Source organism: Hemiscyllium ocellatum, chromosome 24 (genome assembly GCF_020745735.1).
Source record: "Hemiscyllium ocellatum isolate sHemOce1 chromosome 24, sHemOce1.pat.X.cur, whole genome shotgun sequence".
NCBI classification, from domain to species: Eukaryota; Metazoa; Chordata; class Chondrichthyes; order Orectolobiformes; family Hemiscylliidae; genus Hemiscyllium; species Hemiscyllium ocellatum.
Window position 1 is genome coordinate 50,728,842 of NC_083424.1, and position 113,236 is coordinate 50,842,077.

Here is a 113,236-nt window from a genome sequence, read left to right on the forward strand (position 1 = left end):
TTCTGAATTACATATCTCATCTCTCATTATCAATGATTGACTTGCTCCCATATCTCATAAAATGTTAATTTCTTTACCTACTTCTCCTGCACCACTGTGACAACACCCCTCTGCAAAAAAAACAAGGCAGAACACACCTCTTAAAGACACAGTGTTTTTGCGAGACCACTTACTCTTGTTTGTAAAGCTAGAGTGATTTCTGAACCAATTTTTCAAATGTCTGAAGAAGAAATAAAGAGGAATCCTTCAAATTTTTATCCTGGATCATTGTATTTTTTCCCAGTACATTACATGGCTCCCAGTACATGGCTCCTGTTTGGGGTGGGGATTGCATATCTTATGACACCTACAAGACCACAACGCTAATGCGTCCTGGTTCCTTTTTTTTACGCTTCATCTGTTAAGTTAAATATGATGGTGTTAATCTCAAACAAACAATGGGAGAAAAAGTTTCTAATAATCGTCTAGCCTTACACGAGGTTTTACTGTCTTGGCTTCCATGTCCACCACCCAGAATGGCTCAAGAGCACCAACACTGACTGAAGTGACTGAGTCCTAAAGGACATTGCTGCTAGATTGAATCTACAGTGAATGGTGAGGAAACTAACTAGAGTGAAAAAGGATTGTTAATTATTAAACCATATAAAGCACCTGCTCTGTTTATTCTTTGAGTGTTAGCTTATGTATTAAACATTACTTATCAATGGCAAATTGTACTACCTCCTCCAGTTCCTTTTGAAGACCTGTGGAATACTGAAATCTTCCAGTGGTTCGTTCATTGCTGTTTCCTAAAGTCTGTTCCATTTGCCCAAACACCTCCGTAATCATCATTTTACAGTGAGGGGGAAGGTCGTCGTCATCACTTTAGGGTCCTTAACATTCAAAATTTTAACCTAAACTGCTTCTGCCCACTCTCTGTGTGCTGTTATAGCCACCCACTCCACATCTGTTGAGCTCAGCAACAGTTTAACATCATGGGCTACTCAAGATCTCCTTCATCCCAGATCCTGTCCATTATCAGTCTTCCGTCAAGTCATTTTCATATCGCTAATGCAAATGTATGCAGCTGCAGAGAATATTGGTATTACTCCTTGCATTATTATGAAAGCATTACGCTTAAAACCTCTTCATTAGCTTAATTGTATCCTGTCTCCACTCTAATCAATATTGTTTCCTTCACTTTACTGTTTACATTCCTGCTCTTATTGATCCAACATTTTTTCAGATCTAGCCCTTCACATTTCAGTTTGATTTAAACGTATTATATGCTGCGCAGTTCAATCCTTGCCCATTTCACCTGCCTGCATTGTATCCACCCATGTTTTTTCAAAGTGGCCCTTAAAAAGGTTATTCCCCATGAATTAAACTTTCTTTTGCACTTTGTTAACTACATTCTAAAGAACATTCTTTCCAACTCCCTTCCAAAACATTGAAAACCATCTTCATACAACAGTTGCACCTTTTCTTTAAAAAATTACCCTCCATCGATTTATACTCTCTAAGTATATTTATATGTTTCTCTGCATAATACAATGAATACCAAAATGTAACATCACTGATTCTACCTTTCATTAGTATGTAGCCTGCAGATGTGCACGCTCCTCTGGGACATAAAGTTATAAATTCAAATCCCACATCAATCACTTTATCTCATAATCTGCACTGATCAAATATATTACTTTAGCCAAGACATTGAAACCAAATCCGGACTACCTTTTTCAATAGATATAAAACAAAATCAAGTGGCACTATTTGAGGATAAAAGAAGGGGTTCTTCCCCTAGTATAAAACAAAGTTCCCACTAATTTTTCTTCCAATTAGAAGTCCCAGTCCCAAATTTAGAGCTCAGTATTACACCATGTGAGATTTTAGGTCTATTGCTATGAATTTGCTAGTATTGTACACTAACACTTAGAGTCATAGAGTCATAGAGATGTGCAGCACGGAAACAGACCCTTCGGTCTAACCCGTCCATGCCAACTGGATATCCAAACCCAATCTAGTCCCACTTGCCAGTACCCAGCCCATATCCCCCCTTACCTCTCCTATTCATGTACCCATCCATATGCCTTTTAAATATTGCAATTTTACTAGCCTCTACCCCTTCCTCTGGCAGCTCATTCCATACACATACGACCCTCTGCATGAAAAGGTTGCCCCTTAGGTCTCTTTTATATCTTTCTCCTCTCACCCTAAACCTATGCCTTCTAGTTCTGGACTCTCCCACCCCAGGGAAGAGACCTTGTCTCTCGATCCTATCCATACCCGTCATGATTTTATAAACCTCTATAGGCCAGGGAAAACAGCCTCACCCTATTCAACCTCTCCTTAAAGCTCAAGTCCTCCAACCCTGGCAACATTCTTGTAAATCTTTTCTGAATGCTTTCAAGTTTCACAACATCTTTCTGATAGGAAGGAGCACACAATATTCTGAAAGTGGCCGAACCAATGTCCTGTTCAGCTGCAACATGACCTCCCAACTCCTGTACTCAATACTCTGACCAATAAAAGAAAGCATACCAAACACCTTCCTCACTATCCTATCTACCTGCGACCCCACTTGCAAGGAGCTATAAACCTGCACTCCAAGGTCTCTTTGTTCAGCAACACTTCCTAGGACCTTACTATTAAGTGTCTAAGTCCTGCTAAGATTTGTTTTCCCAAAATGTAGCACCGCACATTTATCTAAATTAAACTCCATCTGCCACTTCTCAGCCCATTGGCCCATCTGATCAAAAGTCCATGTAATCTGAGATAACCTTCTTTGCTGTCCACTACACCTCCCATTTTGGTGTCAGCTGCAAACTTACTAACTATACCTCTCAATTTCAAATCCAAGTCATTTATATAAATGATGAAAAGTAGTGGAACCAGCACCGGTCCTTGTGGCATTCCACCGGTCACAGGCCTCAAATCTGTAAAAAAAATCTTCCACCACCACCTTCTGTCTTCTATCTTTTTGCCAGTTCTGTATCCAGATGGCTAGATCTCCCTGTATTCTATGAGATCTAACAATGTCAACCAATCTCCCATGGAAAACCTTGTCGAATGCCTTACTGAAGTCCATATAGATCATGTCTACCTCTCTGCCCTCATCAATCTTCTCTGTTACTTCTTCAAAAAACTCAAATCAAGTTTGTGAGACAGAATTTCTCACCCACAAAGCTATGTTGACTATCTCTAATCAGTCCTTGTCTTTCCAAATACATGTACATCCTGTCCCTCAGGATTCCTTCCAACAACTTGCCCAACACCGACTTTAGGCTCACTGGTCTATCGTTCCCTGGCTTGTTCTTACCACCTTCTTACCTTCTTAAACAGTGGCACCACGTTTGCCAACCTCCAGTCTTCTGGCACCTCACCTGTGACTATCGATGATACAAATATCTCAGCAATCACTTCCCTAGCTTCCCACAGAGTTCGAGGGTACACCTGATCAGGTCCTGGGGATTTATTCACTTTAATGCATTTCAAGACATCCAGCACTTCCTCCTCTATAATATGGATATTTTTCAATCCAGCACTTCCTCCTCTGTAATATGGATATTTTTCAAAGTGTCACCATCTATTTCCCAACATTCTATATCTTCCATGTCCTTTTCCACAATAAACATTGATGCAAAATACTCGTTTTTCTATCTTCCCCATCTCCTGCAGCTCCACACAAAGGCCACTTTGCTGATCTTTGAGGGGCCCTATTCTGTTCCTAGTTACCCTTTTGTCCTTAATGTATTTGTTAAAACCCTTTGGATTCTCCTTAACTCTATTTGCCAAAGCTATCTCATGTCCCTTTTTTGCCCTCCTGATTTCCCTCTTAAGAATACTCCTACTGCCTTTATACTCTCTAAGGAGTCACTCAATCTATCCTATCTATACCTGGCATATGTTTCCTTCTTTTTCTTTACCAAACCCTCAATTTCTTTAGTCATCCAACAATCCTTATACATACCAGCCTTTCCTCTCAAGCTAACAGGAATATATTATCTCTGGACTCTCGCTATTTCATTTCTGGAGGCTTTCCATTTTCCAGCCATCCCTTTACCTGCGAACATCTGCCTCCAATCAGCTTTTGAAAGTTCTTGCCTAATACCATCAAAATTGGCCTTGCTCCAATACAGAACTTCAACCTTTAGATCTGATCTATCTTTGACCATCACTATTTTAAATCTAATTATGGTTGCTGGCCTCAAAGTGCTCCCCCATTGACACCTCAGCCTTATTTCCTAAGAGTAGGTCAAGTTTTGCACCTTCTCTAGTAGGTACATCCACAATCAGAAAATTTTCTTGTACACACTTAACTAATTCCTGTCCATTTAAACCCTTAACACTATGGCAATCCCAGTCTTTGGAAAATTAAAATCCCCTACCATAACCATCCTATTATTTTACAGATAACTGAGATCTCCTTACAAATTTGTTTCTCAAATTCCATCTGACTATTAGACAGTCTATAATACAATCCCAATAAGTTGATCATCCCTTTCTTATTTCTCAGTTCCACCCAAATAACTTCCCTGGATGTATTTTCAGGAATATCCTCCCTCAGTACAGCTGTAATGCTATCCCTTATCAAAAATGCCACTCCTCTCTTGCCTCCCTTTCTATCCTTCCTGTAGCATTTGTTTCCTGGAACATTAAGCTGCCAGTCCTGCCCATCCCTGAGCCATGTTTCTCTAGTTGCTATGATATCCCAGTCCCATGTTCCTAATCATGCCCTGAGTTCATCTACCTTCCCTGTTAGGCCCCTTGCATTGAAATAAATGCAGTTTATCAGTCCTACCTTGTTCTCTTTTTTGTCCTTGTCTGCCCTGACTGTTTGATTCGCTTCTATTCTCAGCTGTACCAGTCTCTTTCCTCACTATCTCCCTGGGCCCCACCCACATCTCCCCACCTTAATTTAATTCCTCCTGAGCAGTTCTAGCAAATCTCCCTGCCAGTGTATTAGTCCCCTTCCATCTCAGGTGCAATCTATCCTTCTTGTGCAGGTCACTTCTACCCCAAAAGAGATTCCAATGATCCAAAAATGTGAATCTTTCTCCCATACACCAGCTCCTCAGCCATGCATTCATCTGCTGTATCCTCCTATTCCTGCCCTCACCAGCTCGTAGCACTGGGAGTGATTCAGATATTACTACTCTTGAGGACCTCCTTTTTAAATTCCTGCCAAACTCTCTGTAATCTCCCTTCAAAATCTCAACCTTTTCCCTTTCTATGTTGTTGGTTCCAATGTGTACAATGACCTCCTGCTGGCCCCTCTCCCCCTTGAGAACATTCTGCACTCTCTCTGAAACATCCTTGATCCTGGCACCAGGGAAGCAACACATCATTCTGATTTTTCGCTGCTGGCCACAGAAACATCTGTCTGTATTTTGGACTAGAGAGTTCCCTAACACAATCAATTTCTTGGAACCTGAAATATTCCTCATTGCATTAGAGCCAGTCTCAATACCAGAAACTTGGCTGTTTGTGCTACATTCCCCTGAGAATCCATCACCCTCTACATTTTTCTAAACAGCATATTTGTTTGAAAGGGGGATAGCCACAGAAGACTCCTGTACTACCTGCCAACTCTCATGCCTTTCCTCGATTTAACCTAACTACGTGATTGTATCTGCTCCCATATTTCTGAGTTAATACTCTCTTAAAATAAAGCTTAAACAGGTTAGACAGCCCCTGGTGGAGCACTGTGACAGAAACAAAAATTAAACAATCGGGAAACTTGCAAAACTGAAACATGCACTTATCCAAATTAAAGTTAAATATTGTTACTGGGAGAATAATGCATCTTAGTTTCTATTTGTTAACTCCATGTGTTGTACTAATTCGTTATGGTCATGAATCAAAACCAGTAAGAAATTAGTTAAAAATCACACAACACCAGGTTATAGTCCAACAGGTTTGATTGGAAGCACACTAGCGTCGCTCCGAAAGCTAGTGTGCTTCCAATTAAACCTGTTGGACTCTAACCTGGTGTTGTGATTTTTAACTTTGTACCCCCAGTCCCACACCGGCATCTCCAAAGTAAGAAATTATGCAGGGTTTCTTCTGAGCACGCACCCCCCACCCCACCCCCCCAACCTCTTTATTTCAACTGCATTCTGCTTCAGATACACCACCTGTTTGGGTTTGACACATAGATTCCTGTCTGTCCCTCCTCTCTAACTACCACATCTTACATTCCTGACACTTCAAATATATTCTCAAACCCACTTATTGATTTAGTTTTTATCCTTTAATTAGCTAACCTGTTAAGTCTTCCCTTGAGGCATGTCACCAAGTCTTTTAATTCCAAAGTTTCTCTCCTCTTTTACATCTCTAAATTAATCCTTTCAACACAAGTCCCATTCCAGTGATTTAAGCTCAGAATCTAGGCTGACACTGCCGGAGACTGGCCTGAAGTAACACTGCACTGTCTTTTAGATGTGAATTTGACCAAGAACCCATTTGCCTTCCCAGGCAGGCATTACCTTGAAGAAAAGCTGGCAATTCTTAGTCTCCTAATGAATTTCGTCGTCACTATAAAGGTGGATAAATCTCCAGGACCTGATCTAGTGTGTCCCAGAACGTTTTGAGAAGTTAGGGAGGAAATTGCAGGGCCTTTTGCAGAAATATTGTGTCATCTGTAACTATGGGTGAGGTGTTGGATAATTGTAATGACTAATGTATCTTTCTTTAAGAAGGGGTGTAAAGAGAACCCTGGTAACTATAGACCTGTGAGTCTGACATTGGTGGTGAGTAAGTTGTTGGAGGTGTTTCTGAAAGAAAGAATTTCTATGCATTTGGAGAGGCAAGGAATGATTAGGGATAGTCAACATGGCTTTGTGCAAGGCAAAAAGTGAGGACTGCAGATGCTGGAGACCAGAGTTGAAAAATGTGGTGCTGGAAAAACACAGCAGGCCAGGCAGCATCCGATGAGCAGGAGAATCGATGTTTCGGGCATAAGCCCTTCTTCAGGAATGAGGCTAGTGTGCCAAGCGGGCTGATATAAAGGGTAAGGGGGAGGGAATTTGGGGGAGGGGCGCTGGGAATATGATAAGTGGAAGGAGGTGAGGGTGAGGGTGATAGGCCAGAGAGGGGGTGGGGGCAGAGAGGTCAAGAGGGTGAGGGAAATCATGTCTCACAAACTCAATTCAGTTTTTTGAAGAAGTAACCAAGAAAATTGATGATGGAAGAATGATAGACTATTGTTTATTTGGACTTTAGTAAAGCCATTAACAAGGTTCCATATGGCAGTCTCATTAGTAAAGTTAGATTACATGAGATTCGGGGTGTTTGCCTGTGTTTGTTTCCTCTGGGTGCTCTGGTTTCCTCCAACAGTCCAAAGATGTGCAGGTTAGTTGGATTGGCCTTGCTAAATTGCTCATAGTGTCCAGGGATATGCAGGTTAGGTGGATTAGCCATGGGAAATGCAGGGTTATAGGGACAGAGTAGGGAGATGAGTCTGAATGGAATGCTCTTTGGAGAATTGTTTTGTGCCCGATCATCCGAATGGCCTGCTTCCACAGGGATCTGTAGGGATTCTATGATTCTATGCAAAGGCTTTGATCATGGTTTTGAGAATCTGGTGGTCCTGTCCAAAGCACTATTGGTCTGTGGATGGTATAAAATCAGCGTTAGTTAATCTTAAAACCACTGCTGATATCCTGAAAAGGTTTTACATAAAGTTTGATCCTGGATCAGACTGTACTTCCACTTTGTCCATCAGGGTGGGGCTGCTCTCATTCAGTTCTATTCGTATCCATCTATCTCTAGCCAGAGAACCTTTTGTAATTACTTCTCTTTCAGGTCAGCACTGTAATCACTGGTGTCCACCAGGGATCAATTCTTGACCCTTTACACTTCTGATCTGAGAGCTGCCCTTTAGTGACACTGATCCAAATATTTACATTTGATCACACCCATCTATATCTCACCACCACCTCTCTTGGTGCCTCCCTATGGATAAATGATCAGATTATTTATCAAATAACCACTGGATCAGCAATAATGTGTTCCACTTAAATATTATAAAAACTAAAACCATTATTTTTAATCCCCACGTCAAACTCAATTCAAAAAATGCCAAGTCCATTCCTCTCCCTGGCAACACTGTGAATCTAAGCCAATCTGCTCACAACCTTTGTGTCACATTTGACCCCAAGATGAACTTCAATTCCATATTTGTACCATCTCCAAGATTGACTATTTCCACCTCCCTGATATCGCCTATTCACTCTTGTCTCGTCTCCTGTGATGCTGAAACTGTGCTTTTCTTTTCTCTAGACGTAACTATTCCAATGCACTCCCAGCTGGTCTCTCACATATCGGCTTCAGTTACATCATCCAAAACTACGAATCTATGAAGTCAATTTAGATTGTGTTTGTGTTACAATTAAATGCCTGGACCAACTGATTTGTTCCAACCACTTGTTACAGACCGGACCAGAGCCCCTCAAAATGTTTTAAGAAGGTAGCCTCGACCCTAATGTATTCTTATCTTAAAGACAAATATAAAGTGCTGTGTTCCAGATGCAATTCGACTGATCAAACTATTCAATGTTAAGCAAAACACAATTTATTCAAACACTATCGTTAAAATAGAACATAAGAGAAAAGAGCTTCGAATAACTTAACTCTATTGGGAAACTTAAGAGAATAATAGATACAGTAACTATTGTCAATTAATTTTTCTAACATACTAGCATCCCTTAAACACACCCCTTGGCAAAAAAGCAAATTCATAAAACTGCTCTTGTCACATGTAATGCCCACAGTAGGAAGAGGAACCCCATCTTTCAGCTGTAACAGAGAGACGGGAAAAATAGCTTCTACTTCTTCGAGACTCCTGCAGCTTTGGCTTGAAGTTAAACCTAAGAAACTTTAAAAAACCCTAGAAATCCTGTGAGTGCTGGCTACTTCCATCCAGGCTGCTTCTATTGTTCCAACGTTAAAAAAAACCAAGGCCTCACAAGCTGAAACACACAAGGCCTCCCTCAAAGGTTGGCATGGTGGCTCAGTGGTTAGCACTACTGCCTCATAGCATCAGGGACCTGGGTTCAATTCCACCCTTGGGCAGTGGTCTCTGTGGAAGTTGCACGTTCTCCCCATATCTACATGCATTTCCACCAGGTGCTCTGGTTTCCTCCCACAGTCCAAAGATGTACAATGTGGTTGATTGGCTGAGCTAAATTGCTCATAGTGTTCGGGGATGTGTAGGTTAAGTGCATTAGCCATGGGAAATGGAGGGTTATAGGGTAGGGGGATGGCTCTGGGTGGGATGCTCTTTGGAAGGTTGGTGTGGATTTGTTGGGCTGAATGATTTGTTTCCACACTGTAGGGATTCTAAACTATTTACATTACCATAAACTGCTCAAGACTACTCATTCAAATGTTCTCTTAAAAGACCCCAGGTCAAAATACGCCTTTTAAAGCCACAGCACCATCACACACTGAATGCCTAACTAGATCTGATTTGAGGATTAAGTCCATCTCATACACTAATTTGGTATCAATTGAATGTAGGTACGTAAATCAAGTAAATATCAGCCCTATCCACATATAGGACCATAATATATATTCTCTACTTGGCTAATTTGCCAAACCATAGAGATCAATTTTAATTGTAGATGGAAAGTAAGAAAATACAACATGAGCAAAATGACTCATTTCCTTGTACCTTCTGTCTGAAGGTGTTGACTGTTCATTGGAACAGATTCACCTTCGAATCTTCTCAAATAGTTGCATTTCAGAAAGAATCACTTTATAGAAACTTTTTCAATAGACCATCCTTTTCAAAGATAGGTGAACCAACCTTTAGATCAAAGTTATAGGCTGGGATGTAAAACAAAATGTAAACAATCTGATACTAAATGCTCAATGATCTGTAAATAGCCATAGAATTTTCTTTGAATGGGTGATCGCATAACCCTTAGTTGAAAAGGCTAAAGGAAATGGTTAGGTTTTTGTCCATCAATAAAGTTGTTATTTCCCTAAGGTACATAGAATATAGTAAAAATTTCCATGGCTCTTCACTAGAGCATTATCAAACATAAGTTGACATTTTTACAGGTTATCAAGGCAACCAGACTTTTATGTAATAGGGGCATTTTAGAGAAAGAGAGTGAAGTAGGGAAATTGAGAGTTGGACATAGGTGAGTGAAGGCACAGCTGGTAATAAAAGGGTGAAAGAAATGGCGAGTACAAAATTACTTTATGAAATATGGGCATCACTGTTGAGGCCAGAATTTGTTGCCTATCCCTATACCATTGAAAAGATGGTGGTGATGGTGCCATTTGCACCACTGCAATCCATATAGTGTAGAAACACCCACAGTGATGTTAGGAAGTAAGTTCCAGGATTTTGATTCAATGGCAGTGAAGGAATGATGTCATATGATCACACATATAATTTGATCTACAAAGCCTCCAAAAATCCTTCAAAAACAAGTAGAGGTCTACTTGCAGAGCAGGTATTTAATGTGAATCACTGATGCTGGTGCACATATTGCATTTTGGTTTGTTATATGCATTACACAGTCTGTTTTTTGACGAGGGTATCTTAAACATTTTACAATTGATAGAAATGAAGGGAACAACGGTATGGTTGCTAAAATTGCTGATGATATCGGAAAATAAATTGTGAAAAGGACACAAAGAGACCACCAAAGGATATAGATAGGTTAGGCAAGTAGGTAAAGATCAGGTAAATGGAGTATAATGTGGTGAAAATGTGAAATTGTCCAATTTGAGAGAAATCTAAATGGTGAGAGATTGTAAAACTCTGAGATGCAGAGGGATCTGGATGTCCTAGTGCATCATTCATAAATCTGGGGGTACACCAAGTAATTATGTAAGCTAATAGAATGCTATCATTTACTGAAGCGAATTAAATACAAGCATTGGAAAGTTATGCTTGAGTTACTTAAGACATTGATGAGACCACGTCTCAAGTGTTGTGTGCAGTATTGATCTTCCTTATTTAAGGAAGGATAAAAATGCGTTGGAAGGAGTTAAAGCGTCTTACAGCTGAAAGAAGATTCACAGCATCATACTTGGAATGGGTAGAGTTGACTTATGAAGAAGACTGGGTTTGTATCTGCTGGAGGCTAGAAGAGTAAAGGGTGACTTGATTGAATCAGAGAAGATTCTGAGAGTCCTTGCCAAGGTAGATGCGTAAAGGATTGCTCATGTGGAATATTCTAAAGGTTACCATTTAACATTAAGGGGTCATCTGTTTAAGAGAGAGATGAGATTATAGAAAGCGATCGTATTGAATTAAATGGCAGGGCAGGCTCAAAAGACAGAAAGGCCTACTCGTACTCCTAATTTGTTATTGTGAAATATTTAGAATAAAAAGTGTCAAATTAACAGAAGGGCAGGAGAGAATCTTCAAAATGAAAAGAAAAAAAATTCCCTCTGAGGGAATGCAGTGGTTTGTTCCAACAGACCATATTCCTCATTTCTCCAAGGACCTGGTTGGTTATCCAGAACAGCCACTGTAGCCAATCTCAAATCAATCTCATTCAATATTAAGGAGATAGGCGAGAAACAGAGACTTTTCATGGATTTTCAGGTTATAACTCATGGAAGCTGAAGCCATTAGAACATTACACAAACCTGAAAGCAGCTTATACTAGCAGGGTGTCCAATTCTTATGAAATAAAGGATACTGCAACAGTGGGAGCAGGGAGGATGAGGCTGGTCAAAGTGCTGGTGACTATAACAGGTGACTTTAAGAGTGAAAAGTGGGTTACTGATGATCATAAGAACGTGGGGATGGGAGGGGGGAGTGGAGCAATGCGAACAACTGCAATGCTTCCTGGTGACTGACAACCACAGTGCACATGCTCATAGAAATAAATATACAGGAAAAGGCAAGAGGAGATTCCCAGCCTCAGTTTTCCCTGGCACACCCCAAAAATGAGGAAGAAGCTTTACAACACAGGATCTTTAGTCATTCAACTTATGAAAGCTGAGGGCCTTCCTCCAGCAGTCTGTGTGATATGGTGTGCATGACCTTCATAAACCATTCAATCAAATGTCATATTGGAAATTTATGTCAGGTTCAAGATGTGTGGAATGGATTGAGAGGAGGATCCGGAAGATTACATAGGTGGTAGGAATAAAAGAATCTTTCTTTGACTGCCAAACGTTACTCAGAGGTGAGCACAAAGATTCAAACTGTAACATTTATGCAATGTTGCCAAATTGATGGGGTCTAACTAAATACATGCAGGACTGTAGCAAAATATAGGGGGACACAATCAAGTTCGTAGAATGGGCAGAAAAATAGCAAATTTAATTCAAAATAATAAAGCAAAAAGTGTCATGTTTTGGCAGTATAATTCAGCTCACTCATTCCTTGGAAGCCAAGAAACTAAATGGAACTGAAAAGCAGTAATCTGGAAATACAAATACATATAACCAAAAATAGCATCATGTGTTGATAAGATCATAAATACTGCGGTTCATTTTTAGAGGAACATAATACAAAAGCAAGAAATTAAATTTCAAATTATTTAGACTGCCCCGAGTATTGAATGGAATTCCAACTTCCACATTACAAAAAGAATGCTAAGGCACTGGAGAAAGGGTGGCAAAGCTATAAGGAGAGCACAAAGACATTCAAATCTTAAGGTCCTATGGAATGTCACTAAACAAAGAGACCTTTGAGTAAAGGTTTAATGTTCCTTGAAAGTGGACTCGCAAGTAGATGGGGTAGTGATGAAGGCGTTTGATATGCTTGCCTATATTGATCAGAGCATTGAGTACAGGAGTTGGGAAGTCATGTTGCAGCTGTACAGGACGTTGATTATGCCACTCTTGGAATACTCTGTGCAATTCTGGTCTCCCTGCTGTAGAAAGGATGTTGTGAAACTTGAAAGGGTTCAGAAAAGATTTACAAGATGTTGCCAGGGTTGTCGGATTTGAGCTATAGGGAGAGGCTGAATAGATTGGGCTAGTTTCCCTGGAGCATTGGAGGTTGAGGGATGACTATATAGAGATTTATAAAATCATGAGGAGCCTGGATAGAGTAACTAACCAAGGTCTTTTCCCCAGGGAGTGGGAGTCCAAAAGGAGAGGACATAGGTTTAAGGTGAGGGGGAAAGATACAAGAGGGACCTAAAGAGCAACTTTTTCACATAGAGGATGATGCGTGTATGGAATGAGCTGCCAGAGGAAGTAGTGGAGGCTGGTACAATTACGATATTTAAAAGGCATCTGGATGGGTACATGAATAGGAAGGTTTAGATGTATATGTGCCAAATGCTGGCAAATGGGATGAGATTAATTTAGGATATCTGGTCAGCATGGATGAGTTGGACCAAAGAGTCTGTTTCCATGCTGTACAGCTCTATGACAAGTTTGGTGCATGTGTGGTGGAGAATGAAGTAATTGATTGTGATGTAGTGGAAGACAGGGAATGGTGGCGTAGGAGGAGAATTGTGTGGTATATACACCTGGGGGTGAAAGACGTGTTATTCTGTGCTGCAGATTTCATACATTAGATCTGCTGTGGCATAGCAAGCATAAAGTTATAATTAAGTTTGAAGAAAGTATGACCCAATGCTGCTCAATGTGGCTCAGCCTGTATCTGTAAATGGATGTGTAAACTAGGTCATTGCTCAATATATTGAAACCAGTGCTCTCTGAACTTGAGAGAGCAAAGGGCTTGGGGGTTAGAGGGCAAGTGTTTGTTAACTCAGGATGGATTGGGTTAGGGTAATGTAAAAGGCACCAAACATAGATGCGAGGAAGTGAGCCAATAGCTTTTTGGAATTTGGAGGGCCAGATGCCTGTCAGTTCTACATTACAACCATAAATTGACATTTCTTCCACCTGTAATCAGCTGATTTATTGGTGTGTGTGGGTCCTTTGTACTTTCACTTCTTGCGCAGGTAAGAATGCACACATGACAACTTAAAGGGATAATTTGTGCTCAACCTCTGCAAGTATTTATAGGCCACACAGCTAAAAGGAAATGTTATTGGTACGAAATTAATTTTAATTCACAGCTGATTTGATTATAGCCTTAAATCCACTTTCCTGCCTGTTCCCCCATAACAATAGTTGAAAATGTGTTGCTGGTTAAAGCACAGCAGGTCAGGCAGCATCCAAGGAATAGGAAATTCGACGTTTCGGGCATAAGCCCTTCATCAGGAATGAGGAGAGTGTGCCAGGCAGGCTAAGATAAAAGGTCGGGAGGAGGGACTTGGGGGAGGGGCAATGGAGATGTGATAGGTGGAAGGAGGTCAAGGTGAGGGTGATAGGCCGGAGTGGGGTGGGGGCGGAGAGGTCAGGAAGAAGATTGCAGGTTAGGAGGGCGGTGCTGAGTTGAGGGAACCGACTGAGACAAGGTGGGGGGAGGGGAAATGAGGAAACTGGAGAAATCCGAGTTCATCCCTTGTGGTTAGAAGGTTCCCAGGCGGAAGATGAGGCGTTCTTCCTCCAACCGTCGTGTTGTTATGTTTTGCCGGTGGAGGAGTCCGAGGACATGCAGGTCCTTGACCTCCTTCCACCTATCACATCTCCATTGCCCCGCCCCCAAGTCCCTCCTCCCGACCTTTTATCTTAGCCTGCCTGGCACCCTCTCCTCATTCCTGATGAAGGGCTTATGCCCGAAACGTTGAATTTCCTATTCCTTGGATGCTGCCTGACCTGCTGTGCTTTAACCAGCAACACATTTTCAACTGTGATCTCCAGCATCTGCAGACCTCACTTTTTACCCCCATAACAATAGACATCTTTGTCAATCAAAATCTAACAGTCTTCAATATATCTAATGAGGAGAAAGTGAGGACTGCAGATGCTGGAGATCAGAGTTGTGGAAAAGCCTTCTTCCTGAAGAAGAAGAGCTCATGCTCGAAACGTCGATTCTCCTGCTCCTTGGATGCTGCCTGACCTGCTGCGCTTTTCCAGCAACACATTTTCAGCAATATATCTAAAGACCCAGTCTCCACTGTTTGCAAGGAAGAGAAGTCCAAACACTAGTGGTCTCACAGATCTTATGGTGAAGGTTGCAGGTAGATAGTTGGAGTTGTCTCTATCTATGATTGAGCAATGGGAGGAGAGGTAGAGCAATGATGCAAGGTTGGTGGCAAGTACAAGGAAGTGAGAAGATAATAGAGAGAAGTCCAGGGTTGCTGAGATAAAGTTTATAATTAGAGGATGAGGAGTTATAGAGTCATAGAGATGTATAGCATGGAAACAGACCCTTTGATCCAATTCATTCATGTCAACCAGATATCCTCACCTAATCTAGTCCCATTTGCCAGCACTTGGTTCATGTCCCTCTAAACCCTCCCTATTCATATACCCATCCAGATGCCTTTTAAACATTGCAGTTGTACCAGCCTCCATCACTTCCTCTGGCAGCTCATTCTATACACACACCACCCTTTGCGTGAAAAAGTTGCCCTTTAGGTCCCTTTTATATCTTTCCCCTCACACCCTGAACCAATGCCCTCTAGTTCTGGACTCTCCCACCCCAGGGAAATGACTTTGTCTATTTACCCTATCCGTGTTCCTCATGACTTTACAAATCTCTATAAGGTCACCCCTCAGTCTCCGACACTCCAGGGAAAACTGCCCCAGCCTATTCAACCTCTCCCTATAGCTCAAATCCTCCAACCCTGGCAACATCCTTGTAAATCTTTTCTGAACCCTTTCAAGTTTCACAACATCCTTTCGATTAGAAGACCAGGATTGCACACAATATTCCAAAAGTGGCCTCACCAATGTTCTGTACAGCCGCAACGTGACCTACCAACTCCTATACTCAATAATCTGACTAATAAAGGAAAGCATACCAAACGCCTTCTTCACTATCTTATCTACTTGCGATTCTATTTTCAAGGAGCTATGAACCTGCACTCCAAGGTCTCCTTGTTCAGCAACAATCACCAGGACCTTATCATTAAATGTTTAGGTCCTGTTCTGATTTGCTTTTCCAAATTGCAGAACCTCACATTTATCTAAATTAAACTCCATCTGCCACCTCTCAGCCTATTGGCTCATCTGATCAAGGTCCCATTGTAAACTGAGGTAACCTTCCTCAGTGTCCACTACACCTCCATTTTTCAAGGTATCTGCAAACTTACTCACTATACCTTCTATGTTCACACAGTTGTTCTGTACAAAACCTGAAGAAGGATTTTAAATGGAGTAAGCAAGATCAAACAAGGTGAGGTGGTTAATGGGGGATAAAGATTAAGATATAAATGCTAAACTAGAGTAGTGGCTTTGGCCAGGACATATTGTTGAAATGACAGCAAAGGAGACTTCAGTAATTGGCAAAGCGTACACCAATGGAAAGCTTGCTTCCAGTCAAAGCCCAGATGTTGTTGCAATTACTGAAAATGAGATAGCTATAATTCCAGTAAATTGACAATGTTACACTGAGGTTTGGCAGAACAGCAGGCTGGGTGAGAGTTTAAACTGATGAGAAGCTTATTTTGAAATAATAGCATAGGATACTTAACATTCAGAATGGTCAAACAACAAGGATGACACAGAAGCATACTGTGATGGAAAACTGTTATAAAGACTTTGAGCGGCTGAAAAACTGATTGAATGAGCTTCATCTGTATTTCCTTTCTGTGTAGGCTCTTGAACATGATGGTGAAGCTCAGCATTGTTTTGAGAGAAGTGCTTGCTATTATCCTACTTCAGGAGAAAGCTCCATCTAGTGGTAAATAAAAGCAGTCATAAGAGAGACGTATAGTATTTTTAGATTTTATTGTCACGTGTACCTCAAGTACAGGAGTATGGTGAAAAGAGTATAAAGTCACCACGCGTGGCACCATCTTCAGTAGCAAGGAACAAAATAAATTTAGGTACAAAGTAGTAAGAGGAACGAGAGTTAAGAAGTTAGGCAGTTACTGTATAACAATTTTAAAAATTACATTAGTCGTTTGTAGTTTTAATTTATTCCTTTATTTTCCAGTTTAAAATTCAGCAGTCTTTGATCAGTCCTCCACTTATTTCGCTCTCTGGGAGACTTCAGCATTCTGTTTTCGACACTGCCACAGATACTGTCAGTGCTGAAACCACCACCTCTCCAATCTTCCCTGGTGCCTTGGGAACATGGCCAGGCAGGATTCACTTGTACACCGAGCCGAGATGCTGCAATGAGCTGCTATGAGAGCAGACCGGGAATGACACCAAAGCTGAGGGTAAAAGAGAGAGGGAGAAAAAGGGGGGAAAAATTAAGAGAAGTAAAGGAGAAAGAACAGGAGCAGAGGAGCTTTGGTTGGAACATCCTACTCGACTGTTATCTTAGATGACTTCTTGTAAGTTGAAGCTAAGGTGAGGTTTTAACTCTCCCACCTCACACTTACTCATTCACACACACAGGTGGACATAATACTTTAAGGTCTGACTTTCTTCAGCTGGCAGGCCACCAATGGGTCTGGAATTGAATTGAAATGGTCACCGATGTGGTTTAAGGAGATGGAGGAAAGTAATTGGATACAGGGTGATCATGAGTGAGTGGGGAAAGAAGAGGGAGAGCAAGGGATAGATAGTTATCAACCTCCACAATATAGTTATTCCTTAGCACCGGACTTTTAAAACTGCTTCACTGGGTTCTTATTCAAATTTGGAAGCAGTCCACTTTTGTGTGGGTACCAACTTAAAAATTAATTTTGCTTTCATTGAATAAACGCCTTTTAAATTAAAATAATGAGTAATTTTTCTCTCTGAATGTACAACATAGTCTTCAAGTATTTTCACAATATCCAATCCTCCAATAACCTCCAACTGCTGACCTATATTTGCCAGATTGGAAACCAAAGCTGAAAATGTGTTGCTGGAAAAGCGCAGCAGGTCAGGCAGCATCCAAGGAGCAGGAGAATCGATGTTTTGGGCATGAACCCTTCTTCAGGAAAGTGTGTCCAGCAGGCTAAGATAAATGGTAGGGAGGAGGGACTTGGGAAGGGGCTTTGGAAATGCGATAGGTGGACGGTGGTCAAGGTGAGGGTGATAGGCCGGACTGGGGGTGGGGGTGGAGAGGTCAGGAAGAAGATTGCAGGTTAGGAAGGTGGTGCTGAGTTCGAGGGATTTGACTGAGACAAGGTGGGGGGGAGGGGAAATGAGGAAACTGGAGAAATCCGAGTTCATCCCTTGTGGTTAGAGGGTTCCTAAGCGGAAGATGAGGTGCTCTTCCTCAGCCGACGTGTTGCTATGGTCTGGCGATGGAGGAGTCCAAAGACCTGCATGTCCTTGGTGGAGTGGGAGGGGGAATTGAAGTGTCGAGCCACAGGGCGGTTGGGTTGGTTGGTCCGGGTGTCCCAGAGGCGTTCTCTGAAACGTTCCGCAAGTAGGCGGCCTGTCTCCCCAATATAGAGGAGGCCACATCGGGTGCAGCGGATGCAGTAAATGATGTGTGTAGAGGTGCAGGTGAATTTGTGGCGGATATGGAAGGATCCCTTGGGGCCTTGGAGGGAAGTAAGGGGGGGGGGGGGGGTGAGGAAAAAGAGGACGTGTGGGCGCAGGTTTTGCATTTCTTGCAGTTGCAGGTGAATGTGCCCGGAGTAGAGGTTGGGTTGGTTGGGGGGGGGGGGGGGGTGTTTGTGGACCTGACGAGGGAGTCACGGAGGGAGTGGTCTTTGGGAGTATGGGATGGCGTTTTTACATGGGGCAGGGTGGGAGTTGGTCGGTTTATAGTAAATGTCAGTGTTGATTCGGTCGCCCGAAATAGAAATGGAAAGGTCTAGGAAGGGGAGGGAGGAGTCTGAGACAGTCCAAGTAAATTTGAGGTCAGGATGGAAGGTGTTGATAAGTGGATGAACTGTTCAATCTCCTCATGGGAGCATGAGGCAGCGCAGATAGTCATCGATGTAGCGGAGGAAAAGGTGGGGAGTGGTGCCAGTGTAGCTGCAGAAGATGGACTGTTCCACATATCCTACGAAGAGGCAGGCATAGCTGGGGCCCATGCGGGTGCCCATAGCTACTCCTTTGGTTTGGAGGAAGTGGGAGGATTGGAAAGAGAAGTTGTTCAGGGTGAGGACCAATTCAGTCAGTCGAAGGAGGGTATCAGTGGAAGGGTACTGGTTGGTTCGGCGGGAAAGGATGAAGCAGAGGGCTTTGAGTCCTTCATGATGGGGGGATGGAGGTGTACAGGGACTGGATGTCCATGGTGAAGGTAAGGTGTTGGGGACCGGGGAAGTGAAAATCATGAAGGAGTTGGAGGGCGTGGGTGGTGTCCCAAACGTAGGTGGGGAGTTCTTGGACTAAGGGGGCTAGGACCGTGTCGAAGTATGCAGAGATGAGTTCTGTGGGGCAGGAGCAGGCTGAGACAATGGGTCAGCCAGGGCAGTCAGGTTTGTGGATTTTGGGCAGGAGGTAGAAACGGGCGGTGTGGAGTTGTAGGACTATGAGATTGGAGGCGTTGAATGGGAGATCCTCTGAGGTGATGAGGTTATGGATGGTCTGGGAGATGATGGGTTGGTGGTGGGGTCATGGTTAAGGGGGCAGTAGGAGGAGGTGTCCACGAGCTAGCATTTAGCTTCAGCGGTGTAAAGTCGGTGTGCCAAAGGTAGGGCTCATGCCCAAAACTTCGATTCTCCTGCTCCTTGGATGCTGCCTGACCTGCTGCGCTTTTCCAGCAACACATTTTCAGCTGATCTCCAGCATCTGCAGTCCTCACTTTCTCCTCAAAGATTGGAAACCAAAGTTTGATATTAAAATTCTCAAGCTAAATTTGAAGTATCTTTATGGGCCCACTCCACCCTACTTCTGCCAAATCCCCAAGATCTCTTCTTCACCCATACTGGCTTGATTTTAATCGCTGCATTGACAGCTAAATTCTGAAATTCCCATCCTTATCCTCCATCTTTTAACATACTAAGCATAATTTTTAAACCAATTTTTTGATTGGCTGCTCTAACATTTCCTTAAGTGAGATACAGCATCAAATTTTATTTGGTTCCAGTCCTGTGACACCCCCTTGGGACATTAACTAAGCTGAAGTAGCTATTTGAGTGTAAGTTGGCCTGGTTGGAACAATGGTATTGCTTCTTTGAATTTAGTGTTGGAGATTTCCAGACAACGAGAATAAACAGTATAAAAGGAGTAAATTTCATTGTATCACTTTTTCTATTCAATCGTCTTAAATTATCTTGACCACTGGCATAGAAACTGTGTAAAGTTGTATAAAAACAGAAAATAAACAAATGTGTAGCAAAGCTAGAATAGTATAAATGGAGGTTTTTTTTTAATATTTAACAGTTTTGGAGAGGCAAAGTTCTTGTCCTAAAGATAGTGAATTTTTTAATTGTATCTGGGATAGTTTCTGACAGTAATATACCCTGGATGCTACAATGTGATATTGGATTTAGTAATTAGCCAGATTTAATTCGTCACCTAATTGTGTGTGAACATTTATAAAATAATGATTATAACATGATCATGTTCAATATAGCATTTGCAAGCAAAAGCATAAATTAGGGTTTTAGATTTAGGTAAGGCTGACTTGAATGAAATGAGTCAAACTGATCACAAACTGGGACATCTGCTAATGACAAAACTACTAAAGAAGTGAAGGATGTTTAAAAAAACATTTAACAATACAAAGTGGTCAGCCCTCCTGCAGGAGATAAAAATTTTTGTTTCGTAAATGCACTCTGTTGGGAAATTAAGTATATCTTTGGAATAAAAGTCAAACTTTGTGGGATGTGAAACTCCAATGTGTCACTAACATTTCCTTCCTCTCTCTGCAAAGATGGTATGGAACAGATTGAGAACCCTTTGTATGTACTTATATAGAAAACTTATTTCATTTAGTATATTTTTGCAATTAAAAAAAAATCAACAATACAAAACCAGTTTATACCATGATGGGGAATAGCTCTACTTCACAGACAGAAAAAAAACCCAACAATGGACAACAGAAGTGATAAAGGGGCAGAAATAAAGTAAAAGAGCTTACAAGAATGGAAAAGTTACAAAGACTAGCAAAGGGCAAAATCAATAAGATGAAATCTTATAGTTACATAAAGGAAAAGCAGGTGGTCAGGAGCAACAGTGGCCCACTAAAGACTGAAACTGGGAATACTGCCAATGACTCTAGGGAAATGGCAGATATGTTGAATAATTACTTTGCCTCAGTATTTACAATAGAAGATGATAGCTTGTTTCAAGTCCAGAAGAAATTAATCGTGGATCAGGGACAGGGACTGATTAAAATTTAACACTTAAACATCAATAAAGAGTAAATTAATGGAATTAGAGTCACCAATCATCTGGACCAGATGGTTTCCGTCCAAAGGCACTAAAGGAGGTTGGGGAGCATATTGTAGATGCCCTAACAATAATCTTTGAGAACTCTATGGATACCGAAGTCATCCCTTTGGATTGGAAAATTGCATGTTTGATTCTGCTTTGCAAGAAAGGCAAAAAAAGAGGAAAACCAGGGAATTACACAGCAGTTAGCCTAACATACAGGGGGCAAAAAATTGTTGGAGTTTATAATCAAGGAAAGGGTAACTGAACACCTCAAAGAATTTCAGTTAATTAGGAGAGTTAGTTAACCTGCACATCTTTGGACTATGGGAGGAAACCGAAGCACTTGGTGGGAACCCACACAGATACCAGTGGCTGGAATAGAACCTGGGTCCCTGACACTGAGGCAGCAGTGCTAACTATTTAGCGACCATGGCACACGGTTAAAGGGTGATCTGATTGAGGACTTGGGCGGCACAGTGGCTCAGTGGTTACCACTGCTGCCTCACTGCCAGGGACCTGGGTTCGATTCCAGCCTCAAAACAACCATGTGGAGTTTGCATATTCTCCCCATATCAGTGTGGGTTTCCTTCAGGTGCTCCAGTTTCTTCCCACAGTCCAAAGATGGTTAAGTGGAGTGGCCATTCTAAATTGCCCATAGTGTTCAGGGATGTGCTGGCTAGTCGAGTTAGCTATGAGAAATGCAGGGTGTCAGGGTGTGGTTTTGGATGGGATGCTCTTCAGAGAGTCCATGTAGACTCAATGGGTCAAACGGCCTGCTTCCACACTGTAGAGATTCTATGATTCAAGACAGTTGCAGGCACAGACAGGGCCAATAATGATAAACCATTTCCACCAGCCGGGGGTTTTACAACTAAGGGGCATTGTTTAAAAATTAGGGCCAGGAAGAGCTTCTACATACACAGTGTGATTGCTGTTTGGAACCTTCTTCCACAGAAGGCAGTAGATGTTAGATCAGTTGCTACTTTTAAGTCAGAGATAGGTAACACCTTTGCTAAACAAAAGCAAAAGAGACAAGGGCCAAGGGCAGGTATATGGAATTAGCCCACAGATCAACCAAGATTCCTAGGTTCTTTCGTGGCCAAATGGCCTAGTCTTGTTCCTATGAATAACTTTTGTCTTTAAGCCATGTCTGGGATGCCCTCCAGTGTACTCCTGCAGCAAAAAGATTCAAAGTCTGCTTAGTACTTTTTCACATTCACTGGCTTAGGAATATTGTTCCAATCGGACAACATAGACACTGAGAGCCCCAGGTTCGAATAATAGTTTATTGCACAGAATGTATCACTAATGTACAGTTAAATAAAGTGGACCATAATACAAGAAAGTTGCATATATCTTTATTATGAGATAATACTGTATTGATAGATAAACATTTCAGGATAGTTAATATCCATCCACAATAAGGCAAACACAATTCAGGTTTCAAATTCAGCTTAGTAAGTCATCCTTCTTTCACAGCAGTGATAAAGGATTCCAAGGATTGCAGATAAATAAATATTTTATAGAAATAAACACATTACTTCCTGTTGGTTTTGTGCAATGTTGTGTGAAGATAAACAGCTCATTAAGAATTCTGGCGCTCACTCTCACATGAAAATTCCCACACAAGGCCACATGCAAGTCAATCTCCAAGTTTTTGCAGAGATGTTTGGCAGAGCTACCTGAAAAATACAGTAGCCCATGCATTTCAATGAATTTGCTGCTCTAAGAAAAAAAAGGGGATATTAGCCATAACAGCTACTATTCAATGCAATAAAAATAGTTTTCAAATGGGTTTGCAGCAGCACAACCAGGTGATAAAGTTGTGGTGGGAAGAGAGACATTAGCAGGAACAGGTAACTAAATAGGGCAAATCATTTGCAGTACCAGCCAAACAAAGTACCTCATAAGGTTCAAATAAACGTACAGGTCGTTATTTCTGAGTATGTCCTACAAATTAGTTTGTGTCTCAATTTATGGCATGTGGGTGTCATTGGCAAGGACAGAATTTGTTGGTCACCCTTAATTGTCCTTGAACCGAGTGGCTTGCTAAATACGTTTCAGAGCAGAGTGAAGAATCGAGTGCATTGCTATGGATCTGAAATCATGCGTCGGCCAGACTTAGGATGGCAGATTTCTTTCCCTAAAAGGTATTTGTCAACTAGATTTTATGATGAGTTTCATAGTCATCACTGAGACTAGCTTTCAGTTCCAGATTTGTTAACGGAATTGAAATTTTACCAGCTCTCATGGTGGGATTTGAACCAATATTCCCAGAGCCTACTATATTATTAGCCCAATGACTGGACTACATCTTCTCCTTGGTTAGTGAATGTTAACATTTGCTACAAGGAACAAAATATGGCAGGAATAAACCTCAGTTATCAATCTACCTTTGGCACCACAAGTTAGCCTAAAGATATTACTTCATTTTTCCAGTCCTCCTCAGCTCTTTCTACCACATGATGAAATATAGTTTATGAACTAGATTGTATTTAGTCACTGCCAATTATAATATTAACAGGATGAGAACATAGACCATTTCTCATTGGTGTTCAAGTCAATTCCATTTTATAGCCAATCTTTAAAATTACTGACCAATTTATATATACAGTGCCCAAAAAAAAGTGAAACCACCTCATAACACAGTGCAAGATAGTGGCATTTTGATTCTTTATAACATTACAGTGCACTGTCACTCAACCCAGTTGCGGGTGTGCTGATAGCTGCTAAGTGCTGAATTCTTTATCATTCAGAGGAAATTTTTTTTAAAAATGCGAATTTGGACATACTCAAAGTGTTTTGGGTATTAATTTGAATCAGCGATCAGAAATTGCTAAATTTCTTGTGTAAATTAGACATAGTTGGATGGGAAAGCATTAGATTTAAAAATGTATCTAGTTAATAGGAAGTTGGATGTGCTCAGATTGTCTACCCATGTCCACAAGTTAGTATATAGTCAGTGTAACTGTCCCAAATGTTACTAGAAATGCAATAGCATTGTTTATTGATTGCTGTCATTACTACATGCAAAGATTTCATCTAGCCAAACTCACTTGCTATCCTGATTTAAGGTTACAGAGATAGAATGCACAATAATGACTGGTGAGCTCTCTGGAATACTCATTTTAAACCTTTCGTCCTTTAAGGCCAAATTTTGGTCACTTGACCCAACATCTGAGATTTTCTGTCATGCTATGTTTTACATTGTTCCTGTCAGACATCTTGAATTTGTGTAATGCCTTTAATCCAATAAAAATTGTTGAATAGGGGTCCCTTAAAAAGATCACAATTGAGACAGTGCTGCAGTAGTGCATGAATTATATCCTTTGGTATGTCACATATGATATGTGCAGAATTTAATGCAAACACTGGTGTGTACTTAAGTGCTAACAAGTGTACATTTTAAACTCTAAATGGAAACATTTTGATAATGTATAGAGTTGTTTTAATATAAACTGTGAAACTTTCTCAGTGATACATGTCAAATATGAAAAACCTTTTCTGGAATTGAAAATCTATGTGGTATTAAGTCAGTCGATACAAGAGATATAAATGTGGATTTTCAAAGCTCGTGCAGAACTGCCTGGATAAGTGTAGCACAAGCAATATTCAAGAAGCTCAACATAATGCAGGTCAGAACAGTTTATTTAATGAGCACCCCTGCTACTGAAATCAATATCCTATCTTTAAAGACTGTAGTGGCAACAAGGATGGGAACGGTTCAAGCTTTTCAGGGTAATTAGAGCTAGATAATAAATGCCACCTTGCCAGTTTCACCCCATCCAAAGAACCAATAAAACAGTATCAAAAATGCAGATACTGGAAATTCAAGTTGAAAATGAGAAACTTGGAAAAACTTTGAATCTTTATTTCTTTCTCCAAAGTTACCATTTTGGGTCAGTGACTTTTCTAGCCAAATCCACTAAATATGTTTCAGCATTTTTAAAAATTTTAAATGAACAAATCTAAACCCAATGACTACTTTCATTTCTGCATCCCATAATCCTATTGTTGAACATTTGCACAAAACAAATTACCAACACACACCTAAGCAGATGCAGCTACAAATCTTACTTTGGTTAAAGGAACAGAATGGTCACTTTGCCTTTACAGCAGCCATGTGTTTCAAGTTTGTGGAAACACCCACAGCCAAAAGTGTCATCCATGCAGAACAGGATAAATACATTCCATGTTCAAGACAGCTCTTTCTCCCAATATTTCACATTGAATGTATTTTCATAGACAACTGATATTAAAACGGAGATTACAAAATAAATATTTAGATTTTATACCCAATAGGACTTTACAGCAACCAAAGGCACTTTGGGGAAATATAGTAAATCCAATAAAAACAAAACAATACAGGAACTGAATTAGAAATTAAACAGCTGCATCTTGCCCACTAAATCACACGACAATTTAAGAAAGAGGATGGCTTCTGTTACACTTCAAACCTTTCAAAACCTTTAATATGGATGATGCTAACATATGGACAGACTGTTTTGCTGTTGTGAGAGCGCAACGTTCATTGTGTTACTCAAGGACATTCCATTACAGGATTCCTACAATAACTGCACAACACTTCAACAAGCACAAAACCAGACCAGGCACCATCTCCCTACTTTGAGGCTTGCTTAAAAAAAAGCTAATTTCATGCAATGTGAATAAATAAAATCAGGTTATAAAGTCTTGTTTTTATATCAAAACATCAAAAATGCAATTATAAATGCAAGTAAAATAGGTGAGTATATACAGGCTGAGAATATCAACAGCCCAATACTTTCAATTAACAGTGCAAAAACATTGTTAGAGGTTAAGGATCCCTTATAAATTCAGAACACTCAATAATCATTAAAAATGTGTAAAAGTCAACAACTGACTTAATTCTTAAGTATGATTATCATCTGCCAGAGACCGAGTCATCAGTAATTTGCCAGACCAGTAACAGGTGTAACATATTAATCATGGATATGGTTTTTTTCCAATCCAAGTAATATCCCCTCAGTTCCCCACATTCATACTAACATATGTTTAGACAATGTTGCAAACACTTAACAATGTCCTGTGAAATGGAATCAAATACTCCAGAGCTGTGTAACAGTGTTCTTTTAGCGGAAGATCATACCATCTGATTTCAACTTTTTCACTTTCCCTTGATTTTCTACTAACTGTTCAATGTCATATCATTGAAACAGTGTAAAGGAATCCTAAAGCACAACTACAATACATCTGGTCTAGAATCTGTATATAAAACGGAACCATGCTAGAGACAGACATTGAGTGCAGGAGTGCATCAATTGATGCCTGATTGCCTGCTTCTGTACAAATAATTCAGATGCACAAAGCATTTCCCACTCATTCAAATTTAAAGTACAAATTATTTACAAAATAGGTGGGCAAGATAATTCAGAGCAATTGTGTAACAAATATCAAAGCAACAAAGAAAGAAGTTAAATGAAATTTCAAAAACCAGCACATGGAAACATAGAAAGGGACTGAGCTGACAAAATACTTTTCAACGTAAAGGCAATGTGAAAAACATGGAGGAAAAATATTAACATACTTGATGACAAAAATGAACCATTGAACTATGGAGTTAATACTAAGGCTTTATAACTGTCAGACTCAAAGGCAGACTTCCTTTTAAGTACAGCATTCATTTTAGTCAACTTTTTTTCATATGTTATAGACTGGGTCCAAAGAAGAACAATAGAAATATTTTTGTTGAAGGAGATAGATTATGAGGAAAGTTTAGTGAAGTTTAAACCCTATGGTATAAAAAAATAGGATTAACATTAGGGAATCTCGAGCAACATGATATCAAGCATTGAAGAGTACGGATAACATGGAATGAGATGAAAATAACCAGTAGGATCAGAGCATAAATCAGTGACAAGTGACTTGAAAAGAGCTTGAAAACATTTCAATATTGAAAGGTTGAAATATTTGGAATGCTGCACCAAGTAAGGAAAAAGACATTAAGGGCACTCTAAAAGCAGTACAGTGTTAGGCTGAGTGAGTCACAGTATGGACAAAACAAGCTTCAATGTGCCAAATGGTCATTTGTCACTCAAGTCTTTAAGGTAATGTGCTGTAGTGCTTTAATATACTCTAGCAGTTTCCTTCCAAGGTTGTTAAGACAGAAAATAATTTGTGTCATTAAAAGGAAAAAGGGTCAAGAAAAGCCAGTGACAGTTAATTTCTGAATTACGCCATGACATTTCAGCAAATACAGACTCAGGCAAGATAACCTGATAGAACTAGAGGATTTGCAGTCAACAAGTTCGATAATTGGGACCTAGATTTTTGTTCCTATGTTGTCAGCTTCTGTGGCACAAGGGAAGCCTCTCATTTCTTCAAGATAGGTGATTCTGCTTCCTCACACACAGCTATACTTTCTAAGGCAACAACATATTTTGGATTCTGCAAAACATTGCCATTAATTAAAGCCAACTTGAGTTGATTTTAAAATGCAGAAAATAGCCTGCATGAAATGAAAAAAAGGTGCCCTAATTGATTGATGGGCAAAAACAGAGTTCGTGAAATCATATGAAAACACTATGAAATCATACAGTTGCAAAATTTCAAGTAGTATCATTCCTGATCTATGCTGAATCAGTTCATCTTAACTGGAAGAACTGTAGATTGTCCTCAACGGAAATACAATCCTGCTCTTTCTGACTTCTACTAAACGATCCTAACTGGAAAAGCATGCTTTACGTGATAACTTACTTGGCCTCAGCTGGTCAAAACGCCTTGACAAGTTGTCACATTAGAAGGCTCACATGTTAGCAAAAAGATTCGCTGGAGAGGTATTGGAAATTGGGCCCATAAATGGTGGTCCTGTCATCCCATGAATTAATAAAAAATAAAAGATCCTCAATAGCTTCGAGTATTATGACTCAGATGTTTTAAAAGAAAACTTACTTTGAGAAAGAAGTTGACTGATTTGCATATTAGCTGTCATGATTTCATAAAAATAATACATTTGAAACATTCAGGAAAGATGGAAGTTGAATTTTACATATCCTAGAATACACAAAGATGCAATTTACTGTTGTTTAGTTCACCACTTACTAAAGTACTTATAAAAGCCTAATGTGTCTACACCAGGTAAAATATTCAGTTACTTAAAAACCTGCAAAACATTCATACATCAAAACTCCAACAGAAGCAATGCAATGCAAATCCAAACCCAATACCAAATTGAAGACTTAAGTTGGATTTTGTGGTTACTTGATACTTAGTTTTCTTCTCCAACAAGAGAAAGGAATAAAGTTGTAGCTGCGTGGAGATATAAGGCACTAAATAGTTAGCCTGCACTATGTTGACAGCACAGTACAAATCATTACATAATCTGTACTGCTCTTAAGGAACAGAATAAGGCACTAAATATTCAGCCTGCATTTTCTGCTGGAGATAAATCAGTACATACAAGGGTGCTTGAAATCTTAACATACCGAAAACAGTTTGGAAAAGCTAACAAACGTTATGCTTACAATTTCACCACAGGGAACCTAGTCAACATGGTGTCAGCAAGAGTCATTCACCAAAATTTGAACCACCTTGTAGTTTCCTATTGCCAACTCCACAAAGCTAAGCTCCAGGGTTAGGGAATTCTTCACCAAAACAAGACAAAAAAAACATGTAGCAATGTACTACCAATTTAATGATTCTACTTAATTTTGGAAGTCAACCCATTAAACTTGGGATTTAAGGATAAGCGCTTAATCATAAAAGACATTAATAATAGCACCCTTTTCTTCTTTTCCAATTTAAGTTTCTTGCACCCTTGTTTACTGATTGTTGCCACTCTTCTCATTAAAGCTTACACAAGTAAACAGAGTTATGGCAGATGCAGTTACAAGTTTGCCAAAAGCAATATCATCACTTTTTTGCAAGTTGGCATTTCAAGACCAAAACACCCCCTTTCCCAATTCTTTGGCACCACTCATTAAAGCATTAAACCCTGAATGTAACACTAAGCTGAACTCCAGTCAGCAGGAGTCAGCCTGTCTGACCCTCTGCCTGGTTGTCTTTATTTACAGTTGAGGTGGTCAACTGTGGTGGTGAGTTTTCAGAGTTGACGTTGGCTTGAGGGCACCCACTGTTCTGATAAGTGCTCTCAATTCCCATGTGTAAGTTGCTATCTTTCAGAATGTCCTGTGGATCTTTTAAGAAGACCAGCACCACAGTGATATTGTCACTAGAGCCACCTTCTTTAGCAGCTGCCACAAGCGTCTCTGCAACTGTACTGCCATCACCTCCATTCTCTTGCAAGTGTTCTTGCACAAGGTCCACAACTCTAGAAGGTTCAACTCCATCAAAGAAGCCATCACAGGCTAAAACAATGTAGTCCTCTGTGCCATTTAGCTTGAACGAGGCACTATCTGCATCACCCGAAACATATGGTTTTTGGTCAATGTCTCCTAAAGGAATGAATAAAAATCATCTTGATAACAGGCAGAGAAAACCAATATATTCGAACTTATGAGAGCAGAATGTCAGGATACACCATTTGCTCAACTCACAAGGATTATCATCTTAAGAGTGTAGTTAATTATCTTTCAGGAATCACTGGAATCTGGGAGGGCCCCAGAGGACTAGAAAATGTCTCATGTAACACCTCTAATTAAGAAAGAAGGGATGCAGAAGATGGGAAATTATACCACCTCAGTTATTGGTAAGATTTGAGAGATCACGATTAAGGATGAGATTCAGAGTACTTGCAAGAGCATGTTAAAATACAGCTGAGCCAGCACAGCTTTGTCAAGGTGAGGTCAGGCCTGAAAATCTGGTTAGAATTCTTTGAGGTGGTAATGAGCAAATTAGACATTGGAGAAATCATTGGATATGATCTACTGTAAGTTGCAGAACGTCTTTGTCAAGTGCCACACAGGAGGTTGCTGAATAAGATAAAAGTGCATGATGTTGGGGTAGTTATAGATTAACAATCTGGACAAAGGAATGAGGGCATTGTTGCTATTCTGCAGATGATATAAAGGTGGAAGGACAGATGGTGCTAAGAAAGTGGGAAGGCTACAGAAGGACCTGAACAGACTAGAAAACGAGGCAAGGAAGTGGCAAGTAGTGTACAATATGAGGAAATGTGAGGTTACGCACTTTGGTACAAAGTGGCTTAGGAGTCCTAGTTCAGGATTCTCTTAAGGTTAACATGCAGATTCGCTTAGCAGTTAGGAAGCCAAATGCAATTTCATACTCATTTTGAGAGGGCTAGAATACAAGAGCAGGGATATACTCTGATCACACGCATTTGGAATATCTAGAGTAGTTTTGGATCCTGTACCTAAATAACAATGTACTTGTCTTGGAGGGAGTCCAGAGAAAGTTGGGGAGCCTGGGGATTAAGAGCTTGTCATTTGAGGAGAAGTTGAAGTCTGAGTCTGCACTCAATGGAGGTTAGAAGGATGAGGGGCAAATCACATTGAAATTTACAGAATGTTGAGAGGCGTTAATAGAGTGAATGTGGAGATGTTTTCACTATAAAAGGAGAAACTAGCATCTCAGAGTGAAGAGATGACCCTTTTGAAGCTAGATGAGGAGGAATTTCTTCAGACAGTGTGGTTAATCTGCCAGACTCATTGCCATAAAAAGGTGTGGAGGCAGACTCATTGAATGTATTTAAGATAGGTTTTTGATCCTCTTTCTAATCAGAAGTTTCAGGCAGAATGCAGGAAAATGAGATGGAAAAATGTATCAGCCACTACTGAATGGGAGTACAGATTTGCTGGGTGGAATTCCAGAATTCTGCTCCTGTACCTATGGTGTTAATAGTTACCAAAATTCTAATGGAAAACTTGAGCATCCTGGTAGCCAGAAAAAAAATTGATCGAAAAAATATGCAAAAATACTCAAAACCAACTCATACAAAATGCTTCAATTAGGGAATGTAATGAATTCAGATGTAGTAATTGTAAAGTTTCATGATTTTTTTGAGTATTTATAAGAGGGAGCTTTATCATCCCATTATTCATTATACTTGATCCAAGTGTTCTTATTGAGATGGGTAAGATTCTGGTTGCATTTAGTTTGTACTGAATTTACAAATTCACAAAAACAGTGCTAATAGCTAGATAATACATCAAATTCTCATTATTTAATTCTTTCCAATGATTTCAAAACAATGTTAGTGTTGAAATCAAAACATTTTATTGATTTGGTTTAAGCAAATACTCTAGATCAGTTACAGTAGAACCAGCTGGAGGAAATGCATTGGAATCTCAAACTCAGAAGTACTGTATAATAAAAGAGAAAATGCTGTAGTAACTCAGGTCTGGCAACATCTGTGAAGAGAAAAACAGAATTAACGCTATGACTTCTTCAGGACTCCTTTGTGTTACACTAAGTTTTTCTGTTCTAATATAAAATATTCTTGCAAATTGCTCAGATATTTCAACTTATAAAGGGCTTTTTGTCAGAGGTACTTCACCACTCCAGCTCTATTGCCTCCAATTTGTTCTGTTGCTGGTCAGATAGCCATTACCTGTGATCAGATATTTGTTGCACCTTACTCTTAGGAAGACTGAAACTATTATCTTTGGTCTCCATCAGAAATAGTTTTCCCATCAAATCTACCTCTCTCCCTTATCACGGTCAAAGGCTAGACCAGATAGTGTGCTTGTGATACACTACCCTCCATCACCAAGAACCTCTAACGTGACCCATCTCTTCTTCTGTCTCAGTTTCTACTGATGAAACTCTTACTCAAGCCTTTGTTACCTCTGGCCTCAACTATTTCAGCACTCTCCTCACTGCCCCATTATTTTTCCACCTTTCACAACATGAAGCTCTACCTGTTCCTGTCTTCTAATTTGCAAACAGTTTTACTCACCAATCACCTCTGTCCTCACTGAGCTACAATGATGTCCAGTCCCAATGCTTCAATTTTACAATTCTCATCCAATTTTAAAATCTTAACTCCTATAAACCTGAAATTTCTGTACTCTTTCAATTTTAGCTTTAATATATTCCCAATTGTAAATAATTCCAAAATTGGCTGCCTTGCTTTCAGCTGGCCAAATTCTAAAGGTTAGCCATTCTCAGCCTAACATTCACCATCTGTACTCTTTAAAACCACTGACATACACCTGCTTTTGTTCTTTGATATCAAAAAGCATGTTTTCTTGCTGCTCCAACAAAACAACATTGGATATCTAACATAAGGTGTTCAAGGTGCTACATAAATACAAGTTGCTAGTTTTACATAAGGCACAATTGGAAAACCTGGAAATCCAGTCCCTTCCAGTTGAGAATGAAATACATCTTCCCCAGAGAAGCTTGAGCAAGATTCAAAATTTGAACATATGCATAACAAGCCACTTTGACCTGCTTACAAATTAGTTTTAGAATTTGAGCAAAATGAAATAATTTGAAACAACAAACTTTTAACTTCACTTTAACAATCTTCTGGCAGTTAACAGTAATGTTCAAATGTTCTGAAAAAGTAATTTAACTCAAAACATTAACTGTTTCTTTGTCTGCAGGTGCTGCCAGACCGGAGCTTCTCAGGTGTTTTCTCTTTCATCTCCTCTTTAGATTTCCAGCATCGGCAGTATTTTATTTTTATTTGGAAAATAGTTGCACTTACCATATGCCCAATATTAAAGAATTAATTACAGCATAAATGAAAAAGGTTCATCATGTAAAGATATCATCTAAAAAGATGATTAATGGAAGTTTTTTTGTTTTGAATACTGGAATTTGTCTGAGCTTGATGATTGTGTAAGATTTAAATATAAAAAGTGAAAACAAGGGACTAGAATATAATCAGTGTTGGGTTCTCCAACTACTACATCTATTTGTTACTTTGATACTCTGAGGTGACTGAGTATGAAATTCAGCAGGTCTCCCGTTGAGAGCTCAGGCATATACTCACCAATTGCTCTTGAAACTGCAAGAGTTCCATTTACACGCCAGCATCCCAGAAATACCACACATCCACCAAGATCTTCAATCCTCTGTTTCTCACTCTAAAACAGAATTATTCAGGCAGGGATAACCAACAATTTTCCCAAAACAAAAGTGAATAAATGTATAATTTAGAAGGAAACAGACACAGAACAGAGTAATCTGGTTCCAGTATCTCTGCTTTTATTAAACTATAGATTAGCTGGTGACACTGGTAGGATAAAGCACCATATATCTGCAACCATTTTGTAAATCAATCTATCCTACTAAACTAAAACCTGAGACTTTTAAGTCCAAACACATTACATTAAAGGCACTGTCAATTAATGTGAAATCATAATTTAGCTGAACTCCTTTCTTTCTAAAATACCTTCCCTTGATGACTCACTCACCTCTTTTTCAGGTTTGTGTGGGTCCATAAGGGTCACAACCAGGCCCTGCTGTATCATCATTACCTGAGAGTCTCCAAGCCAGGCCACATGCAGCGTGTCACCAACAATAAAGGCTGCTACTCCAGTGGTACCACTCCGTAACTTCTGCAATACAGAGAACAACTCAGTAAGAAGCATCTATTCTGTGCCATAGTCACAAGTTTAGCCACTCCTCTCTCGATCTTTCTCCATTCGTTCATATGATGTTGACATCACTGCATGATCAGCATTTGTAGTCCATCCTTTATTGCCATTGTACCAAGTGGCTTGACAGGGCTTTTCAAGTGGCATTTCAGAGAGACAATCATGGGTTTGGAGTCACACTTAGGTTAGGTAAGGTCTCTTCTTCAAGGAGATTAGTGAAACAGATGGCCTTTTTAAAAAAACAACAATCAACATGTACGTAGTGATCATTAGTCTAACTTTTAATTTCAGACTTTTAATGAATTCAAATTTCATCTGCTATTGGTGGGATTTGAACTCATGCTCCCAGACCATCTGTTTGGGACTCTGGTTTATTAGTCTAGTGATGTTAACAATATGCCAGCTTCCTCAGTTCTTAGAGCTACATCCCACTTCCTGGTTCCAACAAAATCTGGTAGCATGTGTCTACTATTGGGTGCCGTCTTCAGTTCGATCACAATCAAAATTTTAGTACCACCTAAAAATACTTCACATTAATAAAGAAAATAAATGATAAAGTAAGGCTGATTTGCTGGACAGTCCTTTAGCTTTACCACACTAGATTATTAGCTGTAATCTAAATGGACAGGCAAATGATTTATTACCTTTCTGTGGACATAAACTGCATGATGGAAGAGTCCTCTCCAATAAGGTAATTTATTGGTGTTGACCAAGTTGTCACTGGCATTTCTAAATGCTGCTTAGGTTCATTACACTCACCTTTCTCTTGGCTCTTTGAAGAAACATCTCATCAGTCTGTTTGAAGGCTTGCCTTAACGCCTCTTCTGGTTGTGTCAGAAACATTTTCTGATGTGCAAAGTTGACATGAAGATGTGTTGCAGCATAGACAGCAGCATCCACTCCACCATGGCCATCAAACACAGCAAAATAAGCCCTCTCTTTCTCATCCTCAGATAGAAAACAGAGAAACCTTGGCCTTACTCATTGCAGTCGAAAGCAAAGTGATTGAGAATGATTCATACTTCATGGCTTGACCAATTTGCATCTTTAACATATGAGATACAATAGCAGAGTACAGATGCCATAATTAACAGGACACACACTTCTGGATTGCTAAACCAGTTTATTTCTTGCCAGGCTTAGAAAAACACATGGATAACTACTTGCTACATCTCAAAGAAAATGCAATAAACTTATAGTTACTTAAATAATTTGGCATGCTAACAGATCCAAGATGCAATAGGAAGAAAGCAGTTAAATGCTGAATTACAATCTACAATTCTGCTGAAACCTGCACTGCTCAATCAAAGTATTTTCACAAAGTTACAACTGCAATAGATATATATTGCACTGACTCATTTGTAGAGATTAAATAGAACACCATTTATTAAGCTGTCTTCTAGATTTCAAAATAAAACTGATAAATTGAAACAAGACAATTAAATGGAACTGCAACTTCTGATTGAAATAGTTCAGATTCCAGCTTCATTTGAAGTTTGTTTTCAGTACATACAATTTTGTTTTAACTGTTATGAAGGTTTTAGCATACAGGAGAACATGAGACAACTAACTTAAACAAGATTTATGGAAAAATTAAAGAGTAAAGTTCTGGTGTAACAGCAATAAGCAAATTACACAGAAGTTGCAGCACAGGAAAAGACCAACCATTCCAACTGACATTTGTTAGCTTTTATACCGCATTCAATGACTCTTACGGTGTAATAGTATTGTCCCTCCCTCTGGACCAGAAAGCCCAGGTTCAAGAACAACTCTGAACAGGTTGATTAGAAAATATTTACAAGTCTAATCTCATTTTACCTCTTCGAACTATCCTTCCAAATCCCTGAACTTCCTTTTCCCTCATGTATGCCCAAAAGTAGACTTGTATCATTGCCAGAATTAAAAAAATTGTATTTATACAAAACAAAAAATTTGCATTCAATACTCAATATTATAGTCTACATGACAGACAAGAAATTAATGATGAATTTGTTAGAGACACTGCAAGCTCCCCTGGGACTCCACCATAGGATCTTAAATTGATCAGTTCAATTACATCTTTCAGTTTCAATATCTAGTCATCATTGCTGACTATCAAATGTGGTCAGTACTAGTCCCAGCTGCAATACCACTTAAAATAGCTCATCAAATAGACTGTCAATACTCAGTCTACATTCTGTATCTGACATTATAAATTTTGGCAATAGAATTACAATGTTTTCATGAGAAATGGCTGGAAAGAGAGCACGAAAGAGATAGAAATATTGTATTACAACCGGTTGAATGCAACTATGCCTGAAGGGTTGCTCGAAATGTTTAAAGGGGCTGTGCATTGAAAAACAAAAATTTTACATAAAAATATTGTTTTCTGTGGACAGCAGTACTGGGCAACACTTTTCTATTATCCAATATAATTCTAGTCTAGACAAGGTTATGTATCCCTGGAAACTATACAATTGTAAGACTATAAAAACATCATTTTCATGAATTCTGTTGCAAGCATTCCTTGGAAATAAATGTTTGATGAATATTTAGACTTACTGTAAGAACAGTGTCTCCTTGTTCTATGTTGGGGACTGAAATGAGAAAGAGCGGTTTTCAAAATGGTTGCTACAGGTTTGAAAGCAAGTCACCTCATACTCATACTGGGAATCGTGCAACCAACTGTTTGAACAAGCAGCAGTTGAAGTCTGGTTGTCGACTGTTGAGAATGAAGAGGGTGTACTGATGAAGCTTTCGCTGGTAACAAAAAGTTGATCGGTCTATGGACTGGTGAACAGTAATCATGATAGACACCTTTATGTTTGCCAGCAAGTGAGAGACTGGTTCTCGGGTAAATAAGCAGTTTGGAGCCGGGAAGAAATATTAGTGCAACAGCATGAGATAGTTGTGCCAAATGGCCTGTTTGTGATCTAGAGTGGGGGAAGTTACCTGGATTTTGTTTTGTACTGGGAGATAGTCAGACATCTTGGGGCTGGACCATCTGATGTGGTCAATGTTAAGGTCCAGGAGATTGTAATTACAAAGAAGCACTTCAGGAACCCCAGACTTCGTAATTGCCCCAAAGGTTTAAAGTCTTTCAAGTTGTTTTGGATGAGTGAGGGCTGCAGGGTGATTGAACGGATCATGGTACAGGAAATCATTCAAGAGGAGACATAAGGAGGAGTGTCATGACGGTATAGACAAGTATAGCAAGGGCACCTACCGCAGGTGAGAGGGAGAGAGTGCGAAAGAGAGCACGAGAGAGAGAGAGAACGAGAGAGAGCCAGAACGAGAGCCAGAACGAGAGAGAGAGCGCGCGCACAAGGCCAAAGTGAAAGGAATTAATACAGGAAATGTTAAACAGACCATGACAGAAAGATATAGAAATTAGAAATTGAAGAATCAACCAACTGATAAAACTAGAATGTACAGAAAGACAGTAAAAGTATATTACATTGATCAATCATGTATCTGAATATACATCATTTGAAAAACAGCCAAACTGAGAACATGAAGAAATGAACAAGATGATCTGGTAGCCATTACAGAGACATGGATGAGGAACTGAATCGTGAAGGACATTTAAAAAAAAACAGGAAAAAATGAAAAAGATGGAGGGTTAACTCTATTAGCTCATGATGTTGTTGGCACATTAAAATAGGGGTGAAACAAAGTCAGGAATCTAAGTTGAGAAAACAGTTTTGGTAAATCAGAAATAATAAAAGCAAAAAAAGTCACTTGTGGGAGTGATCTACAAGTCTATTATCATAAACCTCACAAAACGGTGTGCCCAAAATGTATGCAGACAAAGGTGGGAGCGAGAGGCTGGGAGTGAGCAAGGGTGAGGGAGTGCAATAGAGTGAGACTGTATGTAAAAGAGCAAACAGACAGCTTTTCAGGAATGCATACTGGTAATCATGGGCAAAGATAGCTTAGATTAGGAGTTCATAGAATGTTTCCACCATAATTTACTGGTGATGAAGGGCTTATGCCCAAAAAATGTCTTTTCTCCTGCTCCTCGGATGCTACCTGTGCTTTTCCAGCACCACACTCTCGACTCTGATCTCGAACATCTGCAGTCTTGACTTTCTAATAAACTATGCTAGGAGAACATCAACTAGAAAGAAGGCTAAACTAGACCTAATATTGTGCAAAGAGATTATCTTAATGGTCTCGTGGGAGATGGCTCTAGATGGTAGCAACCTTAATATGACTCAATTTTGCATTCAGTATGAGAGAAAGAAGAATGGGTTGGAGACGATTTTGAAAAAAAAAAATTAAATAAGGGCAGTTATGAAGACATGAAGCACAGCTGGCTAAAATGAACTGGCAAATCAACTCAAAAGGACAGGCTAATGCAGTTGCAGTTATTTTTGTTACCTACTCGTGGAACGTGGGTGTCATTGGCTGGGCCAGCATTTATTGCCCATCTCTGGTTGCCCTCAAGAAGGTGGTAGCGAGCTGCTTTCCTGAACCACTACAGTTCACGTGCAATGCACTTAGGGAGTAAATTCCAGGATTTTGATCCAGTGACAGTGGTAAACTGTGACATATTTCAAAGTCAGGATGATGAGTGGCTTGATGGGGAACTTGCAAGTGGTAGTGTTCCCATGTATCTGCCGCCCTTGACCTTCTAGATGGAAGTAGTCATTGGTTTGGAACTTGCTGTCTAAGGATCTCTGGTAAATTTCTGCAGTGCACGCTGTAGATAGAAAAAACTGCTGCCACTAGGTGGTAGTGGAGGAAATGAATGCTTATGACTGTGGTGCCATTCAAATGGGGTGCTTTGTCTTGGATGGTGTCAAAGGGGTTTAAAGGGATATTTCAGAACGTAAAATAGATCCACTCCAAAAAGTAAGAAAAATTCCAAGGACAGACCCTTGGTTAACTAGGATTGTCAACAATGGTATCAAACTAAAAGATGATTGCATAATTGTGCAAAGACAAGAGGATGGATCAGATGATCAGACTAAATTTAACAAACAGAAAAGAATGATAAAAAAATTAAGAGGGAGAAAATTAAGAGTAAGAAAGAAAGTCAGAAATATGAAAACATGTAGTAAGAGTTGTAAAAGATTAAAGAAAACAGTTTAAAAAATTAATGAAAAATAAGGAAATGGCAGATGAATGGTATTTGCATGTTATAATTGTCTTGTTTATAGAAGATGCACATAACATCCCAAAAGCAGCAATAGATTAGGAAACGGAAAGAGAGAGGAACTCAGAAAAAAAAAATCCATCATTATCACCAGAAAAAGTCTCACCATTGATATTAATTTCAAACTCACTAACTCCCCGCAACTACACTTCAACTACATGTCCTCTCACCCACCTCTTGCAAAAATGCTATCCCATACTCCCAATTCCTCCATCTCTGCTCCCAGAATAAGGCATTCCACTCCAAGACATCCCAGATTTCCTCCTATTTTAGGGACCATAGTTTCTCCTCCTCAGTAATTAAGGATGCCCTCAACCGCAACTTCTCCGTCTCTCGCACTTCTGCCCTCAACAATAATAAGGATAGTGCCCTCTTAAGTCCTCACATAATATCCCACCAACCTCCAACCGCAATGCATCATCCTCTGACATTTTCACCACATAAAATCACACCCTACCACCAACCAGATATTTCCTTCCTACCTGTCTGCTTTCTGCAGGGACCTTTCACTCCGTGACTCCCTTGTCAACTTTACAGTCCCCACCAACTTCTCCACCACATCCAGTAACTTTCCCTGCAACTGCAAGAGATGCAACACCTACACCCACAACTCTTCTCTCACCTCCATAAACAATCCTTTCAGGTCTAAAAATCTCTCCACACCAGGTTATAGTCTAACCAGGTTTATTTGGAAGTACTGCCTTTCAGAGCACTGCTTCTAGTTATCTGATGAAGGAGCAGCACTCTAAAGCTAGTACTTCCAAATAAACCTGTTGGACTATAACCTGGTGTTGTGATTTTTAACTTTATCTACCCCAGTCCAATACCAGCACCTCCACATCACCAGGGACCCAAGTTAGATTCCACACTGTGTGGAGTTTGCACATTCTCACCATGTCTGCATGGGTCTCCTCTGGGTGCTCTGGCATCCTCCCGCAGTCCAAAGATGTGCAGGTTAAGTGAATAGGTCATGCTAAATTGCCTATAATGTCTAGAGATGTGCAGGCTAGATGGGTTAACCAAGGGAAATGCAGGGTGGTGGTGGTGGTCGGCGGGGGGGAATTGGTTTTGGGTGGAAACCTCTTTGGAGTTTGTGTGAACTTGATGGCAGAATGGCCTACTTTCACACTCTCTGGATTCTATTTTATATGAAAAGGTAGGAAACAAGTTGTCAAAAGAACACATGGATGTTGCAAAAATATCAATAGGTTAAGTGAGTGTGAAAAAAAAATGTGGCAACTGGAATATAATAGGGGAAAATGTGAAATTGTCCATTTTGGCAGACAGAAAAGCATATTACCTCAATGTTGAGCGATTGCAGAACTCAGATGCAGAGGAAACTGGGTGCCCTCTGTCACAAACTGCAATAAGTTAGTATATATGTACAGCAACTATTTAGCAAATGTTACAATTTCTCATGAGAAGAATGGAGATTGAGATTCAGTCAGTCATGGTGAGACCGCATCTTGTGTACCGTGCACATTACTGGTCACATTATTTACGACTGACAAATATGTTGGAGGCAGTTCGATGAAGTTTAACTCGACTAATAACTGAAATATGCAGGTTGTCTTATGAGGCAAGGCTAGACTTATATCTATATCTACTGGAGTTTAGAAGAGTAAGGGACACCTTGGTTCAAACATACAAAAGGGTCTCAACAATACATGTGGAAAGAAATGTTGCCTCTTATGGGAGAATCTACAACTGGAGAAACTGTTTAAAAAGAAAAAAATGGGGGCGACTCATTTAAAACAGACATTAGAACTTTTTCCACCCAGCCCCTTGAAATTTTCTTTGGAACGCTGTGCCTGAAAAGATGGAGTAAACAGTGTCATTGAATATTTTAAAGGCAGAGGTAGACAAACTCACGTTGAGCAAGGAGTTGAAAGATTACAAAGGGTATGTGGGAATGGGGATTTGAGGTTACAAACAGATCAGCCATAATCTTATTGAATAGCTGAGCAGGCTTGAAAGGCATAGTGGCTTGTTCCTGCTCCTGACTTCTAGGTATATTCCAACAATTCTGACTCTTGGCAAAGCCTGTAAACTTCAGGATTTCCACATTAATCTGTCCTGCAATAAATCTTCACATCGTTATTTATTTCAAAGGGGCAATTAAAAGGTGACTGCTAACACTTCAGTCAAAAAACAAAATCTAAACCATAGCCACTAAATTTGGCACCTTTGCCGCAATCAGAAACAAGAGATTTTCAACTAATTAGCTTGGACAACAATTATATTCAGTTCCCAACAAAGAGCCAACAGTATCCACTTACCTCAATGCCAAAGAGTGTGTTAAACTCGGGCAATGTTACATGTCTGTCCTCCATCTTTCTGCGTGTGTTACGGATAGCATAACTGGAAACTTTTAAATACTGCTTTGGTAGTTGTAATAACTGCAGTTCTTTCATCCATTCTGAGCAGACTCCAAGCAATTTATTAAAGAATGATCGAGCCACTGATTCTCCTTCCAGTACTGTGAAAGAGGGAATAATTGCTAAATTAGACAGCGTTTAACAAGCAAGCTAACTAACTGAAAGGTATAAAAGCAGTGAGGACAACTTAAAGAGTGGAGTGACTTCCTCTAAGGGATTTATAAGGAGGAAAAAATACTACAGGCTGAGTTTAATAGATTCATCAAGACTGAAATGTAAAATGATATATGATGAAAAGCTTCGAGTTCTTGTTTCTTTTTAGCAACGTTTAAAAATGTTTAAATAAGCGATTGAAAGCAACTATTTTCTATATATCTTGTTGACCTCACAAAGTTAGTCCGTGATCAAGAGCTGAGCAAAGAAAGCATAGGTCAGAAGAATAGTATAGAACTTCAAAATTTCCCAATCATAACTGAAAGAGTCTCAATAAATACTAAAAATATATGAATGGTCATGTGCTATGACAAACAATAGTTACATATACATAATATACATTCTGCCCTTCAAGCATCCTCCACCATTCAATGCGATCAAGGTTGATCTATTTGTGCACCTAATTCCATACCCCATCAACCACAATGATTCCGTTGTCTAACAAAAATCCGCCTTAGTTTTAAAAATATTAAATAACTCTGCCTCAGTCTTCATGTTTTTTGGGATCCTTAAGGGGGAGGGGGAGCAGCCCCAAGTCATGGTCTACATGGGCACCAATGAAATAAGCAGGAAAAGGGATGGGGATGGGGATGTAAGGCAGAAATTCAAGGAGTTAGGGTGGAAGCTTAGAGCAAGAACAAGAAATTGTTATCTCTGGTTTGCTACCTGTGCCATGTCCTAGCGAGGTAAGGATTAGGGAGAGAGCGCAGTTGAACATGTGGCTACAAGGATGGTGCAGGATAGAAGGATTCAGATACTTGGAAAATTGGGGCTTATTCTGAGGTAGGTTGGACCTCCACAAACAGGAGGGTTTACACCTGAACCAGAGGGGTATCAATATCCTAGGGTGGAAATTTGCTAATGCTCTTTGGGAGGGTTTAAACTAATTCAGCAGAGGGATGGGAACCTGAATTGTAGCTCCAGTTTTACAGGAGGTTGAGTGCAGCGAGGTCACGAATAGGGTTTCAAAGTCGCAGGAGTGTACCAGCAGGCAGGAAGATGGTTTGAAGTGTGTCTACACCAACACCAGGAGCATCCAGAATAAGGTGAGAACTTGCAGCATGGGTTGGTACCCAGAACTTCAGATGTTGTGGCCATCTTGGAGACATGGATAGAGCAGGGACAGGAATGGTGGTTGGTGCAGGTTCTGGGGTTTAGATATTTCGGTAAGATCAGGAAAGGTGGTAAAAGGCCGGGGGGAGGAGGGGTGGCATTATTAGTCAAGGACAGTAAGGATGTTCGATGAGGACTAGTCTCCTGAGGTAGTATGGGCTGAGGTTAGAAACAGGAAAGGAGAGTTCACCCTGTTGAGAGTTTTCTATAGGCCTCCGAAAAGTGCCAGAGATGTAGAGGAAAAGATTGCAGAGATGATTCAGAGATAGGAGTGAAGGTAACAATAGTTATTATGGGGCCAAATATCGACTGGAAATGCTATAGTTTAAGTACTTTAGATGGGCCAGTTTTTGTCCAGCATGTGCAGGTATCGGAGAAATGATCTAATTGAACAGAGGCCACACAAGTGCGGATCAGGTGAAATTGACAAACTATTTATTACAAACAATATCCAGCAGTTTTTATAGGGGTACAGTAATGTGGTGTTATTTACAGAACAATCCAGGGTAAAACACAATCAATGGAAGGACGATCAGCTGTCCAGTAGCAGCAATCAGTCAGTGATTAAGTCAGGAGATTCCGATCCTCTGTGAGAGTAGGTGCTAATGTCACTCATCCTGGTATCAATGGGTTTCCATTGTGGTTAGTTTGCAAGCGAGGTACTTTGGTGCCTTTCAGTCTGAGCACCCTTTGTGGAGTTCCAGTACGTGTGAGGAACGGGGCTGCCCTTAGGGCTTCGGGAGTAGTTGTGCTTATTGAGGTCAAGGAAGTCTATTGTCAGGCTGTCTCAGGAAGTGTATTCCCCAGCCTGGAAGCGGCTTGAGTCATTTCCTGTTTGCTGTCTAGCATCTTAGTTAGCCTGTTTGGTCAAGACTGAGGCACTCTGGGTAATTTCTGGTGTGGCTTAGGCAGACATGGTTCCTTATGTTCTTTGTGGCCATGCTAAGAGTAGACAGGGTAGTGGATTTTCTCTCACAGCTGGAGGGTTTCCTGACAGTATGTTGGCCTGTCTACAAGAGGGGAGGTCACAGTGAATTTGGTACCGGCTACTGGGATAGTCATATACCACAGAGCAAGAATAATAGCTGGGGAATGGCAATGATGATGCGATTGGGTGAGATTTAGGATGCATAGGATTGGGAAGGAAACTGCAGAGATGAGCACAACTGAAATGTGGAGCTTGTTCAAGGAACAGCTACTGCGCGTCATGATAGGTATGCACCTGTCAGGCAGGGAGAAAGTGGTCGAGCAAGGAAAACTTGGTTTACTAAAGAAGCTGAATCTCTTGTCAAGAGGAAAGAGGAGGCTTATGTAAAGATGAGACATGAAGACTCAGGGTGCTTGAGAGTTACAAGTTAGCCAGGAAGGATCTAAAGGGAGAGCTAACAACAGCCAGGAGGGGACATGAGAAGTCTTTGGTAGGTAGGATCAAGGAAACCTCTAAAGTTTTCTATAGCTATGTCAGGAATAAAAGAATGACAAGAGTAAGCTTAGGGCCAGTCAAGGATAGCAGTGGGAAGTTGTGCATGGAGTCCAAAGAGATAGGAGAGGTGCTAAATGAATATTTTTCATCAGTATTCACAAAGGAAAAAGATGATGTTGTCAAGAAGAATACTGAGATACAGGTTATTAGACTAGACAGGATTGGAAGTGCGCAAGGAGGTGATGTTAGCAAAGCTGGAAAGTGTGAACACAGTTAAGACCCCTGGGCCAGATGGGATTTATCCTGGGATTCTCTGGGAAGCTAGGGAGGAGATTGCAGAGCCTTTATGTCATCATTATCTACAAGAATTGTGACAGAAGACTGGAGGATAGCAAATGTTGCCCACTTGTTCAAGGAGGGGAGGAGAGACAACCTTAGTAATTATAGACGAGCAAGCCTTACACCTGCTGTGAGCAGAGGTTTGGAAAGAATTATAAGAGATAGGATTTCTAATAATCTAGAAAGGAATAATTTGATTAGGGATAGTCAACACAATTTTGTAAAGGATAGGTCGTGACTCACAAACCTTATTGAGTTCTTTGAGAAGGTGACCAAACAGATGGATGAGGGCAAAGCAGTTGATGTGGTGTATATGGGATCTCAGTAGAGTGTTTGATAAGGTTCTCCATGGTCGGCTATTGCAGAAAACATGGAGGCATGCGATAGAGGGCGACTTAGTGGTTTGGATCAAAAATTTGCTAGAAGACAGATTAGTGGTTGATGGGAAATGTTTATCTAGGAGTTCAGTTACTAGTGGTGCACCACAAGGATCGTTTTTGGGGCCACCACTGTTCATCACTTTTATAAATGACCTGGATGAGGGAGTACAAGGATAGGTCAGTAAATTTGCAGATGACACTAAAGTTGGTGCAGTTGTAGACAGTGCATAAGGATGTTGCAAGTTACAGAGGGACATAGCTAAGTTGCAGAGCTGGGCTGAAAGGTGGAAAATGGAATTTAATGCGGAAAAGTGAGAGGTGATTGATTTTGGAAGGAGTAACAGGAATACAGAGCACTGGGCTAATGGTAAGATGGTTGGTAGTGTGGATGAGCAGAGATCTTTGGTGCCCACGTGCATAGGTCCCTGAAAGTTGCCACTCAGGTTGATAGGGTTGTTAAGAAGACGTATAAGGTGTTAGCTTTTATTGGTAGAGGGATTGAGTTTCGGAACCATGAGGCCATGCTGCAACTGTACAAAACTTTGGTGCAGCCACACTTGGAGTATTGCATACAGTTCTGGTCGCCACATTATAGGAAGGATGTGGAAGCATTGGAAAGGGCGTAGAGGAGATTTACCAGGATGTTGTCTGGTATTGAGAGGAGATCTCATCAGAAAAGGCAGATGGACTTGAAGCTGCTTTTGTTAGAGAAACGTGGTTGAGGTGACTTATTAGAGGCATACAAGATGATCTGAGGATTAGATAGGGTGAACAGTGAGAGCCTTTTTCCTCAGAGGATGATGACTAGCACGAGGGGACATAGCTTTAAATTGAGGGGTGATAGATAATAGGACAGATGTCAGATAGGTCCTTTACTCACAGAGGGTATGAAATGCTCTGCCTGCAACAGTAGTGGACTTGCCAACATTAAGGGCATTTAAGTGGTCATTGGATAAACATATGGATGATAAAGGAATAGTGTAGGATAGATCGGTTTTAGATTGTTACGTCGACCTGTGAAACCATCAAGGACCGAAGGGTCTATACTGCACTGTAATGTTCTGTGTTTGATGTCTTTGGAGGAGAGATCCAAAGTCTAAATGCACAAAATTTCTCATCTGTTCTAAAAGGGTGCCCCTAATTTTAAAATAGTGCCCTCTTCTTCTGGACGCACCCACAAGAGTAAACATCATTTCAATGCCTACTTATCAAGACCAAAAGCTCAGCCTGTCCAACTTACCCTCATAAGACAACCCGCTCATTCCACATATTGATCTAGCAAATCTGAAGTAAGTTCAAAGCACTGACATTCTTCTTCAAATAAGGAGCCCAGAACTGCACTGTATAACTGAAGCAAAACACGTACTTTTATGCTTAATGCCTTTCGTAATAAATAGGATTCTATCCACCTTCTTAATCTCTTGCTACACCTGCATAGTAAGTTGGAGACAAAAAAAACCTGCAGATGCTGGAATCCAAGGTAGTTAAGCAGGACACGAAGAACACAGCAAGCCAGAGAACATGTGGAGGCAGAGAAGTCAATGTTTCTGGTGTAACCCTTCTTCAGGACTGGGGGTGGGTGTAAGGGGAGCTGCAGATAAGGAGGGGTGGGAAAAAGAGGGTTGGCTGGGGAGAGGGGAGGGATGGTGGAGGAGGTAGGGATAGGTGAACACTGGGTGAAGGTGGAATTTGGTTGGTCGATGGGAGGAATGAATCCAGTTGGTAGCTGGAAAAAAATGTTGATCAGAGGAATGGAAAAAAAGAGGGGAAGGAGCTGGAAAGAAAATCAGGGGATGTGAAAGGAGGTTATTTGAAATTGGAAAACTCAATGTTGAGTCCTCTGGGTTGTAGGCCAGCCAGGCAGAATAGGAGGTGGTGGTGTTCCTCCAATTTGTGGTTTGATTCATTGTGGCAATGGAGGCAGCCAAGGATGGTCATGTCGGAAAGGGAGTGGGGAAGGGGAATTAAAATGGGTGGTGACTGGGAGGTCAGGTAGGCCCCGCAGGCCTGGCTGAGATGCTTGGCGAACTGTGCCTTGAGTTTACATTTTGTCTCACTGATGTAAAGAGACCGCAAATTCTCTAAGGCCAAACAGTCGTCCTCAGTGAAGGGCTCACGTTTGTGCCATCCTGCCCCCACCTCAACAAATTCCGTATCCTCCAAGATGCGGAGTTCTTCTTCCGCTGCCTCGCATTTTCTTCTTCGACAAAGACTCCCAATCTCCCTCACAGGACCCCTTTTCCCACTTCCAACCTTCCTCTCCCACTTGGGTGCCTCCCAATGGCCTTATACCTACCCTAAACCTCTTCATTGCTGATCGGCTGCCTCAATTTCTCCACTTCCCTCACACACACCCCCTCCGAATGTGTAGCACTCCACTCTCTCCATGTTTCACCATCAAACCTGCTGACAAAGGGTGGGGCAGCGGTAGTCCGGAGGACGGAACTCTGTTGCAGAGACCAAACACTAGCTTTCCGACACCACGTCCTATCTCCCCCTTGACCATGGCCCCACTGTGACCTATCAGGCCAAAATTACTCGCACTGTGACTGCATTGCCTCTGGTGTGATCTACCTTCCCCTGTCTCCAACCTTATAGTTCTCCAGCCCAGCACTACCTGGTTCTACCTGGTCTCGAAGATCCACAAGCCAATGACCCCGGCTGACCCATTGTATCTGCATGCTCCTGATTCACCAAATGTAGTTCTTCCAATCTCAACTCCATCCTCTCCCCCTTAGTTCAGACACTTCCCACCTACATCCATGACACTAACCACACCCTTCACCTCTTCAGCAACTTCCAGTTCCCCAGCTGCTTCTTCTCCAACAGACCCATCCAGTCCCCCTTCACAGATAGCTCTTCTGCCTCACTGAACTAATCCTCACCCTTAAATTTTTCTTGAGCTCTTCCCGTTTCCTCCAAATCCATGGGGTGGCCATGGGCACTCAGTTGGGCCCTCGATACGCCTTCCTCTTTGTCAGCTACGTCAAGCAGTCCCCTTTCAGTGCCCACACAGGCACTGTGCCCCAACTCTTCTGCTATTACATTGATGACTGCATTGATGCAGCATCCTGCACCCAGGCTGAACTGGAGCAGTTCACTGACTTTGCCCACAATTCCCACCATGCGGAATTCACTTGATCTATCTTGGACACCTCCCTCCCCCTTTCTTGACCTCTCAATTTCCGTTTCCATTAACGGTCTCGAGACAGATATGTACTATAACCCATAGACTCCTGTAACTACCTGGACTACACCTCCTCCCACCCAGTATCCGGCAAGAACTCCATCCCATTTTCTCAATTCTTCCACCTCCGCTGCATCTGCTCAGACAGGGAAACATTCCCACTCCCAAGCATCCCACATGTCCACCTATTTTGAATAATGCGCTTTTTCCCGTCTATCATCCAGACACCCTTCCACCACACCACCTCCATTCCTCGCTCTACTACTCTAAACCTCACCTCACTCCAAACTCAATAAAGACAGGGTCCCTCTTAACTTCACCTACCACCCCATCAGTCTCCACATCCAACATTTCATCCTCAAACAACTTCTTCCAAATCCAATTATGCCCCACCACCAAGAACATCTTCCCCATCTCATCCCTCTCTGCCTTCAGCAATCCTTGGCTTGTGCCACTCTCCCCATCAACCCCATTCCCCACCAAACCCTCAAGGTACCTTCCCCTGCAACCAGAAAAAATGCAAAACGTGCTGACACACCACCTCCATCCAGTCCCTTCCAGGTGAGAGAGGTTTACCTGCCTCTTCTTCAATCTAGTTTATTCAATCCAGTGCTCCCAATGTGGTCTTCCCTATATCGATGAGGCCAATCGTAAACTCAGGGCACATTTTGCCGAGCAACTCAGTCAGACCTGTGGGGCCTACCTGACCTCCCAGTCACCGCTCATTTTAATTCCCCCTCCCACTCCCTTTCTGACATGACCATCCTTTGCCTCCTCTATTACCACAGCAAATCAGACCACAAATTGAAGGAACCTGGAGGAAGCCAAGATGCATCATCCACTAGGCACCCTGGCTGTAGATTGCTGCAAATGCTTCAGCTCTACCTTTTGTATTGATATATTGGGCTCTTCCAACAGGAGGAGGATGAGGATATTTGTGGAGCTGTCTCCTCCAATGAGTTGTTGAATTGTCTACCACCATATCATTGTAGGATTGCTTAGCTGTGTCTATTCCTGAAGAAGGGCTTAGGCCCGAAATGTCGAATCTCCTGTTCCTTGGATGCTGCCTGACCTGCTGCGCTTTTCCAGCAACACATTTTCAGCTTAGCTGTGTCTATCACTTACTGCTTTATGTTATTTGGTACAGATTATGCTGGAGTACAATTCTGCTGCAGTTGAAGCCCACAGTGCCTCATTGATGCCCAGTCTTGAATTACTAGATCTGTTCCAAGTCTGAACCATGTAGCACAGTGATTGGTGGGAGCTCATTTCCACAAAGAGTGTTCAATGGTCACTCTTATTGATACTGGTTTGGACAGATGTATCTGCAGCCTGTAGACTGGTAAGGATGAGATCAAGTATATTTACTGACCTCTTTTAACCTAATAGTTCCATTCTCTTTAGCTAGCAGATCTTCTGTCCTTTGAACTTAATTTACAGCACAACAATAATTCAGTAATAAATGGGAGAAAGGAAACTGGATCGGTTTTCCCTTTGGATACCTTTGATATGAAAATAATCAGGCAGCTAACATACCTCATTCAGGTTATGCATTTGTTTGAATAATCCTGTAAGTACATTTAATTGAGATGCAAGAGGATAGATATATTTATCCCGATAATACAGCTGACACCATGTAATTACAACAGTTACAGAATGTATCAATGAGCAAGTACTAATGCAAACCACCAATCATGAATTTCAAAACCTGCCAATCCAAAATGGGCGATTAAATAACAGTCATGAAAACCAATACAATTATTCTAAACACTTAAAAGTCCATTCGGTTGCTATCTTAGCTTCTCTGATGCTGATAAAGCAATATGTTGGATTCATATAGGAGATGGTCATTCGTGCCTATTCCATAAGGGGCATATTATTGGCTATCAAATATCCCACATCTCTGATACGGATATGACGATGAGAAAACTTGAAAATCTTGGTTTATATTTCTTAAATCAATGATATAATGATAACAACCCATGAACTATATTATGAATCACAAAGGGAAAGCCTTGACTTAGTCCACAGTATTGTGAGACTATGAACTTAGAAACTCAGCTAATGTTCTGGAAACCAGAGTTTGAATCCTGCCATGGCAAGTGACACAATTTGAATTCAATAAAATAATCTGGAATTAAGAATCTACTGATGACCACCAAGTCATTATTGACTGTTGGGGAAAAAAAAAATCTGGTTCATTAATGTCCTTCAGGGAAGGAAAGAAATCTGCATTCCTGACCTGATCTGGTGTACATGTGAGAGTCCAGACCGCAGGCAATATGATTAACTCTCAACTACCCTCTGAAATGGCCTAGCATGCCACTCAGTTGTATGTACAGCTATGAAGTCCCAAAGAAATAAACCAGACCAACCACTGAAACAGCAATAATCTAGCTTCCATCAATTCACAATTTGTTCCTTTCAATGCATATAAATCCCCATATAATGCTCCCAAATCTTGAATCAATATTTGAACTTTGATTTATAGCTGCAAAAGTTTGAGATTGGAATTCTAGAGTCTGGAGCCCATTGTGAAATCGTGAATTTTAGGGATATGAAAGGTGACATGCTAAGATCCCTGAGCATTCTAAATCTACTGGAGCTTACAAAACCACGAAGCAAGGTCATGGAGAAATACAAAAACATGAATGAGAATTTTGTAATTGATATGTTGATTGATAGAAGTCAGCAAACCAATGCAGCCTATCTGAAACATAAAAAAAAGGATTGGGAACACTTAGCAGATCAGGTAGCAACTGTGGAGAGAAAAACCTAGAAAATCTGCGGGTTAGGTGAATTGGCCATGCTAAATTGCCCGTAGTGTTAGGTGCAAGGGTAAACGTAGGGGGATGGGTCTGGGTGGGTGTGCTTCGGCGGGTCGGTGTGGACTTGTTGGGCCGAAGGGCCTGTTTTCACATTAAGTAATCTAATCTAATCTAAAATGTTTTAGTACAAATATTTTTGCATTACGTTTAATCTGTTTAAGTGTCAGTATTCCAAAGTGTAAACTGCTTCTCTCGTCACGATTTTAAAAAAAAATCATAAATCATCTCTCTGGATGAAAAGTGTAAGATAAGGTGTGTACACACACACCCCAGATATTTGGATGAGCTCAAGTTTACTGTGAAAAGTGGAAGATCAGAAATGTATTGGAATAGTCAGTTTTAGAGCACCAAGACAATAAGTATATTAACAGTAGATATAGAAAGGTGGTGAAAGTAAATAAAATGAAACTGACAGGAGGGAGTGATAGCAAGTGAAAGGATTATGGGGTTGGAAACTCAGTTCAGTGTCAAGTCGGATTCTGATTGCAAGGTCTCCACCCACAGAGTACCCCTTACCCACTTCCCATAATGCTAAAGAAATAATGTTAAAATCTGATACCAACAGACAAACTCCTGTACAATCACCTTGTCAGAATATAAAATTCCTAGATAATTTCCCTAGGGTCAAATATGGTAATAGTAGACCTCCTGTTTATTCACAGTATATTAACATTCTGTTGATATCCAATGCCCAAAGCTTGATCCCGAACAACTACTTCCAAAGTCTTATAACACTTCAAAATTAACATGACTTGGAAATATTGAGGACAGCAGGAACTGGAAAGTTAGAGCTGATAAAAGAGGAGGTGGAAAAAGCACAGGTCAAGCAGCAGAGGAGCGGGAGAATTGACTTTTTAGGCAGAACCCTTCATCAGTCCCAATGAAGGGTCCAGCCTGAAATGTCTACTCTCCTGCTCCTCCGATGTGCTTTTACCAGCTCCAAAATTAACATGATACTATGGTATGAAAATGCAGCAATTAAAGCATAAATAATAAAGTTAAGTAGTATTGGGGTAATGTGCTGGAAATCAAGTTCCACTCCTGGAGAAGTTAAAATTTTTAAAAGTGCAGAATTCCATAATTTGCCTTTCTTTGAAACCCAGGTTGACAAAGTACGAATGAAAGGTTCTGTGATTGACAAGAATGACAATTATTACAAATAAATAGATATCAGCTAAGATAAACAAACAATTATAAACTACTGACATATAACTTTACTAGTCAAAACTCTAACCACATTACAAACTCTCCCTGCAGACAGAAAAGAAACAAGTATGATGGTTGAAAGGAAAAGCTGGGAAGGCAGTTGCATGATCTCTGCTCACAAGGTTTGCAGAGATGGATTTAGGACAGCTGGATTGTCAGGATGTACTACTCTCTGATTCTCCCTCTCCAGATGCTTCCACTTGCTTGCAGAAGTTAGTGTGGTTGGTTGCCACTTAGAAAGTCTCTGACTTATTGGTTAAGAGCCACAGCTTACAGCAACTAATGAGGAAAAGTTAACTGGCTATTTTCAGGCTTCAGGTATTTTTTATTGCAGAGGAAACACTGCTTCTTTCAGACGTCCAATGGCTTTCAACATTCTTGTTAATATCCCTAAGGTCCAGGATTGTTCTGCACATATCTCCAAACTAAATAGTTTCTTCTCCACTAATCACCATTGCTGCCTTAAAGGCGAAAGTGTGTAATGTCTGCTACCCCAATGGGACATATAGAAAAAGCATCACTTTCATGTAAATCCCCAGGTTCAGTCAATTGGTCAATGGACTGAGGAGTGATAGATGAAGTTGATACTTGAACCCGACCTTTTGGTTCAGAGGCAAGGATGTTATCATTGCACCAAATACCTTTCATATCCTCATGCCCAATATGATGCTAAAATGAGTGAATCAATGTTCATGAATCACTTTGAGGCTAGGAATTCTACATCATAACTGCTTGATCGACTCCATCGCAATTGTATCTGTGGTCATAGAATCAGAGCGAGATGCCCTTCAGTCTACTGTACTTTCAAAAATATACTACCTATACTTTTGCACACTAACCTTATAGCCTTGAATGTTATGATATTTCAGGTGCTCACCTAAGTACTTTTTAAAAGGTTGTGAGGTTTTCCACATCAGCTACCTGCACAGACGGTGCATTCCAGATATCCAATACTCTCTGAATGAAAAAGCTTTTCCTCAAATCCCTGCTAAGCCTCCTGCCTTTTAGTGTAAAATTGTGCCCCGTTATTATTGACCCTATGACTAAGAGGAACAGTTGCTTTCTATTCACCATGTTTTTGGATTAGAGTGGTGCTGGAAAAGCACAACAGTTCAGGCAGCATCCGAGGAGCAGGAAAATCGACGTTTCGGGCAAAAGCCCTTCATCAGGAATACAGGCAGAGACCTTCAGGCACTCTGCCTGTATTCTTGATGAAGGGTTTTTGCCCGAAACATCGATTTTCCTACTCCTCGGATGCTGCCTGAACTACTGTGTTTTTCCAGCACCACTCTAGTCCAGAATCTAGTTTCCAGCATCTGCAGTCATTGTTTTTACCTTCTATTCACCATGTCCACGTCTCTCAATCTTCAACATCTTTATCAGGTCCCCACCAAAACAAACTCATCCAGTCTATTTTCATTGCTGAAATTCTCCATCACATCAACATACTGGTGATTCTCTTTTGCATTCCCTCCAATACAATCACACCACGCCTGTAGTGTGGTGATTAGAGTGTTCCAGCTGCATCCTGATCAAAGTTCTGTACAACACCACGTTGACCTCTCTGCCATAATTTCTGCCATAATTTCTGCCATAACTGATAAGGCACGCAGCACACTGTTAACCTAACCTGCCACCTTCAGGAACTTGTGGACAACCAAGATTCCTCTGAACTTCCTTGTGACTTGCCATTTCATTCAAATACTCCCTTGCATTTTTCCTTCTGCCAAAGAGCATCACCTCAAATTCATCATGGTTAAAATTTCCACTGATCCTCCCATTTGACCAACCTGTGTATCCTCCTGTAACCTAGTATCTTCCACCTCATTATCAACCACTCGGCCAATCCGTGTGCCATCTGCAAACTTATATCTGCCCACATTCTCATCCACATCATTTGTGAATATTATAAACAAAAGGGACTCAGCACCAATCCCTGCTATACAGTGCTACACACCAGACTCCAGTCACACAAACAAACAAGTCATCTACCACCACCCTCTGATCCTGTTGCTAAGCCAATTTTGGGTCCAACTTGCTAACTTTAACTGGATCCTATAAGTTTTTAATCTTATCAGCTTCCCATGTCAAAACTTTGCAGAAATCCAGTGAAGTATACGAACTGTCCTAACCTCATTTAAACACTTGGTCACTTCCTCAAAAAATTCAATTAGATTTGTTAGGCATGACCTTCCCCTGACAAAATCATGCCAACTATCCCCGATCAAAACTTGACCCTCTAAATGGAAATTTTCTACTTCACTACTTTTTACAATAGTTTCCCTGCCACAGATATTAGACTCACTGGTCCATATTTCCATGGTCCATCTCCACCACGCAAATTTCAAAATGCAATCACATGAGCAGTCCTCCAGTCCTCTGGCACCTTCCTTGTGGCCAGAGACTATTTGAAAATTTGGGTCAGTGCTCCTGTAATTTCCTCCCTTGCCTGCCACAGCATACTGGAAAAACAATTCCTCTGGAACTGGGAATCTGTCCACTTTTAAATCTGCATAAACCTTATATCAATTTCTTATAATTAATCTGCTTAAGTACTTCACAGACCATACTTGTACTTGTTAGTTAGTTAAGTTGGTTGGATAGCTGGTTCGTGATGCAGAGTGATGCCAAGAGCACAGGGTTCAATTCATACTGTGATTACCGAAGGTTCCATCTTCAACTTTGCTGCTTGCTAATGGTGTGGTGACCCTCAGATTAAATTCATGACCAACTGTTTCTGTAATGGGTGGACAGCCTTATGGTAACCTGGAACTATGGCAACTTTACCTTTATGTCAACTGTATTACATCATCGCTCAAATGCTCAAGTTGTAGTTTTGGCCAAAAACTGTAGGTGTCACCCTTCAATCGAGAATCTGTGTGCACACAAGCTAGTTCAGTCAATTCTTCTACAAACAACGATCACAAAGCTAGTTGGAAGATACGACTATTTTTGACCACTCCTTCAAAAAGATATCAAAAATTGAAGATACTTTATCAGGCTGTCATTGTACACTATTAATCACTTGAAAGGACTTTAAACCTCAGCATATAATTTGAAAACCCAGGCTATTTCTGTCAGTCTGGTTTGTACATATACATGTTCTGTCATTATTGAAGAGGCAGATGTGTCAAAAAAAGACATTTTTGACTGTTCAGAATTTGAATAAGGTACAAGATATTCTCACTTGCAGCAGATAACTTTTACATTGACATGGTTGGGAACAATTTGTTGAGCTGATGGATTACTGTATGAGTGATGGAAGTGGCAATGTTTTCATTATCTTCCACAGCACACTTGACTTGGATCTTGAGGGCTTTAGGATTTTGATCTGCTATACTGGTTAACATTTGATCAGAACCTCATTATCTTGAGGTAGCTTCCTATGCATAGTATTTAACCAGTCAAAATTCTCCTTGCTTTCACACTTATTTCTTTGATGAAGCATTGAAATTTTTCACACCATTGCTGCTGATTTCAGCTTTGAATACAGCACATCTACAGAGGTTTTTGTCAGGCATAGTCATGCAAGTAGTTTCTCTTTTTCACGAGTTTTTTTGGGTAAATCGTCACATCGATCTTCCTCTTTAATTCTCTTCTGCAGCAAGTTCTGTTTGAGATGAATATGACATGATGATGAAGGGTGAAAGCATTCACAATATGTTTTTTTGGCAGACAGATATATTTGACATTCCCATCATGTTACCAAAGGTGTCTAGAGGTGGATGCACAGAACTACCATCATGCAGCAAGGTGGTCAACTTCGGTAGTTTGTTCTATTTGAGACGTTTTTGACATTTGATATGAATTTATAGTGGAACAAGTTTTCTAAAAAAAACCTGAAGCTGTCTTTCCAGGCTTTGCCATTACTCGCCTACAGGCACAGCAGTGCCATTAGCTTGAGGTGATTGAATTGGCAAATTTTCTGACAATGAGCAGGTAGGCTAGATTTGTTGCAGAAAATAAGTACCATCAGCCTTGCATTTATGTTTTATTCCAGATGTTTGAATGGCTCCTTGTCAATGAGTCTCTTCCCTGGTACAAAATTTATTATACAGGGCTATCTCAGTTTTAGACTTGTTCTTTAGCGCATCTTTTGTGTAAACTGTAGTTTAACTCAAATTTAGTGGTGCATCTAGAATCATTACTTACTTCTTCTAACTGCAAAATACTCTACCAATTCTTGAACCTTACTACCCCCTATCGTTGTTGCTTGCAAACTCAACTGGAGCAGGCCATTTCCATTAACCTTGGGTGATAAAAATATTTCACCCAAGCTTGAAAAATTGGACCAAATCTGGGTGGGCCTTTGGCCCTTTGCCGGGTGTTGTTGACATTTCAGACTTTTGTTCTTACTTGGCCACCTTCAGGCATCTCTAACAAGGTTCTTCTCAAATTCTCTTCACTTTTAAGCCACCCACAAAGTATTCATTTTGCGGTCCCCATTCATTTCAGTCCTTGGTCTAACCATCAACACTCACATACTATTTCTGTTTCTCACACCTGGTCCTCCATTAAAAATACTGAAAATTCATATCTATTTGTTCAACTATTTACAAATGAACAACTGAATTGACATAATTCATATTAATTAGCAGGATTGCGCTATGAAGTAAGGTTGGATAAACTAGGCCTATATTTTCTAAAGTTTCAAATGAATGAGAGGTAATCTCATTGAAACCTACAAAATATTTAAGGGATAGATTGGTAAGATGCAGACAAGATATTTCCCTGGTTAAAGAGCCCAAACCAGAGGACAATAGTTAAAAATAAGGGGGAATGCCATGTACAATCAAGGTTAGGAGAATTGGTTTTACTCAGAGGGTGGCGAATCTTTGGGATTCTCTACCCCAGAGGACTGTTGTACTTCAGTCTTTGAATAAATTTAAAGTAGATATTGATAAATTTAGTTACCAATTGTATAATGGTTATTGGGATAGTACTGATAAAAGGCATTGAGGTGTTCCATCAATCATCACTGTATGAAAAGAGCAGAGCAGGCTCAAAACACTAAACGGCCTCTTGTGGTCCCAACACTGATTCTTATGGACCACCACTAGTCAGACTTCCATCCTGAAAAGCACCCTTTTATCCCTGCTCTCTGCCTTCTGCCAGACAGCCAATCTTCTATCGATGCTACTACCTTGCCTCTAACACCATGTGCCCTTATCTTACTTAGCAACCCTTATGGGCCCTTATTTTACTCAACAGCCTCCTGTGCAGTACCTTATCAAAGGCAATCTGCAAGTCCAGATAAATAACATCCATTGGCTTCCTTTGGTCTTACCTACTTGTTACCTCCAAGAATTTTAACAGATTTGTCAGGCATGACCTCCCCTTGATGAAACCATGATGACTTTGCCCTATTTTATCGTGCACTTCCAAGTATTCAGAAAAAGTATTCAGAAACTTCATCCTGCACAATGGTAAACCTTTGGAATCCAACGACTGAGGTCAGACTAATCGATGTGACGTCTTTTCTCTTACATCCTTCTTAAACAGGAGGGTTACATTAGCAATGTTTCAGTCCTCTGGGATCCTCCCCAACTCCAGTGAGAGCTGAATGATCATACTAAAGCCTCCATTACCTTTTCAGCTATCTCCTTCAGAAGTCTAGGGTGCAGCCCATCTGGTCCAAGTGATTTATCCATTTTCAGATCTTCCAGTTTTTCTAGCACCTTCTCCTGTTGGCCACTGTACTCATTGCTGCCCCCCCCCCCCCCAGCTCTCTCAAATGTTTGGGATACTAGCCCTGTCTTCCACCATGAAGGTCGACACAAAGTTCTTATTCTGTTCCCCATTACTACTCCTCCACTATCATTTTCTAGTGGCCCCAAAGTCCACTTCTGCCTTTGATATCTAAAAAAACTCTTGAAATCTTACTTCATAAAACTGGCTAGCTTATCCTCATATTTATTCTTCTCCCTCCTTACTTCTTTCTTTGTTGTCCTCTTTTGGTCTTTGTAAGCTTCCCAATCCTCTGGCTTTCCACTCTGACTCCACATTCTCCCACTAAAACTGCAGAGAAAATTCCATCATATTTGGATCACTACCTCCTCAGAGTTCCTTCACCTTAGGCTCCCTTATCAAATCTGCTTCACCGCACACCACTAAATGCAGAATTGCCTGTACTTTTATGGGCTCCATCACAAGCTACTCCAAAAAGCCATCTCGTAGACAAGTTAATTTTCTTGGATATTTAGCTCCCAGTCCTGATCCTCTTGCAGCCACATCTCCATGATGCCCACCACATCATAACTGCCAATTTCGATCTGCACCACAAACTCAGTTACCTTATTTCATATATTGCACATGTTCAGACACAACACCTTCAGACCCATACATCCTGTACAGGATTCTTCATTAGGTTAGCAAAAGGGGAAGAAAATATTGTTAGTAGTCGTCAATAGACCAACAGTAGTTTTTTTTTGATAGGATTGAGAACAAATCAGAAGATAACGAGGACAAATAACACAATCACGTGACTTTAATCAACACAGAGATTAGGATAGCAAGATTGGCAGAGGTAGCTACAAGATAGATTTCCTGGTATATGTTCAGGATATCTCCAACAGCAATACATTGTGGATCCAACAGGAAGCAGATTATTTTAGATGAAGTAATGTGTAATGAGCCAGGTTTAATAATTTACATCAGAGCGATAGCTTACTGGTATAATCACTTGGCAATCTAGAAATCCAGGTCACAAACTGGGGACCCAGATACAAATCCTGCCATGGCAGATGGTGGAATTTGAATTCTATAAAAATCTGGAATTAAGAATCTAATGATGACCACAAAGCCACTGTCAATTGTCGGAAAAATCCATCTAGTTCACTCATGTCCTTTAGGGAAGGAAACTGCTGTCCTTACCTGACCCGGCCTACATGTGAATCCAGACCCACAGCAATGTGGTGGACTCTGCACTGCCTTCTGGGAATTTAGGGACAGAAAATAAATACTTGCTGAGCAGTGTCCATAGTATGTGAATGGGGATAAAAGGTAAAAGAATCCCTAGGAAACACTGACTATGGGAGTGTTATTTAGTAGTGTAAAGTAATCATGAATTGGAAGGCAGAAGGTTGAATTTGTTAGTTAAAAAAATCATTGGAGGAAAGATAATGTGGTCCTTTAAGAGGTAAAGTGTTTTTCTAAGATTAGAGATCAATACAGGAAGTAACTAAGTAGCTTCAGATTATCAACAGTTTTGAAATTGAAACGTGTCAATTGTCTGAGAGATTGGAAACCTTAGGCTTGTTTTGAGAGATTGGCAACTAGCACGAATCAGCCAATTAATTTAAACCAAGCACTTAGAGATTAAAGCCAATTGAATTTAGATCTGATGGTTTTGACCTCAGACCAATGCTAAAGTACAAAAAGCAATGTCATCCAAGGTATAGAGGGAGAGGGTTTTTGAAAATTGGGGTGAGAGCAAACTGCTATCCGAGAAATAAACATCTAGCTCTCACAAGAAATCTCTAAGCTCTAAGAAAGAGCCATCTATCCATAAAAGGTACCACGGCACTTCTAACAACCATTTGTCGCAGAAGAATTCAGAGAAAACATCTGACAGCAGGATCAGTGGAAGAAAGGCATTTATGACTTGAGAACAGAAGAAGGTGTTTTTGACTGGAGGGACAGCAAAGACGACCCAGAATTCTGGAAGACCCATTCTGTGTAGACTTTACTAAACTAACTTTTAATTTTTTTTCCCTAATACTTGGGTTTATATAAGCGGGACATGTATTTATTGGAACAGCATACCAGTAGAATTTTGTTCAGTTAGGGAGGAATTGTTTGGTTTATTAGTAATTCTGTTAATTTGTTCACTGTTAGGGTTAAATCTATAAACTGTTACTTGTTGTTTATAAAAAGTGAATATCAGAGATTTTCTTTCATTTAACCACTCTAACAGGTTATAAAAGGTGAGGTGCTCCATTACAATTATCAGAGGGATTCGACCTTTCCCCATTATAACAGGAGAATTTAGTTTGAGAAAGAGCAACATGGGTTAGAAACAACCCATTTGTCCACCACATTGCTGTGGGTCTGGATTCATATGTAGGCCGGGTCAGGTAAGGACAGCAGTTTCCTTCCCTAAAGGACTGAGTGAACTAGATGGATTTTTCCGACAATTGACAGTGGCTTTGTGGTCATCATTAGATTTTTAATTCCAGATTTTCATAGAATTCAAATTCCACCATCTGCAATGCCAGGATTTATACCTGGGTCCCCAGTTTATGACCTGGATTTCTAGATTGATTGATTGTCAAGTGCAAAGGAATGAGGGCTGAGCTAGTTGGAAAGGACTGAGAAAAGGGGTTTAGCAGCAAAGACAGTTGGGGAACAATGGCAGACATTTAGGAAAATAGTTAATGGTTCATAGCAGATGCATCCCAGTGAGGAAGGAAGATTCTAGGAAGGGGTTAAGACAACCATGGTTAACCAGGACAGTTAAGGATAGCATTAAATTAAAATAAAAACATACAATATAGTCGAGAATATTGGTAAATCATGCCTGAAATTTATTAGAATTCATTGAGGAAGTAACAAGGAGGATAATGCAAAGTTATGCACTTTGGCAGGTAAACCAGACAGGCTAGTTATTATTTAGATGGAGAAAGGCTGCAGAAAGCTACAGCAGAGGGGGGGGGGGGGGGGGGATTTGCATCCACAAGTCTCAAAAGGGAAGATATTGGAATGTTGGCTTTTATTTCAAAGGGAATGGAGTATAAAAATAGGGAAGCTTTACTCGAACAATAAAAAGGCACTAGTCAGATCAAATACTCTGAACAGTTGAGCCCCTTATCCGAGGAAAGGGATATTGGCATTGAAGGCAGTCGGAGAAGGTTCACTAGGCTAACACGGTATGGAGGGACTGTCTTCTGAAGAGAGATCGAGTAGATGGAACCAAACTCATTGGAATTTAGAAGAATGCAGGATTCTAAGGACATCTGACAGGGTCAATATGGAGGTGTTATTTTCCCTTGTCAGAAAATCTAGAAACAGAGGATATAACTTAAGAATAAGTGGTTGCCCTCTTAAGGCAGGGATGAGGAAACTTTGCTTCTCAGAGGGTAGTAAACTTGTGAAATTCTTTACAACAGAGGCCTGCAGAGGCTGGGTGCTCAAGTATATTCAAGGCTGAAGTAGTCAGATTTTAATTCAGTAAGAGAATCAAGGATTAGGGGGAAAAGGGAGTTCAGGATCATCAGATCAGTCATGGTCTCTCCAATGGGATGAATGGCTTTCTTCTGTTCCTATATCTTACGGTCACAGATACAACAGCAAGTCGACCTAGCAAAATGGATGTCGATGCAAAAACTCTCCACTGATTCATATCATACCTAGCATAATGGAAGATATTGCAGGACAATCATATCAGTCTTAAGGACTTCATTTCAGGTGTTACCGAATGTAGTTTCCTAGGCCACACTGTTTCACTTGCCTCAAATGACCTTCTCTCCAAAAGATCAGAATCGGGAATGTTCATTGAGGATGGCAGAGCAGACTGCTCACTACCATTTGCTATTACCAGATACTGAAGCATCCAATGTCAATATGCACGAGATCTGGACAATATCCATGCTTCAGTTGTTAAGTGGCAAATAACAGTTGTGCCAAGCAAAGGCCAGGCAATAACTATCTAAATGAGACAGAATGCAGCCACCCCTACCCTGACAACCAATGACATTATTAATAAACTGAGTCCCCACCATGTTGGCCTTATCAGTGACCAGAAATTAAACTGGATCGGACATTCATACATACAGACATACACATACTAGTAGATCAAAGGTAGGAATCCTGCAGTGATAACCCATCTCTTATATGCTTAATGGCTGCCCACAATCTACATGGCACAAGTCAAGAGTACAATGGAATACTGTCCACTTTCTCAGCTAGGCAGAGCACTCAACACCCAAGCAACTTGACATTGTCCAAAACAAAGCAGATCACTTGACTGGCACCCTAATCTAATGCCTACAATATTCAGTTCCTTTACCATCAACAGCAACAGCACTGTGTCTCAATCAAAAAAAATGCACTCCAACAACTCACTCAAGTATTCAATAGCAACTTTTGAGCTCACAACCTCTATTGCCTAGGAGGATATAGGCAGCTGATGCAATTGATACCACTGCCTGGACATTCCGCTTAGTCTCATACCATTCTGACTTGGAGCTATATCACTATTTTATCAGTGCTGCTGGGTCAAAATCTTGGAACTCCTTGTCTAACTGCACACATCAAGGACTGCAGTGGTTCAAGACAGCAGCTCACCCCCATCTTTTGAAAGGCAATTTTGAGCAAGAAGTAAATACTGGTCTAGCCTGTGATGCTTGCATCCGATGAATAAGAAAACATTTTTGGGCGAGATTCTAACTTGGGGAATTCAAACATATCTGGGCTTTTTAACAAGAGGCCCAACAAGTTTTTTAGATTACTTTTTTAGATTACTTACAGTGTGGAAACAGGCCCTTCGGCCCAACAAGTCCACACCGACCCGCCGAAGCGCAACCCACCCATACCCCTACATATACCCCTTACCTAACACTACGGGCAATTTTTAGCATGGCCAATTCACCTGACCCGCACATCTTTGGACTGTGGGAGGAAACCGGAGCACCCGGAGGAAACCCATGCAGACACGGGGAGAACGTGCAAACTCCACACAGTCAGTCACCTGAGGCAGGAATTGAACCCAGGTCCCTGGCGCTGTGAGGCAGCAGTGTTAACCACTGTGCCACCGTGCTGCCCCAAAGTTGTCAGGTGCTCTTCACTGTTTTTTCAAAGTTACCAAATATAATTTTCCAGTTATGATCAACTCAAGCTACTTACCTTGAATAGCTCAGATTATTCAATTATCTTTACTGCAATGCAACAGTCATAAAAATGATCAAGAACAATTTCTATATTCTCAATGCATTATATTCACACAAACCAGGTAATAACAATAAGAAATGTGCAAAACTGAGGAGTTCAGATTTACTTTTCTTCCTCTGAATACTGAACACAAATCAGATGTTTCTTATGGTTTACCATTTGGATGAAATATGCAGATTAAGGAAGTGACTCAACTATGAAATGAGTTGTACAACAGGAAATAACCTCAAACAAGTCACATTAAATTGGGTGTGCCACATATTTTCTTATTTTACTGGTGCTATTGCTGGCTTGTTGGACTGTTAATCATATTTAATTCTCCAAATGAGAAAGAGAAACACATAGGATTATTAAAAAGAAAAAGCTGTATATTATGCCTTATATGCACAACTAAATTATAAAAACACCAAAATAAATGAAAACAGGATTAAAAATAATCCTTTCAAATGTGCTTTTTATGTAGAAATTGGACTTTAATTTGAGAGAGGTCTTTGCGAAACAGATTCAGGAAATGATATGGCCCCTGCAAAGCCATCTTTCATCCTGGGGCTTCAATACAAACCCCTCATGGGCTCGTGGAGACACACACAAACAATGCACATTACCAAAGCACATTTCCTCTACAGACCAAGTGACAGACTAATTCATCTTAAACTCAGCAAATGAGGAGACCATTGTTTGACTTCAGGAATTTGCCTTTGCTAAATAAAATAACTACATTAAAAGACCACGTACCAAATGTTGCTCATCTAATCTTCTTGTTAACTTGAAGTCATGCAAACAGATTGCACCAAAGTAATACATTAGCAGAATGTGGCTTAATTACAACAGAAGTTGGAAACAGCAAAGAAAAAGCCTTCAGACAAAGTGTAAAAAGGCCAGTTTTATCATATTCCAAAGCATTTTTTTTAAAAAAAGCAAATACCTACAGACAAGCTCTTCCTCATCCTGATCAGGTTCCTTTTTGTTTCTAAACGTAGAGCTATCCAATTGTAGCATCTGTGCAATGGCAGCATGGATCAAAGTGGCAGCAAGGACAGGTGGCAGATTTCTACAAGAATAATAAAGCAATATAAGGCATGTATTCTTCAACATTTTTAAACAATCAGGTACACCCCTCAGATTTACAGTCAGAAGATAGAGTGGCAATGATGTGGAGGGAAGGAACAAATGAACACAAATCTGGGCTTGCAGATGATTACTGATGGCTGGTTACTTCTAGCTTTATCTTGCATTTTCTTGAACCAACACCATTCATTAAATCCCCTCCAAATTCAGACTTCATTCTGGCATCTGTACTACTAGTTGCTTGATGATTTTCTATTCATACTATACATGCTATGCTTCAGCAACTGTCAACTTATACCTGTACACTGCACCCATTAGGTCATCTCCAAAACATTCTTGTGGCACTTAGCTTTTCTACTTCACCCACTGTTACAACTCCAAAGCTGTAGATACACTGATTAGCCAACATCAAATCCTTGATGAACAGAGATTCAATATTGATAATCATTCTGTTCAGCTCTTGCCAATTATCACTGTTGCCCTGGCACACCTTAATTGGCCTCTCTTGATATTTGATAAGGGCGAATCAAATGATAGACAAGCATATCATTTTTGATAATTAGATTAGATTAGACTTACAGTGTGGAAACAGGCCCTTCGGCCCAACAAGTCCACACCGACCCGCCGAAGCGCAACCCACCCATACCCCTACATTTACCCCTTACCTAACACTACGGGCAATTTAGCTTGGCCAATTCACCTGACCCGCACATCTTTGTGACTGTGGGAGGAAACCGAAGCACCCGGAGGAAACCCACGCAGACACGGGGAGAACGTGCAAACTCCACACAGTCAGTCGCCTGAGTCGGGAATTGAACCCGGGTCTACAGGCGCTGTGAGGCAGCAGTGCTAACCACTGTGCCACCGTGCCGCCCACAAAAGTAGAGCCATGAATCCCATTCAAGTGGTAATGTCACAGAATCAGTTAACTAGGAGCCCAGTCAAATGTTTTGGGGATGCTGTTCAAAACCCATAGCATATTGTGAAGTCTGAATTCAATAATGGTCTTATATTAAAAGCTATCTTAGTGCTGACAGTGTAACTATTGCTGATTGGATTCACATATCAATTAGGGAAGGAAATCTGCCATCCTGACCTGGTTTCAGTTACATGTGACTCCAGATGCACAATATGGTTAATATTAATTGCCATCTGAGCAACTGCATGTTTAATGTTCCCCACCTGCTTTGCTATTAAAACCTTCATTCACATGTTCAGTCTGAAAATCAATTTTGGAAATGTTCTCAGATGGTATCACTTATCCAAAAAGGTTCAGCTGCTTCTGAACATGAACACAGTAATTTTCACAACCATGTGGCACCTCAATACCCTTTACAACCAGAGGCGGCTTTTTCTTATAAATACGCAGTATGTATTGTAAATCAGTATGATAGGAAACAACATAGCTGAACTGTGTATAGCCAACTCCCATAAACTGCGGTTTGATAATGTCTTGTATGAAGCTGACTGAGGCCATGAAACAGAGCACAATACTCCACCTATTCTTTTAAACAGAGTCAAATAATTTTTAATGTCCACTTGAGACAGCAGGTAGGGACTCTGTTTAATGCTTCATTTCAAAGACACAACTTCTGGCACTGTACTACATTTTAAGTCCTGAAATGGAGTATCAGCAGAAAGTGTTGTATTCAAGTCCTGGAGTCGGGACATGAACATTTCAATCTAGAGGGGAAAATGCTCTCAGCAGAATCACTAGTAACAATCTACACAGCTGAAGTGTCATTGTTCAACTTCACTGGCTTCCGTAGCTCTACCAATTTAACTTCATAAGAATGAGGAATTTTTAAGTTGAGATTCTTGATCTAAGATAACTGCTCAACTTCCAGGTTATGGCAAGTGAAAGTTGTTCAGCCATTACTCTCATCTTGTAAGTCTTCCAAAAACTAGTATGCGTTCCTACTTCCTCCCTCTTTGCAAATGCCTATGATCTTTCTAAATGCAATATATGCTTTATATTTTCTGCCTGAAGTAATTTACTTCCTGTTTAAATGCAATTCTCACAAAACACTTCACATTCTTTTGAGTGTTGCAGTTTAATCATACATCATGACATCTTCAGCTACCCTTTTATCCCTAATATTAAAGTTATATTATACTTGTGAATATTCCTTGATAATTCCATTCCATGAATGTTGCTGGTAAGACTAACATTTCTGCACTTGAATCAAGTGGCTTGCTACACCATTTTCAGACAGCAGTCACGAGTCCACATCTAGATCAAGCTGAACAAGGACAGCAGATTTATTCCCGAAAGGACAACAACGAATCCAATGGGTTTTTACAACACATCGATGGTAACGTCATTTACAAGATATCACGCAAGAACTGTAAAAAAAATTTAAAAATCAGACTTAAAAGCAGGAAACATGCCACCAGGATACATGAATACCAACTAGCCACCAAAAGACATGACCTACTATCACTAGTTCCCATACAAAGAAGGATACCACTTTGACTGGGACATCACACATATCCAGGTAAAACAAAGACATACGAGAATTCTTATAGGCACGGCATTCTAACCAGAACGCCATCAATAAACACACAGACTTAGATCCTATCTACCTTCCCTTGAAAAAAGAACTGGAAATGACATCACACACCTAAGAAACCAAGAGCTATAAAGGAGGGGGGCAAGGCACACCACAGTGCTTCACCAGAGACTCTCACTGATGTTACCTAGTATGGTGACAAAACACCTGAAAACAAATCTTCCAGCTCAGCAAGATAATTTACATACTTATGATAACTTCATCGTTAGCATTTCTGAGATGAGCTTTCAGCTCCAGATTTTTAAAATTTAAAAATTCTACAGGCTGGATTTGAACTCATGCCCCAGAACATTAGCCTTTGGCCTCTGGATTTTGAGTCCAATGACATCATCAGTATGCCATTCCTTCCCCAAATGTTTGAATATTAAAATGACAGTTTTTTTATTTATACAACTCCTTCCACTACTTCAAGACATTCCAAAATAACTTGATGCCCGTTAAGTATCTTTGAAATATAGTCACTATTATAAAACAGAAAACCACAGCAAAACTGCACAGCAAGAATCACAAACAATGGAAATAAATGGTTGTTTTTTGAGACGCTGGCTGAGTAATAAATGTTGGTGAAGAACTGGGAGACCTCCTACTCCTCTTCAAATAGTACCATGATTTTTTAACATTAACCTGAAAGGGCAGGCAGAACCTGAGTTTAGCATTTTATTTACAAAATGACACCTCCAACTATGCAGCACTACTTCGGTTCTGCACTGAACTTCATGGACTATTACAATATGGAAATTATTGCACTGATCCCATTATCACACTACTTGCACAGAGTTTGTGGAAAATACACTGAATTTTTACATTCCTTCCTACATCTTCAATTCAGTTGCAACAAATGGGCATTTTCTAATCATAAAAGAAAACTACATACCCTCATAGCCTTAATGGTAATGTATCTCAAAACGTAATAGATCCCCATTATATTTTAGAAGACGTTAGACTGTGGTCTTTCTTCACTTCACCTTGATGACAGCTGCCCCAAATTTTAATGAGTCCCTCAGCACACAGTCCTGGACTGGCAATGTGCCTGTCTGCAACACTTAGCTAATGTCAATTCTTTGTACAGAAAGACCAACAAATTTTGGGCAGACAACAGAAAATGCTGGAGAAACTTAGCAATTCTAGCAACATCTGTGAATGAATGATTAAAGTCCCCCTCTCTTCATGATACCTCTTCAGAATGAAGTGAACTAGATGAAAACTATGTGTTAATGGTGGGTGCAAATAGTTGCTGAAAGCAACTCCAAAAGGCACAGTTCTTTTGTTGAGGTGGGGGGGGGGGGAGGGGGGGAGAAGAGAAGAAACAGGACATTTGTTGGAGTCTGCGTTGAGTTCTGAACATTGCAAACTGTTTAAGTGGAAAATGAGATGTCATTCCTCCAGCTTGCAGTGTGCTTTGCAGAAATCCTGCAGCAGGCCAGAGATGGAAATGTCAATATTAGAGCAAGATAATATATTGAAATGACACGAAATTGATAGATTAGGGTCATTCTTTATAAATCAAGTCATTGGACTGAATGTTAAGTTTGTTTCTCTCTACACAGATATTGCCAGACCTGCTGAGTTTCTTCAGCATTTATTTTTATTTCAGATCTCCAACATCTGCAGTGTTTTTTCACTCCAAATTTTCCCTCATCCGAATCCTCAAGGCAATAAATTGCTGCACTTCCCACCACTGTAGCATCAGCCAATGTTTTTAAGATGAAATTAATACTCTGCTGGTGTATATGTCTCGTTATTCCATGCTGTACTTACAGACTGGGTCATCAGTAAAGCACTTACCTCCCAGTGATACAAAAAGGAGGAAGACCAGAGTTAGTGTCATGTAGCATGGAAACAGACGCTTTGGTCCAATTCATTCATGATGACCAGGTTTCCCAAACTAAACTAATCCCATTTGCCTGCTTTTGGTCCATATCTTTCCAAATCCTTCCTATTCACATATCTGCCCAGTTCTTTTAAATGTTGTAATTGTATCTACATCTATCACTTCCTTTGGCAATTCATTCTATATACACACCACTGTGAAAAAGTTGTCCCTCATGTCCTTTTTTAAATCTTAACCTCTCACTTTAAACTTATGCTGTCTAGTTTTGATATTCCGTACCCTATGGAAAAGGGCCTTTGCAATTTACCTTCTCTATGCCCCTTATGTCGGTTTGCTTGCTGAGCTGGTGGGTTTGTTCTCTGTTGTTTTGTCACCATGCCAGGTAATATCATCATTGAAGCATTGGTGTTCTGTCCTGCTTGCTATTTGTGTGTCTTGGTTTGTTGTCGTGGATGATATCATTTCTAGTTCTATTTCTGAGCAGCTGGTAAATGGGTGCAAATCTACACGTTTATATATTGTACATTGGAATTGCGGTTTGAATGCTAGGCCTCTCGGAATTTCCACGTATGCCTTTATTTGGTCTGTCCCAGGATGGATGCATTGTCCCAGTCGAACTGGTGTCCCTCTTTGGTAGTGCGTGGATACTAGTGGTAGTTGGTTGTGTCTTTTGGTGGCTAGTTCATGTTCATGTATTCTGGTGGCTAGTTTCCTGGCAGTCTGTCCAATGTAATGTTTGTTGCAGTCCTTGCAAGGCATTTTGTATATTATATTCATTCTGCTGGCTGTAGGTACAGGGTCCTTTAAATTCATTAGTTGATTTTGGGGGCTACCCTGATGCTTAGAGGCTGGAGTAGTTGGATGGTCATCTCTGAAATGTCTTTGTTGTACAATAGGTAAGTATAGTCTCTGGGTGCGTTGTGTCTTCCTGTGTTGCAGAATTCCCAAACTGCGCTTAATAGAGTAACTGTTGTTCCTGAATACCTTGTAAAGGCATTTCTCCTCAGCTTCCCATGGTTCTGAGGTACTGCACTCTTTTGTGGCTCGTTTAAATATAAATCTCAATAAGATCACCCCTCAACCTCTTACATTCCAAAGGAAAAGTCCCAGCCTATCTAGTCGCTCCTTATAACTCAAACCCTCCAATCCCAGCAGCATCTTTTTTGCACCCTTTCCAATTTAATAATATCCTTCCTATAGAAGGGCAATTGGAACTGTATATAGTACTCCAAAAGTGGCCTCACCAGTGTCTTGTACAACAGCAACTTTACATCCCCAACAACTTCTTTACCACCTGTGATGCCACTTTCAAGGAACTATGTACCTGAACCCATAGGTCTCTGCTCAACAACACTCGCCAGGAGTCTACAATTAACTAAGTAAGCCCTGCTCTGGTTTGTCTAACATTGCTCTCTACTAGAATCATGTTCTGTTACACACAGTTTAAGGACTGAAACTCTCTTGCTTAAACAACTTTTGTGAGCAATTTGAGAAAGGAATAAATGCCATTGATACTTGTTCTGAGACATCTGGCGGAAGGGCTTGACTCTCAAGTGAACATGACTGGTTATGGGCAGAGTATCGTTCAGGAAAAACACACATTTCCTTTAAACACACACCAGGAAAGCAACAGGAAATCCCATGTTCCTTTCTGAAATTATATAGCTCATTTAGATTGAACATTTAATGCTTTTATGGGCAACTGAAGAGGAAATGCAAGATTAGGAAGTTTGGAGAAACAAAAAGACCTGTCCCAAGATAAATTATGACTATGATTATCATCCATTCATCTTTGATCATCTCAGTTCTACAAATCTGCTTAGGATCCAGGTTAACATCTTCCACTTCAATCTATAGTTAGCAACTTTAGATACTGAAATATAGTACACTTTTTTACAGCTGAGTCTATAGCTGTGGGACTTGTCAGCTGAACTTAGCACATTTGCACCTAGTGCAGGGGAGTTCACACTATGGGTTTGATTGGATTTCTCCTGTCTCAGTATTTTAGTTCATTACTTTTCAGGCTATGCCATTTTCATATTTGAATGCAGGAGTACACAGGAGAAGAGAATCCACCTGATTAATGGAGTGTTTAAGGGACTACAGTTAGGGTGAAGTTCTAAGTTCTTAAGACAGATCAAAATGGGAGGCCCAGAAGCTAGGACTTGACAGAAATATTGCACATTTCATGTGGCGCTTATTGCCACTCAAGTTGGATTCTGGCCATGTGCTATTCTTGTTCTCAGTAACCTTACTGGCTTCAGACTTGCATCATTGTGGCTGACTTGTGTGCTCCCAGAAATGGTTCAGCAAGCCACTCTGATGTATCAAATAGTTATGCAAATGTTCAAGAATGATAGTTAAATCAGAATGACCATGCAGCAATCCAAACACCAGACAGTAAAGACATAACTGGCCTAGTTGATGCTGCAAAATTCTCCTCACTAACATTTTGGAATTTGTGCCAAGATTACATGGACACTTTATTCCAGGAGACAGTCACATCCCTTAAGACGAGGCCTTCTAATTTGGTTCCTGATCAGGGAAGAGGAAGGTGCGACTGTGAGTAAGGCTGGTAAAAGGGACCCAAAGAGGAGTGAGGGAGCCTCAGCATGTGTGCTGTCCAAGTTTGAGTTTGTTTAGATAAAAGTGAGGGTTGTAGGTCCAGTGATAAAATTAACCAGAGCACCAATGCAGAGAAAAACATTTAAGTGTGGGTGCAAAAAAAAAATTAGTGGCTTAGGAGACAGTCGTGAGAACGAATGACACTGCTCTCTGTAAAGAGTCAAGAAGGTTGTATTTGTCTGTCCTGATTCATGACATCTGCACAGGACTGGGGAGAAAGTTGCAATAGGAGGCTGAGGATTCGGTCATTGTAGTCCATATTAGAATCAATGACATAAACAGGACAAGGAATTGGATTCTGTATAGCCAGTATGAAGAGCTAGGCACCAAAATAACAATTTCAAAAGGTAAAGTTCTCAGGATTAATACACGGGCCATATGCAAGTTGTCATAGGACAAAATAGAGAGACAATCGAAGTCCAGAAAACCAGGATGTAGAAATGGTCTGGATAGAAATGAAAGTGACAAAGGAAAGAAGTCACTGTGAGAGTGGCGCAAAGGCCCTCTTACAGTAACCATATGGTGAGGTGATGGATAAATTTTAAAAAAGAGTGTGGAGCTTGTCAGAAAGATACAGCAATAACGGAGGAGCTTTAATCAATTTATCAACTGGAAGTCAGATGGACAATAGTAAACCAGATGAGCAGTTACAGAATCTTTTCAGGATAGCCCCTTAGAGCAGTACTACTGGAGCCAACCAGAGAGCTGGCTTTAAAAAACCTGGTATTGTGCAATGAGGTCAGATTAATTAATACAATAGTGAAAGGTTCTCTAGGTAGCATCAGTCATATGATTATAAAATTCAAGTAAATTTGTGGAAGAATGGGCTTTCAGAACTCGCAGTTTAAACCCAAGTAATTGCAATGCAGGGGATGAAAGCAGAGCTAGCTGAAGCAAATTGGCAAATAAGGCATGTGGTAATAGAGATCCAGTAGCAGACATTTAATAGGATATTTCAGAATACATGTATTCCAAACGGGGAAGATAAAATTCCAAAGAGGAGAACCTACTGGATAACGGGTTAGAAACTAAAAGAAAGTCAAAGGTAGAATTTAAAAAAACATTATTATGTAAAGATTGATGGTAGGTCAGAAGTTTTGGGATGAATGGAAAAAAAAGGAAAGAAAAATTAGATATGATCATATGAGATAATTTCTATAGATAATTTAAGAGAAGTCAAAGTGAACATTGGTCCTGATACAAAGGGAGTCTGGAAAATCAAGATGAAAAAGGGATGGCAGGTATTTTACATCTAGGGAGATACAACTAAAATTCTAGAGATAGTTGTAGTTCAGGAAATAGAAGGGAAGGGGAAACTCAGGAAAGTCACACAATCAAGAGAAGTGGCATTAAGTAAATTATTGCAGTTGCAAGTTGACAAGCCCTCAGGACCTGATGGATTTCATCCAAAGTCTTAAAAGAAGCGGCTAGTGAGAATGTTCATTTGTTGGTTTAAATTTTCCAAAAATTCTCCAGATTCTGGGAAGATTCCATTAGATTGGAAAATTGTGACTAACTCATTTATTCAAAAAAGGGCATGAGATTGAACTGAGATGTCAGGCCAGTTAGCGTGACATCTCCTAAAGAGAAAATGTTAAAAGATAAAGTTATAGTAGTGCACTCAAGCAAAGTCAACATGGTTTGAGAAATGAAAATCACATATCTTAAAGAAGCACAAATAAACTGGTTAAAGTGCTGTGGATAAAGGGGAACAAGCAGATGTATTGCATTTAGATTTTGAGAAAACATTTGATTAGGTGCTAGATCAAAGGCTGTTGCAGAAAAACAAAACTTATTGCATAGGGGTAAGACTGACAGATAGAAGATTGATTGGATAACTGAACACAGTAGGTATAAGTGGCTTATCTTCTAGTTGGCGAGAAGCACCAAATGATGTGCACAGGGATTGGTGTTAGACCTCAAGACAAATGATTTGGTGGTGCTGGTGTTGGACTGGGGTGTATAAAGTTAAAAATCACACAACACCAGATTATAGGCCAACAGGCGTATTTGGAAGTACTAGCTTTTGGAGTGCTGCTCCTTCATCAGTTGGTTCAGACAAAGGAACAGAAAATATGGCTGCTAAATTTGAGACACAACAGCAGGTAGGAAAATAATTAAGTTGAAACAGGACATGAGGAGTCTACAAAGAGATATAGATAGGTAAAGCAAGTGGGTAAGATCTGGCAAATGGGCAATATGAAATTATACATTTTAAAAAGGGAAACAATTATCTAAATGGGGAGAGATTACAGGCCTCAGAGGAAGAGGCATCTGGATGTCCTAGCACATGAATCACAAAAGGTTAATAAGCACTAACAGCAAGTAGTGAGGAATCCTAGCAGAATTTTACTGTATACAAAAGTAGCAAGTTATGCTTCAATTAGACAAGTCACTGATGAGACCATATCTTGAGTACTGTAGACAGCATGGCCTGCTTCCTTAAGGAAAAGATGTAACGCGTTGGAAGAGATTCAGAGAAGGTTTACCACACTAAAAACTGTGATGTAGGAGCTGTCTTATGGGGAATGGATGGGCAGGGTAGGTTCGTTTGTACCTGGAGTATAGAAGATTTAAAAAAAAACTTGGACTTAAACAGAAGATATCCAGAGGGGTCTTAATAGCTGTGGAATTAATGTTTCTCTTTTGGGATAATTTAGAATTAGTGTCCCTGTTTCAAAATAAGGGATCACCCATTTAAAATAAGAATGTCTTTCACCTCATATTGTCAAGTCTTTGGACTCCCCAAAACAGCAGTGAAAGCGGAGTTTTTGGATATTTTTAAAACAGTGGTAGATAAATTCTTGATAAGCCATGGGATGAGAGGTTATTGTTGGGGATAATCTGCTATCGGGGTACCTACATTGGGGCTAGGGAGGGGAGCACCATTATTAAAGCAGACATTGTCAGGTAACAGCTAAAACACAGCCATGTAAAGTAAACCCAGCCACTGCAGGACTGTCTGCCTGAGGCCACATTCCTTGGGGATTAGAACATGTCCATCAGTTTCAGATCATCCTGTTACAATCTCATTGTTAATAAAGGAAACCGGTAACTATCGGATAGTGTAAATCGCACCGATACTACACTTAATTGATAAAGTACTTGTTAATGCCTCCGCTGACGTCAAACTCCATCGGGTCCTGTGTTAAATGATAATACCTGTATATTCAACTATGGAGAACTATTGTGAACGCCCAGACAGCCAGACGCATAGCAATGAGGAAACCCTTCCAAACAATAAACTTTTGAATTACAAGATCGGAAACTGCTGAACCCAGGATGACTACCCATTGTTCAGCACAGCAGGAGCTGGACAGGTATCTCGGGGCAGCCAATAGAGACACTAATCCCTTCACAGACAGGTGAACCGACCAATGAGAGAACCGAACGAGGGGAACCTGACCGGGAACTCGAGGAGGCGCGAAGTATAACTGCTCCAGGTCCGAAGAGGAAGACAGAACGCCTTCTCCAACGAATTGCATGCTCTTGAATTCGTTGTATAGTTTGCCAGTCTTGATTCTGTAATAAACGGTGTTTTTGCTCCAAACTCTAGCCGGTGTGATCTCTCCTTCCAAAGAACACGTGGAGACGAGACCCTATGGGTCCGTCCCAACAGCTGGTGAGCCTGAACGTGGGAAGGGAAAGAGATGACCGCAAGTTGGCCACGTTGGCGGACCGGAGGGCAGACAAACTTTCGGCCGAACTTTTAAAAGGTGAGGAAGCGCCTGTTAAAGCAAAGACTTCCAGTAGGTAAATTTTTTTAGTTAGTCAGTCTTTGTCTGCTCCCTGATCCTCACCAACACAAACAGTACTTTTAAATCAGTTTGGCAGCAACGTTGCAGAGTCCATACTGGTAAGCTATTTTCTCACTTCTTCACTAATACCTGCCTGTTTTCGCGGTACTGAAGTGACTAATTGATCCGTGGCTAGCCTTAAGTTAATGCGTGGATTTCGGATCCTGGACGCAGTTTTTGAGTTAAGTTAATGCGTGGATTTCGGATCCTGGACGCACCTTTCTGAGTTAAGGTACAGCGTGGCTTACGGAGCCTGGACGCTTTTTGAAATTAATTAATACAGCGCTGACCGCACTTGACTGATTGGATCCTTTCTCTTTTTTTTAAAAGATATTTTTATTAGAAATTTAATATTTTGACAGATTTACAAAAATAAACAGAACTTTCAAGCACAAACATTAATATAAAAATAGATCTTAAATATATAATCATCAAAATTCAAAGGAATGATACTAAAGAAGAAAGAAAAACAATGAAACTCAGTTAACTACTAATCTAATCCACAATTATCCAGAGTGTATAGTTGAGTCACTTACATCCTTCAAACAAGAGAAAATGTTCTCTAATACACTCATAACAGTATAATAAAAAGGAAACTATTTCCAAACAATAAGAACAAAAAAAATAAAACATGTTTGAATGGAGATCCTCTCCCTTATTCTCAGGGGGCCTTACTTCCTTTCTAAAGGTCCACCATATCCTCTCCCAAACAGTGTCCCACTCTTGACCCGGGCGCTCCTTAATAGGATTTAGATATAATACCGGGCTAGAGTTAACAGTGAGCGTCCCACCCCCACCCCTCCCCACCCATACCTGAGTATATCTGATAGCATCAATGCCACGTACAAACACACATAACTATAAAATTACAACTCCAACAAATTACAGTTAAGTATAATAACATAAAATAGCAAGGGAAGACAACCCTGCTCCCAGAAGCAAAAGTAAAGTAGAGTAAAGTATCCATTTCTCCCCACGGAGTGTGGAAGAGGCAAGCCAACATAAATTGTCTCTTACGATTTATTTAAACGAGTCTAAAAGTTCCTTAGCCTCTTCTGGTGATCTAAAATTATACTCGGATCCTTCGTGGTTAAAGCATAACGTCGCTGGGTAGCGTAAGGTGTATTGAATATTTAAGTTCCTTAGACATTTCTTCACCTCATCAAACGCCTTCCTCCTTCGTGCCAAAGCCGGGGAGAAGTCCTGAAATAACATAATCTTGGATCCTTCATGAATCATAGCTTTAGGATCCTTTCCAAGCTTTCTGGAGGCGTCCAGGAGTATCTGCCTCTCCCTATAACTCTGCAGCCGGAACAGGACCGGGCGTGGGCGCTGGTTTGGGCCAGATCCGCGTACTGCGACCCGGTAGGCCCACTCCACCCTTACCCGATCAGTTTCAGCCCCCAGGTTTAAAAGCTGGGGCAGCCATCGCTCCAGAAATACTACTAACTGTCCCTTCTCTTCTTGTTCAGGGAGGCCCAGAAGACGGATATTCTTTCTCCGATTTCTATTATCCAGGTCATCCATGTAGATTTCAAAGGCCCTGACTCTCTGCTCCAGAGCTCGCACCTGTTCTGCAGCTGTTTGTGCTGCAGCCTCGGAGGTCGTGGCCTTTAGCTCCGCCCCCTCCACTCGGCCCTGCAATTCCTCGAGAGCCTGGCTGTACTTTTGTAGCTTTTCTTCGAATGCATTCCATCTCTGTCTGGATTCTGCAATGAAATTGATGAGTGTCGATTCCAGCCTGGCAATCATCTCTTCAAGGCCTGTTTTTACATCAGCTGCAGCCAGAGGAGGAGAGGAGGGTGGGGGAGGGGTCTTTGTTTTCTGAGAGCTGCGGGATCCCTTTGGTTTACTCATTATCCACTTAATATTAAACTGCTTAAATATAATAGTAAGCAGCTAATTAAGGTTAGAAATTTTTTTTGGGTGGTTTGATAAGTGTGGTGGGGGTGAGTAACTCACTTTACCCAGGTTTTGGGAGGAGCACTGTAAACTCAGACTTGCTGAGTCGCCGCCATCTTGGATCTCCCCTTTCTCTTTTTAATAAGCACTTTAACTCTGACAACTATCGATAGACACACTTGCTGCTAGCATCCTAAGGGGACAGAGGGCGGATCTCATCTCCTGGATAGGGTTTACCTGCACAGGTGTCTGCCTTAGACCGGTTGTTAAGAGCAGAGATCTGCCACGCGAAGGTCAGGCTTTGAAAGACGCACTGTTTTTAAAGCGGTACCCACCAGGTGAGATCCGTCATGGGGGACTTGAACTTTGGACCACCAAAAATGACCCATTCTCGAACAGTACGCCCCGGAGTGCCCTGGTGGCACCTCACGGTTGGCACAGACGTAACCTCGCGTGCCCATTCACTATTGGACAGTGTAGCAGTGCAGAACACAGCACTGGATCAAGTGTTTAACCAAGCGTCCACCCAGACGGACCTGACATTGACCAGACTGAAAGAGACCTTCACGAATACGGCGCTAATGACCAAAATTTTAAACACTCTCCTGGTCTCACCACAACATTCAGCCCAGCAAACGTTAGCCCTAGGAGAACCCCCTACTGATTGCGTGCCATCAAGCGCCAATGAATCCCTCGGGTGGAAAACGATATTGCTACACATACTCAACCCTCAGTGGCAAGGTGGCCACTGTACCTCCACCACAGCCCCAGCCATTTCGGACACCCCCGACCGAGATTTGCACCACCTCACTGCTACCGTTTCCATTCCAGCTGATGCACACACCACCGAGTACACCCCACTCCCAAAGACCCCGGAACCGCCACCCCTTATGGGAAAGGTGCTAGACGGGATTCGTGCACAGCTCAGAGAAAACAACACCACCAAAGAGGCTCAGCGGACACTCCGCTACATCGACAACAACCTCAATTTGTGGCGGCGCAAGGGCTGCTTCCCTGCTGCTGACCAGCCCTTTTTCACACCAGTACATTCTGAAAACTTCCAAACCAGTCTCCACACCTACTTAGATGGGAAAAGAGATGGGAAGAAGAAAGTTCTTTTCAATCTGTCAAAGCCTTCTGCTAAGGCAGCTGACGAATCTGTCTCCCTACGGGAGCTCTTAGTAAGGTCTCTGACCCATTTGCCAGCCCCGCCCACAGAGACGCTGAGTCAGAGCGAACACAACCCCCTCCCGGAGTAGGAACCCGAGTGGATTCCCCAACAGACCCCACTTTACCCCCTTCCCCACCACACACCCTCAGTTCTACAACCAGCCCAAGCCGGAGTGCACAACATCAGTCCGCCGCCCCCTTCTCTGGATGCGCTGGGCACCCTCAGGCTAAAGGTCGGGGACGGTGTACATGAATATCTGGTGAGGGCCACGGACCTCTGGGAGACTGGCACAGGGGAAAGGCCCAATGGCTCCCCCTTGCCAATAGCACGTTTTCAACGGGGGGTAATGGAAGAACTTCCCGCCCCAGTACAGAGCAACGTGAATTGCCTTGTGCGACTACACTCAATGCCGGAGGGCCAGTGGAAAACACAAATACACCACTATCTGTCCATGCACCCAGCATCAGAACCGGCGCAAGCAGAGGGACAGGCTTCCGAAGTACTCGTGCAAGTTATAGAGCACCTCGAACAGGTCCTTTCACTGTTGGAGGTGAAGGGCGCAGCGCAGGGGCTCATGCCTTCGGCTCCACAAATGAGTAGTTTCCCTTCGCCCTACGCTCAGGGACTATTGCCCTCGCCCTCCTTTCACAGGGCGGGCACTTCTCAGTACCACATGCCTGCCCGCAGTAGACCAACCCGACCGCCCGCTGGGACACGAAGGGGGGGGGAAAGGAGAGATCCATTACCCGGGCGTTGTTGGAAGTGTCACGAAATTGGACATTATTCTTACAGATGCGATGTGGAGACAGGGGACTCATGCTGGATTTGTAATGGGACAGGACATAAAGCACGCCACTGCGGCAGGGAGAGGGTACAACAAGCGGGGTCCACACTCCCAGCTGGCTCACCCTCTTATAGACACCCCGAATATAGACGTGTCAAACCCTGACAATGGGGGGAAAGAACCAAGGCATTATGGAAAAGGGCCCCAGGACGCGGGATAGACAGGAATGGGTGGATGGGTCTTGCCTAAGAATGGAGAACCGCAAGGGTTACTTGACGGGCCCATGACAGATGGGGATAGCATGGTGAGCTGTGCAACTAGTAGGAGCTGTTTTACTGGGGATCGACTGTGTAAGTTTTCCTCCTTGCACCTCACGGTCCGTGCCTGGTTCAATTGGGACTTCCCTACAATCTCACATTGATTTGTTTTAGGGTTGGTAACTTCTGTCCTCCCACAACTAAAAAACTGCTTCACTATCAGCCTTTTAATCAATCTTTTGTCCTTTCACAACAACAACACACAGGAGATTATACATCATGCTTCCAATTACATCCTACCCAACAGGTTGTAATCTTTACTTTTTACTGAACACCAAGCAACGACATGTTTTTGTACGGCCGACTTTATTCGGGATTATAGAAACCGGTATTAGGCTACGATTTCACACAGATTGTCAGTTTCTGCGAGGATGTAATGCCTCGAAACATGTCACTAAAACTGGGGACAAGGGACTGCGACAGGCTGAGACGAGAGTACGGACACACCGACAGTATGCGTGGGTTGGCATGTATGTGGATGAAAACCAGTGTGGGGCCGGCCCAGTGAGAGAGGGAGTGAGTGAGTGCAGTGATTTTTAACAGACGTAGCAAACGGAGGTGTCGCAGCAAATGTTTCATCCCAGGTCTCGGTGTACAGTAGACCGGCGCCGACAGCCTGAGTGACGGAGAGGGACCGTGGGAAGCCGCCCAGCAGCCGAAAGCAGTTTTACTGGTGTCGGAGTACGTGAGTGTTGTTCTCTACACTTAGCGGTTTGGGATTGATCACTTAACGGTCTGGGATTTTTCTCCATAGTCTCGTCTTGATTTTTAGGATTAAATACCGCTTGTCCCCCCACTATCACTTTTAATTACTCTTATACTTGGAAAGGAATACCTGGATGTAGGGAGGGGGCGCAGGAAGGGATGGTGGAGCTTTTTATTTTAATAACACTACGGTTGTGGAATCCTAAGACGGTAAATCCCGGGGTGTCCCGTGCTCACCCTAGTTTTGGCGGGTCACCCTTCTCTGGGCGGGTCACCTTAGTTCTTGGCGGGCTTTCTTGCTTTTGGCGCGAAGGCTCAGGTTGGGCGGGGCCAGCTGACTTTTGGCGCGAACGCTCAGTTGGGGCGGTGCCCGTTCGCTTCTGGCGCGAATGCTCACTCTTGGCAGGATTGCACAGTCTAGAAGGGGCTGCTCGCCTGCGGACGTTCCGCCACCCTATTAGCTCAACTACCGCGCCACCACTACACCGATGGGTCTCTCAAGCGTCATTGCCCTACTCCATGGGATTACTCGATGAACAGGTCCTCTTCAGTTACTGGGATGTCAATATGAATCATGCCTCTAACCACATCTTGTTTGACAGGTTGTACCTTTTACTTTTAACTATAACGTCCCGACCAACAACATGCGCATTGCCGTATCGCCATACTGTGCGTTTTCATTTACAATGTTTTGTATGTCCAGTGTTTGGCCGTCCCACTGCCCAAATATCCCCCAACCCACTTATTTTTGTCTCTCTCTTTTCCCCCCGCTGGTCACAGGCCTCAGGCCTCCAACTAGGACCTGCTACTCAGCACACAGCAGGGTGCTTGGCCCATCTCTCTTCCTCGCGGCCGACATGGGTGTTTAGGCCATCCCTTTTCCCCTCGTGTTCACAAAGTGCCAAGAACGAGGGGGGGCCCACCTACTCCTTCTTCCGTCTATGCCCTCCAAATTTTTCTGCCTCTTCTCACGAACCCATTTTTATCTTTTCTCCCGAGTCCACAGACTTTTTCTTTCGCTAAAGCATTATGGACGCTCATTTTAAGCAATTTCCTCCTGCTACTTGCCCCCCTCCTCAAGTTTGCGGCTAGGGAGGGGAGCACTACCACTGCAACAGACACTGCCATTTCCACCCCTTAAAGCGGGTATTGGCAACCATGCGGGGTGAAGATGCCAGCCAGTCTACCTGGTTGAAGCTACACTCTCCGATGCTTTGAATATGCAACCTGTAACTGCCAGACACTACCAAACCTTCCCCAGTGGAATCTAGTACAGACTCCTCTTGCCGATTGTACTACCCTATCCTACACCCCGCTCTCCATTCCCCACGCCGTGGTCACGCCCCTTCATCGTCTCCTCCCAAACCTACACACTTTATGTTCACCGCCGGATCTGAGGTCGTCTTAGCTTTGTCTTTCACTCAGCCTGCATGGGTTTCACTGAATAGAGAGTTTTCCGCTCCCTGAGGTTTGCTACCAGGACTTCCCAACTCTCATGCCCTGCCCAAATCCTTCAGTCTCCTCAACTGCGAGTACTCATCGCCAATTCATCTGTTCATATCTTTTGCGACCCGCAGGTTCGCACTGAGAACGGCAGGGTGACCAGGTCCCTCTATGAATCCTCTCCTAGGGGTATCTTTTAAAGGCTGCTACTTCCCCCAAATTCATCAAATCTTCATGTATTTCACGTAGGAAATTGCTACACAGTCAATTTCTGTCCTGATCTGTCTGACCAGCTTTTTGAGATTCTCTCTCTCTCTGTCTCCTTTCCAACATGCCCGCAGCACCTGCGCACACTCCTTTGGCTAGAGCACACGGCCCCTCTCACAAGCAGGTTCTTCATTAGGCCAGGATCGTCCTTGCACCTCTCGTTCTGCGCCTCATTCAGGGCAACAAGCCCCCTCAGGGAATTGGTCCAACTTCGTACCACCGCAAATCTCCCAATTGCCCAGAGTTTTGCTTTGCTCATGAGGCTCCCAGTGAGAACAGCCCCGCTCCATAATCATCATCATCATATCTTGTACCGAGCTGGCTGAAAACACATACGCCACTACACGCACCACTTCTCTCATTGCTCCAGGTCAGCAGAACCTAATATATCTCTAAAATCACTCGATGAGACACGACCTGATGGGGAGGTGCAGTCTGAGCTGGAAACATGCAGCCCCACCTTGACACGGCCCGACATGGGTCCATTTCACTGATATCCTTACTCTTCGTGTACTTTATTCCGCTCTCTAAACTCTTCATTCAGCCTTGTCTTAAGAGATCCACCTTGTTTATCATGGACTCCGCTTCAAGCGGGCAAATAGCCGCCAGGATAAGGTTGTGCCCTTCAGCTGGTGGCTCAACCCCTTTTTGTCTACATTGGTCTTTCTCCATTGTATAGGCGCCTTTCCTGATGTTACCAATACTTTCTGCCTCACAGTCGCGGATCGCTCCAATATCCTACCCAAGTGTCTGGGGGCGACAATCCCGCCCTGCTTGCTAAAGGGGGTTCCCGGCTACCTTGCCGCTTATTCTGCGCGCCCTGTGAGGCTAGGGGCATCTCCTGCGCTTTGTCTTCCCTAACCACAAACTGGAATTTCACCTGCTCTATTGTCCTATTACCACAGAGTTGATGGGGATCCTCATCATTTCCACCGTTATACTACACGGTCTCCATGGGCGCCTCATCGAACGATTGTCCTACGACAACACCATTGGTTGTGCGCCCCGAGCACCGGCAGTTCCCCGGTGTGCTATACGAAACTACTTGTGTCCCTTACTGTGCATTATCAAAGCGTACCGTTTGCCTTCCCCTATGCAGGCTATTGTGGTTCCCTTCTCACTATTACCAATCCCACTTCCCTCTCGAGGGACTTACTCTATTTTTTCGACACAACTCCTGGACGAATGTTTTTACTCTTCAAACATTGCGTTTTAAAACATACAGGCGCCTGTGCTCCTGCAGCTGCTAGCACACATTCCCACCGAGTCATAACTGCCGCTCGTACTATCTTGCATTTGTATCAGTGTCCCGACTTTCATCTACCCCGTGTAGTGCTGCTGCTCAAATGGACACGGATTATCCTACTAATTGTCTTCCACAGTCTGCGCACACTTGATTTTAACTTTGTCAGAATATTGCGACTTGACACCTTTTGCGTGACTGCTCCCCGCAATTACCTCACCGACACTGGACCAGTGTCATGATTATGTTTTTACATTTTTCCTCTGCCTCTTCGTAATTCGACGAACATTAAAACACCTATAGTATAATCTGGCTACCCCTGCCTCGACTGCCTTTTTGTGGTAGCCCGTGCTGGGGAGCCTTTTTCTCTGATTTGAGATCACGAATCCCTCTGACTTCCTTTGTGTAAAGTTGTACCCCTTCCCTTACGTGAAACCACTCCGTCCAACTCGCACAGAGTCGCTCTATTTTTATGTGACTCCTCCTGGTAGATATTTTTCATTGCAATACTGCCACGTACAGGTCCACAACTCATAAGAAAGGTTATGGGTTTCAGACTGCCTTCATTTTTTTTTCTTTTTCACCATTGTCTTCTCATATCTGCGCCCTCCATTCCTCTTGCACAAATGGTTGAATACACTCTTCCTGGTTGCATTTGACAGTCCACATGAGCACAGACCTTATGTTCAGAAGTACTGACTGGAGAATTTGGGGACTGCCTCCCGTCCATTCCGGTCTCCCAGACATGCCACCCCAAAGACCCCATACAACACAACACTTTATTTCCCATAGTAGTCACATAGTTCCTGACTGACCCCGCCATATATCACCCTGGTGATGCGGGGACTCCTTTTTACTGCATTCCCACAGCCCCATCTCACTGATTTAAAGGTGATGAGGTATCATTACTTTTCAACCGGACCCCCATACGTTGAGCTCCACCAGGAGACGCCGCTGCCACCAACTCCAACAACACGACAGCCTGTGTGTGACCTCCTACAAACGGACAGGGACATATCCAATACATGCTGTAATGCGACTTCCACTCGTGAGCCATGATACCGGGTTTCTTGCTTACGGCTGGTTGCGATAAGGGCGGGCGAGTGGGGACCTCCCAATTCTTTTCTTCATTGCTATAGTACCGCCGTTGCATGAGCTCGGGGTTCGGGCGTAGTAGAGGCTATCTCTCCGGGACGTATCGGCTCCCTCAATGGTTTTCTTTCGAATTCATATGATCCTGTTGTGCTCATGACTAAATTTTCATCTTCATGTACATTGAATGAAGCCTGGTTGTCCAAAGAGCCCCTACTCATTTATTTTGCCCGTCTAAATTGGGGATATGTGAATTGATCCTTCCATAACAGCGGGTGGGTGAGATGTACTGTGCGCCCTGGCAATCGAAACACTGCTGTTCTTGCAAGCGGCCCTTGCGGACTGTCCAGTATTCCTGACTGGCCTTAGCCACTCTCGGAGGCCACTGACCATGCTACTGAGCTGCTCACGTCTGTCCTTGTGGCGGTGAAATGGATGTCGCCATCTATTACTCAATGCAGCACGACTGGTTAGCCAATGACAGGTAATATCCCTCGGGCGAGGGACAACCTAAGACAGGCACAGTCACACATTGACATCGGAACGGGTGGCCTCCGTTCGTCTCCATTTGATGAGATTTCTGCCTGCTTGCATCCGTGTCGGACGGTTGGACAGCACTGCTGCTCTCTGGAGCATACTGATCTACGGGACCACCGGGACACAGTACAGTTTCACACTGGGTTTCAGATCTCTAGCGGGTACCTAACTGCTGGTACCAGGCTGTTCCTACTCCCTTTCCAAACTTACAACGCCTATTTACATTTGCCGGCTCTTTGGACTACAGACTTGCGTTTACTAAATGGCTTACTCATTCTAACGCACTCGCGTACATTTCGCCAGCTCTGAATGACTTATTGCAATGCTTGTCTAATCCTGTGCTTTTCGTTATTTCTGCAGACACTGCCTCAATTACTTCAACTATTAGTTTAGCTTAGCATGCAGCTGTGACTATCTATTGCTTAATTGTGTAGCGGCGCGTTTTTCAGGGCACCCTTCATCCCCACGTGACTGTCTCCTTAGAACCGGTGAGTCTGGTCGATACAACACCGGACACCGGTCGCCTCGTGGGGTTGCGTTCCTTATGGGATAAGGGGGTGTGGCCTCTTTCGAGGCCAAGGGAGGGAATGTTGGGGAGAATCTGCTATCGGGGTACCTACATTGGGGCTAGGGAGGGGAGCACCATTATTAAAGCAGACATTGTCAGGTAACAGCTAAAACACAGCCATGTAAAGTAAACCCAGCCACTGCAGGACTGTCTGCCTGAGGCCACATTCCTTGGGGATTAGAACATGTCCATCAGTTTCAGATCATCCTGTTACAATCTCATTGTTAATAAAGGAAACCGGTAACTATCGGATAGTGTAAATCGCACCGATACTACACTTAATTGATAAAGTACTTGTTAATGCCTCCGCTGACGTCAAACTCCATCGGGTCCTGTGTTAAATGATAATACCTGTATATTCAACTATGGAGAACTATTGTGAACGCCCAGACAGCCAGACGCATAGCAATGAGGAAACCCTTCCAAACAATAAACTTTTGAATTACAAGATCGGAAACTGCTGAACCCAGGATGACTACCCATTGTTCAGCACAGCAGGAGCTGGACAGGTATCTCGGGGCAGCCAATAGAGACACTAATCCCTTCACAGACAGGTGAACCGACCAATGAGAGAACCGAACGAGGGGAACCTGACCGGGAACTCGAGGAGGCGCGAAGTATAACTGCTCCAGGTCCGAAGAGGAAGACAGAACGCCTTCTCCAACGAATTGCATGCTCTTGAATTCGTTGTATAGTTTGCCAGTCTTGATTCTGTAATAAACGGTGTTTTTGCTCCAAACTCTAGCCGGTGTGATCTCTCCTTCCAAAGAACACGTGGAGACGAGACTCTACGAGTCCGTCCCAACATTATCAAGAATAGGTGGGAATGTGGAGTAATCAGATCAGTTATGATCTTAATGAATGATAGAACAAATTCAAGGAACTGAAGGGCCTATTCCTGCTTGTACTTTGTATGCTTCTAGCAATGAGCTAAGTCTCTCCTAAAATCACCATCTTGGTAGAATTTTGATGGTGTTTTTAAAGCATTCATTTGTGCTCTGGAGTTTTCACATTTAGAAGGAATTTTCCAATATTTAAAGGTATTCAGAATTAGCTCAATGAAAATTTCAAGTATTTATAGAATTGTAGCATTACAAATGTGCTTCTTTACTGGTTTTCTACAGCTCCTGTCATGGGAATGGGAGGTTCACAAACAGAAGAAAACATACCTTGGGGACAACCCACAAAGGTTTAACTGCTGTAAAAGTAAAACCAACATCAGATAATAAGACTGAATACTTTTTCAAACACTAGCAGTCTGGTATAGACAATTAGCTTTGGACACGTTTTACTCAATTTTCAGCAAATTACATTAATAGGCCACCAAATTCAAGGACATCAATAGAAATAACTTATGCATTCCAGTATGAACCTGACTCCAACCTTCCAATGGATCTAATTAAAGTGCTACATTCTTTAGATTCATTTCCCACCCACGTTGACCACATTCATGTTTTTAAACAACCTCTTGCATACCCACATCTCTCCCTTTCTTTATTTTGCACATCACAAGCACAAAGTCATTAACACCTTCACTGAGTAATTTCATTTCTTTACATACGCTGATCTTGATCAAAACCAAAAGTACACTACATGCATTCCTTGCCATTGCAAATAACATAAAAATATATTTTCCTTAGATATTCTGGGAGATTTTTGGCCATGGTGAATGGAATGGAATTTTGTAAATTTATAAACCTGCCATGGCTTGTTGAAATTGGGTGGGTGCGCAGTTGAAATAAATGAATGCAATTATAGTTGCTAGTCAGGTTTGTATGGATTTCGCAATTACCACCACTTAGATGGTTCAGAAGCTTCCAATTATTAACTGATCTAATTCAGTTAACAAAACACATTATACTTCATTTAATTAGGAAGCTGAAACAAAACAAAGATTTGAGCTGTATTGAAACAGCAATTTGGCACTCATTCAACAGCTTTCAAAGCAGCTGCAAGTGGCTAAAATGATATAAAACACTGCTGACTACTGGGTCCATTACCATTGTGCTGTACACAAAAGGAATACATACAGTAACTTGTCACAGATGGTGACTCAAAATGAATAGACAGGCTTGCACTGTGTCATATGGTTCAAACTGTTGTCCTGTTTCAGGGATCCATTATCTAATTCAGCCCAGACTTCAAAAGACACAGATGGGACTTTTTAAATGTAAAAGTGAAGGCCAAAATAAAAATTTCAGCAAACTGCCTGGCTTAGCTCGTTTCAGTGACTTTAGAAACACTACTAATACAGGCTGCAATAGAAATATGCCTTTAGCACTTTTCCAAAATATATTCTTGCACAAGAATGCATCAAATTTCTTTCCACAATAGTTCAAATTGGAAGTTCTGAAGTGCAATGCAGTTCGATTTTTTCCAAATAAACCTGGCACAAGAGGTGACTCAATACAATTGCAATTACATGTGATTTTTACAATAGACATTCTATGCCAGAAATACTGAGAGATTATAAAGTTTCAAGCCCCTTGACAATTGATCACAGGCAGACCTTGGACAATACTGGGTAAAAACAATAACTGCAGATGCTGGAAACCAGATTCTGGATTCGTGGTGCTGGAAGAGCACAGCAGTTCAGGCAGCATCCAAGGAGCAGCGAAATCAACATTTCAGGCAAAAGCCCTTCATCAGGAATAAAGGCAGAGAGCCTGAAGCGTGGAGAGATAAGCTAGAGGAGGGTGGGGGTGGGGAGAAAGTAGCATAGAGTATAATAGGTGAGTGGGGGAGGGGATGAAGCTGATAGGTCAGGGAGGAGAGGGTGGAGTGGATAGGTGGAAAAAGAGAAGTGAGGAAACTGTTGAAGTCCACATTGATGCCCTGGGGTTGAAGTGTTCCGAGGCAGAAGATGAAGCATTCTTCCTCCAGGTGTCTGGTGGTGAGGGAGCGGCAGTGAAGGAGGCCCAGGACCTCCATGTCCTGACCTATCACCTCCATCCCCTCCCCCATTCACCTATTGTACTCTATGCTACTTTCTCCCCACCCCCACCCTCCTCGAGCTTATCTCTCCACGCTTCAGGCTCTCTGCCTTTATTCCTGAACGGCTTTTGCCCGAAACGTCGATTTCGCTGCTCCTTGGATGCTGCCTGAACTGCTGTGCTCTTCCAGCATCACTAATCCAGATCTTGGACAATACCCTTTATCGTGGAGCTTTTGCACCAGCTGGCCCAAAGCTTAGTGAGCACATCATAGTTTTAGATCTTGGAATGGGTCAATCTGTCACTTACCACCCTGGTCAATTCTTTGCACTAAAAGACAAAAAGGCTTTGGGCAAATGAAAGGATATCTCTTACTAAATTGATGGCCCTTCAGCAGCAGTTGAATTTTCTCTGAAATAACCTGTGGGGCAGGGTATTTGGATCATGGAGCTACTGGAGATGAATTTTGACAAAAACCTTTGAATCTCTTTCCAGACCTCCTTTGCAAAGGCACAATGCAGAAGGTGGGTACCAGTCTCTTTCTCACTACAGCTACCTGCAGGTCATCATACAGAAGGGGCAAGACACCAGAATGCAAGCAGCATTTAACAGAGGCCCTTGCTTATCATCAGCAAAATTACATCTTGGTGCTTATCTGAAACATCCTGGCAATGAAGCATTCTGCCAAATTTATTTGACAATCTGCTCAGTGAACCACCCTAAAGATGTTAGATCAGAGTGCTGCTGGAATAGCACAGAGGTCAGGCAGCAGAGGAGTAAGAAAATAGACACTTTGGGTAAAAGCCCTTCAACCCTAAAGATGTACCATCTCCTTTTTTCATAGGGCTTCATGGACATTATTTGCCTGATGAAGTGGTGAAATGTTGCCCTTCTACACAGGGAACAGGTAGTACAGCATGTCACAACTACCTGCAACGTCAGGAGAAAGTGAGGACTGCAGATGCTGGAGCAGAGTCAAGAGTGTGGTACTGAAGAAACACAGGTTAGGCAGCATCTGAGGAGCAGGAGAAATCGACTTTTCAGGCATAAGCCTTTTTGCCCGAAACAGCAATTCTCCTGCTCAGATGCTGCCTGACCTGCTGTATTTTTCTAGCACTCGACTCTGCATGTTACATCAGACTTGTTCTTCCCAAGAACGGAGATGGATAGAATCCTGGCAAGAGACACTTGATACCCGTGGATAGGGTCTATGCACAGCATGATGTAGCCACACGTAAATGTGATCAACAGGATGATGTATACGTTGGGTATATTTCTTCCCCTTGTAGTCCAATGTAAAATCCATTTTTGATCTCCAGACAGAGAATTTAGCTAGTGTATCACCCAGTGCAGTAGTGGGGTATGGACCCAATCTGCATCACACATAAGCAAAGATCAGATGATCGGGTTCTTCCTCATAATGGAGCAGGAGCAATATGGTTATATGCACTTTCCATTTTTTGGCATACACTCCCCTTCAAACCAAATTCTAAGCAACTTCAGATCACCACCGTCAGCATCAGATTGGACTCAGGATTAGTCAGCTCAGTTTCCAAAGAACATTAATTCACTCTAGCCACAATTAACTTTAGCTAAGGTCAGTATGAACTGGTTGCAGATGCTCAGTCTCTGCAGTAAGTGAACAGCCATACAGAAAATGGTGATATCCCTCTGTCAACATCTTTTGTTTATGTTGATGATGCCATACCAGTTTGAGTTAGTTTTCTATGTGGGTAAAAACTCAGTCAGTCCCATGTCTCACCAGCACCATTTTTTTGCGATAGGGTGTTACTTTTCTACTTGTGATCAGCCTCAACAATGCACTACTGGAAGCAGTTAGCAAATTATGCTTAAATTGACAGAGTTCAGCACCAGCATTGTTGAGAACAAAATGAGGATAGAAAACAATAAACTTATCAATAGGACCAAGATGCTCATTTATAGGCCTGTATCCTCAGCGTAATCTCTTTATGACAACAAAACCAATAGTAAAGGTTCTGTTTTTCCTGAGTCTGTGTAGCATCCTTGGTATCATATAGAAAGACATTCACCAGGGTAGCAGTGCAATCTAGGACAAACATTATCAGCATGCTCGCACTGATCAAACAGAGAAGGTTTTGTTGAATAGGATGTGTTTTCAGGTTGCATGATGGCCACATCTCCAACAATACCCTACACAGGGTGGTAGACTGTGCCATAAAACAAGTTGGGTATTTAAAGTTCTGATACATGGATACAGTCAAAAGAGATTAAGCACTCAAAATTAATAATTATGTGTGGGAAACACTAGCTGGTGACTGATGCAACTGGTGACTCTAGCTTGCCACTATAATGCCATGTGGCTTCAGAAATTCCAAAACATACACAAACCTTGCAAATAAGGCATCCACAGAAGCCCTGTCACTAAATTACCCTTTACCTCTAGATGTACAGTCCTTGACTGTACACTCACCTCATACGGAGTCAGGCACCAGAATATCAATACCTCTGACACTCATTCGGATCAAAACCAGATTAACAGCCCCAGCCAGGGAATTCATTTGCTACGAGATCCAGCTGGCTGATCTCATCACAATCACTACAGCCCTCCCCAAGTCTGTGGACAGAGATCAGTCCTTTCTTGGAAAGCCTCCTGGGACATTTTAGCACTGATTTAGGATCTAACATGGTTGGTGTCTTGCACTAAGAACTTCACTCGTCTTCTGAATTAGGACTGGACATTACGGAAGTTGCAGTCAGAAGAATTGAAAACATTTGACAGAAAAGGGCAAATCCACAGGCTCTGGCAGCAATTCAGACGGCTCTAAGGGGCAGGGCATGTTTTGCTCCTGTACCATTTGAGAATTTGTGGCTTTCATATGATCCACATGCTGTTAAAGGACTATCAGACCGAACCAAATTTTACACATCACTGATCCTGTCCTCACATCGACCATGCCTCTTATCCACGTGGGGCCATGTCCATGATTCTTAACACCTAAAAACTTTGTCCCCTGCATTAAAACTTTGCTTCACAAAGTCTTGGGTCCACCATTAGCGTTCTGATGCTGTTTCACCCTCACCCCATGCCAAAGATCACACTTAACCTGGTGTGGAGTCTTCTACCAATTAACAACTCTGCTGGTTCTTTCCCGATGGTTGGAAATGAGGTGCTCCTATAATCTAACAAGAACCATGACAGCTTGGTATCTAACGTAGGTGGTTTCTTCAATCGAGCCTTCAAAATTTGGACTACTCTTTCTGCCAGACCATTGGATGAGGAGTGATATGGAGCTGTCGTTATACGTCAAAACCCATTTGACTTTAAGAGATATCCAAATTCCCTGCTGGTAAATGATAGCCTGTTGTCAGTGACCAACATTTCTGGAACAGTAGGAGAAAGATTGCATGCAACTTTCGTATTGTCATCTCAGTGCATGACAAATGAACCCTATGCACGTCCAACTGCTTTTTGTGGGCACCTCAGAAAATTAAACCCATAAGTGGACTTGCATACTAAGTATGCAATTGAGTCCATGGTTTACTCAGCCATTCCCATGGATGTGGAGGAGCTGCTGGCAATAATTTTTGTCCTTGTTGACTCTGGCCCACCAATGCAGCTCTGTCTCTGTCAAAGCCTAGCCACAAGAACTTTCCCGATTTGAGACCCTGATAGAGCTCAGCCAGTATTTGATGGTGACCTTTGCTCGGGACAATTTCTCTCACACCCCATAACGATATGCTGTCCTCTATTGTGAATTGGTCTCTCTAGGTCCAAAATGGCTTCAATTCTAATTGTGATGGCCCTTTGGTTTCTACCATCAATACAAGTTGTTTCAGTTTGGAAGGGCTGAAGCTTTGTGCCCAGTGTTTGATATTGTTAGCTCTGACTAGTAGCATATCTCAAAAATGTAACATCATTACAGACTTTTCCTTCTGCGGTGGGAGGCAGCTAACGTATCTGCATTCACTACTCAGCCTCCATGATGGTTTTTTAACCTGTAATTACACACAGTATTAGAGCCCAATTATGATTATAGCCTGAAGGTTGTAGATGACATTCCTGATGAAGAGCTTATGCTTGAAACCTTGACACTCTTGCTCCTTCGATGCTGCCTGACCAGCGGTACTTTTCCACCAACACACTTCAACTCCACTTTCTTCCATGGCAGTGTTGTGTCCTCGAAGCAGACAATGTAGGGATTTGTGGTCCACGATTATCACAAATTTCTGTTCATAAAAAAGGTATTGGTGGAACATCCTGACTCCAAACATGAGTAACAATCTTTATTTTTCTATTTTGGCATATTTATGGTCTGCTCGGCCAAAATTCTGGATGCATGCACTTTTGGGCATTCTTTTCCATTGGGCCACTAATGAGCTAATATCATCTGATGCTACACAGGTAGGCATCACACGTCAAGATCAGATCTTTCTTGGGATCATAGAATGCTAACACCTTAAGAGGATAATAGTTGTTTCTTTTCTTTATTGATGGGTAGAGCTGGTCTATGAGACCATTTCCAAGGTTGACCTTTTAAAAGGAGTGGATGCATAGGTGCCAGGACGGATGCCACGTTGTATATGAACTTCCTGTACTAACAGGACTGATTTGATTATTCCTTCACTTTCCAGCCTTTTATTTTGGCTTCTACCGTTGCCTGTAAAGGCAAATGGCACAAGGCTGGACTTGAAGATGGCTTCCTGGTCAATATGCAAATTGGCCTTGGCTCCTCAGATAGTCCCTACAGCTTCCTGGAAGACTTCCAGGTATTTAATTATGCTTCCTGAGTGAAGTCCATCTCACAACCAATTTCACCCCATTGGTTTGGGGCAAAGCCTTTTACTACAATCACTTGTAACTGAATCAGCTGCTTTTCATAAGAAGTCTGTAAACATTCACTGGTATAGGTTCTCAGCCTAGCTGAGGTCTTGTGCAAAGTTAAGGGCTGGAATCTAGTTTGAAGTTTTATTAAAAACTGGTTCTCCCATCACTGATATAGCCACTTCGGTATCAATTTCAATTAGAATCTGTTGACTATTTAACCAGATGAAGGTGGACCTTCCAGGGCATGAACTCCCCTAAGAGAAAGTGAGGACTGCAGATGCTGGAGATCAGAGCTGAAAATGTGTTGCTGGAAAAGCGGAGCAGGTCAGGCAGCATCCAAAGATTCCTGAAGAAGGGCTCATGCCCGAAACATCGATTCTCCTGCTCCTTGGATGCTGCCTGACCTGCTGCGCTTTTCCAGCAACACATGAACTCTCCTAATACTAGTATAATGAGTTCTCTTACTTAATTTCGGTCTAGTAGCCATAAGTCCACAGACCAGCAACAACTACAATGGCTTGACAGCCAGGATCCTGAAGAAAGTTTTGACAGTTTGGCAGAGTCATGGCTTTGTTTTGAGGTTTTGCTGTGGGCCAAAGTGGACTTACTCTGATCAGCATATGTTCTGAGTGAAGCTGTGCAATTACCTTCACTCAAGATGTGTTTCCCCAAACTCCGTTGGACTGGGTCAATATGGTTAAATGAATATTACCTTTTTACATTGGCACTGATAAATCAAAATTAAAGTGAGAAGCTAATCTAAATATAATTCAAAGCATTTTACGTTAAGATTCCATTTGACCAAATGCACTTAGTTCAACTGCTGAGTGATTCATAGACCGCACCTGCCCCACTCTGAAAAGATAATTAAATCAGAATCTATAATATCAATTCTGACAGGTCAGTCTAAAGCTAGATAAATGTTTTAAACATAAAACACTTATCTTCAGTTGATGGACTTTTTCTAAAAAAGTACCTAATACCACTTTACTAAATTTCTTGATCGTCTAATTTAATACTAAACAGGTCCTGTTTCTAGTTTCGCTAAATATAATAACCACTAAACATATATCACCTAAATACTTCCATACCATCTCCATGATTTTCCAAAAATATTCAAAGCTAATTTGTCAGTAAACAAAACTGGGGCACAGCATTTGAAATGAAGCCTAATCAATGTTTTATATAAATGTAGTCTCAACTTGGTTGAAGACTAGAGATCAAGCTATTTTCGATCTCCTTTTATGTAATGTCAAACTAATTCAATCTTGCAAGAGCGGCTTGAGGGATTAAAAACCACAATTATACAATGGATGCAGGTTTGCTCGCTGAGCAGAAGATTCATCGTCAGACGTTTCATCATCATACTAGTATCTTTAGTAAGCCTCCGAACGAAGCATTGCTGGCGTTTCCTGCTTTCTATTTATATGTTTGGGTTTCCTTGGGTTGGTGACATCATTTCCTGTTCTTGTTCTCAGGGGTGGTAAATGGAAGCAAAGTCAGTGTGTTGGTTGATAGAGTTCCAATGCCATGCTTCTAGGAATGGTCATGTGCGTCTTTGTTTGGCTTGTCCTAGGATAGATGTGTTGTCCCAGTTGAAGTGGTGCCCTTCTTTATCTGTATGTGAGGATACTAGTGAGAGAGGGTCATGTCGTTTTGTGGCTAGCTGACGTTCATGTATCCTGGTGGCTAGTTTTCTCCTGTTTGTCCAATGTAGCGTTTGTTACAGTTCTTGTACGGTATTTTGTAAGTGACATTAGTTTCACTTGTCTGTATCGGGTCTTTCAAGTTCATTAGCTGCTGTTTTAGTGTGTTGGTGGGTTTGTGGGCTATGATGCTTAGGGATCTGAGTAGTTTGACAGTTATTTCTAAGATGTCTATGGCGTAGGGGAGAGTGGCTGGGTTTCTGGCCGTGTTTTGTCTGCTTATTTGGGTTTGTTGCTGAGAAATTGGCAGGCTATGTTCATTGGGTACCCATTCTTTTTGAATATACTGTATAGGGGACTTTCCTCTGCTCTGCGTAATTCCTCTGTGCTGCAGTGTGTGGTGGCTCATTGAAATAATAAACTACATAAGCAATCATCCCAACATCCACAAATGTAGCTGCATCAGATCAGTTCAACAAGCCACAAGGACTAGGTTGAGTAGATTGGACCTGTGTTTGTTGGAAGGAACAAGAATGAGAGGGGACCTTACTGAAGCATGCAAGCATTCTAGATTCAGAAAGGTGGTCGCCTCGTGGTACACTTTGGCACCAGCATGCGCAATTTCAGAAATTCTTCAGTGTAGAGGGCTGCTGAGGCTGGATCATTAGGAATATTCAAGGCTCAGATAGACAGATTTTTAAAACAGTAAGAAAACTAAGGGTTATGGAGAAAGCAGTATTGAAGATGATCAGATCTGCCATGATCTGATGAAAAAATGATCACATTGAATGGTAGAGCAGACTATGCACTGAAAAGCTTACTTCTGCTATGCCTCATGGTCTTATGGAAAGCATAAGGCACATGTTGACGGAACTAGATTTGGAAAATACATTAAAAGGCACAATTATATATAGTTGCTGTGAGCCATGTAATAGGCAGTGGACAGTCTTTAAAGTACATCTCTTGACTCAAATTACAGAACTTTCAGACAAGACAAAATAAGCATGCAAAAGCAACAGGTAATCAAGACGACCTTTGGAATGTTGACCCGTATTTCAAGGGAGTAAGGAAGTCCTGCTGCAACTGTGCATTGGTGCTGGTGAGACATCAGGAATACGGAGTATGATTTTGGTCCCTTGATTTAAGGAAAGATATCATTTCATTGGAGACCATTCAGAGAATTGGGGGGGGGAGGAGAGAGAGACAGTGGTTAGCACTGCTGCCTCACAGCGCTAGAGACCTGGGTTCAATTCCCACCTTAGGCAACTGTCTGTGAGGGGTTTGCAAGTTCTTCCTATGTCTACATGGGTTTCCTCCGGTTACTCTGGTTTCCTCCCACAGTCCAAAGATGTGCAGGTTAGGTGAATTCGCCATGCTAAATTGCCCCGAATGTTAGGTGGAAGGGACTGCGTCTGGGTGGGCTGCTCTTCAGAGGGTCGGTGTGGACTTGTTGGGCCAAAGGGCCTGTTTCCACACTGAGTAATCTAAAAGAAATTAGGATTATCCCTGATAGGGAGGGATTGTGCGTCAAGCAAAGATTAAACAGGTTGGGACTCTTTGGAATTAGAAGAATGAAAAGTGACAAATAGGATTTTTAAAGCACATGACAATAAAAGTAAATATTGAGATGCTTCCCCTCACGGGAGAATCTATGAACAGAGGAAATCATCTCAGAGTTAAGTGGCACCAATTTAAGAGTAAGATGAAGAGGGGTGAATTCTTTGGAACTCCTTACCAGTCATAATGGCAGCTCCTTGTCAATATTTAAGTCTGAGATAGATAGATTGATCCTTGATCAGTAGGGGCATCAAGTGCTATGGGGAAAGGGCATGCAAATGGAAGTGAGAAGTGGAGTGTCCATAAGACCATAAGACATAGGAGTGGAAGCAAAGCCATTCAGCCCATCGAGCCCACTCTGCCATTTAACCATGGCGGATGGGCGTTTCAATTTTACTTACCCACATTCTCCCCGTGGCTCTTAATTCCTTGCGAGATCAAGAATTTATTGATCTCTGCCTTGAACACACCCAACGTCCCAGCCTCCACTGTACTCCATGGCAATGAATTCCACATGAGCACCACTCTGGCTGAAGAAATGTCTCCTCATTTCCATTCGAAATTTACCCCGTCTAATTTTAAGGCTGTGCCCACGGGTCCTAGTCTCCCTGCCTAACGGAAACAACTTTCCAGCATCCACCCTTTAAGCCATGCATTATCTTGTAAGATTCTATTAGATCTCTCCTCAACCTTCTAAACTCTAATAATTACAATCCCAGGATCCTCAACTATTTGTCGTATGTTAGGCCTACCATTCCAGGAATCATCCATGTGAATCTCCACTGGACATGCTCCAGTGGCAGTATGTCCTTCCTGAGGTGGACACAGCATTCTAAATGGAGCCTAACTAGAGCTTCATAAAGTTTCAGAAGCACATTGCTGCTTTTATATTCCAACCTTTTTGAGATAGAGTGTCTATTGTATGGATGGAGCATTTCAGCTTTGAAGAGGGGCAGGAAAAACTTGGGTTACTTTCTTTTTGCAGCACGGAAGATTGTGGGGGCATCTGATTCAGGTCTACAAGATTATGAGGGGCATGGGTTGGGTGAATAGAAAGCAGTTGTTCCAGTTAGTCAAAGGGTCAATAACATAGGGGGCATATCTTTAAAAAGTGAAAGGCAGAAGGGGAGACAGGATTTGAAGAAAGACATTTTCAGGGTAATGGGGGGGTCTGGAAAGCACTGCCTGAGAGGATAGCCGAGGCAGAAAACCTCAACTTTTAGGTACTTTAACCCCACCAAGGTTCACAACTCTCAAATTAGAGATTCGAGATCACACTCACCTAATGTAGGCAATCGACAACTTGTGATCAATTTTCAGATAATGTATTGAGTTAAGCAGTACGATTTTGATAGTTTAGGTATAATGCTTTATTTAATTGGACAGTGAAAGAAAACGTAAGACTTATCATGAATAAGAGTGCTTTACCAATCCTGAAGTTGTTTGGTAAAATGGAGAAAGAGGCATGCAGGACTCTTACAATTTTGAAACAGAGTGCTCATCCTTGAACTCTCAGTTTTGCAGTCTTTGGTGACAGTCTTCACTGATAACATTGTGTTCTTTCTTCAGGCTGAAAGAAATTCTTCACCACTCTAACAATAGCAATTTATAGTAACAGTAATTTATTGTTACATGAATTCATGAAAGTACACTAAAGTGTAATTCACCAGAGGCCAGCACCATTATATAAATTATGGAGTCAGATGTACAGCATGGAAACAGACCCTTCGGTCTAACTCATTCATGCCGACCAGATATCCAACTCAATCTAGTCTCACCTGCCAATACCTGGCCCATATCCCTCCAAACCCTTCCTATTCATATACCCATCCAAATACTTTTTAAAATGTTGCAATTGTACCAGCCTCCACCACTTCCTTTGGCAGCTCATTCCATACACGTACCACCCTCTGCATGAAAAAGTTGCCCCATAGGTCTCTTTTATATCTTTCCCTTCTGACCCTAAACCTCTAGTTATGGACTCCCCCACCCAGGGAAACGACTTTGTCTATTTATCCTATCCATGCCCCTCATGATTTTATAAACCCTTATAAGGTCACCCTTCAGCCTCCGACAGTCCAGGGAAACAGCCCCAGCCTATTCAGCCTCTCCCCATAGCTCAAATCCTCCAACCCTAGCAACATGCTTGTAAATCTTCTCTGAACCCTTTCAAGTTTCACAACATCTTTCCGATAGGAAGACCAGAATTCCACGCAATATTCCAACGGTGGCCTAATCAGAGACCTGCACAGTCGCAACATGACCTCCCAATTCCTGTACTCAATACTTTGACCAATAAAGTAAAGCATACTAAACACCTTCTTGTGTTTCTCAACTCCATTCTAACCTTCTCTCTGTAACCCTTGATCCTCTTACTAATCAAGAATCTATCTAGCTACCTCGGTCTTTAATGCACTCAATGACTTGGCCTCCGCAGACCACTGTGGCAATGAGTTCCACAGATTCACCATCCTCTGATTGAAGAGATTCCTCCTTACCTCAGTTGTAAAGGATTGTCTCTTTACTCAGAAGCTGACCCTTGGGTCTTAGTCTCTCCTACTGATGGAAACATCGTCATGGCCACTCTATCCAGGTCTCTTAGTATTCTGTAAGTTTCAATGAGATACCGCCCCCACCCTAACTCCGATCCCTCTACATTCAATTAAGTACAAAGCAGTCTTCAACCATTCCTTATGTACCAAGTCTTTCATCCCTGGGATCGTTCTTATGAACCTCTTCTCGACTCTCTTAAAAGGCCAACACATCCTTCCTTAAGTACTGGGCCCAAAACTACTCACAAAATACCCAATACAACTTGATAGATGTCAACTTGCAAGGTTCAAGGATAAGGAAGGTGGTAACTATGGAGCTGTCAGGACAAATTTAATCTTTTGTGGTATCCACGCCTTCTTGATTTCTTAAGTGAATATTGGATACCATTATACTCCGAAGCCACCAAACCATTCCAAGTTTGCAACACCAGGGAGTCAGCATACTAAAGCAGACCCCGCCGTCAAAGAGACCCATACACTGAGGCAGCCTTGGCAGAGGCATCGCTGCTGATAGTCTTCTGGCTATGGTGGCAGCTGAATGTCTCAACTCTCAAGACCAGGACTCACCTCAACTTCCAAGAACTAGTTGACCATTCAAATTAACTCCTAAGAATTGAGATATCATTCAACCCCCTGCTGTCGCTGGTGCTGCCAAAACAGGGGAAAATAACAGGCCCCAGTTCATCGACACTAGGACAGTTGGTCTAGCCGCAAAGTGATGGCCATGAGGAAAGAACCATATCCACTGCTCAACAGCTTCCTGCAACCCCACCCCACTACCACAGCTGCAGGATAAAAAAAATGTGATTCAAAAAGTTAAATATGAAAACAACAATAAAAAAAGATGTGATCAGTCAGGAGAGGAAGCAGATGGCCCAGCAGCCTGAAACACCACCTACCCTATTAGCGCCACCATCTTGCCATCTCTTCAGGTGGGTGGTAGCCCATGACCTTGGAACTTCTCGGTACTCACTCATTGCCAAGCTATCCCTGTTAATACATTATATTTCAGAGAGTGCAATCTATGTCAGTCATCTGTCTGAACCCTTTTGGATAAAGACCACAGGCACCTACTTTTGGAGCTACAGCAAACACTGCCCACCTTTCCATAAAGTTCAGGTTACAATTCTTTTTAGAAGAAATGTACTTTCTTAAACAAACAATAATGGTGATAATAAAAGGTATACATGGTGCAAGATAAATCATTGAGATAGTTCAATAGGGCATTGCAACCCCAGATTCCTGTGATCTTTCCCCTTGCACAAGTTAGTTACTGCTGTAACAGCAGTTAAATGAAATCTCATGCTTTACATTATTGTATTTTATAAAACTGAATTTTCCTGGTAATTTCCAACAGGGTGCCCGACTAAACATCCACTTTGACCCCAAAAAAGATCAACAGTGAAGTAAAAGCCTCAGTCAGCAGAATCGGTAATACCTGGCTTTGCAGTACGATTTTCTTGAATCAGTGCTTCAACAAATGCTTTTGAAGCATGTTGCCAGGCACTACCAATTAGCACAGAAACTCTGGTTTCTTGTCCCCACCCTGAAGTAGTCCACATTACAATCCTCCACCCCTTCCCACAAATCATTATCGTGTGTGACCTCCTAGATGGAGGAACACAGCATTGCAAGGATTCCTCACATTCCAAAAACTGCAGAGGACATTCTCTTCTGGCTGGGGACTTTAAAAACTAATGGGGCAATCACCATTACCTATTGTTTTAAACACCTGATGTCTATATACCGGAGAAGAACACACAAAATACAGGCCAAAAGAGAACAAAAATGACGTCTGTGGGTACAAATACTGGGTAAAAAGATTGGAATAATAACAAAGCAATAGCATACAGTTACTTAGATCCCGCCTCAGGTGACTGTGCAATCTCCACACAGACATTCTCCCAGTGTCTGCATGGGTTTCCTCTAGGTGCTCCAGTTTCCTCCCACAGTCCAAAAAATGTGCACATTAGGTGAAATGGCCATGCTAAATTGCCCGTAGTGCTAGGTGAAGGGGTAAATGTAGGAGAATGGGTCTGGATGGGTTGTGCTTTGGTGGGTCGGTGTGGACTTGTTGGGCCGAAGGGCCCGTTTCCACATTAAATAATCTAACCTAAAAAATATGCCAAAAGCCAGACTGCATAATCTACCTCTACAACTTATCTAACGTACTCACTATAGAGAATATTATAGTACTGTGATACAGTACTGTATGACATTGGCAAAGAGTTCTTAAACTTCATAACATTTAAATCAAGAATTTTGTGTAATGAAAGGAAATCTAACAAGGATTAGGATTCCAGTTCTAACCAAATATACTGAAAGTGTATTTCATGCACACAATAGCTCCGAGAGTCACATTAGTAACTTCCTTTTGGGAGGGCTTGAGTTTATTCCCCTCAAAAGCCATTTGCTAACTGCTACAGACTGTCTTCTGCTTCAATGATCAAAAGACAAAATAAATATTTTAACCCATTTTTACATCTAATTCCCAGAATTTAAAAAAAAATAAAGATAATTTAAAATCCTAATACTGTTGAATGAGGTCCTCAGTTTTATTCATTATCTTGCAGACATACACACACCCTCCCACCTAGGAACATCAGAGTGTAAATATTGAAAATATATGCCCAAAAGATTCCTGGAAAAAATAACTCAATTGCTTATACAATCTAAAGCCAAGTACACTAATCAACAGGATGATCAACATCATGTTAAGATGCATTCTCCAATCATTGCAGATATACCTGAAGTTTCAATTTAGAAAAGCAAAAAGTTATTGCTACAAATATTCATTAAACCCAAAATCTCAATGTGTTCTGATAACTTGACTTCATATTACTCTTAAAAACTGGTAAAACTGACTATTACTTTTTCTTTTCTACATACAAGGTCAAAGAGCAAGTTAGCACAGTTGCAAAATAAGGATTCTTGGAAAATACATTGCGTAATAGAAAACTGACTCCTAGTCACAATTGCTAAAGTGATTTGCACACCAGCCACCAACAGAATCAAATTCATGAAGCTGCAGTCTCAAATATTCAAACAAAATTCAATTTGCAGCTAGATGGATATTACAGTAATTTTTTGTTCAGTGAGATTATTCTGCAAGTTACACGTGATCTTCATTTTAAAAGTGGTGTGCAGGACAGTTGCAGAATTATGGCACTTAGCATTTTATGTAGCACAATTGCGGATGTTATGAATTAAGTTGAACAGTTCAGAAAAAAGGAAACACTAACAAAGCTTGTAAATGTGAAACAAAAAGCCAGCTGACAAAAAGGAAACAAATTCCTTTATCTTCCACAACAGAGAAGTACACAGCAAATGAAAGGAAACAACAAGGCTCCAACTTGAGGATAGTGAGTTTCTGTTTCCCCAATACTTATCTGAAAAGTTAAAAGGAGTCAAAACTGAATACTCACCCGTATATTAATGGCTTCCATTTGTTTCAAGTTCTTTATCAATTCCATTTTGCTTAAAAAATGTTAATTTCTATACTTTTTAAAAATACACAGAAAAGCTTTCAGAAGTTTGCACTCTTTTTCCAAACTGCATTAATTAACCTATTACATTTCACAAGACAGTTAATGACAACTCCACAATGTAACATGCCAAATAAAATCTGGTTATGGTCAGGAGCTTGACTAGAACTGTAAATATATTTATAATATAGTTTCCACTTGCTGAGCAATTTATATAGTCATAGAGATGTACAGCATCCAACCCGTCCAGTTATCTCAACCCAATCCAGTCCCACCTGCCAGCACCTGGCCCATATCCCTCCAAACCCTTCCTATTCATATACCCATCCAAATGCCTTTTAAATGTTGCAATTGCACCAGCCTTCGCCACTTCCTCTGGCAGCTCATTCCATACATATACCACCCATTTATGCCCTCTAGTTCTGGACTGCCCGACTATATGAAGTTATCCTTTTCATGGATTTCAAATTTATACTGGGAAGGTTGAGAAAACTGAGTAGGAATTGTCATAGTTCGATGGTCAGATGAATTTAACTTCATATCCCAATAATATCTCTCACGTCTTCAGAAAACCTTAACCTAGTAATCCTGGTAAGTTTCTAATTAGACAGCACAAAATAACCACTATAGATCTAGTGACTGATTGCCTCACATGACTCAAATCTTAATTTTAAATACATCATAAAAACAGGCAAGCCTTGGCTGACAACATACACAAAACTTCAAATATGCACTACACCAGAGGCACCTTGTTTATTATTTGCTCTTTATCATCATTTCCTACACTGCTCTTACCTTACATTTATTATTTTCCTACTACTTAACTTTCCTATGATGTCCACCATCAATGCTACTAATTGTTTGAATATCTGTAAATTGTAAGTCTTAGGTTTTCAAACTTTCTAGCCTGGAGAACTGATCAAGTTGAACATGTATTGCTTTTTTGTTGATGGAAGTCCAAATGGGGGATAATCTTTGAGCAACGTCAGTTGAACCACATTCTGTTGGGAGATTATACATCAACATTATAGTTGATAACAAGACTCAACAGGAAATCATTCTTGTCCAAATTCCTATACAGCCTCTGACATTGATACGTTGGCTTTCAGTTGGCTAGTGTTTCCAGTTTTAAATTCTCATCTTTAACAGCTTCACACCTCTCTATTTTTGTAACTGCCTTTGACCTTCCATTCACCAATCCCAGATTACTATTTTTGACCAGTGCAAAGAGTATGCCACATCAGCCGCTGTGTCTCAACTGCTAAAACCTTATGCTGAAATTTCCTGCCTATGCCCCTTCCCCTCGTTTTTCTTTAGATCCCCTTTAGTGCGTTTGTTTTCATACTGCATAACCCTTTAGTCCAAACTTTCCACACTGACTTGATATCCCAATCTGACCTAGTCCTATTTGCAAGCATTTTGGCCCATATCCCTCTGAGTTCTCCTATTCATAAACCCATCAAGATGTCTTTTAAAGGCTGTGATCCATCCCATTCTCTGGCAGCCCGTTCCATACACACACCATCCTGTGTGAAAATGTTACCCCTCAGGTGCTTTTTAAATCTTTCCCCTCTCACCTTAAACATATGTCCTCTAGTTTTGGGCTCTCCTCACCCTAGGAAAAAAGACTTTGGATATTCAATCTATGCTCCTCATGATTTTATAAATCTCTATTAGGTCACCCCTCAGTCTCAGACGCTCCAAGGAAAAAAAGCCCCAGCCTACTCAGCCTCCTCCTATAACTCCCTCCAGTCATGACAACATCCATGTAAATCTTCTCTGCACCCTCAAGTTTTAATATCTTTCTGATAGAAGGGCAACCAGAATGGTATGTGGTATTATAAAGGTGGCCTCACCAAAGTTCTGTGCAACTGGAACATGACATCCAATTCCTCTATTCAATGTTCCGACCAATAAAAGGCAAGTATGCCAAATGCCTTCTTTACTACCGTCGACCTGTGACTCCTGTTTTAAGGAATATGCACTTGCATCCAGAGGTCTCTTTGTCTGGCACCACTCCCCAGGATCCTACGATTTACCTGCCTTGGTTTGCCTTACCAAAATGCAACCACTCAATCCATCTAATGTCTCCTCATTTGGTTTATCGTTGCATTGTGAACTACGGTATTTGTGTTAAATACTTTTCTTAATGCTAGTTGTTGTAACATTAAAATTGTTTCCAGGAAAATTGGTTCTCTCATACTACAGTTACCATTTGCTACAACTCATAACTGAAGAAAGCAATGGTTAAATACTGCTTCAATATTTCAGAAGCTTTCTGAACACTTTAAATTTGTGATTTAGAAAAAGGTTTATAAATGATTGTTCTATACCGTAAAGCATCAGACTTCAGATGTGAACTTGACACTGAATTGGTATTCCGGTCCAAATTCTTTGCATCATACGTTCATTCTCTTTTATACTGGTGTGATGAAATTAAAACTTGTGCTCCCCACAATTCAATTTTCCAGAAGAAGAGAGGCAGGATGACATGTTCCACTGTGTCCCAGCAATTTCTGATGGGTAGGCTTGGGCAAGTGTTGCCAAGCCTATAAAAACTTTAATGAAAACAATATAAACATTGAAACATTTCCGATCAAACACCAGGGACAGTGGTCACCTAGAATCAGAGATTGTCAGAAAAGTCATGGCCAAAAATATCGGGACCAGTATAAGAGCAGGACCACACAAAATAACTATTTTATCTTACAGACTACATTTTAAATCTGCTTTGCCCTCCATTGCTGCCTACCCTCCCTGGAAGAAGTGTCTAAAGTCTCCATCCCCAGATTAGCACAGTCAAAGACTGGTGAGCTCGTCTCCTAAATTTACATGAATTTTGACTGGGCATAATTATCGTCTGGAAGGTTAACTCTGGCAGTTCTTTTCCTCCCTGATCCAGTCAGTTGGAGAAGCTGCTGAAAAGCTTGAATGCAATGTTCTACTTTTAAAATGTTCCTTTAGGGGGCCCAATGTCATTAAACATTTGAAGCACTAATGCACATAATCTGAATTTTTAATTTCTAATTTCTCAACAAAATTTAGTACAACCAATTTGTGACAGGTTTAGAGTCAAGGGTAACTCCATGCACAACAACTTGAACACTTTGCAGGATGTAGTTAACTACTTACAGATATACAAACAAAGCAGTAACAGAAAAATATATGCAGCCATTCCACTCTCCCCTTACCCTTGGGTAAGTAATTGTACAGACAAAATATCAATCATGGAAAATGCTGAATAAAAAAAATTAACCCTTCATCTCATAATGCAGCTTAGGAGGTCGTTCTGCCTACTGTACCGGAACTGGCTGTTTAGGAGACCTATCCAATTAGTTACACTCCTCTGCATTTCACAGAGTCCTGGATTTTATCTCTTCAAAGACTTTTGTAATTTTCTTTGGAATTACACTATAGAATCTGCTTCCATCATTCTCCAAGACAGTGTGATAGGGTTAGGTCACAACCTAGCAAACACATTAATTCTGTCTCCTATGGTTATGGATTCTTAGTCATAGAGATCTACAGCACGGAAATAGACTCTTGGTCCAATTCATCCATGCCAACCAGATATCCCAACCCAATCTCGTCCCACCTGCCAGCACCTGGCCCATATCCCTCCAAACCCTTCCTATTCATATACCCATCCTGATGCCTTTTAAGTGTTGCAATTGTACAAGTCACCACTACTTCTCACCCCATCTATTTAACCTAGCCATGCCCCACATGATCTTGTAAATCTCTATAAAGGTCACCCCTCAGCCTCTGACACTCCAGGGAAAACAGCCCCAGCCTATTCAGCCTCTCCCTATAACTCAAATCCTCCAACGCTGGCAACATTCTCGTAAATCTTTTCTGAACCCTTTCAAGTTTCACAACATCTTTCCAATAGGAAGGAGACCAGAATTGCACGCAATATTCCAACAGTGGCCTAACCAATGTCCTGTACAGCCGCAATATGACCTCCCAACTCCTGTACTACATACTCTGATCAATAAAGGAAAGCATACCAAACGCCGCTTTCACTATCCTACCTACCTGCGACTCCACTTTCAAGGAGCTATGAACCTGCACTCCAAGGTCTCTTTGTTCAGCAACACTCCTTAGGACCTTACCATTAAGTGTATAAGTCCTGCTAAGATTTGCTTTCCCAAAATGCAGCACCTCGCATTTATCTGAATTAAACTCCATCTTCCACTTCTCAGCCCATTGACCCATCTGGTCCAGATCCTGTTGTAATCTGAGGTAACCCTCTTCGTTGTCCACTACACCTCTAATTTTGGTGTCATCTGCAAACTTACTAACTGTACCTCTTATGCTCACATCCAAACCATTTATGTAAAGGACAAAAAGTAGAGGGCACAGCACCAATCCTTGTGGCACTCCATTGGTCACAGGCCTCCAGTCTAAAAAGCAACCCTCCACCACCATCATCTGTCTTCTACCTATGAGCCAGTTCTGTATCCAAATGGCTAGTTCGCCCTGTATCCATGAGATCTAACCTTGCTAATCATTCTCTCTTGGGGAACCTTGTCGAATGCCTTACTGAAGGCCATATAGATCACATCTACTGCTCTGTCCTCATCAGTCTTCTTTGTTACTTCTTCAAAAAAACTCAATCAAGTGTGAGAGACATGATTTCTCACGCAAAAAGCCCTGTTGACTATCCCTAATCAGTCCTTGCCATTCCAAATACATGTACCTCCTGTCCCTCAGGATTCCCTCCAACAACTTGCCAAACACCAACTTCAGGATCACTGGTCTATCGTTCTCTGGCTTGTCCTTACCACCTTTCTTAAACAGTGGCACCACGTGAGCCAACCTCCAGTCTTCCAGCATCTCACCAGTGACTATCGATGATACAAATATCTCAGCAAGAGGCCCAGCAATCACTTCCCTAGCTTCCCACGGAGTTTGAGAGTACACCTGATCAAGTCTTGGGGATTTATCTATTTTTATGCGTTTCAAGACATCCAGCACTTCCACCTCCGTAATATCGACATTTTTCAAGATGTCACCATCAATTCCCTACATTCTATATCTTCCATGTGCTTTTCCACAGTAAATACTGATGCAAAAATATTCATCCCTACCTCCTGCGGCTCCACACAAAGGCCACCTTGCTGATCTTGGAGGGGCTGAAAATGTGCTGCTGATCTTGGAGGGGCCCTATTCTCTCTCTAGTTACCCTTTTGTCCTGGCTATATTTGTAAAAACCCTTTGGATTCTCCTTAACTATTTGCCAAAGCAATTTCATGCCTCCTTTTTGCCCTCCTGATTTCTCAAGTATACTGCTACTACCTTTATACTCTTAAGGAATCACTCAGTCCATCATGTCTATACCTGACATATGCTTCCTTCTTTTTAACTAAACTCAATTTCTTTAGTCATCCAGCATTCCCTATACCTACCAGCCTTTCCTTTCACCCTAACAGGAATATACTTTCTCTGAACTCTTGTTATCTCACTTCTGAAGGCTTCCCATTTTCCAGCCATCCCTTTACCTCTGAAAGCTGATTCTTGCCTAATACTGTCAAAATTAACCTTCCTCCAATTTAGAACTTCAACTTTTAGATTTGGTCTATCCTTTCCCATCACTATTTTAAACTAATAGAATTATGGTCGCTGGCCCCAAAGAGCTCCCCCACTGACACCTCAATCTCCTGCCCTGCCTTATTTCCCAACAGTAGATCTTCTGCCATAGGAAACAGTATCATCTTATTCACTATCAAAATAACTTATGGTTATAACACTACCAGCAAATCTCTTCACCTTCTGTGCTATAGAGTCAACACCAACTTTTCCATTCCTGGCATTGTTAAAAAAAATCAGAAATAGGCTGCTCTGCCCTTGAGCCTGCTCTACCATTCGAAAGGATCATGCCTAACCTGACATTCCTCAGATCTACTCTCCAGCTTTTCCCTGTAACCCTTGATTCCTATACGGATCAAGAGTCTATCTCTGCCTTAAATGTACACAAGGTTGCTGTCCCCACAGCTATGACACGATGTTCCAAAGACTCAACCCTCCAGAAGAAATTCCTCTTGTCAGTCCTAAGTTGGCATCCCTTTACTCTGAGACTATGCCCACTGGTTTCATTTTTGCAAATAAATTCATCTGCACCTTATCATTGCTTCAAACGCTGTGTGTCTGCAGCACTTCCTTTCTTACTAAGGAATAAGTGCATTCTAAATAGCTGTTGACACAGTTCACGCAGGACTACATACAGTGTTCAAAAATAAAAAAGTGCAGGAAATGACGTGGACCCTCTTTCTTGCAGAATGTTCAAACTGATCAACTTTCACTTAATTCAGAGTCATGAATGCGGTGGCGTTCAAGAACACAAGACAGAAGTAGGAGTTAACCATTCAACCCCTAGAGCCTACTGCACTATTCAATACTGCTCCAATTGTGGCTTTAACTTCACAGCTGTCTGCCCCTCATAGATCTAACATCTATATAGCTCAGTATTGAATATATTCAATAATCTGGCCATCACTGATTAACAATCCTTAGAAAAGAAATTCCTCCTTGCCTAACTTATCAGATCTGCTGCTAAGTGACTGATTTCCAAAAACTTGTTACACATATATGCTATGACCCATTTAAAAATTGATTAATCTATGGCAAAGATATAGATCTAAGAGTCTCTCAGAAGGATCCATTAAACTGGGAGATGGGCAAATTGACTTTTTAAAAAAGTATATGGGCTTACTTAGAATTCTGTCAAAGAGTGTGGTGTTGGAAAAACACAGCTAGTCAAAGTAGCGTCTGAGGAGCAGAAGAATCGACATTTCTAACATAAGCCCTTCAGCTGTGCTTTTCCAGCACCACACTCTTCAACTATGATATCCAGCATATGCAATCCCCACTTTCTCTTTACTTAGAATGCTGGATGTTTTCTCAGCTGTGTGACAGTTTTGACAAATTGTGTCAAAGTGTGAACAGAACAGACTTTTAAGACATAAAATTGGGCTGAAGCCTTGAATTAATGGCTCAGTGGTTAGCACTGCTGTCACACAGCATCAGGGACCCAAATTGCCTTCGGCAAATGTCTATGCGGAGTTTGCACATTTTCCCCATACCTGCGTGGGTTTTCTGAATGCTCTGGTTTCCTCCTACAGTCCAAATACATGCAGGCTTTCAGGGTTGCAGGGATTTGAGGGGGTGGGGTGGGGTGGGGAAAGAGTCTGGAAGGGTTGTTCTTCAGAGAGTCACTGGATTCAAATGAGCCAAATGGCCTGCTTCCACACTGTAGGGATTCTATGGATCTTAAGATTTTTAGATATGTGTTTTGTTGAGATATATAGTTAGAGTATCAACCATGTAAGGAGAAGTTCCCAGGAGGACTATGTAACGGTTTCAGTTCCATAACAATGAAAACTCAAATTTACTATTATTACGTGCTTGCATGCTAACTTTACATTTCATGTACAAAGATCTCCCAGATGCCTCTATCATAGTTTGCTAATCTTTCCAATTAAACTATATTCTACTTTTTTATTCTTCTTGTCAAAGTGGACCCCCTTATTTTTCCCATATAATATTGATTCGGTCAAAGTTTTGCCCACCAGACTCATTAACTGTACTGTTTTGCATCTTTATATCGGCAAACTTGGTGACAAAAGAAGTCAAACGATTGATGCAGAATATACTGTAAACAACTCAGATCGCGGCACTGATCCCACGAGGTAAAACTTGCCAACCTGAAAACGACCTTTCTATCCAGATTCTGGCTGTTGGTTAGCCAATCTGTCTATACATTAATATAATCTCGCCCCTATTGGTGTGTTATCTTGCAATAGAAACTTAGATGTCACACTTCATCCGCCCGCTTGTTTAATCCTCAAATAACAAACAATCAAATCTGTCAAATATTTCAAGCATCCCATGCAGTATAAGCTTGACATTAATCGGTCGGTGGCAGCTCAGAGTGAATTGCAGCCCTGCTGCTTATCGAGGAAAGGGGCTGCAAATACAGGAGAAGGCCAATCCCACTCCCAGCCGTGCCCTCACCTGTCCCGCAGTAGCTTCAGCCCCATTTCGGCGCACTCCCCCTCCAACTCCTCCCAGCTCAGCGCCGAGCTCTGCAGGCGCATGGGCAACGAATCCTCGGGGCCTAGAGGAGTCGGGAACTCCTGCACGAAGGAGTCCAATACCCGCTGCACCGTTTTCGCCTCCGGTGCTGCCACGGTCCCGCTCTTTTCGGGCGCAGATGTCATGGCTGATTCATCTCCGGCCGCTGCCTGAGCCGGACTAAAGCGACAGCTCACGCGCCTCCAACTGTCAGCCACCCGCTGGCAGCTGGACTACGCATGTGCGCTGGCCCAACAGACCCCCCTTCAAGTCAATTAACGCATGCGCTTGGTTACAGAAACGCGTGGGTCCCAATCTCGTCACGCCCTCCCCAACAACATGCGCCATTAGCGCATGCGCTGTATTTATAGCGACACGCTTCCAGTTTCGCCACTCTCCAACCCCCATTGTTACTGGAGCCCCGCCCACCCACCACCAATAACGCATGCGCTCAGCCTACAGGAGCTTTGCTGCCTGAACTGCTGTGCTCTTCCAGCACCACTGGTCCAGAATCTGGTTTCCAGTATCTACACTCATTGTTTTACCTCGTTGATTTTAACCCTACTGCGACTCCTCTTGCAAGGATGCCTGCCTTAAAGATGTTTTCCACCTCTCCCACTGGAACTCCCAGGTCCACCTATCCCCTCCACCCTCTCCTATCACCTTCATTCCCTCCCCCACTGTACTCTATGTACTTTCTCCCCACCCTCCTCTAGCTTATCTCTCCACGCTTCAGGCTGTCTGCCTTTATTCCTGATGAAGGGCTTTTGCCCGAAACGTTGATTTCACTGCACTTTGGATGCTGCCTGAACTGCTGTGCTTTTCCAGCAGCACTGATCCAGAATCTAGTTTCCAGCATCTGCAGTCATTGTTTTTACCAACAGGAGCCAAGCCCACCCTCAAGGACACATGCGCTGTGTCAACTAGAGTGCAAGGTCAGAGTTTTTGGTGATGATCCTAAGTCCTGACAAATCACATTTCTTGCACATTTTGTTAGTAACTAAGGAGTTGGAAACTTGTGACACATTGTCAGGGTTCCCAACTACCAAGCTGAAAATGTGTTGCTAGAAAAGCGCAGCAGGTCAGGCAGCATCCAAGGAGTAGGAGAATAAACGTTTCGGGCATGAGCCCTTCAACCTCTAAGCCAAGTGGCGCAGGTTCAAGTCTCACCTGCTCTAAAGGAGCACTGTAACATTTCTGAACACGTTGTTTAGGGAAAAGTATGTGACTAGAAGCAAATGCATAAAACTGTGGAAGTTCAACCTTATCACCACGACTGCGACTTGTTGTACAACCCCGAATACAAATTTATCCGTGCCCCATTGAACTAAGAGAGAGGGCACAGTAACCTAGAAGGAGAGCTGAAGAACGGTCACTGGATTGGAAACGTTAACTCTGCTTTCTTCACAAATGCGACCTGACCTACTGACTTTACCCAGCAGTTTTTTCTTAAATGTTTTGGGCAGAAGGGTTAAAACCCCACTGTAGTAGATAGTGAAAATTGAATTTCAATAAAAATCTGGAATAAAAAAAAGTTAGTCTAATGATAACCATGTTGCCAAATCAGAAGTTCAGTGGTCCTCTGGGGAAGGGAATCCGCCATCTTTGACTGGTCTGGCCTACATGTGACTCCAGACCAACAGCAATGTAAATTCTTATAAATACACAAATGACTGGCAAACTCCCACGTTAGGAACATCTGCGGGGAGATAGCACACAACATAGGAGCCCCCACATTCCTGATCTGTAAATTCTTGAATTTTTTTCCCCACACCTGTAAGTTACAAGTTCAAATATGTGCTGTAGAGTTAAAGGCCTGCACATATTTTAGAAGTTGATGCATTTCTGTGCATTAGTAATCAGTCTGAACATGATAAACATGCTTGCACAGACCAATCCATAATTTAAGTACAGAACGCCAAGGAATAGATAAATAATTATTGAGACAGTCAGACAGAATCCTGAGACCACAATGTGCACAAAAGGAGCAGTGGAGACTCAAATACATCTGGAGTGTTAAATTTTGCACAATTGTACTTCATATTGAAATACTTTGGGCTAAAAATTGATTTGCGAATTATTTGGACACAAGTCATGATCATATTGCCTTCTTTCATTCTGGTGGAAGTGCATAGCACATAAATTATGTACTGCCACCTACAATAGCTAAGAGACCAGCAATTCCTATGCTGCAGAGTCCCTCAGCTCAGCAGGAAACCCAGGACCATTCAATAAATGCACATCGGCATCTGTAATTCTAGTCGATCTATGAACCATTCAACACCCCCTGTGGTTTGCTCCTCAAAATCTCACCGTAATGCACTAAATGGGCATAATAGCCTCTAGGTTCATACAGTATCAGTATCTATCAGATAAAATGGCACCTTCATCAGTGGTCAGGTGTTACTCTCTTCCCCTTCCTGGTACTGCTCTGGTTAGATAGGCTGAAGGCACCCAAGAATACCAGAAGAGGAATCCCTAGTGTGGATCCCTACAGCAGTGTCATTTGGCCCATCAAGTCCACACTGACCTTCTAAACAGCATTCTACCCAGACCCATCCCCACCCTTCTACAAAATTCTTGTAACCCTGCATTTCCCCTGGCTAGTCTACACAACCTGCACATCCCCTGGACACTGAGAAATTTAGCATTGCCAATCCACCTAATCTGTACATCTTTGGACCATAGGAGAAATTTCCCTAGAGGAGGCCACACAGACAAAGGGAAGTCTGCAGTCACCCAAAGGTGAAATTGAACCCAGGTCCCTGGCACTGTGAGGCAACAGTGCTAACTAAAGTCACCATGCTACCCTGAAACATCTCCAAAAACACTTGCATACTTTGCTATTTCATGATAGTAGAAGTTCATTAAAATCATCTTACGTAAAAGTTAGTTGCCTCCTTACAAGCAGTCTTCTCAAGATGTTGAATCGTACCATTTGCAGCGTGCCTCAGGCGGCTTTTTGGCACTGGGAGTAATGTCAACAGTAAGGATTTAAATCTTGCATCTTTCGGTTCTTCTTTTTTTTCCCCCTCAAAAGGAAGATTTTCACTTACACTTACTATATTGGCAGTTCATGTCAACAACAATACATTTTGGCTAGTCAGTCTCAGTGGTTAGCACTGCTGCCTCACAGCGCCAGACATCCCCAGGTTCAATTCCCACCTCCGGCAACTGTCTGCATGGGTTTCTTCTGGGTGCTCTGGTTTCCTCCCACAATCCAAAGATATGCAGATTAGGTTAATTGGCTATGCAAAATTACCCTTAGTGTTAAGTGCAGGGGTAAATGTAAGGGAATGGGTCTGAGTGGGTTGCTCTTCGGAGGGTCGGTGTGTACCTGCTGGGCCGAAGGGCCTGTTTCCACAATACAGGGAATCTAATCTAATCTAAGCACATTGTTAGTTCTTTAGCGTTTTGTTTGTACTTGGGAAAGTGATCAGAGTATTCTGTGGT

At 41.6% G+C, this 113,236-nt stretch overlaps 1 protein-coding gene across 2 annotated transcripts; it reads right to left on the reverse strand.

The window, feature by feature from the left end:
• Positions 1-22,549: 22,549 nt before the first annotated feature.
• ppm1f (protein phosphatase, Mg2+/Mn2+ dependent, 1F) lies at positions 22,550-109,998 on the reverse strand. 2 transcript variants are annotated; one of them, XM_060843781.1, is made up of 7 exons: positions 109,724-109,998; positions 63,734-63,855; positions 41,130-41,329; positions 34,470-34,658; positions 33,528-33,671; positions 33,104-33,197; positions 22,550-29,636 (listed from the first exon to the last, which is right to left on the reverse strand). In XM_060843781.1, the coding sequence occupies exons 1-7, from the start codon at positions 109,927-109,929 to the stop codon at positions 29,215-29,217; spliced, it is 1,377 nt and encodes a 458-aa protein (XP_060699764.1). In that variant the 5' UTR covers positions 109,930-109,998; the 3' UTR covers positions 22,550-29,214. The 2 variants fall into 2 exon arrangements, with proteins under 2 accessions (XP_060699764.1, XP_060699765.1); XM_060843782.1 differs by lacking the exon at positions 109,724-109,998 and adding an exon at positions 66,311-66,331.
• Positions 109,999-113,236: the final 3,238 nt, after the last annotated feature.

Excerpts from the sequence above, each read along its gene's own strand:
- ppm1f (XM_060843781.1), bottom strand. The coding sequence starts at position 109,929 with ATGACATCTGCGCCCGAAAAGAGCGGGACCGTGGCAGCACCGGAGGCG. Across the intron at positions 33,672-34,469 it reads TTCAAAGAGCCAAGAGAAAG|AAGTTACGGAGTGGTACCAC; the intron begins GTGAGTGTAATG and ends TCTGTATTGCAG. Across the intron at positions 33,198-33,527 it reads CACACAAACCTGAAAAAGAG|AGTGAGAAACAGAGGATTGA; the intron begins GTGAGTGAGTCA and ends ATTCTGTTTTAG.